This window comes from Chiroxiphia lanceolata, chromosome 7 (genome assembly GCF_009829145.1).
Source record: "Chiroxiphia lanceolata isolate bChiLan1 chromosome 7, bChiLan1.pri, whole genome shotgun sequence".
In the NCBI taxonomy this organism is placed as follows: domain Eukaryota; kingdom Metazoa; phylum Chordata; class Aves; order Passeriformes; family Pipridae; genus Chiroxiphia; species Chiroxiphia lanceolata.
Genome location: NC_045643.1, coordinates 3,861,316 through 4,005,494, shown reverse-complemented (window position 1 = coordinate 4,005,494; position 144,179 = coordinate 3,861,316). Strand labels below are relative to the sequence as shown.

The 144,179-nt window shown below is 39.1% G+C and overlaps 1 protein-coding gene across 1 annotated transcript; it reads left to right on the top strand.

The window, feature by feature from the left end:
* The first annotated feature begins 32,420 nt into the window (after nucleotides 1–32,420).
* COL5A2 (collagen type V alpha 2 chain) lies at nucleotides 32,421–134,992 on the top strand. The gene is made up of 54 exons (XM_032692783.1): nucleotides 32,421–33,007; nucleotides 82,887–83,111; nucleotides 84,579–84,592; nucleotides 86,281–86,313; nucleotides 86,934–86,966; nucleotides 87,626–87,679; nucleotides 91,159–91,269; nucleotides 92,995–93,072; nucleotides 95,045–95,089; nucleotides 95,550–95,603; nucleotides 96,157–96,210; nucleotides 98,240–98,293; nucleotides 99,075–99,128; nucleotides 99,867–99,920; nucleotides 101,121–101,165; nucleotides 102,368–102,421; nucleotides 103,282–103,326; nucleotides 106,221–106,274; nucleotides 108,030–108,128; nucleotides 108,607–108,651; nucleotides 108,758–108,856; nucleotides 109,277–109,330; nucleotides 110,339–110,446; nucleotides 110,911–110,964; nucleotides 111,710–111,808; nucleotides 112,503–112,556; nucleotides 113,074–113,172; nucleotides 113,271–113,324; nucleotides 113,423–113,476; nucleotides 113,966–114,019; nucleotides 114,561–114,614; nucleotides 114,954–114,998; nucleotides 115,428–115,526; nucleotides 116,351–116,458; nucleotides 116,583–116,636; nucleotides 117,352–117,405; nucleotides 117,507–117,560; nucleotides 118,573–118,626; nucleotides 119,439–119,546; nucleotides 119,654–119,707; nucleotides 119,914–119,967; nucleotides 121,021–121,182; nucleotides 121,296–121,403; nucleotides 122,365–122,472; nucleotides 122,618–122,671; nucleotides 122,990–123,097; nucleotides 123,201–123,254; nucleotides 124,538–124,645; nucleotides 125,164–125,217; nucleotides 125,896–126,003; nucleotides 128,838–129,129; nucleotides 130,219–130,406; nucleotides 132,275–132,499; nucleotides 133,384–134,992. The coding sequence occupies exons 1-54, from the start codon at nucleotides 32,905–32,907 to the stop codon at nucleotides 133,528–133,530; spliced, it is 4,491 nt and encodes a 1,496-aa protein (XP_032548674.1). The 5' UTR covers nucleotides 32,421–32,904; the 3' UTR covers nucleotides 133,531–134,992.
* Nucleotides 134,993–144,179: the final 9,187 nt, after the last annotated feature.

Here is a 144,179-nt window from a genome sequence, read left to right as displayed (position 1 = left end):
TGCTTCCTTACCTTGCATTTAAAACTCCTTGGAGATGTCAGTTCCTCCTGTTTAACACAGTGGTTTTACAGCATTGACATGTCCAACAAGGACTTGGTTAGACAGGCTTTTTCTTTGCATGTAATCCTCTGAGGACCTGATAAATATTTGGGGGGTTCATTTTCATTTTTTTTTTTCTACTGGAGTTTTTGAAAACAGGCTCTTGCAGGCCAACTCCTGAACCTTGTGAATCAGGGAGGTGACACACAAGACCCACAGGTAAATTCACTGTGCCCCTGGGGCTGGTAAATCAGTCAGTATTTAGAAAGAACAATAAGGAATCAGGGGTAAAACCTATAAAATCAGTAACTAGCAGCAATTTTTTTGGATGTGCCAGCATTGATCAGTTTTGAAAGGGTGATCTAAACCATCTCTTTGAGCTTCTACAGGCAGGCCTGTATGGTGTTGCTGAACAGCATTTACCCAACATAAGTAGTTTTACAGGTGGAATATTCTGAAGCAGAGTGACATACCTGTTTTTATAGAGTTTTGTAAGTTATAAAGATATAATTGGACATTTTATACAAGCAGTATTTAAGAATGGTAGTGTTTTATTAATTCTGAAAGCAGTAAAGCTTGCACAAACTGTTTGCATTAGCTTTTGATGTCTGTTTTCTTAACATCTTGCATTCTGGCTTCCTGGCTTTGTGACAGAGATGCTCTCTTGAATGATTTAAGAATGGTGGCAACTACACTTGAGCCCAACTGCTTTAACGAGTCCTAGTTTTGGTATATGGCCCTTACAACTTCCACAAAAACCATAATTCAAAATTTGTCAGAATGAGAGAGTCCTGTTTATGACATCACTCATGGTAACGCAGTGCTTACGAGGTCTGCTGCCAGAAAACATGCAGGGTTAGAATTGTATGATTTTTGTTCTGTATTTCTATAAAATAGAGAAGAAAATTCTGTCTTTTATGCTTATAAAGTTTGAATTAATGTTCTTTCTTTCCCTCTCTCACCACTATGGGAATTCTAACTAACAGGCCCTTAAAGCATTGCAGTTGCTGTGGGATTCATGTTTTTCCGTGCTGCACAGATGTGTGGGGTTTTTTCCTTAGCTGTGATTCACATCAGGTAGTTTGGACTCTCTGTTAAGTTATGTAGCAGAAGTAAAAGGGGAAGAGTCTTGTGAAAAGGAAGAAATCTGAGTTTAAGACTTAGTAATAAATGGGTAAGGAGAAGAGCAATTTTGTTAGCTCTGTAAAAGAAAAAAGTTTTTCGCTTAACCTTTCTTTTGTATTTGTTAAGCTATAAGCATCTGCCTTCTCTAACATAATGTTTTACCGTAAAGTCCTATAAAATATGATTTTTGGTTTGGGGAAAATTTTATTCTAAAAAATTATGGATTTTTTTTTTTTTTGGAAATAGCTGACTTATTTCTAAAGTACTTCTGAATTCCACTGGGTTTTATGGTCAGGATTTTCACAGCTGTACAGTGAGGTACCCCCATTCAAATTCAACTGTAGTTAAACAGTGAACTCCTATGCTTTGAAAACTTCCCAGAGTACTTCTGAGTATTGGGAAAAGGCTGCATGGCTTCCCACAAGCTTATGCAATGACTGGAGCATTTGGAATGTGGCTTCATTTGTGGCTTCTAAAAGCATTAGATGTGAAAATAAGTAATAAAAAGTGGTGAAGGATCTAAAACTATTTTGAGAATTACACTGATGAAAAAGTATGAACAAACTTGTAAGGAGAGGTGCAGCCAAAAAAATCTCCGACAACAAAAAAAACTCCTCCAGACCACCTGAAATGCTGCTGTCATATTTCTTGTTTTAATAAAGAAATAAATAAACACATCCCCTAAAAAAGAGCCCCAAGCAGACAAAAGCCAAACCATCAGAACTGAAGTTCTGTAATGTTGCAAAACCATGTTCTGCTTTTTTAATGTGAACATGAAAGCTCACAGTGGCCAAATAATGTGTTCCACAGTTCAATAAACTTATAAGACTGCCTGTCTGAGGTACAATCTCTTCTTTTAGATTAAGTTAACAACTTTAACTGAATTATTACACCTAAATTTACCTCTATATTTACATATTTCATGGTGGCTTGAACCATAAAGAACTTATTTCTCTGAACACCCCTGGAAAGGTGAAATTTAATAGATATTCTAAAATATACTTTCTGGGTGAAAAAGTTTAAGAAACACTCTGTCCCTGTAGGACAAGAAAACTTCACACAGCAAAATTAGAAAGGTGGAGACACAGAGGGGAATGCAGAGGTGAACACTGTGCCAAATCCCAAAGAAGCAGTGCTTTCACCTTCCCCTGGGAACAGGGGTGGAGGACCTGTTGTAGCCTTGTAGTGCTTATTCCCCTTGGAAATTTGCTGATAAATGACTTAAGAGCCAGCAGGAGAAAAAGCTTGAAAAGGCACTCGTGCACTCACTTAGTTCCTGCTTGTCTATTATGTATCAGCATGTGTGACTCAGAGTTAACTGTAAATTAAGTGCTTGAACTGAAATTGAAAACCATATGGGTATTGGTCTCTGTTTTTTTCTGGTGCCTGGTGCTTTGCCCCAGCTCATGTTTACGTATGTACCCTAGAGATGAGGTAAAAGGACACCTTTCCCTCAGCCTAGGGAAAGGCTGCATGGAGCATCACTTTGGTGTGCAAGACAAAGACATGCACTGTGTGTTATGGACTGGAAACTGCATGGAAGGAAATAATATTATAGGTATGGCTCCCCTTCTGCTGGGTCTCAGCAGTGGTTCCAGGTTATTGCCGTGCGTAAGTCACCGGCAGCAGAGGGGAAACTTCAAGGCTTCCATGCAGATCTGGATATTGCTTGTAAAAGCAGTAGGAAACCTCAGCCGCTGTCAGACCAAGTAGAACAGAATGAGGGAACCATAACAAGAACAACAAAAATATTTGCAGTGTCTGCTTGCCTGGTCCTTCCTGCTACTCTTCATTTGTGTTATGAGCACCTGTAGCAAGCCGGTATTTGCTGGCTTTGTTCAGTTTGTGCCCACTGGCTGTGTGGCTCCTCACCATTCTGATTAGCTCACTGAGGAAAAAAATGAAAACCAAAACCCTCCAGAAATTAAGATGTGCAGTTCCCACAGGACAGCAAGAGGGGAAACTCAAAAGCGAGGACCGGAGAGGGCTTTCATTATTCCTGTTCTGACCTCCTTAATGCTGTACCTGGACTTGTATCTGAGTTTTTTGTTCAGCAGTTTGGGCAACGATTGATTTATGGCATGTGCACTTCTTACCTAAAGCTGAAATCATGAATGGGTAGGATAGGATTTGCTTTTGCGATGGCATAAAAATAGCACTGTCTGAAGCAATTTGAAGAGTCCCTGCAACACGAGCAGCCAGACTCTAAAGGCTTTCTGATTTGGGAAGTATTTTTACTCCATGAGGCTTAACCCTTTGGTAACTGTAGATGTGTGGCAGTTGACAAGTTACATACAAGGATATGATCTAGCAGAAGACAAGATAGGTGGGACATCGTGTTAAGAAATTATAAAGTCAGAGATACTGGGTATTCCTAGGATGTGAGGATAAACTATGGATCTAGGTAGCATACTGCAGATTAAATGTCCTAAATGTTTGTGGTTTTTACTAAATATTATAGAAATATATAGCATATTTATATACACGGACAGAATTTGTGTGGTTCATGCTTTAGGTACAGTTTTTGTTAATATGAACTGGATTTGTACTCCAGAAAATATTTGTATTCAGACTGTTAACAAACACTGTTCCAAGAAAACTTTCTTTTACAGAAAGCTTTTATGTAAGTTGAAAATGCCTTGCTGTTTATCATAACTGCGTACACAAAAGTGGCATTACAGGTCAGTTGCTTTGGAAAAAGAGATGTGACCTGGAAAAAATTACCAGTTTGTGAAAATTTCTCTGTTTTGTATATGCAAAATATTTTGCTTTATTTTTCCTTCCTTTCCATTGGGAAAGAAGTGGTAGGTCTCATAGTGAATATAGTTCATCAGCTGAAAGGATTTTACTGAACTTTTAGAGCACAGGAAAGACTGTGCAACAGAAAGGCATTTTTAAAACAGCATTGCAAGCAGTTTGCAGCTCTAGCTGCAAACTTCCATCTGTGCCCAAGGGATGCCACCTGTTGTAACAAAACTTGAAAGGACTAGATGCTTTCTTTAAAGCTTTACTTTCTCGACTGCACTTTTAATACAAGCAAAAGATGTGTCTTGCTTGCAGGTAGCTGATAATATTATTATTCTCAGCTACATGTTGTCTGACTTGCTCCTGAATTGAAGTCTGCTGCAATTTCCCTCATAGCCTTTAAAGAAAAGTGAACTGTTGGTTTACATTGCCTTAAGATGCTATTGTGTGAACTGTGCCAGCTGAAGAGATGATTGGTGAATATTCCAGTTGTCCCAGGTAGCTGAGGCCACTGCCTTGGCAGTTATCCCAGGCCAAGTCATTTGTCCTTGTGGTCAGTGAGCTATGACCTATTTCTCCTTTCAAGTATATTTTGGATTTTAATGTACATCTTTTGCTGTTCCTTTTTCCTTGTCCCTGTATTTGAATCATGAGCTGCAGTGCTATTTTGCTGAGAAAAAGAATTGCTGGCATCTCAATAAATGCAAGGTAGCTGAGGCAGGCAGGAGATGGGGAGCTGCAGGCAGTGCAACTGCTCTGGTCACCGCACAGAGTGAGGATGGCCACAGATAAGTTTATTGCACCTTTGAATAACCTTCCTTGAGGAGAAAGCTTTCTCCACTGAGATGCTGGCTTCCTGTGTGATCAGTTAGATTGTCTTTGGCTGAGAAGCAGAAGGCAGAAAAATACAGCACAGTTTAACAGAGCAAGTCAGAGGGTTCAACAGAGAAAGAGGATTTCAGAATATATGAACAGGAAAACATATATTTCTGGAGGAACCTAACTTACTGCATAACCTCTGCTCAGCGGCTAAAGGAGAAAGCATGTGCTTTCTCCAGGCTAACACCCACTCATGACATGCCTTTTGCTCCAGTCTGAGAAGCTCATGAAATAACCATTTATTCTGTACAAGTTTTCCATGTGAACTGAAAGAATAGCTCGGCTTTATGATTACAGCTATTACTTTCATCCAGCGTCAAAGCTGAGTTCCAAAAAGGTCTGTGTTTAGTCTCCAGTGAAGGAAAAATAAGTTCCCTGCTCCTGCTGCAAACTCTCTCATCTTTTCCAAATAACTTCTGTGTGAAGCAAAAGATGTGTCTGAGCAGTAGAGGTGGCAGCAGCCTATGTTATGCTTTGGCTACGACTGGAATTTGCAGAGAAGTGCTCTCTGCCTGGAAACCAGGCTAATATTCCTTCACTTGAGTAGCATGCCCATGAAAAGATAGGATAGCAGAAGGAATCCATGTCTGCTGTTTGTGCTCCCTGCTTAGGGACATACACGAGCACAACCCTACAGAAGTAAAGCCTAAGTGAACTTCAAAGTGATTTCCTTTCATGAAATGTTTCCTATTGTATGTACCACCTATTCCACTTCTCTACTTATACAGTGGATAATAATTAATCAGAAAATAAATTTTGTCAGTATTGCACCTTCATCTTTTGGTCTTTGTTTATTTTAAATTAGCTTCTAAGTCTGAAGGTAGAAATGAGACTTGTGAAAAGACTTTAAGTTTATTTCAACCTAAAAACTGGAACTGAAACTGCATTTTGTCCTCACAGTTATTAATACTTGTACAGAATCAGTATATAAATCTGTTGTCTTGCAAAGATGGGAGTTTTACATGTGCCTCCTTCAGGAACAAATGGGTCTGCAAAGAACAAAGCAGAGGATCTCAATTTCTGGTTGCTCAGTGCACTTTAATGGCTTTAGCATGTGATGTGCGAGTTCTCCGTCTGTTTTTCGGAGCAGAGGAGTTGGTAACAGCAGTGCCCTGGCCAGACTCCAGCAGGGAACTCCAGAGCTCCATCTGCCAACTCCCTCCCGCGGTCACAGATGGGTAACTCTTGCCTAAATAAAGCATCCACCCCCTGCTGACTCTCACGTGCACGAGTACATGCAGGGTGCACAGCTTAAGTGGCTTCCTGCTTCTGTCTAAGTCATCTCTTTATTGTGACAACACAGCAGCTTCTTGTTGCGTGTTACATTATGAAATGCTGAATTGTTTTCTTTTTTCCTTTATTTTTTTTCCCATCATCTTTGAGCAGATTTTTTTTTTTTTTTAAATAGAATTTGCCAGGGCATTGATTGTATACGTACCTGAGGGATAACATGTTTATATTTTGGCTTTGGAGAAGTTTCTTGCTCTCTGTCAAGTTTGATACTGAGGAGGAAGTTGGTGGAAATTTGTTTTGCAACAATGTCTAGAAGTATCAAGTGCAACGTGAAGTGCTACAATATAGGAGCTGGCAATCTCTGCGAGAGAAAGCAGAGAAGGCTTGGCATCTCTGAACCTGAGGATACTGGAAAAAGGGAAACTTCTGTCCCCATCCAAGAGCAGGATTTAGGTTTTGCAGAAGGCTTTGACTTTTGAAGACATGCTTTAAAGAAGCAGTCTTTGTAACTTCACCTACAGGAAATCTTTATATTGCTTCTCATGCAGAAACCAAGATAAGTGTCTTTAGCAGGAGGTGTCTAAGCATCTTTTCCAGACTCAGATCTTGTCTTTGCTTTGCTTACCCTAAACTGGCTCCTTTGAACAAGAGACAATGAGAAAGAAGCCTCCCAGGAAGGACAATGTGGGGTTTTTTTAGTGCAAAGAGAAAAAGAGCTGTACTTCAACAGAGGCACCTCATTGGCAAGACATTTGCAGATGGTTGTGTGAGGCAATGTTAGTCTGACATGATGAATATCCTGGATTAACGGCTGCATTACCTTTTCACTCTTTGCTGTCTGTAAACTACAGAATTTAAGCCAGTTTGTCCTGGCCATTAGTTGTTATATGTGGTCTATGCAGGCATTTTCTGATCCCAAATAAGTAACAAATATCTTTATTGATGCTGAAAGTATACATACTGTTTGTCTATGTTTCTACTGTAACAAAAATCTAACGATTATGGAACCAGTGCCATGCTACTGCTTCTACAGTCTTTGCTCAGAATTGAATATAAGTGAGGGAAAATAAAGTTCTTATTCTCTAATTTTCATTTTTCCATTTCCCATTTCCCCAAGGTTTCAAGAGAGCAATTTCTCTTTGGACGTTATGTTTGCAAACATGTGCTTCTGATGTAGCTGTATGTTGATAATCAATTTTAAAACAGAATGACAATAAGAAATAGCTGACTGTGATTTAATATTTCCTTGATAATAAAAGGATTATTCAGTATGTATTTTTGTACCCTAGCCCCAGATTTATGTTTGAAATTGTTGCTAGACTCCTGCAGAATGCAAAGTCTTATAAACCCTTGTCATTGTCAGAGAAATGGAGACTGGTTTGAAATCTGGGCATATCAGCATGCCAAGCAGGATTTTCACAGTGATAGGATTCACCCTTGGATTATACTGAGAGTTCTCAGTCGAGAGATGACTGAAAAGCTTAAGCATTCCTTTTTTTTTTTTTTTTTTTTTTTCTCCTACTGGGAAATAAGAAGTTGTTTCAGGCTTATGTCAGAATCCATCTGAGTGGGTTATGGAAGCAGGCAAGTTCCAAAATCACTTCACATTAAAAATCAGGCCAATGATTGTTTGTGTTCCTGCAAGCAAGATTTCTCTGTATCCAAATAGAGCTGAAATTACGTGGCCGCAAGGAAGGATTAGGTACCATCTCATGTGATAAATCTGATTAAATTGAATAACTATTGAAGTTCCTCTGGAATTTGCCACTCCTATATTTGTACACCTTTAGCTACTCCGGAGGAAGGTGAGTGAAAGGAATTTTCCTGGGATTTGTATTTGCAAACTTCTTTCTAAGAACCCAAGGACTCTTCAAGTTATTTGGAAAGTAAGAATGGCAAGTCCATGCCCTATTCTGTGTTTATCATTATTGCTGATAAAAAATAATGTGACATTTCAAAAAGAAAACCTGGAGAACTCAGTTCACATTACTACTGTAGAGGATACATCAGTATTATGATGCAGAAGATTTGGTGAAATACTGGGGCCAATGGTTTCTATTTTGAATGTTCAGCAAAATGAGTGTGAAGAGTACCAGAGATTGAATCTACATTCTGAAACACACATTGTGGTGAAGGGAGGGAAAGAAACATACAAGGGCTGTCATCTAAGCCACATTCACAGGGTAAAAGTATGAAGAAAAAAAAATAATTTTAAACTGTATCAGTTGAATTTTCAGGTTTTGTGAGATTTAGCAGGGCTGTGGATTAGGGTCTGAGCAGAAGATGAATGCAATTAGAACTTAACATGAAAATATGGGGGGACACTACACATGCAACAAATGTCTAGGAGTTGTGTACTGTGGTGTTTTGGCAGATGACGGCATCAATATCTCAGTGGGGTCTTCTCCTTCCCTCGTTTGGGTGATTCCTCATATCCCCAGGACATTTATTTGAACAATTATGCTTGTGGAAATCACTGGGTGAGCAGTTCTGGAAGGGATTAGTAGCACAGTGATGGTCTTTGGTACAAGGTGGAATTTTTGTGGACTGCTAAAGCTGTTTGTAGCTTCAGGCACATTTAAGAGATGAGGAGGCTGTAACTGTTTACTTGTTAGGTACTTCCCTGATACTTCATTTAATATAGATTGTATTTATATATCTGTTCATAATTATGTATGTGCAGAGTGTATATATTCATGCAGAGTGAATGAATTTTTTGTGAATGGAAAATTCTAATTTGGCAGTACATTAGCAAAACTGATTGGGAATTGAAAGGATTCTGTCAGGACAGTAAGGCCTCAGATTTTTTTTGTTTTATTTAATCAGACATAAGACTTGTGAGATATGTCATGTTGATAATGCTAAAAAGTAAAATTTATCTTTTCTGAGAACCAGACTCAATTTGAACAGGTATAGATCAAGCTGTTAATTTGATTACCCTAATTCAGAGAGACAACTTCAAAGCGTGTTTCAGCCTCCAGGGCATCTTTTGATGGATAGTTATGACAGTTTATGTACTAATAACACTTGTTCAGTAGAAAATAATTTTGAAACCATAGATCACCTATGTAGTCATCCAACAACGAGTGAAAGTTAAATTCTAGGACTCAATTACGTTTGAATCAGAAGCCTACTAGTCAAAATATTTGCATTTTCTTTACCAAACCTCTGGATCCCTTGTATCCCCAGAATTGCTTTGTTCAAGTACCTTAATAAACTGACTTGTATTTTAACAAATTGAGGTAAATAACTCAGAAAATCTAAGTAAAGTAATCTTGTGCAGATTATGAGAATCTAAAAGCGAAGTCAGTGTGTACAAGGTGGGTGGCTTTTATGGGGTAGAGAAAATGCATTTAACAGCATATCTTGAAAAATTCCTGTGACCTTAAAAATCCAGTCAGATTGCTGGTGTTACATTGCAATGTAGGTAACTAGGCTGATTTTGACTGCTGCTGTTTATCAGTTGAATTAACACAGACACCATGATAGCATACACGCCTCATGTTTACTGTGGACAAGATTTAATAAAGTTTGCAATTCTTACATACTTCTACTTTTAATGCTAAAATATGTGCATCTTCCCTCTTGACTCGCTACAGTGTGTATTTTTACAGTGAAACTGATGGCTGATGGTGAATCACTCAGGCCAGCAACTACTGGCCTTGTTTGAATGATGTAACTGGTAGTCAGAGGCATGAGAAAGTCAACCATTATCTGAAGCAATGCTAACAGTACAGCATTCTAAACAACAAAAAAAAGATCAAATGTCATAGTAAATAGGTTCCATAGTGAAAAGGATACTATTTTTTTTCAAGTATTGTCTAATTTAATTTAGGTGATGCTAACAACCATTCTGCATTCCTGTAACTATGCTGCAGCTCCTTGCCATGCAGCTGAGCTTCCTAGGTAGATGCCATTACAAACTCAGGACAAGGATTGTCCTGTTGCTCTCACAGTGAACACTGCATGATTTGAGGTTCTGTGGATCACCAGAAAAACCCTCTTTGTAATTCTTTTAATATTGGGAATTCTGAGAAAATTTAATGTTTGTGTGGTTTAGTCTGATTTATAGATTGCTTTGTTGATTAAGCCCTTCCCTGACTTAGGGATGGGTCAAAAAAGAAGGCAGCAGGGAAAGCCTTGGTGGATTCCTAAAGCTGCTCTGCATCCCATCTGGTAATCCCTTGGCATCCTTTCCTGCATTGGCAGCCCATCCTGATCATGGGGCAGAAGGAAAATAGGAGGGTGTGCTCTCCCAGACCCCTAAATCTGTTTTTCTGTGCCACTCTTGATGAATCACTCTTAGCAGAACTGCATCAGAAGAAATCAAGGGGGTCTCTAGATTTAAGGTTCTTGAGTTCTTTGAAAATTATCACAGAATGATGGGTCCTTTGCTGTTTGTAGCAGACAGGGTTGTTCATATGTAAGTTCTTTTATCAGAGGAACTACAGACATGATGTGCCATATTTGCCCTGTGATTTTAATATCATGTGCTATATTACTATGTAATTGACTTCTAAGTTGCAGTTTTAGACATGTTCATTGTGTTAAGTTTAGAGTTCATTTGTGTTAAGTTTTAGCAAGTGCAGTGGTTTTCAGAATACCATTGCTCAAAATTTTTTGGCATATTATTCTCTGTCAAAAGGTAGTGCTTGAAGCAGATGGGTGCAGAATTCAGTGTTTGCTGAATGGACATAAAATGGCAACAGGTCTGTGAGTACTGAAGAGTCACAACTACATTTTTTTTAAAGAATGGAGAGCATTTGCAATGGACCATGTGTAAACATTTTACTGTCAGGGAGGTATTATTAATAAAGGTCTTCTCTTTCCCCCCTATCCCCATATGCTTTTATACTGGGGTTTTTTTTGTGTTTGGGTGGAGTTTGAGTGGCTCTAGTTGTAAATACCTTTTATTTCTGATTGGTGTTTTTGATGGGAGGGACACCTTCCACTAGACCAGGGTGCTCAGAGCTACACCCAACCTGGCCTTGGACACTTCTAGGGATGGGGCAGCCACAGCTTCTCTGGGTAACCTGTGCCAGGGCCTCCCCACCCTCACAGGGAAGAATTTCTTCCTCATATCTAACATAAACCTACTCCCTTTCAGTTTGAATCCACTCCCCCTTCTCCTGTCACTACATGCCCTTTGTTTTTGACTATATTGAGGTGCAAACTAGATTTATAAATCCTAGAAATTCACATTATAAAACAAAAGTAGGTTTCAAAAAGCAGGAATTTGCACTGATTCTTGAAGACATTAAAAGTTAAGACAAAATGAGTGAGCTTTTCTTCACCAGGAAATTTCGAAAAAAGGATATTTTTTAGAAAGTTTGGTGCTACACATATTCAAAATACATTTGTTCTTTCCTCTTCTGTTTCTTCTTAATTTCCTTCACTTGGACATAGTTGTGGAGAAGCATAACCACTATGAAATACCAGACTACTTTGGTAGGAACATAAATGATGACTTTGGGGAATGAAAGTTGCTAATCCATGTAATTGTAAGAACATATGAAACTCAAAATTGGTTCTTTTGTACACTGAAATGAATGTCTAATTGTTCATTTGCACTTGTCTTTGAGCTTAATCTTAAGAACTCAGGGCAATCAGACTTCCCAAGAAACTGTGATACCTCAGAAACAGAGCACTTAAATCTGAGCTGTGAAGTTAATTTTGGCATGCCTTTCTTAAGCAGGGTTGCAGTTGGAAAAAAAATCTGTATGACCCAAATGAACTAGTTTGGTCTATTTTTCGGAAATGTAAACAAAGCGGCATCATTACATGATTTACAGCTATTCAGCAATGTTGGATTGTACACCAGAGGAAGCATCTTGATTGAATGGAAAACTTGGGCTTATAAGGTGACTGTGCTGGTTACCATTCCCAGTTGCTATGTTTTGTTTAAAAAAGGAATATTGAGATGTTGGAGAATTACTGTGAATTTCCAGATGACTTGCCTCAGATTCTGCACTTGGCACAAGGTAATTTCTAGCTGCCTTTTATTTTTTTTTTTATTCTCAGCTTCCAACCCCCCTTTGACATTACTTCAAGACTTGTTAAAATGCAAAATGATTGTTTATTATTAGACTCTGAGTGTATAGTGGAATTTTCAAAATCTCCCTTTTTGAATTTTATTTTGTTAAATGAGTTAAAAGGCAATACTTGTAAAATTATTTGAAATTAAAAAAAGCAAAAAAACAAGTTTCATTCCTTCGTTCATATATTTGCTTTGCTGAACGTGGGACTATGAAAGGAAGGGACTCTAAGAGTATGAGGTCTAACACTTAAATGGGAGTATTGTTTTGCAAATCTGTTTTTACACAGTTCCATTTACAGCATGGATGGTATTTTAAGCTTTCAGGCTTTTAAATTTTCCTTTTTAATTTATTTACCAGTGTCTGAATATCTAATCTTCCTTTTCTTCCTTTTGCAAAGCAGATGTATGGCAGTGGTCACTTGGAAAACATTTTAAGCAGTAGGAGAGAAATGTCATTCAACTGGCGTTAGACTAGTTATTTATACTTAAAACCAGCAAAAACCTCTAAACCCCCATGCCCTTCAAAACAGCCTGTTTCCTGTAGAAGGCTTGATGGTTAAATTCATCATTCTTGTGTTTTCCTTGGATGCTTTTTGCATGTCTTTAAACACAACTAATAGCCTTGGGAAACATCACAAGATGGTTTGCAGGCAACTCTGTGAGTTTTCCATCCTCAGACCCTCCCAGCTCCTTTACAGTGTGTTCCCATTTGTTTAATTGCTCTTTGGGGGCAGTCCCACATACCTGATCCCTTAATTTTAAACCCTTGTAGCTGGATTATAAATGTCTGTTAACAACATTGGTAATGGTTCAGTGCCTTCAATTTGGATGCAATTAAAATACGTTTTATCATACATATTTCCTTATTCTGTCTGTAGGGATCAGGATGGCTTTGAACTATTCTGGCATATAACTACCAGCAATTTATGCTGCTGCTGTTGAGGACTCCGGACTTCTTGCCAGCCTGAGAGTCCTTGGTAGGCCGTCACTGACTGAGTTAACTTCATCAACTACAGAAACATATACAAAGATTTAATTTGTGTCTTTGCTTTTTTTGCAAAATGGGAGTTAAAAAGCCTGGAGGTCTGGTGGTTGTTTTTTTTTTTGGTTGTTTTTTTTTTTTGTTGTTTTGTTTTTTCTTTTAGTTTGTTTGTTTGTTTTTTTGTTGCTGTTGGGTTTTTTTTGTTGTTGTTCTTTTTTTTTTTTTTTTTGGTTGGTTGGTGTTTTTTGTTTGCTGTTTATTGGTTTTGCTTTTGTGTTTTTGTTTGGCTTTCGGTTTTGGTTTTCATTTGGTTTTGGTTTTTTGTTGGTTGTTTGATTTTTTGGTTTTTGTTTAGGATTTTTTTGTTTGGGTTTTTTTAAAGAAAATCTGGAAATTCTTATTTTTACTTTACTTAAGTAGGAGGAATTCAACTTTCTGTCAGAATAGAAATTTACAGCAGTGGAGGATATTTTCTCTTAGATTTATTGTTGCAGCCTGTGCTGGAATGATATGCTCTTTTAAATGAGTTTGTGCCTGAGTTTTAAATGTTTATGAGGGTCAAACAGACGACTCCAAGGTTGAAAGAAGCCTTTAAAGTACAACAGGGTGAGACTGATCAATTCAGGTTGTGGCTTGGAAGCAACTGAATTATGAAGAAGGGTGAAAATTAATTGGAAAACTCTTGTCTGCAGAGTGCTAACATGGAAGGTGTGGCTCAGAAATTTAGAGTTAGAACAAGAAGCCCCCAGTTCATTTTATTTAAGAGAGATATCAGCACTTAATTCTCATTCTTCTTGGGGAATTTTACTCCATGTAAATGATTTTAAAAAATTGCTCGAAAGATCTACTTAATGATTTTTAAAACATACCATCATTTTTTTCTTAATACTGTGCAAACTAAGACATAAAGTTAGTGATTTGCAGAAGTGAAGTGAGCCCACAGGACAACCCACAATAAAATTCTGGTGCTCTGATACTGAATAAAATTCTGGTGTTTTGTTCCTTGCACTGTGATTGGATAGAGATGCTTGTACCATAATTGTACCAATAACTGAACTAACAAAAATTTGGATTTTTACCTTAACTTCTTTAGTTCCCATTTATTACTACATTTAATGACTTGGACCAAGTATACATAGCTAGTTCTTGGTAAAAAGTTGCAGGAACTACAAAAAATGGTTTTCAACATATGAACCCCACTCTTCTTGGTGTCCCAGTGTGACCTGTGAGATACTTGTCTTTAATTAAACTAGTAGGACCATTCCTAGGTCTATGGGAGCAGTCATAAAGTTGGTACCACTGTCCCTCTCCCTGCCTCCCTCAGTTTATTGAAGTAAAATACTGATGCCAGCACTGCTGAAGGCTGAAGAATTTTTAATATACTCACAAGGAGCAAGAAAGATGAGTCAGTGGTGATTCATTTAATTATCTGCTTCTCCTTAGCCATGTGGTGTTTCACATCTCACTAGCTCTATGGTCAAATTTTTGGCAACCCGTCCAGCAGCGAGTGCAATAGGCAGTTTCTTCTTTCCCTGAAGTGCAAATGAAGCTGTGGCCCCAGAGGCTGGCAGCAGGCAGGTTTGCACTGGCCCCAAGCCACATCTTAAATGCCATCGTTTCAGTCCCACCACTGCCTGTCAGCTGCCCCACTGCAGTCAGAGGATCAGCCCCCTGCCTGCCCTGAAGAAATATTGACCATCAGCCTTGTGTTAGATGGCACACAGCTGTCTCATTTTATTGTGTGAGAAGGCATCTCTTCGACAAGCATAGGTGGGAAAAAATTCCACCGTGGGATCAAATTTCTCCGACCCATATAACTCGGAAAAAATTTTCCTTGGAAGCGTAGATTTGTGACATAAGCAGCCAGTGGTGGGTGCAAATCAAATTCACTTGCAGATCAGAACCCTCAGAACTATAGAAAAGCCAAATTACCTTCCAGGTTAAAAATATGGTGGATTGAAGTGAGAACCTGTTTAACAGTTAACAGTAACTGAGTAACAAGAGGATGATTACTGAAAAATATTTGTAAAAATACAAATAATATAAAAGGAAAGTACTATATCTTAAAAGTACTATATATTAAGTACTTTATATATAGTACTATATATTAAAAAGTAGTATATATTAAAAATCCATTACATAACTTGTCAAGAAAGGGAAATTACATCTGTTTTTACAGAATCGTTTCATGTAACAAACACATGGCAGGACACAAAATTCAATGAAATGTCAGTGTAGAAAACAGCACTGCCCAACTGCTGCATTTTGTATTTATGTGGTGGTCAGGCAGATTTCTCTGGCTGTAAATGCCTCTCATATAATTGCCATGCCTCTGTAGGTGCCATTCAGGTGACACATCTAGCAAACACACAAACAGGGAAAGGAGGTGTCCACAGGGAAATCCTACTCTTCCTGATGGAAGAGCAGCCCACATCACACCCTCTCATATCATGGTGGCAGGACTGAGTTTCATCACTGGTTTTAAAGAGCAAGGATATAATTAAATTGCATTTATCTTCCCACGTTAAGATATCATGAGGTAAAACTGATGGCTGCCTGAAAGAGTTTTGTTTACTACCAATTAGACTTGCAATGGCTGAAAAATCATTAAAATAGCAACCAACTGAATTTCGAAAGACTTCCAAAGTAAAGAGACAGCTGCTTCTTTTATGCAGTTCCTCAATCTTTGTGGGTTCCCTGCTCACCAGAGAGCATCCACAGAAGATCAGCAATGCAGGAAACGATGCGTAAATCATTCCTGCAAGGTCGGTAAATTCACTACTGGAGGTTAAAATTTATTTGTGATCAGAGAGAAGCAGTAAAACCTATCAAATCGTGGTTCTAGAATTCAAATAAAAGTTGAAAAAGCAGATAAATGTTCTAACACTATCTATATGTTTCTACTTTGCATTATTAAAGGCTAAGTTAAATTTTAGCTCAATCTTCTGGCTCCAAGTCATCTTCTTCCACCACTAGGTCAAATAAAAGTGAATTGCTTCTACATTATAAAAGTAAATGTAATAGAACCTCTGAACAGTATTGAGGACAGGAGCAGTTTTGCATTAAGGATGGTGTGGGGGATTTTTTTTTTCTTTTTCAAGCCATGTAACCAATAATGCTAGTCACCCCAAAATATTGGGGTTACGCATTAGGAGCTTGTGCATTCAGGAGTGACAGTGTACCTAACGGTCTTGGCACTGATTTTTCCTACTACTGGCCTGCTCTTTTAAGCTTTGACTGGCTGAGTTTTTTTAGTGTAATGGTTTGCCTTCAGTTCTGGACTATCTACTTAATTTATCAGGCAAATCCAGCATTTTAAGTTTTCTGCACAGGCAAAGTGACGAGACTCTCTTATCTGTTGACATTGGCAAGATTCACCCAAGGCATTGCTGGTATTCCATCTGAATTGTTGTGATCTGTCATGACATCCCACAATGTGGGGGATTTCTCACTTGTTTCCATCATACCATATTCAATGTTTTATATGCAGTTGTGAATTGTTGCTGTCTTTTTGTTTGCTAATCAGTTTATTTCAGATTTTTTGACTTTACGTTATGCTAGAAGCTATCTCCACATTGTATCTAAAATAGTTTTAAAAACCTGAGGATTGATATGGACATTGACTCCATCCAAGCCAAACTTTACTGTGGATATTCATATGTGGGTTGTAAATCTGTTTATTTCTTGAAAAACCCTTCATTCCAATGAAAGTTTGGCTACTGAAAAGAAAGCTTCATTTTTACATGTTTTGTGGCTTGGTTTTACTAGAACTAGCTGCGTTTATAATAATAGCTGACTTCATTTGTATGGTAATGGGTTATTTTGTAGGATAATTAAGAACTTAGATACAAAGAGGACACTGAAAGTGAGCTGTCACTGAGCATCAAGTGCAGATTTATGGGTTCAATTAGGCTTCTTGTAATACTGAACCATATTAAAAACACTGAATGAGGATCAAGGGGAGACAGAAACACATCTTTGTGTATCCAAGTTTCTCAACTGCAAAGTAGGTGGCTGACAAGCCCACATGGGTTGATGACAACACACTACCGTTCTCAGGGTTTTTTAGGCAGGGATGGATTCAAGGTCATGAAACTGCTGGGACAAAGCTTTGGTGTGGAAATTGTCCCATAAATGAGTAAAGTGACTAGTTCTGGGCCTCACAAATGTAAGGAATTAAGTGTTACTTAGATCAGTACATTAGTTCAGTGGTTTTCTGTACTGATGCAATACTTTCCTTCCAGGAGAGCAGTACTGGGAAAGGGGATGCCAGACAGGCATTTCTGAGTTGTCTCTCTTTTTACCTCCTCCCCCCCTCCCTTCCCTTTTAGAAACAGCCCCCCCCACTGCATTTGTAGTGAAGTTTGAACCTTGCACACACTTACTATACTGTCTTTAGTGAAGTGTGGCCCTTTCTCCCCACAGTCTCACTTTTCTCTGGAAATTGTGACCAAAGTAATTTTGGAGAGTTCTCTTTGGAGAAAGAAAATTCAGTAGGGAAGGAAGGAGAAGAGGAGGAAGAGGAAAGAGCAGATTAAACCAACGCAGTGTAGAAACAAAAAGCCTATAGATCAGAATCCTGCTTAGCAGGCTAAATGTTTGTGTGCTTTTTGTGTGTATATGCTGTAAAATTAGGTGAAACCATTGGCATAACAAAGGCATTGCTGCTGATTTGAGTTTTGGTCAGGATTTTTCCTCTTCAGTATCTTCCTTTCTTGTCCAAACCAAGGTGAGATTTCTAATAAGCTGTTTTGTATTTTAGTGTGTGGGTATGTCACAAACTGCTACATGAATACTAGTTCACTGCATGGGGTTGAGGCTTTTAGGAAGGATAGAAAAATCAAGGGAAAAAGTTTTGGGCTTGGAAAGCTGGGGTTTTTAGTATGCATCACCTGGGGGAAAAAAGCAAAATTTCGTGCCCATTTTCTAGGCTGTTCTACTGATTTGTGTATATGTGCTGGGAGAACCTGACAGACTTTTACCCCAGACCCAAGGCACAGGTACCAAAGCATGAAAATTAAGGAAAAAATACCTTTGCATGGAAAAAATAACATTGTACGGTGTTATAAAGCAGGATACAGAATGGGCCCAAGTATGCAAATAGCTTCAAAGCTAATTCTGAGTAGGTAAAAATGTATCATGTACCACAGTATTATTTTTCCCATCCAAACCTGCACAGCACTCCTGAACGTGGTGGGAAATAGGACCTCTTTTAAAATATTTATTTAAAGGAGTCTGACACCAGGAGTGTCCACATAAATTGTGTTTTCTTTCAACTTCAACAGTTGTACAAAACCTTGTACTTAAGCAACACTGTCTTTATGCCAAGTTGCTTTGCTTGACTGCTTGGAATACCCATGGGAACCTCTCAGTTCAGCAAAGCCAGTGTGTCATAGTCTTTGGAGTAATGTGATGCATCTCAGAGTGACATGTTCATCTGGATGCAGTTGACCAATTTTTAAGTGAGATTACTTTTTAAACTAAACTAAACTCTTCACTGGATGTTAATAAAAAGAAATTGCAAAATGGAAAGCAGGTAGTGTTATTCTGTCTGTCCTGTTTGCTTTTCCTCTGATTTTCACTCTCTTTCTCACTTTTTCTTTTCATGTAACATACGTCTACTAGGTTAAATAAAAATAAGTATTCCTTTTCTGGGCAAGATCACGTGTTACATTTGAGAAATATATTGGACATCCTTTCACAAGGCTTGTGTCATTACTTCTACCGATTACAAAAGGTACCATTATTTCCTCAGACCTTTCTTGGAGTCAGGAATACCTAGCCAATGAGTCAGAACCTCTTCACATTTCGCCTTTTAATAATTTTCCAGTTGCAATGGTTGTCTGTGTTGTTTTTTCTAAACCCTGTAAATGTAAAAACCCCATTCTAATTAAGTGAAAACAGACTAAAATGTGACTCATCCTACTCGTCAGGGATTGGTTTGCAGATGTAATTTCTCCTTCTATAGCCAAAACCTGGGAATAGTTATAACCAGTCTGACATGATATTATGTTTCTGGTGAACTAAATTAAATCTCAATCCTTTTAAAAAAAGTTTCAGTTGGAATTACTTTCTTTCAGTCCTCCTACTATTAAGTAAAATTGAGCACTCCTCAAATCAGTCCTGCACTCCTGCATGTCTTATTAGAACATAAACATCCAGCAGGGAATTTTTGGAATAAAATAGCAGCTTTTATGCTCCAGCAACAGGGATTCCTGGTAGATGACTGTGCAGCTGTAGTAACCAGACTGTTCAGGGGAAAGTGAGGTATTGCTTAGCATAATGCTGAATTTCCAATCTCCCTCTGTATTTTCTAGGGAACTCTGTTAAGAGACCAAAAAAAAGTATTTTTAACATTGCATTGCTTAAGAAGTACACAGAAAGTTAATTTTGGTAAGTTATAAATTCTTGGGTTCCTAAACACCTTAGTTCACAATCTCTTTGCTTGCTTTATTATTTTACTAGCCTGGCTGGGAAAACAGACTTTTAAGTTCTTATGGGAAAAGGGGAGGAGGAGGAGAAGGAGGGAGGAGCAGATAGACTAACATCTGAGAGAGAATTACAAAGCTGGGAAATAAAAATAGCTTTTAGGACAGCACTGTGAAGTGAGTCATGCACTGGATTAGGGACTAGGATGAAGCATGACTGTGTAAAGGCGGCAGCAGGCTGTGAGGGATGGCCTGAAGGGGAAAGGAAGGGAGAGTGCTTGGCCCTCTGATGAAAAGGGAAAACTTCAGGTATGACTGTTGCTTGAAGAAGATGGGCTGTTAAAGTGGGATGATTCATTTCATGTTTCTCGCCTCTCCTAACCTGGCCAGAATTGTCTTTCTTGGAACCTGCAGACCTTTGAATGTCCTAAACCAGCATGAAGCCTGCACAGGAGATCTGTGCTTGGATCAGGAAGCTTTGGCTCTGTGCTGGCCCAGGTACACACATCTCCATTCTTTCTTTTCCTTAGCTGTGTTCCTACATGCCTCCAAGGTGGAATCTAACTCGTGTTCACTTATACATGCCTTATTCTCAGATCCAGTCCCCTCCTTAGACAGGACATTAACCTGTGTCCTGCTATTTCCCTCTTCCTTTGCCATGCATCTCTATCTACCAGAGAGTACAAGTTGAAGTCCTCTGTACAGCATTAGTTGTAGAAATAACACAGTTTAGTAAATTGTTGGATGACAAAGTCCTGACGTGCCTTAGGCACAAATTTTCTTTCAGAGATGGAGGAAATAGGTTAATCTGTAAAATTCCGAGACCAACCGACATAACCTGCAGTAGGACTAAGTAAGGATGGATCATGAATGTTTGCTAAGGAAGTAAAGATGATTAAACTTTTAGTTTAGGGAGGAATACTGTAGACAAGCCAAGCTATAGGATTAAAGCCTTCCAGTAGCCCCCTTGTAAACATGAATGAGCAACAGACAGAAGTCCTTTTGGTATCTCCTTCTTATTAACAGTGGAGAATGACTTCCATGAAGGCTGGTAAGCATCAGACACTTAAGTTTCAGGATCACTTAAAGCAGTTGTTTCTGCAGTTTTCTTGAGTCATCTCTCACCATCATTAGCAAAGTAGAGTTTGTCTTTGGCTTTGCTGACATTCACTGACCTCTGCGTTCAGAAAGGGTACTTGGTGCTGTCTTGATTTTGACTGTGGAAATGTGGCACTAAACAAAGCTTGAAAATATACAATTGCAAACGGTCTCCAGATGGATTGAGGGATTTACTGAAACACCCGCTGTTGTAGAAACGAACAGTCCTTTGGGTAAAACACGATACCTGGAGTTTTAAAAACATTACAATAAGCACTGAAAGAGTATGCTGTTGAAAATGATCCAGCTTCATGAAAAGGAAGGAATCATTCCATGATTATTTAGCTATTCTTTTCTTTCCTATATAACTTTGGGTAGTGTCTTTTTTTTTTGGAGTTTAGATACTTTAGATATTGCAAAAAGTGCATGATTTGGCTGTGTTTACACAGACTCGTTCTCTGCCAAAGAAAATACTTGTCCGTGTGCCACCCTAACTAAGTACTTCCTCTAGTCTGTGTGTGTGTTAAGTTCAGCTTGGCCTTCTGGTGTAGCCTATATATAACATAGTGGACTTTTAAAATTCTTTGTTACAGGTTTAGCAGCAAACATTCAAACAGCCACTGCAAGACTGTTGTAACAACAGTGTAAGTGGTCTCATATCCCCAGTCCGGGGTTATGGAGAATGCAAAAGGCTCTTTCTGCCTTGTTTCTTGTCCACAGAATCTGCATTTTGTTATTTTGCTGCTGACACACAGATTGTTTGCCTTTGCCAGGGTGGAAGTCCTGTTCCAGGACATGCTTTAGCAGGTCATTGGGCTGAGTTACTTCTAGGGCTGATATTGGAGCTGCAGCCCAATAAGCCCTCGGTGATCGGTAGGTCCCTCATTCCCTCATTGGAAATGGCTTTATTCTGCAGCTTCAGTGAGACTGAGTGACTTTTCAGAGGCCTAAAAGTTCTCTTACAAGCATATAGATCGTATTCTTAAATGTCTGTGGCACTGAGGAGAGGTTAGGAGTAACTTTTCACCTCTCCTCTCCTTCTCTCTATTCTCTATATATGGGAGTACTCTTATAAGATTATTCAGAAAAGCCAGTTACAAGCCTGAATTTAAGATTTCAAAAAAGCTAAAAAGAAGGAAAAAAAGAAGGTACGTTAAGTAAACTAAACAAGTCCTGGAGAATGTCCAAGCCCTAAGAATATTTGACTAAATGCTGGTGACTTTTTAAGAGTTTGCCACATCCTTGAGTTAACATCTACATAGAGCCCTCTGACTTCAGTGGGGCTTGTGACAGTTTTGACAACTATTCCCTAGGGAGTGTTACAAGATAAGGCAGGGATCAATGTCAAGTTCCTGACAGGACTTTACCTCTGACATGAGTGTTTGCTTTCTTTACAGAGGGACATTGTCACAGGATTCTTGAATGCAAATAAATGAGGTCAAGTATTTATATTGAAAGTTTTTCTGTATTCTCAGTAGAGTAGAGCTAGGATTTCATGGCAGTCTCTTATTCTTAGGTGTAATTCTAAAATTAGTCACAAGAAGCAGTCAAAAAAAAATCTGGAAAATTCTTCCACCTTCATTAAAGTTGTACAGGAATTGACAGATTTTCTATTGCAAATTTTATAAGTAATTGTAAAAAATATTACATGAAATAATAATAGTAGATATTTAAAGTTTGTATTCCAGTTGCAAAAGATAAGTTTTTATTAACACTAAACAAAAGGTAAGTTTTTATTAACACTAAGTTTTTATTAACACTGTTTCATCCTGCTTGAAAATATCTTTTATGTAATTTAAACTTTGGTCTTCATAGAACAATTGTTGGAATGTGGAATGTTAGAAGTATAAGGATGAAATTGAACCAGCATTTTCATTTATGTTTCCTACCCAGCATATGAGATGTTTAAACCTAAGAATAAAAATAGCTGATTACAATCAAAAATTTTGTTCTTGGTATCCTAAAATCTGTGGACCATCAAGTACTTTTTGTATACAAAAAAGAGCTTTTTTATACATGGCTAAGTTTATGTGGGCTTGGCTCTTTGTAGCCATGTTTAGACTTGATTTGCCTGCTGAGGTAATGCAGGTGTAATTAGTGTACTTGAATATAAATCCTTTATACAAACTCTTGCTTCCTAACAAGAACTCTAAATCTTTCCCAGAGAGTAAACAGTTGTTAACTGAGGGGAAAAAGAGAAGTCCAGTCACCCACTGTGGCTGTCACTACCTATGTTTTAAACCAACCCATTACTGGGTCAAGGGTTATAAGGGGAGGTTGTGTTCGTGTCCTGCAGTGCCACCAAGTTTAAGTATTTCAGCCACTGTCCAAAATGACATGGTAGGAGATATAAGGAGACTGTTTTAAGCTACCATGAGAATCTTAGGTATGGGGTTCTCCGAGAAACAAGTTATGCTACTGAAGCAATGAACAACTATCTTCAAGCATTAATAATTATTTTATAAAACATCTGAGGCTCATCTAAGCTAAGCTAGATCATCTAAGCTATCACTCAAAGGGTAAGAGACTGGTTTCCTGAACTACATCATGAAAGCAATCATTTGAGGCAAAATGAAGCATGACAGTGAGTGTGGCGGGTAGGTATCCTCCTGAACAATCTGTTTCAGCCCATTAGTCAGATGAAAATCCACTTGCTGATGGGCCATAGCTTTGGAAGTAAGCCTACATCCTAAAGAGTTCTGAAAAAAAATATTTATAGGACTTTTTAAAAGCTAAATCAGTTAATATATTTTTTTCACAGCAAAAATTAAACCTAAACTTGAGGGATTGTTTCTGGGTAAACTATGTTTTCAATTAGCACTTGGTCTTTAAAGGCAGCACAGAATGTGCTCCACACATGCATTCATAGAATCTTAGTGCAATAAAGCTCGTAAAAGCCATAAAACATTGGAAAGAAGACAGCAGGGAAAGGCAAAGGAAATGGAAAAGCAAAGCAGGCAGAATCAACCTGGTTTGCATTCTGTATTTGGACCTGGCATAACTAACCAGGCAACTGTATTGACACTTATTTTATGTTGTCCTGGGCTTTTAGTTCTAGTAGTGACACCAACATCCCCAATGAGGGATATATACATATTTTATATATATTATAACTGTTAGAGAATATTTTTCTTATATTAGCTTTGTGCAAATGTGATGCATAAATTCAAGCCTTATATCCTTGACTTACACAAATGCTGATTCTTTTCTTGCTTCTTTTTCTCTATTATTTCCTTCTGCTGTTGTTGTCCTTCCCTTTTCTTTTATTAATCATCCATAATTTTGTCAGTGTTGACACAGCTTTTTCCTTTCTGCTTTAAACAAAGAAAAATGGAATGTCCATGTCAACACGGAAAATACTAAAAATATGAGAAGTTTTTCATTTTTCATGATTTTTTAAAAAATGTTTTTAAGTTGGGTTTTAATAATTCCCTGGTTTTTCACTTATAAGATTTTATCGTTTGATAGAGGTGGATCCTATTTTCCAGAAGAAGATTCACTTTAAAGAGAGAATATAGTCAGTACATAAATCCCATTTTCCTGTTAGGAGAAAAACAGTGCTGGAAACAATCTAAAAGGATCATCCAGAGTATTGCAATGCATTATGGAAGGATAAACTCTATCCATATTTTTCCTGGCAGGTGTTTATCTAACTTTTTCTCATAGACCTCTCAAGTGTAACCTGCCCATCACCTGGAGGTGTTTAAGGTGAAACTGGATGTGGCATCAGTGCCATGGTCTGGGAACCATGGCGGGGTTGGATCAAGGGTTGGGCTTGATGATCTCAGAGGTCTTTTCCAACCCTGCTGATTCTATGATTCTATGATTCCATGTTGGGATTGCTATTGCTGCTGGCACCAGCACCTGACAGAAGGACGTTGTGCTCAATGCTCCGGGCAGGGATGTTTGTTTATGTAGTAACAAACAATGTGATGAAAAGACAGTTAGACAGGGGTGGAAGTAACCATCCCAAGAGAACATATTAATTCAGCAACTGAATATTGCTGCTATCTTCAGCAGGGCTATTCTTTCCCCACAGTGTCTACTGCTTTGATTTGGTGTCAAGTATAGCAGCCCGAAAATTATTAAATCCATTTCTTCTTAATAATTAGATAAATTAAATAATTTATTTTAAAAAGATTACCTTAGAAAAAACTGAACAATTCCAGTAAGTTCCTTCTGTCAACGGAGCTGAGGCCTTTCCCAATTTTAAGGGGTAAAGAAGTAGAATCAAAGGTACTTCAACTATCCAGGACAAAACCAGTGTGATTAAATATGGGGGTTTTCTGGCAAACTTAAGTTTAATGTATGGTATTATATCGAACATTCACTAAACATCTGCTAAGGTTTTTCTTACATGAGAAACAGTATCCTGTGTAAATGGATCCCTTCAGTCCTACTTTATAGTCTGTGTTAAGTCACAGGCACTTTGTTTCACATGGATGTAGCAATAAATACGGTTTTGTGTAAGGGGAAAAAATATATTCTTTAGTTTAGAGGTCCTTTGCCTCAGTGTTTCCCTCCTGAGAGGGGAAAGTCTCCTTGGACTCATCTCCACTTTTGGCTTGCACAGGGCCTCATCTGCTGGAGATACTACCTTCTGCAGACCACCCAGGGTGGTTCATGGCAGCCAGCAGGCTCAGGCCCAGAGCACTGCTGACAAAGTCTCATTTTACTCCAACAGACAAATTCCAATCCACTTGGTTACCTCGGGGTTTATCTTATATGGCAATATAGATAGTTTATAGAGCTTGATCAGTAACTAGCTATCCTTGCAGCATTATGTATATACTTTCCTCTAAGTTTAATTTTAATGTACATTTACTGTGAGTAGCCTGTTCATTCTGAAGTCCCTCCTGGAGCTGCTTTCGCCATTCTACGGCCAAATCTGCAGGCAAACTCTGTTAATTGGCGTGTAGTGTGTACAGGATTTCTCAATGTTTTTATTTTCCTAGGAAATCAGATGTAACTTGGGAGCAACGTGGTGTGTAAGGCTGCATTCTGAACTTCTTACTCTTGTTATGGTTGGTAAGAATTTTGCTACGGACTTAAGTGCTTTATTCCCCAGGCCTGTCTCAAGGCAACGACTCTTTCAGCTTTGGATATTCCACAGAATTAACTCTAAGGCTGAAGATCCCTGCTTTAAAAATGAAAGTGCAATGATAGGAAAAGCAATTAGCTAGGGTTTCTGCCACACTTCGGTCAAATGTTATGCAGTTTGATTTGTAGCTGATGGGGTGTAAGTCCATGAGACCAAACATGGAAACCACGTGCTCTTTTCTTACCCAAACTGACAAAATTACACATCAGCAGAGCTGAACACAGGCCCAGGCAGCACATTGTGACAGCGTGGCTACTCTGCTTCTGGTAGTTGAGGACACAGACTCTTAGGTCCTTAGCTTGAAAATAAACACTAGTGACTATAGGGTTCCTTCTGTGTGGGGCTTTTGATGAGAGTGTGGGCAGTAAGGGTTTAATTACCTCCACATCATCACCCTAATTTTTTCAGTGGGGTTGTAATTGCTCCTTACATTTTGTGAGAATCGATTCCGTAATATTTCTGAATGTTCCAAACCCGCAGTAATTACCTCTGTTTAAATAAACAGCAACCGATAAAACATTTCAACAACCATGGAAAAACCAATAAATAAGATTTTAATCATATCCTTAGTTAACACAACTTAAACTCTAAATGACAGACAGTACTTTGTTTCTTAAAAACGTGACATGCTATACTAGGACATTATGACAAGTTATAAAAGGGCTCATTTTGTGCTTGGGCCTGCACTGAGTATATTAAAGCACAGTTCAGTGATCTGGAATCGGTGACAATAAGATGAAATAGTTCTACATATTCTTAGACACAGATTTTTAAATGAAGGAATGACAATGAAATGAGTATAATGTTCTTTTAAAACCGTGGATAGGGTTTTATTGTGTTGAGTAAGTAACCCTGAGCCTCAACACAGCTTATAATAAGCCTATTCCTAAAAGACAAGAAGATTCAAAATGAACTTTCAGCCAAATCCCCTGTTTATAGTTCCATTGATTTCCCTGGGTCAGGAAAATTGGGATATGAATGTGCTTGTTGGATAGGACTTTAACTCTACTTTCGCATGGACTTTCAGTCAATGAAAAGGTGCAAAGTAAACTAAACTATCTTAGGGTCCTAAGGTAAATTAATTAAATATTAGGGGAGAAAAAAAAAGTGTAGGTCTATCATCAGTTGGGGCCTATTTGAATTACAGATCAGCATTTGCCCTTGCCATCTAAGTGGGTAGCTTGCTGTGAATCTTTTATGTTTTCACTTAATCAGTTTAAGTTCTTAGGCAGACAAAAAACAGACTGACAACGAATTTGCAATAAACAGTGAAATAATGATGCTGTTTTTCCTGTTCTAGGTAAAGAATAAGTATAATTTACAGAGGACTTCATGCAAGACTTTCCCTAATTATTTCCCTAATTAATTCCTTGATTTTTTTTTTCTTAGACTAATGCTGAGTTCAATTTAATTGAGGCATTCTGAAGGAAAGGCTACCAGTGCCAATAACCTCACTGAGCTTATTGGGTTTGGAATTGCTCACAGAAAAAGCACATTTTCGGTGACTTACATAATCCATGACTCCACTCTAGCATTTTAAAAGCAAAGTATCATCCTACTTCCCCAAATCAAAATGAACTGAAACAGCATTACAAAGTTTGAATGCAACCAAAAAAATATATTTCCTCTATAAGGACTTAAATTCAAAGCCTTCCTATCCAAAACCTGATGGCAAAAATCTCCTGCAAATGGGCAACATGTCACTGATATAGCATTGTTTAAATCTCTAGCTGTCACTAGTTTGTTTTTTTTTGCGAATTTCTCTGCAGGAAAATTAGGATTTTGAAGTTGTGCAGTTTGTAATCTAGTCCATTTAAAAAGCTGATTAAAAAGTAATACAATATTTTACTGGTTTTATTCTTGCCCTTTTCTGTAGTTTCCTATTATGTTTTCTTATTTTAAATAATGGAATTTTCTGTCCTTTTACTATGTGAAAAATCTGTATAAAACAAGAAAACCAACTCCTTATACACTAAGGGTTTTAAAAGTGCAAAGTGAACACACTTCAAAGGAAAAGAAATATTTTCCTCTCAGTTGTATTCATTTTAATGGTTAGTTCAAATGAAGAAGAGTAAGCTTTTTATGTGGACTATATTTTTGGGCTTTAAATATGTGGTATGTCAATTTGCTGCCTGTTTTTATTTTTTTTTTTTTTTAAGCTAAGTGGGTGATCGAAGAGCTTATACAGGGTGGAAATTTCAAGCAGCACTTACCATGGATTTAACTGCCGACATAAAACTTGATAGCACCTCTCACACTGGCTTAAGCTCACTTTGGTACAACTGTGTTGCTTTTGAAAATCTTGCTTGTTTTTTGAAAAGGCACCTTTTGAATTTAATGAGAACTTATTTCCAGTTTCCATGAATCCACTGATTTCATGTTGCTCTAGAAGACTGGTCCAGGATCTGATTTATAACAGATAGTTTGCTCAATTTTATGAAGGCATTTTTTTGTCAGTTTGGTACAAGTTAGTTTGAAACAGGAGCACTGCCACACTGTATGTAACAGTATGAAAAGTCCTTGAACTCTGTTGGAAAGACTCTCATGGATATTGGATTTTAATTGCTCATATGTATGCGTGCTCTGAAGCATCCGAAGCTGCTAATTATTCAGGTTTTTCTGGCCTGACTTGGAGATTTTGAAAGGTTTAAGTGTGTGAATTCTATTTTAATATATTTCTGAGTCCTCATAATTGCCTAGTAGTATTCCCTAGCTTCATGTATCACTCACAGTGCTCTATGATTTTTGAATAATTTTGAATTTCACGTGTGGTTTTTAGGTCAGATAACACACAGTTCCAACTTATTGGCTAAAAATAAGAATGGATGTCAATAGACTGGATTATATGGAGTCTTTAGTTCATTTTTTTTTTCAGAGTACTGTATCTTGATATTTTTAAGAGTGTCCTGGCTTTGGGGTCAGCTGTGATTTCATGAAGACTTTTTAGAGCAGATCCTAAAGGAGCACACACTGCTTTTGTGTGGAGATTTTGCTACTGCTTTGTTATTTCTCTTCATTTTTTACAGAGATTCTTCAAACTTAAATGTTGCTCCAATGTGAAGCATTATATATATAGTATCTTACCAGCACCTAAAGGGGGCCTGTGAGAAAGATGGGGATGGGCATTTGAGAAGGGCCTGCTGTGATTGGACAAGAAGTAATGGCTTTAAACCAAAAGAATGTAGATTCAGACTGGATATAAGGATGAATTTTGTGATGAGAGTGGTGAAACACTGGAAAAGGGGTTCCAGAGAGGTGGTGGATGCCCCATCCCTGGAAACATTTAAGGTCAGGTGGGACAGGGCTCTGCGCAACATGATCTAATAGAAGATTTTCCTGCTCAGGGAAGAGAGGTTGGACTAGGTGACCTATAAAGGTCCCTTCCAAACCAAACTATTCTGTGATCCAAATAGAAAGTGATTTTTTAAATCACATACTATCACTTTTTCATCTCCCATGAGCCAGTAATCAGCCACTAACTGGTATCCATCCTGAATTCAAAGTGTGTCCTGCTGGTGGAAAGAGCCTTGGTTTGTGTCCTGCATTTCCACATTTATTGCTCTACTGAGATGGACTAGACAAAGAGGATTCGGTCTTACCACTCCTGCAGTGGCTCTGTCTACTAAATTTGGGGTTGTCACATTCTTTAAGCTTGGTGTATAACAATGAGTAGATTGAAGGTGGATTGGAATAGAACCTGCTCCAGGAGTCAGGGCCCAGGATTCTCCCCCCCTCCGGGAATTTTCATCTTGTGGAAGTTTTCATTGACATAGAATTAAAACGAGCTCCAGAAAGGCTTTATTACTGAATCCAGGACCTTGGACTAGTTTGTGAAATACCACATTCCTCTGTTCTTACAGAGCCTTAAAGTCTATGGAAAAAGTGAAAAACCATTGGAGAGAAGTTGCTGCATAAGTAAAAGTATTATTCTATGCCATGCTGGCTTCTGCCCTGTTGAGAGGAGGAGGGGGAAAGTGACACTGAGCATACTTGGAATTATTTATCTGCCCACTCTTAATTGCTTGGTCTGACTCTTTTTACAGTGGTGATAACTGAAGAATTTCTCTCACTCATATCCAGTGGGATACTATCAAATAGCTCAGGCCTAGAAGTGAATTTGTTTAAATGAAAAATGATAGACTCAGTGACTCCTTATGATGCTTGTAATAAAACTGAAAACCTCTTTAAATGCAGATCCATGGTAAAAGGAAGTATTTATAAGGAGGCATAAGGGGATGGATTCAATTTGCATCCTTTTCTATTCCATTGTTCATCTGTTTTATTCATGTGACATAATTTGTTGGTGAGACCGAAGCAGTAATAGATTTGAAGGCCAGCTTTTAGACATTGCTGAAGGAATCTCTATAAAGGAGTGAAATGGCAGAAGGTATCTTTGAAAAATCTAAGTCCTCAAAAAAAAATTCTATTGAAAATGGTCAAAGGGGTCCTTCTGTTTTTTTTCTTAATGTGCTGTATGGGGAAAATTACGTCATTGTTATTCTATCCTGTTCTTGTTCTGGGGTTTGTATCAGAGTGCTCATTCTTGCTATGAATACTCTAAGAATTTACCAACCTATTGCAGACTTAAGATTTGGGGAAATAAGCATGAGCACTTGTTATCCCATTTTGAGGACAAAGTGACTGTAAAGGTGAGTTTTACAAGTTTGTGGCCATTTCTCTGGTTCTGGGGTAGAATCTGAGTTCATAGAATCGTACGGTTGTTAAGGCTGGAAAAGACCTTTAAGACCTGAGTCCAACGATCAGCCCTACGCCACAACTGTGTTCACCGCGGTCCTTGCTGTAAAAAATTGTTTCCTAATATCTAATCTAAACTTTCACTGCACAACTTGGGGCCATTTCCTCTTGTCCTGCCACTTGTTACCTGAGAGAAGGTATTTTGTGGTCTCGTTGTAGCTTTCCCCAGCTGCTTTAAGGACTTTCAGCTGTGGGTTCTCTGAGCAATTCACAATTTTGTTATAAGAAAATTCACATAAATTGTCTCTAGTTAGTAGCATATAGTTCAGAAACACCTACCTGTCTGTCGTAATGGTTTTTCATCAACAAGCACAGGAGACATTTCAAAACAGTGTTCATATTCTCAGTCTTTCTCCTCTTAAATTATTACTATTTGTGTACTAAGTGCTGTAAGTGACGGGTTACCTCCAACTGGGTGAAACCTTGATTAGTGTGGTTTTTAAAATCTGTTATTTTCCTTCTCTAATATATATATATATAGTAATTTTGCATTGTGTGATTTCATGGGATGATTTAGCCATGTTTGCTGCCCTGTCATAGCTCATGTGTGCACAGAACAGAGCAAACAGCAAAGGTAACATCTGGCTCTAAATTAGATATATTATCTAGAGCACCTGTTGTTTCTAGCAAGCATCACATAACATCAGCTTTTCAAGGGAGATTTCCTGGGGTTCTGCTAAAGTATGCCACTGAAATCATATGATTTTTGGGACTAGCAAACCTGTGCAAGTCCTCATGAACCTGTCAAAACAAAATTTCACCTGTGACAGGGCAGGTGTTATAACAAATAAAAGATAACAAGTGTTATATTTTGTTTTTCCAGCTCTGAGTTTCTCAACTGACACTTACCAATGACTGTTATTGCTTTTCAAAATAAAAATTGCAGTGGCTTGCACAGCTTCAATATTTTCTGTGTTTTTTTTCCATAGTTATCACTCTTGAGCAACAGGGACTGTGAGATACTCCACTCCTGCAGTAACACCCTGTATGGGCTTAAGATTGTTGTATCAAGACTGCTTGGTGCGAGAGAATACAGAATTTTGACTTTGTTCTCTTTCAGCATATTTTTTTGCTAATACCTGGTTTTACTACTAGAGGAGGTTTGATGTAACATTGCGGTGCTGTACCATTTTTTGGTTACCTTTCTTCTTCTGGTCGTGTTGCTCCTTTGAAGAGACAGAAGAAAATTTCGCAGGGCTTAGGATTCTGCATCACTGAGAAGTGCTAAATCATGCTGTGACAGAGTGGTTCCGTTTTGCATGAATCCAGGTGAAGTGTTTACTTAAAACAGGATTGTTCTCAAGCTGAAATGGCTGAACACAGAAAACCTTCCAGCTGATGAATCTGCACTTCCCTGCAGCAGGTATAGGTGACCCCACTCTTACCAAATGAGGGGATTAGTGACTGAGCTTCCTTTCAGCAGATCATAAACACTATGGGAAGAAAAAAAATTAGCATCCTACTCCCAGCTGTGATGATCCACAAAAGAGATTGGCTTAGTACTCCCGATAGAATGCTTATTAAGGCACATTTTAAAGGGCTAAATACTAGGCTGGGGTTTAGGTAGGTTTCCAATCATCAGGGAACAGTGGCAGAGAATCTTGGAGAAAAGCAGATAATAGGATAGTTTGGATGGTCATTCTGGTGTTAGAAGTGTAGAGTATCTTTGAGAGATTTGCAATAGTCTTCCTGGCTGGTAGGACAGTAAATGTAGAGCATGCTAAGCATTTGAGGGAAGATTATTCAGCAAAAGAATTCATTTGAGAAAGATCATTTCCCTTTGGGGGAAAGGCAGTTACTTACAAACTCCTGAAACAAGCTGCCTCAGTAGCTCTGTGGTCCCTCTCAAGGGACTGGGGTCACTTTTGATAACACAGCTACAGCAAGGCAGGGGAGCAGTTATCAGGGGAGAGGAGGAAATCCTCCTCTGGTGAGCTGGCAGGGATCAAGTTCCTAATAAGGGAATCGTCTCCAAATGGGGCTCTACCCTCTATTCCCAGGAAGCGTGGGCTGGGTGTGTTAAAAGAAGAGCTTTCTCTTCCTGACAGCGTCTTATGGAACTGTGCTCCCTTAATAACTGGTCCTGACACAGCACATGCACTGCACAGCAGCGGGAAAATATCCTACAAGTGTACTCGTAAAGAGAAAAGTTCAAGGAAGAGTGAAGCCAGCCCTGATTCGGTTATTTACCATCAATCAGACTGTTGCTTGGCAGGGAGTGGATGATTAGGAGCCCGAACGAGCTGAAAAGGGGCAGGAAGAGAAGTGGAGGCAGCATTCTTCCTATTTAAAGCTGCATCCCCTGAAAGGAGTGTTTGCAGACTGCGCTGGAGCTGGTGCTGAAGAAAGGGCTTGCAGACTTTGTCCTGGAATTGATGCGGAAAGGCAGAAAGACTGCCCAGCTGGCTTCATGGTGCTAAAATAACCTTACGACTCCGCACTTTTTTGCTGCCCAGGGAGGATATATGTCTAATATCTAGGCATGATGGCAATCTGGGTACAAACGAGAACTTTTTTCATCCTTGCTGCTTTATTAGGCCGATTTGTAACCACAAAAGCACAAGAAGAGGACGAGTATGACGGCGGTGAGTTTATCTCCCTCCCTCTAAGAAAGTTATCATAAATCCCCCCTCTTTGCATGCAGTGTGCTCGTTGTGTGATTTGGCTAGTAAGCGGAATTGAAAACCTCCGGAGCGCAAGAGGAACAAGACTTTTACATACTGAGAAGGAGGCAGAGCTTTGGGCTTCTCACCAGAAGACCGAGGGAGGCTTTTAAAGCCGGGTTTTGCGGCGCTCGCTGCGGGCGCAGAGCGGGAGGGGCGATCAAAGGCCGTGCTGCCGTGGGGCTGAGCCCCCGCATCCTGGCGGGGCTGCGGCCGCTGGGAAGTTCCCAACAAAAAGAAGGGCTTGGGACGGGGCTGGAGAGCAGCTGGGCAAGCGAGCCGGGAGAGTAAACACTCGCAGGGCGGAGTCTTTTGCGCTGAACTACATCTGCTTTCTCACATTCTTTGTTTTAGAGGAACGCAGAAACGTGGATTCCCCTTTCTTCTCGCACACGCTCCCTTCGCCCCCTCCGGCCCCACGTTTTCTTTCCCTCCTCCTTTCTTTCCTTCTCCGACTCGTTTCCCCCGGATTGTCGCTGGAAGGGCTGTCCGATCCCCCCGGGATGGCACAGCCTCCCCTCCGCCCGGGGCTCGCGTCGCGGTCTGTGCCGAGCTCTGCGGGGGCAGCGGGGCTGGCAAGGGGCGAACCTGACCCGTGCAACCCGAACTGTCTCAGGCTGCTTTATATCCGTCTTTATTTAATGTCATTTCAATGCCTGCGAGAGAGAGACTGATGGTCAGAAGGACGCGCAGTGACTGTCCTCTTTCATCGCTCGGGATGGATGTCGTCCTGTGTGTTGATTTCCTGAAATGTGAGCAGACTGGCTTTGGGACAGTCTGGAGCTATTGTATGAACGTACTTCCGAGGCTTCTCGTGTAACAGTCCTCTTTTCAAAATTATGCCCAACAAAGGGACTTTGTAGGGCATTCGAACGCACTGTGGGATGTACCCGACAATACAGCTTGCAGTTACTGTATCGTGTATTTTCAAGAGTAATTTTTCTTGTAACTGAGCTTGTCTGGTAATGCGCTGGATTGCATAAGCGAGGAGGAGTCAAAGCCTGATGAATAAACTAGTGCAATAATTTCGAAACTTTCGTTCTACAAAGCAAAATGAGCTTGTCCTGCCCATGCACAGCTGCATGAGAAGTCCCATAGAGGGGGTACTTTGTATAAACTTGCCATAAAGGGAGGCATACATTATGCGTTTTTCAGTTATGTGTCATACCAAAGAAAACACTTATGAAAATATTGACTCCCCTTTTGGTATCTATTTAGTAAAAATGATAGCTTTTCTGCCAGTTTTAAAAAAAAAGGCAAAATTTATGTGAGCGTTGCGTGGGCTTATTACATGTCATTTACTTCTTTGTTGCTATTATGGAAATTATGGGATGAGCCAATAATGTAGGAAAACCTTTTGGGATGTACTTCCCATACGCTGAAGGCTGAGGAAATGGAGAGGTGTGTGGTAAAGTCAAAGAACAAAATATGTTGTAATGAATTAGTGACATCTGTTTTCACTTACTTCACTTATTCATCTTCCTGTTTGAGAATGTAATAGCTTTTGTCTACCATACATCTGAGGAAACACCTTCTCTAATATTCATTATATTAAAAGAAAACAAACCCAAAGCTATTTGAGTGTGATGTGAGGGATAGTGCAATGAAGGTAGAAGTGGGGCACATCCTACACATTGGTCTGGTTTAATTGCATAAGCAAGGGATTTCAGCTTTTATTTAGTTTCTGATTGAAGCCTACAAATGCTGCAAAGTGGGCAGGTTTTTACCCTTAATTTGTCTTTGGCTTAGTGCTTGTGCAGAGATCTAACATCAGTCAACATTGTATTGGACTGCGGGTGATTTTGTCCATACAGTTGATTCATTTCTCCCCATTCATCTAGTCAAATGTGTGACTTGAATACAGGTAAAACAGGAAAACAAATACTAGAGGTGCCTGGGGAAGCAAGAAAGGCACTTCAGGAAACTTAGATCAGAAAAAAAAATCAGACTTTCAGAAAATACGTAAACCATGTTTTACCAATCATTTTTCATGAGAGTCCTAGAAAAAATGAGAAGGATTAAATGCTGACTGCCAACCTCAGCCATGGTGGAAGAAAGAAATAGCCTTTGTGGAAGTATGTTACAGAATTTATCATGATGTGGGGGGAGTGATATGGACAGATGAGTTGAATATAATAAAACAGGTAAAGTGGTCTAAAAAATTAATGAAATAACTGTAGTACTTCAAACCAAGCATACTGCTTAACAATATTTTTTTTTTGGCACTTACAATTGTTATGCTTTTAAGTAATACTAGTTTTAATATTAATTTATTTTCTCTTGGAACCATTGCGGATATCTGTTTTGCTCAAGAACTCTTGGCTGGCAGTGCTACATGATGCATGCACTTAAGAAAAACAGGCACTTTCAAGCCTAGTATAGCAAAATTGGACATTTTGAGACTGACTGTTTAAATGTGCCTATTTAAAAGTTATTTATAAATAAGGTCAGCACCGTGAAATCCCAGAAGGACTGAAAGATCCTGGTTTTAAATTCTGTCTAGAGACCTAGTTTAGTTCAGAAATGGAGTAGGGTCAAAAATTGCCCAGGAGATGGCTGAAAATTATGCGTCATTTAAGCACTGAATACTTGGAAGCCCTGAATCTTGGGTGTTGGGTTTTCCACACACTGTCCAATCCTTTCTTTTTCCTTAGGGCTCAGGATAGAGAAAACTACTAGCAGAAGCAATGTATGCTTCTAGGATCCTTTCCCAACCACTTGGGAACGTAAATGTGATGGCTATTTTTCAAAAGAGTTTTTTAAAAAAATTATAAACACACCTTTGGTGGAAAATCGGTAAACTTGAATCAGATCCAAAATTGTGGAAATCACCTTGTTCAAGAAGCATTGTCTGCAAATTCCACATGAGCATGGGCAGTGATGGTTTATTGCCTCCATCTCCCATTCTTCTTACTGCAATCCTGTACTTGCTCTTAGGTTCTCATCAGTTTCTGCAACAAAACCTTGTCTGAATTTTGTGGTGAATTATCTTTCCCTTTCCCCCTCTTGTGGTGTCAACCGTACTTCAGCTGAGATCAGTGCGAGCCCTGGTATTGATTTAAAATTGTCTAATTTGCCTTGTTTGACAGCATGAACAAACAAAAACAAAGAATGGCCGCTGTTTCGTTTGAATTAATGATCCTCATTGCTGCCTTTGAATTCTCAAGGTCTTTCATTTTGTCTGGAAACCATGCAAAGGAGAGAGGAGAATGGACTGGCTTTAATGGAGACAGAAACAGCTCAGCTGGTTTAATGGGGGCTATTAAATGTGTCCATTATCCCCTCTTGACATTGGAGACATTATCTTCACGGAGAAAAGATGTTACTACATTGCACAGTTTCCATAGTGGGGCAAGTATTCGGAATACTATGACAGGTGAAAGTCCTCTGTAGCTATGAGAAAGTAAGAGAATGACTGAGCATTCATGCCAGATGCTGCTTTAGGTTTTTATGGATCTTTCATCTTTGTGAAGAGTCCTCACAGCTCCTAAGGAGAATGGTATGTATGAAAGGTATTCTGTATGAATGGTATCCTATCATTCTGTATGAATGGGGAAAAAACCCCCTGTTTTGCCACTTCTCATAGTCTTAGCGAGGCTCTGATGATACTTAGAATTACGGAATAGTTTAGATCCTGCTCTTGTCTGTGAACTCGCTGCAATCCCCTTGTCCAGATCGTTGATAAAGATGTTAAACAGGACTGGGCCCAACACTGAGCCTTTGGGAACACTGCTAGTGACCGTCTGCCAACTAGATGTAACCCCTTTCCCTACCACTTTCTGGCCTGGCCATCCAGAGGGTTTTTTACCCAGTGGGCAGTGCACCCATCCGAGCCACGAGCAGCCAGTTTCTCCAGGAGGATGCTGTGGGGAACAGCATCCAAGGATTTACTAAGTTCCAGGCAGACAACATCCCCAGCCTTTCCCTCATTCACTAAGTGGGTCATCTTGTCATAAAAGGAGATCATATTGGTCAAGCACGACCTGCTTTTCATAAACCCATGCTGGCTGGGCCTGATCCCCTGGTTCTTCCGTACTTGATTCTTTTTTTTTCTCCCCCCACATTTCCAGATCCCCAGATCACTTTCTTATATCTGTATTCTGCTTTCTTGGTGAGAAAGGGTGCATGTGTGTGTGCATGCATGTAGGTATCTGTGTTTCAGGGCCTAATCACAGCAAATAACTCAAACCCAGAAATTATTACAGCTCTAAACAAGCAGAAAATGGGAATTCAATATCTATTAAAAAAAAGTCCTAGTCCTTTGGGGACTAACTCTTTGACTTTTGAATATTTGGCTTTCCTGACTGTAAAAGTGTGGGAAGGAGACTCTACACAAAAATTTCCACAAGAAGAGTTCTCAGGAGGATTCTTTCTGCTCAGACTGAGCAAGCCTTTCATCAAAACTCTAGAATACATAAAATTGAGGGTCATGTTAAGCTATCCACATTAACTTGCAGTTTTTTTGGAAAATACTTTTTGACTGAAGAATAATTACATGCTGTGTTTGTCAGTGCAGGCATTTTTTTCCTATAATGTTTACAAATATAGATTGTTGCCCTAGAAACCAAATGGTCATTTCATGCTCTTATTCACATTTTGACCCGCTCAGTCTTCATTTCTTGGTGAAGTCCTTCCATCCTCCCAATTTGTTTCAATATGATAATGTTCCATCAGCTTGATTTGTTCATGTAAAACATGTAGGATGGGTTTAAAAATAGTTCAACATAAGTTAGTTAAAAATAAGTATTTTTTAACTTGCTAACTCTTTCGAAGTTTTCAGAAAAAAATAAATGTCCACCAATCTCCTTGACTGATTATAAATGTACCTAGGAAACCCTGCTTAGGAACAACTCCTGGTATTGAAGTTGTATTTACTGTATGGGAAAAGTAAACTGTGATTTTTCTGTGGTTGGAATTAGAACTAATGAACTTGCCATATAAACTGGTTTTTGGTGTTCTGTGAGAAAAGAAGTACAGGGATTTTTGTGGTATGAGCAGGAAAGCAGAAACTCTGAAGGTAGATCGTCATGCAATACTATGAACCTTTAAAAAAATGAGCAGATGTTCATGGCCTGTGTACAACTATTTTTCCATATACAGGGAAAGGCAACAAACTCTGTGCCAAAAAATAACAAAGTAATAATAAAAAATAGCCGAAATTCCAACTGGAGGCATGTGATCTATCCTTATATGTATACTGATTGTTTCTCTAATGTTTGTCATTGTGACCCTGCACATTTTTGTGTGTAAAGTCCTGATGATACAACTTTCTCAAAAATTCTTCTTAGAAAGAATAAATCAAAGTGCTAATCCACTGGATTCTCAGTTGGGTCAAGGAAGAGAGACGGGGTTTGCACTTCGACTTATTTTACACACAACCCCCCCTATTCTTAATCTAATGCCCAGGGCAAAACCAAGTATCCCCTAGTGTAAAATGAATAAATTAATCAGATTAACTTGGAATTTCAGTATTTTACAAAGGCTTCTTGCAGTTTGAACTTTCAGAGCATGAGGAAGGATTGTTGCACTGCCTGAAATCTCAAGCAGCAACAGACCCACCTTGTTCAACCATCCTTTGAATGCCCTGGTGAGACTGTCACATGCAGAGGGTCAGATATAATTTGAACTGGAATGTCCCACGCATTAATTCCAAGCTTAATGAGGAAAATGTGTTTCTTCAAATAGTATAAAATAAGAAACCAGGCACTTTCAAGCTGGAGAAAAATGGCTTATAAGTCAAGTAACATTTTGAGGAATAGAGGTACCCCAGAGGATGGCATTGTGTACTGTTTATATCTTTTATGTAGTCAGTGTCAAATAATGTGTGTACAAAAAATACCTTTTCTCTACATTTTTTTTGGTGATTCTACACTTTTCCTAACTTAAATTCAGAGAAATTTGAAATGTTAACGCTGTTGCTGAACTACCAGGAGGGATAAAGCAGTAATACTGTCTATAGAAAGCGACACAATTTTTTTCAGAAAATTCTTACTTTATAATTTGCTTTATAATTATGAAAACAGTAACAGGCAGGAAGCTTTGGATGCTGATAAGCCCTCCACGCTGTGGTAATTAAAATATCCAAACCGTTGCTTACAATTATCTCTTCTTGGTAAGCAACATACATTTTTCATAGCCTGCTGTGCTGTCTTTTATTCTTGCAGTGAGAAACAATTCCATTATTCCACTATCCCACCCGCATTTGCTGAGGAAAGGTCATGTGTTATATAAGCAGGGAGACTAAGAAGGATTGTCAGAGGGCCAGTGGCGGGATGCTCTCTGTGCAGGGAACTTCTATTCATGCAGACCCTTGGGATCCTGTTTGCATTAGCTACTGAAGATAGGTCTTGTCTTTGGAGAACTGTTCCAAGGTTGTTCCTTGGCCATGCTGCTGCCAGCTGAAACTTGACTGGGGAATTTGCGTTTTTCTGCAGCTTTGTGTGAGTGGTATGGCTGGGAGGACAATATGATGAAGTTGTTTCTATACTGAAAAACTTCCATGGTGTTTTGTGTCTTTACTAGTTTTCATTTATAACCTTTGGTCTATGTAGTGGTGGCATGGGAGGTCTGAAGAATTAATTTGAATCTTCGTGCCCCTGTTCTTTGGATAATGTGGCTGAATAGAAGTACAAACAGCGACTCTGATACTGCTGGCAGGAATTCAGAATTTTGGACATGAACTCGTTTAGAATAAGAACACAAGAATAAACCGTCTCCCTGAGGCCTGCTCCCTGCTGTGCGATAGATGTCTGGCAGAGAAGGTCCATACAATATCTTCTCCAAACAATCTTTGGTCATTAAATGCTTGCCAACATCTTCAGCAAGCTGAAATGAAGGATTACAGGCATAATGACAGTGTAGAGCAGGAAGAGATTAAGGGAGATAAAAGGAATCATCAGAGAATCACAGAATTATTTAGGTTATTTAGGAAGTGACATTAAAGATCATCTTGTTCCAACCTCCCTGCCATAGGCAGGGACACCTTCCACTAGACTGGGTTGCTCAGACCCCTGTCCAACCTGGCCTTGGACACTTCCAGAGATGGGTCATGCACAAAATCTCTGGGATTTTGTGCCAGTTGCCTCTCCTCCTCACAGGAGAGAATTTCTACCATATAACTAAACCTGTTCCTTGTTCGAGAACTGTCCCCAGCCAGCTGTATTACTACAGGTAACCTAAGAAGTTACGCTGGGCACCCTGTTAAAAGCAGTTCTCTCTCTTCTAGGAAACCATAGACAACCTTGATTGGTATTAAATCACTTTTTAGCCTGAAGTCTCATACCTTCTGACAGGTTAAATATCCCAGTAGGTCAAGAAAAAGTATATAAGGAAAAAAATCAAAGCAGAAGCAGTGAACACAAGCTGGCCTTCCTTGATTGCCTGTTTTACGCTCAGTTTTCCCCAAATATTTTCTTTATTGGGTTCTATAAAATCTTTTGATCTAGTAAAAATGTGATGTATTGCAATAGTAATTGCTATCCTATGATAATTATTTATGTCTTATTTTCTGTCTACCATAAAGTGTTTGGGTTTTTTTCCCCACAACTTCAGTGCCTCAGGTTTTCCAAATACTGGTCCTCACATGTTTAGTGGTTGGATAACAGCATCCTATGGCACATTGTTGAGATAAATAATTGAAATAAGAAGAACTTCTGTTAGGCCAGGATATAGCATTAGGTTTATGAGGTGCCAGGATTATCTAGCCATCTTCAAGCCATCCATGCTATTCAGAAAAATCCAGTTGCCCTGAATTATGAGCATCCAGTTAGACTTGAATTATGGACTATAATTATAGGTGACAAGTAATATAATCAATAAACATGTATTATTTTTATTATTTGTGATCAAGTATGGTCTATTTTTGGGCTTCTCACATCAGTGATGAGCCTCTTAGAAGAAAAGAAACCATTGGGTATCTTGGGTCATCTCACTCCTCCAAGGCTCCTGGAGGTTTCCTGCAATTCCTCTGAATAATCCTCAGTGTGTCCAAAGCTCAGAGAATAGAAGACAAAGGGAAGCAATAGTCAGGAACTTCCAGAGATGTGTCAGGTGCATGGTGGGGCTCATAACTCTTGAGGAGTCCTTGGGTCCATGTAACAGAGGAGTTATTACCCTGTGGTGACTTTGGGCTGTGGAAAAGGAGTGGAAATAGTCTGCATCTTCCACTCCTTCAGAGGCATAGACAAAAAGTAGTATCCTACCTTTTCTCTGTATTAATTTTCCACCAAAGGAGTGAACTGAATCTTGAATTGTCTGAGGAGTGAGGTGGAATGCAGGTGACAATAACTTCTGAAGGCACGGTTAAGACTCATGGTCTATGCATTAGAATCATAGCACAAAAGACTCCAGTTTGTTGGGCCTTTTTTTTGTTTGTGTTTTTGTTTGTTTTGTTTTGGCTTTTTTTGGTGTGGTGTTTTTTTTTTTTTTAATCTTAGAAAAAAAAAACCACTTCAAATTTCATGCACTAGAAAAAGAACTCTAAATGTAGATATCTGTTATTTGGAACTCTCTCATATCTGAAGTGTTTGTGTCTGTAGAGCTATCAGTAAATTTTTAAAAGAAAATCATGTATGTTATTGCGTGTTAAATTTTAAAGTAGGGTAATATAGAGTGTTTTATTTTATATATATATATGTATATATTATCTTACCTATAAAATGCACTACATATATGTAAGTGTGATGCCTTCCCAGTGTATGGGAACTACATTGCAAAGCAAATGCATCTCAGTGGTGAAAGTAATGGAGGATGATTTCCAGATGTTTAAGTGCTTGCTTTGGCAAGAGTCAGAAAGTCCTGGAACATGCATTGGTGGCAACAAAAGGAAGGGAAGAACCTGATGTAAGAGGCACTGAGCCTGGTGAAAAGTGAAGCAGAACATGGAAAATGGAGCCATGTGGGGAAGGAAGAGCCAAAATGACACTATGGCTGCTATGACAACACCGAATCCTGGAATTAACCCAATGACTGGCGTTGTGCTGGAAGCCTACTTCAAAAATTGGGGCTGATGTCAGACAAATTGCCCTTTACTCGCTTTTTATTTTGTTTTTTTTCTTTCCTCTGGAGGATATGTTTGCTGTAACGATTGAAAATTTTATCTAGACCTGGATGCTGAGCTTGAGTAACTTGGGCATACTTTGATTTTACGTTATTACTGTGAAGTGGAGGGCCTTCCTATGAATTTGTGTGGTGCTGAGCACAAAGCACCCTTGACCTCAAACGAAGCCTTAGGGCACTGCTGTAATACACATACTGAGTCATTGTGCTAATAATACATTTCTGCAATTGCGTGGATTTTCATGTGGAAGGGCTGACTGGTTTCAGAAGTGCAATCTGGCTCCTCAGCAAAGAAATCTCTGGTAGTGAATCACCTGTAAGGTTTCAGTAGGCACCTCTCTGTGGGGCTGGCTGTCTTTGTAGTGTACACATCAAAACTCTGAAGCTTTACCACATTACAGCAAACTGCTCACTATTCTTGTGCATTTTTTTTTTTAAACTTGTTATAATTTTTTTCTTTTGGTTTTTTGGTATGATGGGGAGAGAAAAGCTAAATCTTGATTTCTTCAGGCTGTGCATGTCTACCCTTATGACGAGTGCCAGGGCCAATCAATGTGTGTGGCACTGCTCTAATTTCTATTAGTGAGATCATTTTGATGGTTTTAAAATTGAGGGTATGGAGTACTTAGTTCTTGAGGCTGGCTTTTTTTTTTTTATTTTTCTTTTTCCAGCTGTTCTCTGTTTCTTTGAGCCTTTCCTGGTTTCCTAGGAAACTGCTGCAGTAAGGAATTTGTCTATTTTACAGGCACAGTGCAAGATAGGCAGTTTATTTTGTTTATGTTTGGATGTAATGAATACAGAGAGTAAATATTTAGTTATGTAAATCTCCCATTCAGGAGAGTACCTAACTTGAGGCACGTGAATGGTCTTATTTCTTGTAATGAGGTGACTAGTCTGTTTGCCCCTTAGTGAATGAGAACTGTAATTATTTCAGTTTTTTGTTTAAAAGAGGGCAACAAACTTCAGGATTTATTTGCCTGAAGTAAGATTTAATTAGGAGAAATGATGCAGCAGTAAGTTATTTGTAATAAGAGTAGTTATCTTAAAAATCTTATAACATTTATACTGACATTTTTGCACAAATTCATGGGATTTTGACTGAAGGTTTCTTCCCGTCATGAGTAAACATTAGCACACAAACAAAGCCCAGTTTCTGGTTTCATGGGAAATCAGGGGAATCTCAGTGGCTTTAGTTTGAGTTTGCTTTGTGCTCAAATCTGACACAAAAAAGGTCCTTATATCATCTCTGTACATAAGAACATGGAAGTTAAGGCTTTTGGGATTCTAAAGATGATCCCTGTGCTTAATATGGTAGGTGAACTCCTGGTAAATTTTCCATGAAGCTACAAAATATTCAGTAGAGGCTTAAGTTTGAGGCAGAATTAAGCAAGCCTAATCTAGATAGTGGCATTTGGGGTGTGTAACGTCCTGATCTGTAGCTCTGCCTGGAAGAATGCTTTGGGACCCCTTGGCTGGAGTGATGGTACCAGGAGGGAATGTGACTCTGCCTGGAAAGGAGGTGCTCCTGTGGTCCTGTTTTCTAACAGGATTCAGCTGTGGCTTAGTCTAAGTCCTATAAATGTCAGTGAGTGTTAACTCAGTGCCGTGAGAAGAAACATTCTGATATAACAGTTCCCTGCCTTTCTCTTACTGGGGCTGGAGTCACAACTGAGCAATTCCTGACACGCACACAATTTCAAAATGCCATGGAAGACAGTGAGCTCCTGCTGCTGCTCTCCATGTCTGCATCCAGTGTCCCTGCTTTCAAAGCCCAAGTTACATCACTGGTACCACCTGCCAAGCAGAGTTCTCTTGAGAAAAGGAGTAACGCATTTTACTTGTGCTGGTTTTTTGGTTTTTTTTTTAAGTCTACTTATCCCATCGGTTGAGTGTTTAAACATCTGAATGGGTCTGTAAATGTAGCTAAAATACAGCACTGTTTTTGAGATAAAGCTGGTCTGTGGGCTGAAGGATGCACTGAAGTGGAAACATGAGCTGTTGGATAGTATTATTACCCAGACTTAGTAGACACCCATACTCTAATTAGCTGGGACAGCTCCTGGAAGTCTGTAGCTTCATCAAATAATTACCAAAGGGCTTTGCTCTTGGAGGCAGCTGGGAGACCCTGGGCAGCAGTTCCTGTAATGAATTGCAGTGGAGGTATAGGATGTCCTGAGGCCGTGCTTAAAGACTGTTCTCCAGTTTGTCTTTCTGTTTACACCTTCACACAAGAAAAAAGGTGTGGTTTTAATGGATCCCTGTTATCTCCCAGTATAATCATATGAAACTGAATCTGGTTAGGATTAGTGGAGTGGTTCATCTTCTGACTTTCAGTTGTTTACTTTGAAAGCATAGATTTGGAGCTGTCTTAGCAAAAGGATACACTTCTACTAAAATTAGTTTCCATTACGTCAGAACTATCACCTTATACTTTTGGTCACCAAAAAAACCCAAAGCAACCCCAAACCAGAGAAATCAGAATTATTCTTTTACCCCAAAGTGGATTTTATTTCTTTATAAGATGGCTAAATAACTCTTCATCTTATTCTTGTGTGCGTGTGCACGTACTCTTTTCTTTTTTTTCTTAAATCTCCTCCTTTTTGGAGGCTGAAAGACTGAAATTCCTCCTTGAAGTTTGTGAGACTTAGGGAATTCTAAGTCATTTGTTTATATGATGGAATGCAGTTCACAACGAAATGTAAATACCAGCACTTTGATCCTCCTGCTTTTGCTTTTGTAATGACATAAAACTGTTTATTAAAATGGCAGAGCAAGCTTCAGGACATTTTGTCAGTCAGGCAAGACAAATAGCTAATTATTATGAGCCCTTTTGATATCTAACAAACTGTGAAGTTTGAGGCTAGGTTTTGCTTAGGCCTGGTTCTTTCAGTACTAGTCTCAGTAGGTAGAAGGCAAGGCTTTTTTCCAGGGGTGGAGTGGTGTAGGTTTTCTTAGATTTTAGAGAGAGTTGGGCATTGTTTTTTCTCTTTTTCTTCCCCCTGGAATAATTTAGCATAAGGAAGATGAGGATTCGACAAATGATTTCAGAGCTAGTGCAGAGGAAGCTTCTCTTATCTCTTTGTGTGTCCTGTTAAAGCAGTGCTCCTGGGACTGCTAGCCTTGCTCTGAGAAGACAACAACAGAAATGGTGTCAGACAACTGTGATTAAGGCAAGTTTAATAAAAGAAATTATGTATGCTTCTGGCTGACATTAGTCTCTGTCCCGCTGAAAAACTTAGCTAATACCTTCAGTTTGATTAGAAATAGAATGACAATGTTTCAGGAATACAGATATGAAAAAGAAGAAACATCTGCTGTGTAATTTGTAGGTTATTACAGATGCTATGCAATTTTAGCAATTATATTGCAGTACAATATCTTCAGGCATCTAAAATGTTTCTTGCAAGTCTTAATGAACTAAACACAGCCCTTGTTCCTGAGGGTGATGCAGGTATGTGCCATACTTCACGTGTTGCTCTGCTGTGTGTTTTTGTAGCCCAGTAGCAGATTTGAGGCTGGGAGAAATTGCAGATCTATCTACTATCCCTAATGATAGATGTACTACTAAAGAACACAAAGTGTTTCCTCAAAATGCCTTTTTTCTCCCCATGTTCTAGCTTATGCTACTTTTCTTGCTGTGGGTTTGTTTTTGATTTTCCTTTTCTTTCTTTGAGTTCCCATCCTGTGGGAAACATGTAGGAACCTGCAACCAGATAGCTCCGGGTTTAGAAATGAAATTCTCTTCACACAAAGTGCCTGAAGGGCAATGTTTTCCTTTCAGTCCAAATAAATGCATAATGAGTTTTCCAGCACCTGTGTTACATACACTCACTGCTTTATGGTGAGCAGTCTGACATGCTTGCAGAAATTCACGTTTTCATAGCCTGTGGAATTTCTGTTATGTCATATATGATTAAAGCTTATGGTGTGTGTTGCACCAGTGCTTTAGACGGTGCTTATTCAGAGAAACTTTCTGCAGGAAGAACTAGGACCAGTATGTACCCTAATTGTGGTGTTTGATCTGGGCATGAATATTCCCTATCTAATAAAAAGGAAAAATTTCCTGATTCCTTGAACAGGCTGGTATATATGTTACTCTGGCTGCATAAGAATATTAAGAAGAACAGAACAGAGAATCGAAAAACCTTAAATATATTACAAGTATTTTTAGTCCAAAATGACTTTGCATTTTTGATTAAGGAGTATTCTCTCTGAGTCATCCAATATTTGAGTTATTGGTTTTTATAGCATATGAATAGTTCAGGAATTACCTGAAATTAATCATCTGTCATGTAGGAAAGTTTCTTACTCAGTTTAAAGTGCTACCTATGTTAATAACAAATTAATATTAAAGAAGATGGTACTAGGACATCAGATGCTTGAGGCCTGATTCAAAGGGAGTAAGTTTGTAAAGCTAGTTTTGGAGCCTACGTGAAGCACAGCCTAGCTCCTGTGCAATGCACCTCTGAGGCAGTAGTATAGGCCATTCTGGGCTCTTCAGCTTGATGCTAAACTGCCAAGGAAGAAATAAGGTTTTTGTTCTTCAAGCACACTGGCCTCTTTAATAACATTTTAATATTCCTATATAAGCTGGACTTTAAAACGGGTTTCATTTTTGGGTTATTTTGGAAGTATATTGCTCCATCATAGCAAAATGGCACCCCCCTTCCAAACCAGCCCACAGGCTAATGAGTTATGCCTGAAATTTTTCATGCCTGAAGGACGTTGCACTGCTCATAGGCAGGGGAATGGAAGCACAGAGTGAGGAGACATCTGTTTCCATCTGCCTGCTGATTCTGAGTATTCCTTTTGGATACTGATAGGGAACACTCAGTAAGGAATGTTCTCCCTACAGATTTATTCATGCAGTGACCTCTTGCTGGATCGGGGTGTTTCACAGTGAGCTCTAGGCACCTGTGTTACATCAGGAATGTTTAATTGCATAGCTCAGTTGCAGGACGATGTCTTGCAAAAGGCTGTTACACATTTTTGTATGCTCTCCTGTTTGAAAGAAAATGCTTCTGTTGCCAGAGGGATGATTAACATGGACACTCTCCTGTACTTTCATTGTTTTCCACCAGATGTGCATCTGGGATTGAAATTATTGCCCTTGAGGTACTCTGAGGAGTAATTTTGTTCTGAATCAAGCAGTCACGGGCTTTGTACCTTACCAGTTGGCTCTTCTGCCTCTCTGCCTGTATCACTGGGCTACTCAGAGCATATTCTTTTCACAGAGAGCTCGCCTGTTTTTCATGTTGACCTCAAATTGTGCGTAATTACGTAAATCTGGCCAGACGTAATAATGAGGTGTGCATAGAAAATGTACCTCATGGATGGATTTGTAGAGCTCACAGTGCAGTTGAAATGACATAGCTAGTTATGGGAAATGTATGGTTGGTTGTGCTCCATGTTGTGCTTTCCCTCAGTTCTGTGCCATGAGAGAAACACATTTCCTGTATCAGCACTGCTGTGAGGTTCATTATTTCCATGTTTTGGCTAGAAAAGGTATTATTGAACAGTAGGAATGGCTTTCTGTCTCTCTTTAATACCTTTACAATAATGTTTACTTTCCAATTTTAGAAATTTTAGCACAAAATGTATTTCTTCTATTTTTAGTTCAGTCAATCAAAAAATTCATTTGTGAGCATCCCCCGCCTGCTCCAGACAGGACCGTGACCCTGCAACTCAGAGCTCAGTTAAGAGCAAGGAATTAGGAGACTTTGGAAGGTACAGTTTCTCTGCAAAACCTGAGTAGGACGATGGAGGGAACTTCACTCTGACAATGTGACATTTACTTAGGGCAGTGGAGCAGAATTTGGAATTGCATTTGGCTGTATTGCCCTGCTGCCAAGCTGTCCCCTTCTTAGGGTGAGAAACATATTTTGGGCAGGGAAATCACTTTTATTTGGCTAAGAAATGGAATTTCTTCATTTCATGTGCCAATTTTTCTTGCTCTGAGCAAGATGAACAGCGACCATTGTGTTCCTACTCCTTCCTCACACCCCGCCCGACCTCAGCTTTGTCTCTGGTGGTCTCCTTCCAGCACTGGTTCAAAGTGGGCATTCCCAAATTCTTAATTTCTCCTTCACTCCAAATTTGTTTTTATTGTAGGTAAATTGCTTTGAGGGTAAAAATGAAGAGCCGGTTTGCTTAATATATATCGATTCCCACTTATGAAACAATTAGAAAACCAATGACTGATTGATAGTCCTAACTGTGATTCTGAGTTGATTTCTAGGTTGGAAAAGCTAAACAAACATGTCCATTTTTATTGTTTTCCTTGGTAGGTCAGCAGGAGAGTAAGAAAAGTGATTAATTGAAATTTTATTCTCACAACTAAGCTGATTGTGAAGTGGAAATTTCATTCTGGTATGTTTGGCACCGAACTACCAACCTTAGATATTTTACATGTAGTGGAAATACTTTTCTAGAAGTAGGCATTGAAATAGCTTGTGGAAGAGCCACCTGTGCAGATTTGTGTATAACTGAGATGATAAACACTTTCTTTGAATGTAATATTAGCAGGTTTATTGCACAAGGAAAATTTTGGCTGAGAAAATGGGGACCGAAACTTTTTTTTTTTTTTAAATACAGCTCTCAGGAGCCTCACGTATTTTGTTTTTTCCTCTGGTCTGCAGTATGTAAATTCAGAGCTTGGGAATGAATGGTCTTAGGAAAATTGCTTGGAAATTTCACCCTTTCACCTGCAGAGGTTGTGCCTGGCTTTGGTGCTGAGAGCCGGGAGCAGACACTGATCCAAGGGTGGCATCCAGACTGCCATCTTTGTGATTTCTGACATCGACACAGAACCAGTGAAATAAAGTCAAGCCACCATTTATTTACTTCAGCCTTCATGAAAAAGGCCTGTCCCAGGCTCTAGGCAACCTGCCATCCATTATCCACACAATTCATAACAATAAAAGTGAAAAAGCAGTAAACCATACCCACGTCTGCCAACTGCCTTGACTTAGGGGAAATGAAATCATTCAGCCTCTTGTGTTCCCTTGGGCCCTGCAACTCAGCCCCTATCAAACATTTGTTCCAGAGACAAGCTATGTCTCTGTTGGAGTTAAAAATGTACGTTAATATGTTCCAACAGATCATGAAATTTCCTAGCTTAGAAATCTGGCTGTGCCAAGCTCCTCTTCTATAGACTGTAATTTCCTTTCTGAAGAGAGAAGAAGCATCTGGACCTACTCAGTCCCCAGTGCAGAGCTCGTCCACGTCAGCAAACTGAAGCTCCAGTGTGACTGCCCAGGGTCAACTGTGGACTGCCTGGAATCTCCTTATTAAACAAGCCCGAAGTTTTGGATATGGACCAACCCCCCAGAACTGAACATGCTGGGACATTTGAAAAGTCCTGTTTCTATACCAGAAGTTGGTTACAAAAGGTCATCGATGTGTGCTCTGTGTCTCAGACTTCAAGCGCAAAACCTTATCCCAGCATAGCAAGGATTAAAAACCCAATTAGTGGAGGGGTCCGCTTTCATTCATCTCTCCAGTAGACAAGGGGATAGACTGTGCCTAACTTTTGTGATCCGAATCAAACTGGCAGTTTAAAATTATCTTGGTTTCTTTAGAAAAGTTTGTTTAAAACTTACATTCTCAGCCACTGTCGCTTGGTAGAAATTTTCCAATAATTAAACTTCTGTCAAAGGCCATACCAGAATTGTGGTAATGTAAAGTAATAATGTATTTGGCATGAATGATAGATTATTAATTTTGAGGAGAGCATGGTGTGATATCTAATTTCAGTCCTGATTGTGTCTCCATGGTTCTTTCTAGATGACTATTCTTTTGACTTTGCCGAGAGAAAATACAATAACATTGTTCTTGGCACCAAATTAACCCAAGAATTGTTGGCTACTGACATTCTAGGGTAGATGGAGATATACAAATGGGATCCTCAGTACACATTAGTCAGGGAGATTGGAACAAGCTGCTTCCACTGGAGAATTGTCTCCTGGCCTTATTGCCTCACAAAACCCCAACCCCAAACCCCAGACTAAAAACCCAACACCAATCTGCATTTTCTGATTGTCAAGGTGCTGTGTTGGAAGCCAAGTCCCACCCAGCACATTTCTGAAAGTCTTAGTTGAGCAGTACGGGAACTGGTCACATCTGCAGTGGATTCTCTGGGGTTAGTTTTCAACACCAAATAATTTTGCAGTATATTTTTCCTTAGATTGCAATTTCATACTCGGGTAAGTAATGCATGAAAAAAATGTACTGTCAAGTCAGATCATTTGGCTTACTGTCCTGACATTTCTGTTTGGAAGAGGAAGATCTTGGAACAGATCTTCATCTGGTGTAAATTACAGTGCTACCATTACTTCAGTGGAATAACTTACTCAAGCCAAAGGTCTGCAGAGACCAGGTGTGCAACAGGCTCGAGATTTTTCCCCCATTGTCTGTAAAATTATAATGTATTAATGGCTGGAGGGCTCCTAGTATGGTGGGTGATCTGCTCGTTATGGTGTGTATGCCTAATGCTCATCATAGTTAGGATCCATGCCATGAAAATATTATCCTCGTTAATGTTTACCTTGCATGTAAAGTACATCCAAGAATTTGGAAATATTCCCTCCAGGCTGTAATCTGGGGATAGGAGGAAATCTCATAACACGCACACTTTTAAACTGGAAAAACAACAAATAAATTTAACAAGTTGTTGTTTTCTACTTTTTGGGTCCTCATCCAATACACCCCTGAAAAGCCTGAATTAAGGCTTGGATTGGGGCCTCATTCAGTTGTTGGGATGTTTTTACTGAGTCTCACAGTTCTTTTTCCTAATTGGAAACCACAAAAGAGACCTTTTCTTCCCTCCTGGGTGAGAAGCTGGGCTCAGTTTTGGCCTCGTATTGAGTGGTCAGTTGATGCTGTTTCAGATATTATTTAATGTTATGCATGAAAATAAGTGAATTTAGAGCCCTATGAAGTTTGCATCAGAGATAAAGACTACGGGTGATGAAACAGGCAAGTGTCAGGGTATTAATTCCCATTCTGTAGTAGGTAAGTTAGTATTTTCACTGACACTACTGTAAACTTTTTGAGAGAGGACCAGTTTTTTTGTGCCGATCCCTCAGGAATTGAGTAAGTCCTCTCTAGGATTCCAGGTGTTGCCATAAAATAGATTCTGTGAAAAAAGTAGTAAAAAAACTACTAATAATACTACCTGAAAGTAACCATAGGAGACTTGCTTGTCTCTTCCTGATAGAAATGTTTTATAATTTAAATAAAATATTGGGATGTCATAAAGCTTAGGATCCAGTAACATGAATAAAATCAGGCAAATTTTGTCCATGGATAACCGTGTCGTTCTTTCCCATATGTTATATCAGACAGAAAAGCAACTGATAAGATTAACATCCAGATAAGTGGACTGTATTTATATGAAATTCTTGAGATCATGTAATCTCCTGGAAGTATAGAAATTCCCTGATTGCAATGTGGCACTTCTTATTAGACTGGGGCAAACTCTGAAGCATGTATAAATGAACCTGTGTATGCATGCATACATGGGACAACAGTAAAAAATGTTTATTATGTTGATGAATGAATTTTTGAGGGTATCATTTAAAAGAAAAACAAGACATTGTGAATGTTGGCATAGTGAGATATTACTTCTTTTCTTTCCCAACTTTTATGGGAACATTTAGGAATAATTTACACTTTAAAAATTCTTTCTCTTCTAGTTGAATTGTATTTCCAAAGAAGAGGCAGAAAATTGTATGAAATGAATTTCAGTTGTTTTGAAAAATTAAGTTTTTATTACAACAAACTTTATTTACTGGATAAAAATGTACTCAGAAGTCAAGCTTTCTATCATTGGAAAATTCCTTAACGGATATGCATGTCTGAGTATTCCTCAAATCAGTGAGAGAAACAACATCCATCCCTTCCACAGCATCTTTAACTGCTGTTCCCCAAGGCCTGTGGGACCGTTTTGCACACTAGAGCACTACCATGGATGTTTCCAGTGTTGCTGACTTGACTCAAAATTTATGTAGATGAGAAAAAATGGACACGGGGCCAAAAAATGCACAAGCCATGAAACTGGAGTGGGGAAAGAGTAAAGTCCCATGTTGGGAGGAGACATTTGTTGTTTCACTGGTTCCTTGCTTTGCAGCATCACATGCCAGCACTGAGTTGTGATGGAGGACTGGGAGGAAAAAAAAGGGGAAAAAGGAAGTATACTTTTAGTGCCTTGCACTAAATCAGCACACATTTCAATTAAAGCGTAGGAGTTTTCTCTTTTTTTAAGATCTTCAATTTCTGTGCTATTTAGTGTCCTCTAGAATTGGCTCAAAGCTAAGTAATGTGGTTGAATGTAAGTTATTGTTTAATATTATGCATTGGTAAATAACGCACCTTGTGTTCCAGAACAAAAATAATCAAGGAAATGTACATAAATAAAGTGAATTAATGGCATGGCCTACTTTTGCAGTTAATGGATTATCATAATGAGATGAGATACTTTTTTTTTTTCTCCCTAAGTAATTATTTTCCCTTTTTTTAAAGCCCCAGTTGATAAGAATAGTTTGGGAAAATGGAAATACTAAGTATGACACTGACATCGGATTTCTAAAATTCCGTTCTGACAAGTGTTTTTTTAGTTGCATCAAATCCTGACAGAAGTGCAGTCAAAATATTTTGTAGCCACTATGGAAAGGCAGGAAACACTGTTAACCTTTGTGGGCTGTGGTGGTTATTTTTATGGCTGTGGGTTAAAACACTCTCATATAGTTGGTATGAGAAGACACCTATTTGATAATACTTAATAACTTGGCACCACATCATTTTCCATAGTTGCCTTTCCATGTGTCAACACTGCTGCTGTTTCTTTTCCAGTGATCCAGGTGTCACACTCTGAGCTCCCTGAGGGGATGGAACCCCTGTACTGTGTCAATAACTACTTCTCCTGTGGGTGTATAGTGGCAGGTCCTATTTAAAAAAAAAAAATTCACTTTCCATATATTTATAAATTAGTTAAAATGTTTAATTTCTATGCTTATTTATTTTTGTAGCTAATTAGGGCATTCTTTGACTGCAGTGCTATAAATGTGAGAACTTAGAGTTCTATATCTGGATGCAAGTCATGTAGCTCTTCATTTGAAAGCATTTCTAAATTTAGGCGTGTTTGTCACTGTGGTCCAAGGAAAAAGATTACAGGTTGTGTATTTCTGGAGAGTCAAGAAAAAGCCTAATTAAAACTGCACCACAAAAAAGTTGTGCTTTCCCACTGTAAGGGATCTACTTTGGTCATGATTAAGGCAGTGTAACTGTGTTTGTAGCTTTTGATCCTCTTTTCACGTGACAAAGGTTTCATCTGGGGAAATCACATTTCTCTTGAAATTGCAGGGGGGATTAATGATAACAAAAGTTTATAGAGTAGAACTTACTTACTTACTTTGTAGTGTTTGAGAGTAAAATCTGTTCAAAAAGTGCACGTAGCAAGTTTAAACGCCCCCTGTGGAGTATGTGTGTGTAAGAATGAAAGCTTCCAACTAGAGTAAAACTAAGCACCTTTGAGTCAGCAAGAAGTCAGTGTTTCAACTGAAACAATCACACCAAAGGATGAAAAGTCCTTGCAAAAGAACTCCTTTGAGGAAAGGACAAGGTATCAAAAACATGGGGACTGGACATTTTCAGTTGGGCTTGGTAATGGCTCATGAGAAGAAATCAGACTGAAGGAGTGCATTTGCTTGGCTGTAGTCCTCTGTCAGTCTCAAGCTTTAGTTTGTTGAGAGTGACAAAATATGACATTCAGTGTATTACAGAGACTCTTGGCTGTGAAGAGCAGGGATTGGCCACTTTCTAGTAAAACTGAAAAAAATCATCCCAGATACTTGAGGCATGTCTCAGAAAAGAACAGAGATTTTTATTAATTGCAGCCCCCTTGCTTTGTGTTCTGCATCTTTAATGGAATAGAGAGGACTTTTCTAAGGCATAGAAGGGTGGGCTCTATTCTGCTTGCTGTTCCTATGGACTCACTTCAAAATCAGATGAAAGAAAGCCAAGCCCCCTCAGATATTTTTAAGACGTGGCCAGAGAGGCAGATAAAATACAGCATCACTCTTGGAAAATTCTGAGAACAAATTTGTTTTCAAGGAACAGAACTGCATGACTTCTCACAATGTATAATGAGGTTATGGTGAAATAATTACAGAATCACAGAAGATCTTGTGTTAGAAGGGACCTGTAAGTATTGTTGAGTCCAACTCCCATTTTAACACGCTTACACCAAAATCAGTGTTGTTATCAAGAAGTAAGTAAACTAAACAAAGCAATAGATTTCAGTTTGATGCTGAAACTGCTTTCCAATTTTATAAAATCTATTAATTTACAAAAATTAGGTGTTAAATAGAATCTGGTTAAAAAAAAATGTTGAATATGTCTTTCCAACTTAGTGCAGACTAAGGTCAAATTTCTGCAAAGTGACCTCTAGTTGGCCTGCTAAAAAAGAAAAGAGGAAGGAATGCATTTGATGAGTAGCTGTCCTCACAGTATCTCGGGGTGAATAGGCCTACTATTTTGGAGAGGTAAAGATTTCAGTGTTCTAAATTGAGAGACAAGTAGGCCTGAATTTGAAAGAAGCAATTTATTTGCCCTTTTTACTTCAGGTCGAGTGGTGGTTGTACATCATTTCATTAGGAAACAACAATAAAAGAAATCTTTCCAGATGAACAAACCCAAACAAGGGACAACTTTCAAATATTCCACATTCCTCAGCTGTAATATAGGAACAAAGTAATATTATATAACCTATGGGGCTTTTTTTGAAACTTCAAAGTACTTAATATCCTTTGATGGAATTAGTTATGTTAAAAAATATTTTATGTAAATTAAAGATCTTAAAATATTGCTATTTCATGGTACAATGGAAAAAGATCTCCTGAAATTATGCATTCAAGAAATAATTTTCTTGAATATTAATCATAACAAAAATGAAGCATTTTCAAATTATATTTATACATTTGAAATACTTTAGAATATGTACATAATATATGTACAGTACAGAATTTATGTAATGCACAGGTAAGCATACTGATCTCCTTAGGAGGAGAGCATACAGGAAACTTGGCAAAGTCTGTCTTCTCTGATTTCATTCAATGAACAGAAAAAGAAATCAATAGGAAAAATAAATTTTGAAATAGGTGTCTTAGAATTATTAACATTAATAATTTTTAGGCAGGGTATGTGCAAATCGTGTCCCTGATTCCATTATGTGTGGTGCTACATTAGCTGTGTTAAGCAATTCAAAATTAGTCAGCAAATTCTTCCATTTCTCCTGAAGGCACTACATATCAGCAAAATATTTCCACTTTCATTAAAATTTGAACCAGCAAATGGTTCATGTTAATTATGCAAGCTGAATACCTGGTAAAAGATTTTCATGTTGGTAACACAAGAAAAAACAAATTATGGTTCAAGGCTCTAAATAATTTTGCAACTAGAAGATTACCCGATAATTGTATTTGAATTCAAACATCAGGTTTTTGCAAAGCCAGACATGTGCGAGCTGAAACTGGAGCTGAGACAAACCAAAACACAGGTTATTCTACACATATTAAAAACCTCCCAGCCCCGTGTGTAGGTTATTCAAAAGTAGCATGAAGCTGGCAAACCAGTGCCAACTACAATCCTGAATATAACGGCATGACCAAACCTGCCAGTGAAGCCATGTGACAGCCTGCTGGATGCAAACAGGCCTTTGGACTCCTTAGAAAAATAATTTTCCGTAAGTCAAGGCAGACCTCTAAGTATTGGGTAAGAGTAGCAGACATTCGCTCATGCCTGACTGCCTGACCCTCAGTGGACAGCCACTGAAGGAGGTCAAGGATGCGTCAGGAGCAGCAAGTAAGGGAGTCCAGAGCAAGAAGGCAGAGCAGGAGCAGGAATGAATCATAGAATCATACAATCAGACGGGTTGGAAAGGACCTCTGAGATCATCAAGTCCAACCCTTGATCCACTACCACCACAGTTGCTAGACCATGGCACTAAGTGCCACGTCCAGCCTTATCTTAAAAACCTCCAGGGATGGAGAATCCACCACTTCCCTAGGGAACCATGAAGGCTCAGGAATTCAGAGTTCAGAGTTCAGCTGTATGAAGATGTACATCAAGTACCAAGTAAAACCAACAGCCTTCCCTTACTTAAATAGCATAAATAAATATCTGATATGTCAGGATTTCAGATGAGGAAGATTGGCTGTGAGTAGTGCAGACCTGCCAGAACCTGACAGTAAAGCTGCGTCCTGCAGCAGGCCAGGACTCATCATTAAGCATTTTCTGTTCTCATGACCTGGAAAGGATTTTACAGCAAAATACCTGAGCTCCCTTTTATTTGTAATTGAGTTGTTTTCTACAAGGTGGGAAGGTAAATTAAGTTCAAATTGCTTGATAATGCAAAAAAGCACTGTCCCCTTCTACATTCTTGGATCGATGCATCTGATGAATGCTTGGCACTCTGATGTTGAGTAAATGTGAATTTATTAGCCATACATTGCTTTTACGTTGTTCTGTGTGACTAAACAGATGTTTTGTGGGAGGAGGATGTAGCAGCAAAGATAGGATTTGGAAAATGTTTAGATGCTTCTGATACATGTAATGCTGATGTAAGGCTTTCCTTGAGCTTGTGCAATTAATTAAAGCTTGGTTACTAATAAAGCATTTTGGAATGGAATACTAGAAGTAAACAAAAAGAAGGAACAATCTGATGCTGATAATAGTAGATGAGATTCATATGAAACTAAGGTACAGTTGATGCTGTGTTGTTAATTAAGATCTTATTTAATTATATGAAAAGTTAGTATTACAAGTCTGAAACAAGACTGAACAGTACATTTGTTACCAGAGATGACTTCTATTAAGCTCATATTTTACATGTAGAAGACTGTAACCTTTCAGAAACAATAGATTAGATGCAGCCAAAATGTGGGAGGATGTTTTCTGTTTGTGTGCAGGGGAGATGAATAGACAAGCTTACAGACATATGTGTGTAGTTACTGCATTGCAGTTACTGCTCCCTCCTCTGTGTTAAACCTGTGTTTGAGGGTACACTGAGACCCTCCCTCAGCTCTGTGGCTGATACATGTTTGGTCCTGTTTGAAAGACTGAGTCTGCCTGCCCAAATGAGAAGTGTGTGTGGCTTTACAGAGGAAAAATACACAAATCCATCTGAAAAACTGTTTTGCAAGGCCTTGTCTACAACATGTAGACAAGTTATTATCTGTGATTTTCGAGTATATGGAAATGGCATAGTACTCAAAATCAAGTTACAGGTTGTGTTTGAAGTAGAAAGCTATAATAGCTTGTGATGCCTCCACTTGCTTTTTATTGGTTTCGTTTTAAAAATTTAGAGGGATGCGTAAGATTTCCTTGGTGCTCTCTATGGAAGGCTGGGCCAGCTGTCATTCCTGTAGAGATTGTGAAACCCTGGCACTGGAATAGAATCCTCATGTACTCACTAGACTCACAAATGAAGTGGCATTGCAGCAATTTCATCACACCTTTGAGTTCCACCACAGTGGAACTCAGTGGGAGTTTGCTGGAGTCTTGATGATCGGATATTTCCTCCCGTGCAAGCTCTGGAGGGGCCTTGGAGCTCCTGGGACAGGGTATCCAGCCACAGCCGTTTTTCGGACGTAAGGCTCGTCCTCTGTGTGACTCAGACCTTGCTGGGAGGGGTGACCCAGCCACCACAGCCTTTAGAGCTGTAGGACTTCAAAATGAAGCAAACCAGATTCAATGTAGGTAGAGTAAAAGAGCTTCTCATGCAGTGAAGCCTCATATGAAGGTAAGGAGGAGGAACTTAGAGTTCTAAAACTTCTATCCCAGCTTTGTTCTCCTGCACCTCACGGCTTCCACTGTGGTGGCAACAGAGCAGGTCAGTGATTTTGGTCTTCTTTGGGGCCCTTTTGTGTGTGCAGTCAGGTCACTGCAGTGCTATGTGCCCGAGTTCTGGGCACTGGGTGTCTTTTACCAGGGTAATAAGTTATGGGATAGATTGGTGACAGTTTGCCTCATGTATTTTTTTTCCTTGCACAAAACATGTCAGTGGGTTGGGCTGCAATGGTGGGAACAAAACAAAGGTCTCTTTTTTTAGAAGGTCAAGACAATAAACCAAGGAAGAGTCTTCCTAGGAAATACAGAGTTAAGGGCACAGCAGAACTTTTCTATAATTTGTCCTGAAATTTCTAAAATTCAGATGATCATCTTCTGGACTTCAGTATTGAGTGGAACTTCATTAGTAAAATAGTAAAAAGCAAATGTATGCTTCTCTATGAACAATTCCTCTCTTACTTTTCCTTAATTTATGGATTTTTACGTTGATATTCTCTGATTCAGTCTTTAGCATAAAATGAAGTACTACAACAGAAAAGTCATTAATAAGCACATGTATAATGGTAGTGAGGCTATTTTTGTAAATGTCTTCTGTCTGTATAGCTTCAGCTGCTTAAAATTGCAGTGCTTTAATGGCTAGCAGGTGTATTGATAATTAAATAATTAAGCATCAGTTAAGTAATAAACATCAAAGGTGCTTTTGGATTATTATCAGCCGCCAAAATGAGAGTTCGTGCTTTTTAAATGAATCTGTGAACTGTTTCAACAATATGAGATGGAATACATTTGAAAACTGATTTTGTGCTAAAACTCAAAAAGACAGCTTTGTCCTCAATGCCAAGAAGATGTGTTTTCACCACTAGATAATTAACATCATCTACTCATGACAATGTGGAAAACCAGCCTGGATTTTACTGTAAAGTAACTGTGTGAGATACAGTTACTACAGTGATAGTTGACCTTGTCTCCATTGGGATTTTACAGGGCATTCTCTAATGCTAGCTTTCCAACTGTGGGAAAAAAAGCCCAACAAAACAAAAACAAAACAGCTATTCTGCTTTCAATCAAAGAACCCAAATTTATATTTATAAAGTTTTTTATTTTTTTTATTTTTATTTTTGTATTAAGAGTTATTTTAGTCTATATTTATTCTTTTCCAACCAACTACATTTATATCAGGTAAGAAACATGAATAGGGCAGGACTAGTTTGAAACCTGGTAGCCTAGACAGAGAGGTGCCATAGCCTAGAACAGACTTTTACACTACTTTGAGTAAGTCAGGGTAATAACATGAAATAGAGAGAAAGAAAATGCACAAGCAGTGATTTGTTGAGTGTAAATGGGAAGGAAAATAAACTCTGGCCAAGGGCTGAAAACGAATCTCATCAAATTTTTCACCAACCTGGGCCTTCAGACTGATTTCTATTCCACATTTTCTGGATTTAATCTGCCTTGGGATTTGGGAGATATTTTTAAAGAAATAGTTTTCTGAACTCTGGAAGACTGAAGCTATTTCCATACAAAATAGCCTTCCTGGCTATGTCTCATAGCCATAGTTCCCATACGTATTAAAATACTGCAAAATGTGCTTTTGTTCTTTTGTACTATGGTGGGATGTAATCGATTATAGAGACATGCAAAATGTAGAGTTTGTTTTTGCTATTCTTTTCCATGCTTGGATTAGTAATTATCACTGTCAGGAATTTTCCCTTTTCAGTCTCTCATATTTGTCTGGTTCTCTGGGTACAAAACATATGGGAACTGCAGGGGAGGGCAAGGGGGCAGTGACTGCAGGAGGAAACTCGGAGAGGTTTGCTAGGAGCAACTGATCCCTGGGATAATGGCTTTTCAGCATTTTTTTTAATATGTGGGCCCTGAAGAATGTTGGGAGTGCAGTGTACTGTAGAGCATTATAAATCTGCTAACAACAGATTGGCTTTTCCTCTGGTGTTCTTTAAACCGAAGGGCTGAGGTGCATGTCCTAACTGCATCTCAGTTCTGTGCTGGAGCAAAAGGCAAATTTCCACAACCCTGGCTTACCTGTTTCCTTTTATGCCCTGGTTTTTTTTTTTTCAGGAAGAACTGTCAGGGGATGACTTCGAAGTGGGCTCTGATGCCATCTGGTCAGGGTCCAGGTTTGGAATATCAGGACACCCGGTGCAGTCAGTGCACACGGTTGCACTTGCATTTTATGTACTTCATACATGTCTGTAGGTATCTTAGTGGGACCTTTTTTTTTTTGACCCAGAGACCATAGGTTCAAAACCACTTCAAGGAATGCTGTTTTGAGAGAATTGCCAGCAGCTCTGCCAAATAAACTGGGACAGAACCTATAACCTATTGATCATTAAAAGAGATCAATATGCAGTAAAAGGCAAATATTGGAGGAGACTGGTTGAAATTATACCGAACAATTAAAATTTAAGTTTGGGCAGGGTACTTAGTCTTCTATGAAATACACTTTTTTTTCTAATACTTCTTGCATCCCCAGCAGCTGTTCTTTGCTGAGCCCTTGCGTAGGTGCCTGGTTGCTGCAGGTGGCTCAAGGGAACACCAGACATTGGGTGTTAGAGCCTCGTACCTCTTGCCTCATTGAGAAAGCAGAATCAAATATTTGCCTGTGTTTCCAGTGTCTGGATGGATGCTCACCTCCTGCCATGAAGGTAATGGTTCAAAGTATATCTGGTTCTTAACAAGCTGAAGCTCCTGGCTGAGGAAATTGATACTGAGGAGCAGTAGAAATGGAGACTTTTGTAAGGTAATATTTACCATCACTACTCATGTAGAGATACTCTGTGATTACTGTGTGTCAACACTGTTACCATGAGCAGCTGTATATTATTTTTGTGCTCTGTATATTAATATTGGACACATGAAATCCATTTGTAAATATACTTAAGGAGCTATTTAAATAATTTGGGTTTAAATATCTTCTTACTGATTTAAATGTAATTTATTGTATATATTTAATATGCTCTGAGTTCGATAAGCAAACACATTTATTTGCTTACAGCTTGCAGAGCTGTATGGATAGTTTCCTGTATTCAGGTTTGGTAGAAACATTTATAATGGCTGTAAAAGTTGCAATGGAAAAGCGACTGGAAAGAGATTGGCATGCTTAAATTAAGAAACGTGTTTGAATTTGAGTATTGCTAGAAATTGGTGGCCGTGATAGCAACAGCATCCAAACACAGGGGAAAAAAAATCTTTTCCAAGTATCCCCCCAAATTGCTTTTATTATCTTTCTTGTAGGAAAGATGACTGTCTTTACTTTCTCTTTGCATTGCTATACTTTGATAAATAAAAAATAGATAGGACAAAACAATGATTAACAATAATGTAATATATTCCTAATACAAATATTTTGATGCCTACTCTCATATAAGTTTGAATTTTTTAAAAATATAACCCTACCTTCTTAAATTGGTCCTGGACTGCTCTTTTGTTGCAATGTCCATTTTTTTAGCTGGTCAGAGCATATGCTAGATGTCTGTTAAATACAGTATATTGAACTTGGTACTTTTCCAGACTGGACTATTTGAAAGGCAGAAAGAAATTCTATGCATATAAATCCATCAAAAATTCAGGATGAATGAAATCCCAGAGTGATCATGTCTGCTTTCCATTTATTGTATACATTGTCCAGCACAGAGCAGGATATTATAAAATAATGTACTACTACTAATAATGCAAAAGTCATGGAGTAAAATTTTGTGGGGGATTTTAACTAAGGGAAAGAAAAAGGGAATTTAGGGTTTCAGACTGTGGCTCACATTCTTGAAGTCACAAACTTCTGAACATGCAAAGAAACTGAACCCTCACCTGAGGACAGTTGGAACAGCAGTGGTGGTAAGGTGCTACTCGAAGTAAATTCCTAGAAGAGATTCTGCAGCTTTTTATGCCCTGCCCATATATCTTTTGGTAAACAGTTAAATAATCCACTGTGCTAGCAATATAGATTTGTCAGTGTTTGTCTTGCCAACAGAAGTTTTTATTTTGAGTTATTAAAAAATTCTGGTTTAGGCTCAGATCCATATTTTCAGAATTTCTCTGTAAATGGCAGCTGATACTTGGTTTAGTTTAAAATAGGGAGAGAAGAAGAAATCTCATGCTGTTTGCTATTAAAGATAGTTGTCTAAAGTACTAAAATGACTTTTAAAATGCAGTTGAGAGGAAACTTCCTGACAGATAAAATAGATCTTGAGCAATGTGCTTGTTAAGTGTAAGGGTGTGTCTGATTCAGCTGCTTCAGGTTTCCAAACCATTCAGCAACGGAAAGGAGGGCTCCAGGGTCATGTCTCCAGTTCCCTGAGGCAGGATGGGCACCATCCCCTGGGGGCTGACTGGAGTCCTAGGGACAGAAATGACAGAATCACAGGCTGGCTGTGATTAGCAGATAGTGCCAGAAGATAAGTAAATAGCAGTAGGACGTATTTCTACTCACCCTATGAGAGAGAGAGCACTTAAAAGGCAGAGCTGTTAGCAAATTCTAAATGGAAGAGTCTGGAAGACACATTTTTGCAGCATTGTTTTGATTTTCGTTACACATCATAGAGCTTTGAAGTTGTTCTGGCAAGTGATCTGGTTTGTTGCTGGATGTCTCAGCATGTATTCATTAGGCTTACAACACACATGAAGATTGCAAATAAATGGAATCAGCCATTTGAAAATACACTATGTACTGTAGGCAGAGGAAATCTGAGGAATGCGTGTGAATTTTAACTACTCACCACCTGTTTTCAGCACAAAAAAGCTGATGGATGCCGCCTTCTTTTTGACCCTAAGTTATGGATAACTTCTGAGGAAGGATTCCTTTAGCATAAAAGTTGCTTATGTCTTGGTGTAAGTGCTTTTCAGAGTGATATTTCAAGCTCCTTCATGCAAAAAGGAGTAGTTTCCTGTAGTAAACTTCCTAAATTTTGCTCTAAATATTTTAGCAATGGTGGGAGAGTTTTACTAGATGTACTTATTACACTTGGTGATGAGGTAACTGGAGTAATCTAAACTTACAGACACAGCAAGGAAAATGGACTAAAAATGGTATTAATAGTTCAGTTTCTTATCCATCATCTGCTGCAATATGCCACTACAAGGAATTATCTTTTTTAAAAAGAGAAAATCCAAGACTGAGCATCAGTAGTGGTCTGCAGAGGGGTACTTCAGTGCACGTTGATGTGAACAGCTGGTGCAGAAGCAGAAGATAATTGTGTGCTGGAATTTAAGGTTGCAAAACTTAGATCAATGGGGGGTTTCGGTAGAAAGCTTTGATATTTCTCATGCCAGAATTCTTCCTCTGGGTGTTTTGAAGCGTTCACCACTAGGAGCTGCAGCGTGAGTGGGTGGATCTGGCAGGAAACTACCACTTACAGCAGAGAAAAACGATCTCCTGTGACATAAAAATAGATATAAAGTATGGCACAGAAGCTCTTTTGTCTCTTGAGTTTAGCAAGCTTTCTATGGGGGCGGAAATTCATGTGAAAGTGCTTATTGGAGGTATTGATCAGAGGTTTACCAGTCATCCACCAGAGGAGAATGGAATGATGGCTATACAGTGGCTTTTGGACTAGCTGGGATTTGAGAGCCAAAAAAATACATCTGCAATAATTGAATAGAAGTTTAAAGTTGTAGATTGAGCCGATCTTACCTTAAGCAAACACAATTATGATATTTTAAACAAAACCTAGTTACTTTTCATAAATACTTCATTAGAAGATTCAGTTTCAGGTTTAAAGCTTTTAGAACAAATCTTCACAAATCATGAAAGAATCATTGAAGAATAATTAAGGCACAGTTTAGGCTTTGGTTTGGAAATGGACTTTTCTTTTGCAGCAGAGGCAACAGTAGAGCAATTTCAGAAGACAGGATGTGGTTTTGCTTGGTACTGGAAAATAGTAGTTACCTGTCTCTCATTCTTGTCGAGTTTCCTTTGGACTGCTATGTGAGATCTGATGTTCCCAGTGGGTCTTAGTGTCTGCAGGACAATGTTTCTGTTTCTGGGTTTTAGGAAAATAAATACCAGTGTTTCAGTTTTATTAACTCATGCTTTTGGGGTGGAGGCATCCTGCAAAGCACACGATGATGGTCTAATAAATGAAACTTTTCTTGAAATTAGCAAATAAAGAATCTTTATTCTTTACATAAGTTGAATATAAAGAATCTTTTAGAGACCATAAGCATCTGTAGTAGGAAAAAACCCATAATCAATCTAATTTATTATCCTTAAAGACTAGTTACTTTATAAAGCTTAGTGACTCTTCAAACTGCTCTGTTGGTGGGGGCATGCAGGCAGTTCCCAGTGACCACTGGCTTGCTGCAGTGCAGGGCTCAGCGTCCTGCTGGCTCTGAGCTGTTCTGTCCTTGTCCTAGGATCCTTGTTGTAGGATCTGCACCTGAGTTGTCCCAGGCTCAAGACCTCACCCTATGAGCACAGTGCAGGTGTGTTTGAAGGTGCTGATGAAGGAAGTGCATCTGCCTGGGCTGGCAGAATCTCTTCCTGTAGTCCTTAAAACACCCTCCTGCTGCTTTCTAATTGACTCATCAGGAGATGAGAATTTATTGCTTAGGGCTGCTTTGCTAGGCACTGTGAATGAGGCTCAGGTTGGGTATCCTGTGGTGTCCTGTGTGCTAACACATTCACAGAAATCACAAGTTCTGAAAACGTGCTCTTTCCAACATCCTGTGACATCCCCAAACCTTACCTTGATTTCAAATCTTGGGGTATGTATTCTCATAGTTTCACTTCCCTCTCTTATTATCTGAGGTGGAATCTTTATCACTGAGTTAAAATAGTTTCCCCTTTGTGGAGACTTGAAAGTTCCCACCTGTTGAAAGGAGAATTATAGTGCAAATGTGTTAAGGCTGAATCTCATGCTATTGGAATAACTGCTTAATATCAAAGGCTGTGTTATATATATATATATATATAGAGAGAGAGAGAGAGTTTGGGAGAGAGAGAGTTCGGGATGAAACTGGGATTTCAGAAGGCAAACATGGAATAAACCTTGCTCAGTTCTATAGCTGGTAATAAATATATAGGGCATACACAGTGAATACAAAAAACTGGCAGTCCTTGTGAATTTACACCTTTTAAACCTAAGTGGTCAGTCAGTCCTGAACAGGGAGTTTCACCACTGTGAAGAAGGCAGTATGATGTTGACCTGTAAGCCATGGATTTCATCCCAGAACTTTTCTCAGGCGTTTAAAGAATAATTCTTCCAAAGTATTTGAGTGAACTGCTTATTCCATAGCATCAATACAGGTCCCTATAAAATTACATGGTTTGGAATAAAAATAAATAAATCATGTTGTCCAAATGTAAATACGGATATATATAAAATAATAATTTCTGTAGCACTTTGTTAAGTTTGTGAAAAATTATTCACTGGATTCTTGTGCTTGGAGGTCAAAGGGACTGTAAGACCATCTATTCTCTGGCCCTTTTATATCACACTTCATTTGCTCTCACCACTTTACCCTTGAGCCCAATATTCTGTGTTTTTATTGATTACATCACTACTTAAAAACATAATGTGCCTCATTATCCCATTTTTTTCAGAATTGTTAAGGTACATTTTAGAGTTTTTTTTGATGGTTTCTCACCTATCTAATTGGAAAGTGTGGTCTCTCAGGCAGAGGTGAGGTTCCTGTGGGCATTTGGCTCTCATATGTGCCTCTTGGCAATGTCAGTGGGGTCTGGTATGCCTGGTGAGGTCTATTTGCTTGTTGGAGATCTTGAGACCTCAGCAATTGCTTTAGTATTTACAGAGATGCGTATTGAAAGGTATCATCTGTTATCCACTGTTTCATCCCTAACATGACGTAATCTTTATTATTCTCTTGTGCCTCAGTGAGAGCATTAAAGCTGAGCAGTGATTTCTGTTACCTAGAGTTTGAAAATTGTTACATTATATCAATATTCACATCTGATAAAAATCTTATCCTAGTATATATATATTTTTTTTTTTTAAGACTGACTATAATGTTGTTATTCCATAATATTGGCCAGGGGTCTGGTGCTGACCCCATTACAACTTAGGAGGTTGCAATGCCTCTTATAGTGAGATTTAGTGGATGTGCTTCACTGATATTTACCTGGGTCTGGGAAACAGGCTCAGCTCTAGTTCCTTTGCCTATGCAGGAGTCCTGAAACTGCTGCTAAACCAAGTGCAATGAAGCACAAATCTCATCTAAATTACAATATGGGTAATAAGCAAACAAAGAAATTATAGAGAATCAAAATTATTTTTCAGAGAAGTAATAAGTTCAGAATTCAGTCAATAAACTGAGTTTTAATTGCATATTTAATATTGTTTCTTTTAAAAGGAGCAGTGCATGGCCTATTAACATAATAATAAAAGATTGGGTTAAGAGCATTAGGTGAAATATTGTTTGAATCGGGTCTTGTAATGTAATTACAAAATCCTCTATCGTCGTTATGGAGAACATGGTGTCTACAGATATACCCATAATGTACAGAGCTGACAAACACCAAACCAAAGGTTTTAATCCATTTGGAAATTTCTGCAGTGGAATCAATAAATGCCAGTGTCTGAGAATGATTTTTATGGTGTAGTAATTTCAGTTTGATCATTTACAACCATCTGCATGAAGTGATATCTTGTTTTGTATTTAGATATTGTGTATTTTCTGTTGATCAAATAGCAGCTGATGAGTATAGGTATTTCTGGTGTTTTATTCAAAATTGAAGAATATTAAGATTTTTATCTAGTTTCAATGGCCAGATACCCAGCAGATACACAAGATCAATTTTTAGAATTGACTTTATTTATTATTACTCCTTTATTAATGCTATAACTGTATTTCACTCAGCAGTCACCTTTCTGACTTGTTGGAGAGATTCTATAAAGTACAACAAGCAATCTCTGAGCTATGTGCTTTGTAAGTTCCTATATTTGATTTATAGGCTATATTGAGTGTAAACTACACTGCTCTGCTTAATATCAAGGGTATAAGAGGCCCTGAAACAACAAGGCTGTTTATATTCTTCCCAGTGTTGATATCCAAGGAATGCCTCAAAGTGAGGTTTGCTTCTGAACACAATATATTTATAACTTTCTGTTTGCCAAAATGGTGCAGCCAAGGACAAAGAACTTGAAACTACATAACTTATATTGTTCTTCTAATACCCTGAAAGGATATTTTGCATTCCAGAACCTCGTTGACGCTGGTCTGTTAAGTCACTGTCATCAAAAATATGACAGGATAATTAAAAAAAAAAAAGGAGGTATACTTTGTAGTGCCTAAGGAACAGTCTATGTTTTGGCATAATATAGTTTTAGCACTAAGTCAGATTTAGTCCTGATGTTGAATAAAGGCACATTTTCACCTCATAGGTTTGTTCCTGGCAGGAAAAAAAGTAGAAAACCTGTAAATTATGCTCTATAATGATTTTAAATTACTGGATTTCTAAATTGATGACTATTGTATTACAATTAAATCATAGTGATCTCTATGTAATATAACAGTTTATCAGCTGTGCATAGTGGGGTGCACCTCATCTTGGAAGCAAACTTCTCCCTGTTTGTCCTACAGTATATCGGCAGGGAGGATTCTCCCTGCTCCCCAAAGTAAACACAAATTTATATAATTTTCCTGTGTTTGTATTTGTTGGCACAGGATTGCACAGGAGGCTACACCCCTGTTGAAATGACACAGACCTCAATGTTTAATTAATTGTTCATTCGCTTAAAATTCTCTCAGAAAAAAACCCAAAACAACTGTCTTGGAGTTTCTAAAAATTGTCTCTTGGGGGGACTTCTCTATTAAAACCCCAACATGTTATGTGATTTACACAATAAATAATTTAATATTTTTTTATATACTGCAAAAGGCTGTTACCTCGCTTTGGGTGGGTGCAACCTTTGCAGGTTCTCATGGTTTATACGTGAGAGTAACTGCAATAGCTCGTGGCAACTGTTGCAAATTTATTCTGTCATGTTGACAGTGTTTAATTTATTATTAATTTTTAGTGCTTTCTGCAACCATAAGAAAACCCAAACAGCCCACCAACCACAAATAAACCTTGTCAAAAAGTCCTCTGTCAAGCAGTGAGTGAATTCCTTGTCAGGAAAGAATTTGTGATCCAGATATTGGAGGAAATTCTAATACTTCAAAGTTTCTAGCAGAAGAACAGAGAGCTAGGCAATGTGAAGTGAATTGTAAGCGTACAGAGGGAAGCCTGATCCAAATTTAATGAGGCTAAAAAATGTTTTTGGGATTGTTAAATTAAAGTGCTCTAAACTGTAACACAAAATTCTGGATTGGATCCAGAATTGAGTATTAAGAAAAGCAGTGTTATATTTACTTTTTATATAGGTCTTAAAAATCATCCATTTTCAATAGATAGAATTAGTGAAAATGCATGAAATTATTCCAGATAATCATCAGTTCTAGTTCAAAGCAGTTAAATGTTTTTGGAAAGGACAAAGCTGAATTAATGTTTTCCAAAACATATCTGAATGTAATTTGCTAACTTGGGGCTTGCTTCAGCCGTAATGAAATCTGTGTTGGCTTATCTATCAGATGAGATTTTTATTTTATTTAGGACCTAACCTTTCCATCTCTCACAAATAGCTGTCTTCTCTGTGTTATTTTCGGTTTCTAACAGGTCTTATCCTTGGTTTACAACTCCTAGTAAAATATACATTATATCTGCACATGTGCTCAGAGATGGGGCAGTGTTTGACCCTATGTGACAGTACAGGACAGAGCTGACGTGTCACAGCTCTGTGTTGGTGAAGTCACTGCAGGTTACTCCTGAAATTGTGTCTTTCTAGTTGAGGTAGAAATGTTGCCTGCCAGCTAGAAACTGCTGGAAACAGGGAGGCCTTTTAGGGAAATGTTGACAGAACTTTATCTATAGCATAGCCGTGTAAACCATCTGTTTCCAATAAGGTGGTTTTTATCTTTTCTTGTCAAACTTATCACCATGAAAATATTTTACTCTCTTCTTCAATATACAGGAGTGCAGTTACAGATATGATAAGAATGAGCTCTATGAAGGATGGCTTTCCCTTTTGATACTATGCAGGTTAAGATATCAATTTATGCATGTTTATTTCACTGCCAGAGGCAAAAAGTTATATTCCCTTTATGTTCTCCCAGCTCTTCAGTTTTTGTAGTTCTTCAGGGAAACAACACAGAGGACCACACTTAGACACGTACCTCATTCTGCAGCTTTTAAAATTGCTACATATCCACTTGTTTAAAAAATGGTGCAGCAGGTGACAGTGCCGAAGGGCTGTTATAAACTACAGGAAGATCTGTCAGCAATAATGCTGATCCATTAACTTCAGTGCCACAGTACCTGCTCACACAAATTGAGGGTAAGGTTCTCTTCACTAAGTCTGTGAAAATTTGGTTTTCTCTTTTGTTCATTTAGTGCTGTTCTGTCTGTTGTCTTTATCATGTGTAAGAGTAAGATTCAACAGGTGTATGTTAGGAGACTACAGGCCTTGAAGGATTTTGATTTAAACTTTGAAGAAGTCCCTGGTGAATAAAAGCAGAGAAGAATTTAGCCATATGATGCTGCCAACTTGGTGCTGAAGGCCTGCTGAAGGTATTCAAGAAGTCTTGTGGGTGGCCTACGAGTATAAAATAAATCTGTTTTATTACATGCATCTAGTTTATGTTGCAACATTACTGAAAGCTTGAACCCTCACATGAATTTTTGAAGAGAGCCAGGCAGCAAAGCACTCTCCTGAGGAGATGTGTGGGTTGTGCTTTGGAGCTCCACTGTTGGACATTCCTCCCTCAGAGCACTCTGTCTGTTTTATGCACTGGTGTGCATCTTTAACAGCTGAAATAGTCACTTCTTATGTCCTACAGAGCATTTTATTTGATTATAACAACCCTTTAATGAATTTGATTCTGAGTATGATCCTGCTAACCCGGTAGGATTAGTGATATTTTAAAAATAATATAATGATGAAATATTTAGCCTTATTTGCACAAAGGATTGTTGGGGGTAGCTGCATGAGGCTATGTTAGCACAGGTCGCTGGTGAAGCAGGAGTTAGAGAGCAAGGGCACTGGCAATATTGCATTTCTTCACTAGTGTGAGTAAATTTAGCAACAGGACATTGCATTCTGGAAATTGTCACAGACTTCTAGTGTACTCTGTGGACAGATGCCAGCTATTTCTAATTATCTGGGAATTGTCCTAGAACAGTGATAGATGCCTACGTGAAAAACAGGTGCTGATCAAGGGATTGAAAGTCAAAATCTTAAGCAGGTGTAAACTGGAGAAAATTCAGTTTACTGATGGTTAGTGGCTTCTCAGAGCTGTGACTCTTTCAATCAGCTGTGACCACCACACCACATTTCCAGCCTTTTTCTTTAAGTGTAAGAAATATGAGTATCTTTGGTGGTGCTTGTGGTGATTGCAATGCTCTGAGGTAGCTACAATATTAGAGTTGGTTTAGAAGCTGTGTTACATCTGAAGTATAACATCCCTAATAGATTAAATGAATTTCAGCAGGCGGATAGAACAAAACATGCTAATTTGCACACAGATGTTCCAGTCTTGCTTTACTCAGAAATGTGAGTAGTGACCCAGGCAATAAAGCCACCTCTTAAAGTCTTGAACATAAATATCCTATAGGCTTTGAAGAACCAGGATAATGATCTCGCTTCTGTCCTTTGATCATAACAAGCATCGGACTTTACTGTTGTTACTGAGAGGGTGTTCCAACATATTCAATACTTTGCTGAACTGGATTCCTATTTCTAAACTGATGATAAAAGAATGGCAAATGCTTGTCTGTTTGAGGTAGTGTGAATTACTTCTTGCTATGGAGTTACCGATGCTTTTAAAATTTTATCAAGCAGTTCTTGAATGGGAAACTGTACTGTTAAGGTATCTTCTTGATGTGACTCTCAGAGGTGGAAGGTGGTGAAGTAAAGGAAAGATATGCTTTTTCCTTAGGGAAAGGGTTTCAGAGGAAGAATTTGGGGTTTGGAGGAAGATAAAGTGGAAGGGTTTTTTGGTTCAGAAAATGAAATTACATAGGAACCTAAAAATATAGGAAATGAAAGTGCTTTTTGAGGAAAGTTAAGACCTTGAAAGACCCAGATGAGCTTGTGATAAACTGGAGTTTATCTGAACCAAGCAAAGCATCATTTGAGCTTCTCCAGGGAGTGATTTGGAAAATATTGAAGAGATGTGGTGAATGGACTTGTATCGTGTTTTTATCCAAACTGCTTCTTCAGTTATAGAATGTTTTTTCAGTGCAAAATCTCAATAATTCCATGTTCAAGTAGAGCCCACCCTAAAGTGAACCTTTATGTCTTTTATGAAAAGTCCTAAATTGTGATGTTCAAATAAGTAATTGTGCTGTTATTACTTGTTGCTTGTTTTGTAGTCTTAAATACTGTGTGAAAAATGTAATTTGGGATACATTTCCGGTACCACAAATAATCACTGCATTAGAGACAGAAAACCTATACTGAAAGGTATTTATAAGGAATTGGTGTGTTGCATCATGAAATTTCAGTGCATCTAAATGTAACACAATAATGCTTTGCATGGGATTAAAGCCCACTGACATTACTAGGTGCCTTTTGATGCCGGGGGCTCCATCACCAAAGGCTTATTATTTAAAAGCAATGAAGGCTTCAGTGAAAAAACAAAGTCCTTTGTTTTTCAGCTGGGTGTGTGCTACTATCATATAATTTTGTAGATAGGTGAAATAAGACACATACTTTCACTGTTAAACTGAGTCCAAGGTGATGTGCAGGATTCCTGGCTTCCAGCTGGTGATTTCCACTTCAAAGGTTTGGTCACATTAGAGCCTAGTTTTGTGTCAGGGTTCCCTGTGTTGTTTGTACAGATTTCTGAGTGCAAGTGAAGGACCAAGTACTGATACCAACAATGGGGTACAGTCACACTAGAGTGCCCACATACTCTGAATTGTTCCCTAAAAGTGATCTCAAGTCTAACATCTAATCCCTTAAGCATAGGTGCTTCTTTCAATCGCACAGAGATTTTCATTCTTTTATAGAAATGCTGCTTATTTTCTTTTTTTTTGGATTCTATGCATTTACATGCACCTGGTTGCAGCTCCTAGCTCTGCTTTGAGAGTTAACTGGTGCAACAAGTTGTCTGTATTTGTAGTGCTTTGCTTTGGAAGAAAATGTTCTTGTAACTTGGATGCTGCCTCCCTGGGATTTTAAGGGCTCATCTCAAAGAAACAATAGTAAGATAAAATTAAAAAGATCTGAAAAATGATGAAGTAGTTTTGAAAGGAGGAACTGAGGGAAATACAAAGTAGATTAAGTTCAAAGCAAACAGTAGTTGGAGGTGATGACGGCTGGTTTGTTTTAAACTAGCAGCCCTACTTGAATTTTAATGTATTCCAAACCTTTCTAGTATGGACTATTTGCCTGACAAAAGTTCATAATGCTTCCTCCCTGAAGTATGGAAAGATATACAATGAATAAGAGCAAGAGAGCCTGCAGGAAAGCCTTTCATTTCCTCTGTTCCAGAAACCATAATCCTGCAGGACAGCAAAGTAATGGCTGGTATGTGTCTTTTTAAAGGACATTTATCAATGTTATGCATCTAAATGACAGGGTGGATAGGATTCACTCTTTGCTGACCTTTTCTTTTTTGTTCTTTTTAACATTTGGTGGGGATTTTTTATGCTCATTTTTTGTATGTATGGACCAAGAATTGGGACAATACCAAAGTATAATACAGTAACAGAGAGAGTCTCCAGATGGGCAAAGATAACTCTAGTTACTCTTTCACACTGAATTTTTCTTAAAAAGTTAATGTAGCCCTTTCCCACTGTTACATAAAGACAAAATAAGAAACTGGGGTTTTTTTAAACTTCCTTCTTAAATTTAATGAAGTTATGCAGCATTCTGAAAATGGAGAAAAGACATTCTTCACCTGACCTAAATCTTCTCTTCCTCTAGTAGGATTTAAAGTATGTTGGTCTGCAAATACAAGTCTTCTTGAAGACATCCTGGAAGTTGCAGTTTGCAACCACCAACCTGTGCTAGAGAGAAAGTTGCTTATAAATAGCTGGCTTTTCCCAAACCAGCCTTGATGAGTTGGGGCAACCTAAAAAAAGGTCTCATGACTCAGAAATGATGAAAAAGATGGAATTCGGTCAGGTCAATGAAAACGTTTTTCCTCAGCTTGACTTGGATGTTTATTACAAGACTTTTATTGGTGTGAAGTTCTCTTTAGAAAATCCCAGTGGGGTTTTTTTTGACTGAAATAGGTAATTTCAAACATCCTGAGAATGAAAGAAAAGGTTTTCAATTATGCATCTAGTAAAACTACCTTCCTCGGTATTTCAATAATGTTATGTTCTGCAACACAAATACCCCACATTGTAGAAAAATTCCTGGCCAGTGCTAATTGTATTGCTTTTATATTTAGTTTCAAAGATTTTTTCATCCCAAACCTTTATTAAAATGAACTCAACCCTACTCTCTTGTTACTTACTGACATTGTTACTGAAAGAAAGAAACTGCTTGTTCCTCCTATATCTGTAAGTAATAAATAATTTTAACTCTCTCTTGGGCATGACACACATCTAAATCACTGTCTCTTCCTCGTGTATGTATGTCTGATTGACTTCAGACTGTGCTTAAAAACTAGACTGCTCCTTTATACCCCTCCTCCCTGATGCTGTGCAGAAAGCAGCCAGGATGTCCTGAGGGCTGCCAAAGCCTGTTCCATGTCGTCTTGAAACCAGAAGTTGCTGACTGAGCTGTCTGAACTGTGGTAAAGGTAATGGTGGCAGAAAAGAAACAGAGGCTTTGTTCCTGACATTTTTGCAGACTTTTTTTCTTACCATTCTCCCTTTTTAATTTCTCAGAGGCCCGGAATTTCAGTAAATGAATAGCTTTGCTGTACAAACAGCATATTATGAGTATAGTTTTCTAGCAATACCTTCCTGCTCCACCCAAGCACTGGGTAGTTTTCACTTCTGTTTGAAAGGCTGAGCCTGTTGGAATGCAAGGATTTTTAATTATGGAATTGAATTTTCTTGCTAATTACAAATCTTTATTTTTAGCTGAAATGGAGGGTGATATTAGCCAGCAAGGATACATTTAGGGGATTACATGAGCCCACTTTGTAAACCACAATGCAGGAAAGCTTTGTGGAAAAAGCAGTGTGTAATGGTAGGTTTCTACTGAACTTTGATGTGTATAGCTTCAAAGAATGAGGATGCTTGGGCAGCAGTGTGTTTCTCTTAGAAGTAACAAGAAAAGATATTCATACACATTTTGTCTGACTTCAAAAGAGCTAAATCCTACAAAACAAGGAAGGCAAAGCTGTTATTTTGCAGTGCATCGTTATTTTACCAGTAAGACTCCTGGCTGTTATAGCATGTGTGAAACTGGAATAGTGAAACTTGTAAGATTTTGAATAGATGGGTGCAGAGAAGAGCAGACTGCAGTTAGGGGCTCTTTATTCAATAAATTTGCCCTTTGCCATTGAATTGGTTAAATCTGATTGCCTTCTACAATGAGATGATTAGCTTGGGACACAAGTGAAGACAATGGATGCTGTTTAACTTTGGTTAAGTAACATTTTTGATGCCATCTCCCATAGCATCCATAGGCAAATTGGGGAAGTATTCAGTCCTACATTCAGGATAGGACTGAATGAGTGGATAACAAGGGGAATGAAAAGCTGGTGGGACTACTGAGTTCCAAGAGTAACAGCTGGCAGTTCAGAGTCCAGCTGGTGGCTGGATCATGGTGACATTCCTCAAGGATCAGTGCTGGGAACATCAATAAATGCTTATTTTAGAACCTGGCTGACACAGTAAAACCTTACCCTGCATGGCTTGTTCCTTGGACAATGGTTTCTGGTTGACTGGACAGCCCAGATGGTTTCTTGGGAATCACTGATGGATTTACCACGGGAATCCAAAGGGACTGTGAGTGGAAACTTTGTCTTGATGATCCTGACACAGGAAGCAGCTGAGAGAATTTTCTTCACAGCCAAAATGCTTTACTTTTTCCTAATGCACAGCAGTCCAAGATTGGATTTTGGAAAGACCAAAATCAAACATCCATGGATTCTGGAACAGTAAGCCAAGATAGACTGTAGAAGAATATTAAATTTTCATTGTAATCTTACTGGTTTAGACTTAAGTTTAAATCCGTTAGGAGCAGTTCCCTATGTCCTGATCAGATTGGCTTTAATGTGCAGTAGCAGCAGGTTGGGCAGAATTCCCACTGTTGGGGTTTGTTTGCTTCCAAAATGAAACCTCTTACATTTTAGGAAATGTGCTAGTTGCAGGTTTAGTTCTGTTTTAATTTTAAAGATAATGCCTGTATTGCTGAACTTGTGAGTGTTCAGCAGTGCTGAGCCCACCCCTACCTCCACTGATTGAAATGCTCCTGATATATGTTCTCTTTGTAAGCTCCCTGCCATAAGAATCTGATGTTTCTGTGGGACCAGCCTGCCTTCGTGCAAATGAAGTGATTCCACTTAAAAATGTCATCCTGGAGTCAAGAATGTGCTCCGATATTTTGCTTAGAAAAACAAATGATCTCTGTTGCCTCAAGCCTCTTTTGAAATAACAGAAGATAATAATTGGCCATGATAAGCACTTTATTTAGGCTTTTTCTGCACTGAGTCAGGAAGAAAGTTATGGTACAGGTAGCAATAGCTGAACTGACCTCACCCTGACTACCTTGTATGACAAAGTCCAAGCAGGGCACTTGTGGCCATGTGGGCTCCAACAGGGACCAGGCACCCTGTTACTGGCTTCAGCTTTTGGCTGATTTGCTCCAACTGCTGAAATCTGCAATTGTGTTTTCTCAGGCATGCCCTGAATGCCTCCCCGTTGCAGTCTCTGTGCAGCCTTAGACATTTGGAAGTAATTTTATTTCCCACTGTACGCTTGAGGCTTGATTGCTGTCATCTGAGAGTATTTGAGCAACCACTGCTGGCAGATCAGGCTCTTCAAACTCCCTCCTTCACCCTATTCTCCTGCAGGCACCAAGCGATGTGTCCAGCCATTCACTTGGGTTCTACTTGAAAAAAAAGAGAAAAAGAAAGTAAACATGTTTACATCCAACCTCCTTCATGGGATAACTCCAGTGAATTGGTTTAACTAAATGCTTTTGAAATAGGCAGATCTCAGACTGTGGAATAACCAACAGGAAAGGACCACTCCAATCAATCTTTGAGCAAAGCGTTGCTGCTGCACAATTCCCTGCCCTGCCTGGGATGTTTACAAGGGTTGAGACTCGTTCAGCAGCTCAGGAACAGTGAGATTAAGATGCAGATACACACCAGATGCTCTTAGGGAATTGAACAGTATAATAAACATTGGTTAGTGCTGTGGGACCAGCAAGAGAAATCCTTTTTACTGGAAGGGATCCCACTATATTCTGCCTTCGGATACAGCATGTGTTGGATCTTGTAATAAAAACATTCTTCTTGATTGTTCTGTGTTGGAAATGAAATTTATCCATAAAAAGGCAAGGAAAACTTCTATTCTTACTGATGGAGACATAAATCTGTGAACTTGAGAGCTGGGGAAATAGGGACCACCCCCAAACCAAATGTAAGGTAGCATTGATTCCATTCAGTTAAGGGAACAGTGGAGAAGCAGTTGCATACTTCAGATATTAATTTAAAATAATTTTGGAGGGGTTTTAACTGCATCCTAAGCATAGCTTTTTCTTATTCAGTTTTCCCCATTCAGCAAAATTTGAAATTACAATGCTGAGTGGAGAACACATTTATATATTTTGGCACAATTTTCTGGAATCAAAAAACCGCAGTTGCCAGGTCACACTCAGAGAGCCCTTTACCCGAGAAACTACCTCTTCTCCTGAGTCAGGGTGTATTGTTCAGCTGTTGCTTTTTGCCTGTGGACTGGTGTTTAGAGCTCGGAGGTTGGGTTTTCTTGGTCAATGAATCTCAGGAGGTGAACTCCCTTCCCTCAGTGCCAGCCAGAAGCCACCGTCCAGGTGCAAAGTGTGTCTTTAGTAAGGCTTTTATGAACTGCCACAGCAATTTCAGCAATTAATTAAGTCTCTGCTTGGGAGCTGACTTGCACCTTGATACTTAGCAGCTTTTATTCATAAAGTTATTCGTGGGGTCTGCAGGAAAACCAGTTGAGTCTGTAATTTTCCAGTCCTAAAATACATGTTTTAAAACTATCTGCATCACTTGAAATAACACTCTGGGACTTTTCTACTTCTGAAACAAGGCACAAAGAATTGCAGCTCCTTGTCTAGAGAGCTGACCTCCTCAATCACATTAATACTTATTTGGAATTAAGAGCATGCAATATCTTTTAATCTGTGGAATGTTTTTAAAAAAATCAACTTTCTCAACTTTGCAAATTGCCCTCTAGGTTTGTTTCTTTTTTTAAGCAGGAACTCTGCAGGATGGATTAAAACCCCCTACCTCTTTTCCTGAGGAAAAGTTCTGATGAAACCTGTTTTCCTACAGCTTTGTAGTCTAAACTGTGTGCTTGTGCGCATTCCCAAAGGGATTTGTTATTATCCAGTTGTTTTACAAGGGAGCATTGGTAGGGCACTAACTTGGATCTCTCTTCCTAGCTTTCTGAGTGCATAAAATTGGCAAAACTGTGCATCAGTTTGGTCTTTTATTAGTCAGGAATTCCAGGTTCATCCTCATGTATATAGCTGCAAAGTATTTATGTGAACTCTGTGTGTTAATAACTATAAACAAGAATTGTTTCTGTGTAACAAATGCAAAATATATTTTGTATTTGTCAACACTCCTGAAAACTATCTGATTTTCAAAGTAATTGGTGTTTACATTATAATTTGCAAGGTACAATAATTAGGATAATACTTTATTTAGTACGACTCCAAAAAAAGTTACCAAAAGATAAACAAAACAGGCAGTCTGATTCTTATTGGAGTAAATGAGAGGCTTTTTCCATTGATTTGAAGGGAATTGGATCAAACCCTACATTTGTTGTGGCAGGCTGACAGTCAAACATTATTAACACCAAGCTTCTCTTGTCCCTGCCTTGGCAGTCTGTACACATGCACAACAGCACATCTGCAGAATGGTTGTTAGCACTTATCATCTTTCACTTTTATTTACTTCTGCACCTCTGCTTTGTGAGTCAGCAGGCTTAAATTTTGAAATTCATTTCTTGAAACTCTGCTTTTCATATTCTAGGTTTTTTGAGCTTAAAACCTGCTATATCTGTGTAATCTTATATTTCCCTATTCTTTTGGCAAGGTAGCGTGAGGATGACAAAGGGAGGATGAGGATGAGCCCTATTTCATTAAAAAAACCCCATACCTCGTCTGTTCCAGTCTTTTTATGTTAAGCAATGCCAGACCATTGGGGTTTGGTTACAAGATGCATCATGAAGTTACTCTCGGCAGAAGAAAGCCTAACACTGGCAGACTGTGCTTTCAGTACCAGTCCTCGTCTTTTCTGCCTGTGTTAGGCTGTGTTCTCTCCTGCTGTAGGTCTGTCAGCCTTTAGGCTTCTTTAATTAGCACATTGGTAGGACTAATAAAAGTGTGACGAAATGGAGCTGCTTTGATGTCAAGCCCTTTTCTTTCCTTTACCATTTCATCTATGAACCAAGGTTGCTCCTGTAGAAAACCTTTATATCTACATATTTTCTTCCACCATATACCTGCCATCACCTCAGCTGAGGTAGTGGTGCTTGACTGCTCCTGCTTTTTATGGTGCCATTTTCCTTCTTTCTTTTTGTTCTACCTGGTTCCATGCAAGGCCTTATTTTCCTTTTTCATGCACAAGATGCAAACCAGAAGTCAGTGAAAGAAATATGGACACAGTAATGTGGAATAAGTGACTTTAAACAACAAACGAAGCAGCGGTAAATTTCCAGGTTTTGCTTTCAAAACAATGCATAGCTGGTGATTAAAAATTGAAATGGCTTCATGTGCTGTCTTTTAAAACACTTGTCCTGTTGTTGGCTTGTTGAGGAGTGGAATTAACCTTGAGAGAGATTTACTTGAAATGAAGACAGGCTCAGCACAAACTGCCCGAAGCAGGGTGTGCCTTACGCACCTTGTATGTGCACAAACTTCTTTGACACTTGCTTGTGATGACTGATGGATGTTGACAGCCATCTAGTGGTTGGGATCCCGTATCATGTCCCCTACCCTTCTTATCCCCCCAGTAATTAGTACATTTTCAGTGTTGACACCAAACTGAGCCTGGGTATGTCAGCGCCTGATATGATTTTTACTTCCAAGCTGTTGATATGTAGTCTCTGAGTCTGATGATCTAGTACATTAGCTATAACTGACTATTTGACTTGTGAGAAATTAGTTTCTTTGAAGTAAAACTGTTACACCGACATGACAATTTATAGCAGAAAAAACCGGCATTGTGCTTACAGTGCATTTCATTGAAATTCTCTTTCTGAAGGTTGGTTGTGCAAGCTCATGGATGAATGAGTCCTTAAATATATCATTGGGTATTTCTCCTACCTTGCCTTTCATATTTGCAGACTGCTTTGGAACTCAGTTTCTCCAGCTTCAATGGATTGGCAACCCTGTAAGTTCTTTAGTCAGGCCAATACTAATTAGAATTGTACTTTTTTTCTGTAAGAAAGGAATTGGTTAATGGGCTAGCAGATTCTTTTGCCGCATTAAGAATTTCCAAAACTGCTTCTCAAGCCGTTCAACACATTGTTTTACAACTGCAGGGCTAAAAAGAATGTGTGATATATAAAGAGGTTGTAAGTTGGTCTCTGTAATTAAAACAAACTTGCAAATTTCCAAGCCAGAGAGGAAATGGTAGAACTAGTTCCTTCGCTGTCTTTGCCAATTTGGGTGTAGCTGGATAACATGTCTGCAGCTCAGGCCTGAGAGCAAAACATCAAAATGTGCTTTTAAAATGAGTTGGCTTTGAAATAGCTGCTCTTGTCAGGTTACTGCCTCAGTGTGATGCAGTCACGGCAGAAAAGAAAACTAGAAACACCAAAGGTAATCATAGAATATGTTGAGTTGGAAGGGACTCAGGATCACTGAGTCCAACTCCTAAAACTGGATAATTAAAAGATGTAAAATCTTTGTAAAGATGTAAAAATATGAACATTGAAAGATGTAAAACTGCATTTTCTGGCAGTGAAATGAGGTATGGGTTTTTGGTGTGGTTTCTTTTTTTTGTTGTTGGATTTGTTTGTTTGGTTTAGTTTTGGTTTGTTGTGGGTTTTTTTTGGTTGTGTTTTTTTTTTTTTGGTGGTGGTGTTTTTTTCATCGGCATATCTGCAATCTGATAGGGAAACAGACTTCTTAGTATGCTTCCAGAAGCTGGTATGTGCTTTTTTCCCCTGCCTTTGTCTGCCTCCTTCCCAGCTGTTGAGCGGGACTCAGGCAGAAACCAGTCCCCATCTGGCTCAGCTCTGATTTGCCAAAGCGGTTGCTGTGTGTGGTTCATTTGAAGTTATGACAGAACACTGACTTTGGGCTCAATAACTTAGAAATTTCATTTATGCAAGCTGCTGCTCTTTTGAGCAGCACAATGAGGTCTGAGGGTGATGTGTTAGTTAAAGGAGACACAGACCATATGTCAGACATCTGGGGGGAAAGGCTGAGTGTGTCAGACAACGTGTGATGTCATGCTCACAGGGGAGAAGGGAGGAGAGTGGTTTCCAAAATGTGATCTACTGTTTGGAAAACGATTCTCACAGTGTCATAAATGGACTGTGCAGCAGTCTTGATTGATGTCTTTACTTCACACTGAAAACATTTCCTCCTGAGCTTCTGCAAGCACCTCTTCTAGTCTTCCTGTCAGTTGGTGTGATAAAGTGACCGAAGAGGAGTCAATCTCAAGTTGCCATTTGAGTTTCTGTAAGAGGGCTGCAGAAGTTAGTGATGGCAGGCAACAGTTAATGACACATCTGTTCCAATTCTTCTTGACTTTGATGGAGTAACTGGACTTGAGTTGAGGCACAAAACCAAAATTCCAAATCTGTTCATATTTATTACTTTGTAATTTTCTGTTTGCATCTGGTTTAAATTAGGGCAGAAATGTATATAACAGTGAAACTTTCATTGTGCTTAGAACTGTGAATTTTTACACTAGTAACAGATTTTCTTAAGAAAACAATGATTGTGATCTCTGACTAGGGGGATGTGCTCTCTCTATATAATTGACCCTATTCCCAGTCTTATATCAATTAGAAATTAGGCCTGATGGGGAATTTTCAGTAATGCATTTAACTGGATTGTCCAGTTTCAAAGACACTTTTGATAGGAAGCTTTCTGTGATCAGATGGAGCTCTCACCCAGGTAGGATTAATCTTCTCTGCAGCATCTCAGGGTTCAGGAGAATAATTTTGGACTGTGAGTGACAGCTTTGCTGTGTGTGACTCAGAGAACGTCTTCCCTGGGATTCTTGGTCTTCAAGTTGTTACACATTGTCTAGGGGCAGCCTGAGGACAGTTCATTGGTTTTGTGGGTGCTTGTGTTCCTTTAGAGGATGAAACATTCATTGGGACAAAATGAAAAAATCTCTTTTTGCTGCTAGGGTTTTCTGTAAAACACCAGACACAAAAGGAAAACTTAGAACTTGATTTTTGAATTCTTTCTCAGACACATTATAATTTTAGGAGAAGATATTGAGATATACTCACCTCATGATTAAAAAAAAAATCCATGATATTTGGAGCGTTTGCCTACAGAGTAGGAAGAAAACAAAGGCATAGACTTAAGTACTGATAGAACAGTTCCCAAACAGGTGGTTAAGTCCCCTTAGATGCTGCCACCAGTCAAATGGGGAAATTTTTGGAATTTCTAGGTTGCAAAATGAACCCACAGAAGTTGTTTCACCTGGGTGACAGTAGACTTTGTAGAGGGGAGAGAAAAAACTATATTGAGTGGAATTCTAATTGATAAGTAAATTTAATTCTAAATTGGAATTCAAGGAAACGAAAGAAGTTAGTATTAAGACAAGAAAGAAAGTAAACCTTCTGTAATGGAACAGAGTAGATTAAAAATGATGTATGCAACTTCAATAAAATAGAATGAGCTCCACAGAAATGTGTGAATACGTACTTAGATGAGACATATGCACATAGTCTGTCCATGCTGATCTTACATAAATAGTGACATAGGATAGTCTTTCACATATAGATAAAATATTTAAGAGGCATTTTGCATGTAGTTAATATATGTCCACAGAAATATTTTTTGTGTGCTGGGGTGATCATGTAGGTCCAGAGCAGCTGGATTATAAATGCTGAGCAAAACAAGTAATGTGGGGAGCCTCTTGTCACTCAGCTGGAGACAACCCAATAGGTATCTTTGCAGTGGGTGCTGCTGGGCCAGTGGACTGTGGCTGAAAGTCCTGTTTGGAAGATTTGATTCTCCATTCCCCAATAATTAAACCTGGCCTAATAAATGAGGTTTTTCTGTTTCAACCACTGCCACATCTGTTCAGCACTGTCCCAGGCCTGGCTGTGTAGGTCACCTGCAGCTGGGAGCAGGCAGCATGTGCCATTTCATGCAGAAGTCTCACAGGTCCTTTCCCCTGGTCAGATGTCTCCAACACCCTGTGCACAGCTCTGACACAGAGCAGGGAATTGGCAGGAGTTCCTTGGGACAGAGTTAGTACCCCACGGAGCAGAATGACATCCAGAGACTCATGAGGCAAAGTTCATTTAGTACTGTGGGTGGACTGTGCTCTCCCTGGTGACTCTATTTTACTTCTTTCTGACCAAGAAATAAGGTGGTAAAATGAGAAAGGCTCATGACTGATATTTAAAAGTCCTTAGTATCAACTTCAGCTATGCTGGTGGTCTGATTTCTCTGTGTATGTGATGCTGCTTCTCATCTCCAGGTGTGTCCTTTCCTTGTCCAGTCCTACTCCTTCGATTTCATGCTTGGAAAATGTGTCATGTGTTCTCTCTCCCCTGCCCCAGGAGAAGACGTTGATGAAATAGCCTGCACTCAGAATGGACAGATGTACCTTAACAGGGATATCTGGAAGCCCTCCCCGTGCCAAATTTGTGTCTGTGACAACGGAGCAATTCTTTGCGATGAAATCCAGTGTCAGGATCTGCTGGAGTGTGAGAACCCGCAGGTGCCCCCGGGAGAGTGCTGTCCTGTGTGTCCCCACACTGCACGTGACTTTGACCCCACCATTGGTGAGACTGCTTTCTAGTTTGCTTTTTTGAAAGGGTAGAAAACCCAAAGAACTAGGGAACCTCATTATATTGAAGTTTCTAATAGTATTTCCGTGGTGAAAGTTTAAATCTGACAATAGTGGATACTTGATAGTTATCTTCCATCTTGGGTTGCACCAGAGCTGGTTCTGGAAACAGTTTTCTTTAGAATATGAATCTGAAATAAGCCCAAATGGTTTCACAGCTAAAAAGTTGATCTGAATTCCATCTTGATGTTTCAAGGAGGTTGAATTCTGGCTTCTTTTTGTGGTTCATCTGAAACTCAAAGATAAATATATTGACATAAATAAACATATTACCATAAATATATATCATATACATAACTATATATATTAAGTGTATTCTTTAATAAAATTCAGGGGGCCTCTAATAGATGAACAAATGTACATAGTGTAAAGTGTTTCTCCAAAGTGAAAACATGGATCCTATTGTGATATAAAAATAATACGAGTGTGAAGTATTATTGACCCCCTGTTTGCATCCTGCCTGTTATATACCTTAAAGATTATGTCCTTTCCCATCCATTTCTTCTTCCTGGAGAGACTTGAATAAAGCAACCTCCCCTCAATTTTCCTAAAAGAAAATTTCTTACCTTGCAATGAATGCCATATAATACAGTGTATTGAATTCTTAGAAATACATTCTATGTATAATAATTAATTTCTTCAGGAGCTACAATTGCTGTTGATTAGCTTAATATAGAACAAAGTAGTGATAGATCAAAGTAGGGACTTACGTAATTGAGAAATGGAGCAAGATGTGGTGAGCATTACTAAATGGACTGTGCATCCTGTTGTGTTTTGGGAGGCATCAGGCCAACACCAACAGAGTACACCCAGTAAATATAAAAGCAATGTGGATACATTCCCAAATTCCTTACTGTTATTCGAAGTATTGATAAAATATTCCTCTGAAGGATTTTTGTGGTCATGGGTGTGGCTATATGGCTCTGAATGCAGGCACATGATACTGCAGGTGCTTTTTGAAAAAGAAAAGGTCAAAAATCCCTCTGTTAGCTCTGCTTTTTGAAAAATACCATGTAATTTGTTGTGGATCCATCACCATTGCTTGTACTGGAGTCAGTAATAAAGCTTCCTTTGACTTCACTGTCAATCATTAGGCAACATCTGACAATTCCCCACAAGATAAACTGGTTTCCCAATATGATTTTTGTTATTCTGTGCAATGAGGTAAAAATGCTGAGAATCAGGGGCCATCATTGCAAACTGTTCTGATTCCTCACACCTGAACAAGGGAGTATGTGTGTCCCTGGGAACTTCCCCAGCTCCCTGTAGGCAATACACCATCCTCTGTGCACTCCAGGATCAGGGATGGCTCTGGCTGCAACACTGCTCCGCTCTTATTGTGTTCTGTCTCTCAGAGTAGAAGCATTAATTTCCTCTTTTCTTCTTTTCTCCTTTTTCATAGGTAGAGGAAGAAAGGTAAGATTTCCTTTCCTTTCTTTTTTTCTAACATATTACAACTGTTGAAAGACTCTCTTGCATCTCTCTACAACTACCTGAAAGGAGGTTGTAGCCAGGTGGGGGTTGGTCTCTTTTCCCAGGCAACTATCAGCAAGACAAGAGGGCATGGTCTCAAGTTGTGCCAGGGGAGGTTTAGGTTAGATATTAGAAAGAATTTCTTTACAGATAAGGTGGTCAGACATTGGAATGGGCTGCCCAGGGAAGTGGTGAATTCTCCGTCCCCGGAGATTTTTAAAAAGAGACTGGATATAGCCTCAATGCCATGGTCTGGTAACCACAGCGGTAGTGGATCAAGGGTTGGACTTGATGATCTCTGAGATCCCTTCCAACTCAGCTGATTCTATGATCTCCTTGGAGCACACCACGAAAGATACATATAGAAGCTCTGCTTGAAACACTTAATTCTTTCTCTTGGCCTTCCTCAGTGGCTAGGGAGATTGCAGTCCACGTGGAAAAAATGTTGCGATGCAGGCAAAAACTCTGATCTTAATATAGAGAATCCCCTGGCTGAAAATCCCTGCTGTCTACATCAAAGGAATTCCAGTTTGAGTGGTTTGGTGCTTTCACTTCCAGCCGTGCCACAGACTGAGGGAAGGGACCACTTGAGGGAAGGGACCACGAGGTCATTGGATGCTGAACTATCAAAGCCTGCAGCTGGTTTTTGTGCCAAGGCTGAGCTGCCCAATGGGCAGTGGGACAGTGTGTTCCTGCCCAGAGCCATGGTTCTGTGGCAGCATCTCTCATCACGTGCAATTAAACAAAGAGAAGATCTGTTCTTACGAAAGAAATTAAAATGTATTCTGATAAATGAGCTTCTAAGATAGTAAACGACTACAACAAATAATTGAAATAATTTCTGGGTGATCAAGTATCTACACTCACTAAAACTGAGTGCTTTCTATGTAGAGGTAGTTTATAAATGGATTTATTTATTTAAAATAATTTATACATTTAAAATAAATTTAAATCTATTTATAAGTAGACTGTAACCACCTTACTGTTGCTTGATAAACAAGGCAGGAAATTTTTTGTCTTTGGAAAGTTCTCTTTTTTTCCTTAAAAACCGACTACCACCAATAGGTCTAAAGCCAGCAATTTGATGTAACATGCAATCATTGTCAACACACTTAGCTCAAAGAAAAGTCAATTGGCAAATGCAGTTGTCCTTCACTCTGAAGCTGTGCAATATCATTCTGTCCCTGGGCTGCAGATGGATTTTTGTGTCCATAGATTTCATGTTACAAATTTCAATTTAATATCTTGAAGAAATGGAACTTGAATGTTGCTGTGGGCTTTGCACTGTGTATGAATCAAATCATCCAACAACAGAACTCCTGCATATTTTCTAGCGCTTTGTAGCACTTCTAGCACAAAAGTTTCACGATGTTTTTTTAGTTTGATTATTCTGTCAGATAGTATGTTATGGAGCTAGAGAAAGTTTTAATTTATACCCTTCATTTAATCAGTGTCTATAGTCATTAAAATAATATGGATTATTTGTCACAGGTACTTTAGTCTAGTTATACCCTTAGAGAAACTTTAGTTTTTGTCACAGTCACAGGGATGGCATTGATAAACTAACGTGGTGTTAATTGTACTTGCACTTCTGTTCTACCATCTGATGTTTGTGCATCTTTTTCCTACAGGGACAAAAAGGAGAACCTGGAATAGTGCCACCTGTAAGTCTATATTTTTTTCTCCATTTATCAGCACACCCTGGAAGTGTACATTTGAGTGCTTTAAAGCAGAATTGCAGTAATGAAATAAATACAACAAGAATGCACATCCTAGGAATGAAAGGAATGGAATTAAGTACACTGTGTCACACATGCAACATTAGAAATTCCTGTCAATTGCATTTTGGGAAAAGTTCTTACTGAGTCAAAGCTGGCATAATCTTTATTTTTATAGTTAGATTTTTGTGGAGGTACAACGGTAAGTTAGTATTTAGAAAGCGGTGAAATAAAATGTCACTGTTTATCTCTTTCTAGTGTGAAGTCAAACAGATTAAAAAAATCGATAAGTTGAGCCTAAATAATTTTAATTCACTTATTTTTCTGTTTACAATAACAGTAATACTTCCAAGATTTTGTTCACATTGCTTTTAAAAAGACTGAACTGAAATTGATAACCAGTGGAATATTTTCATTTTTCTTTTTTTCCATCCCCCTAAAAAGCATGATACTTTAATTTCCTCTCTTGTTATTTGCTTTTCAGTAACTCATTTTCTGTAGGGTAGTCGTGACAAACACAGCCATTGCATTAGTGTGATAACTTTAGTTTCTATTGCCTGCTTTAGGTTTCAGGAATACGAGGCCGCCCAGGACCAGCCGTGAGTACTTTTCCATCCTCTGTTTCTCTGATGGTGGCATTTGCCACTTCCTGACATTTCTGTTTTGTACTGGGGGGGTGATGTGAAGGAGGACTCTTCCATGCCTCTAGTGGGTATTGGCCATCAGGTTTGAGGGAGTGAGATTATGGGATGGTTGTCACAGTTGTGGGTCGGCCCATCCCAAGCGAATGGATGAGTGCTTGTAGGACATGCAGGTCTGAGGACTTTTGTGCCGGGTGGATGCTGGAAAAAGCTTCTCCAGCAGGGATCTAGCAGGAGTAGAGGAAAATACAGAATTCTCTCCAGCTATGGCTAAGCAGGGAACACTACTGGACTAGCAGGAAGGGTGTCTCAAAGCTGTGCAGCTCCACATGGAGAGCCTCCAGCATTCAGAAAACCTTTGCTGAATTAACCTGGGGAGCACAAGAGAGATGAAATTATTCTGTGTGTCTCTACATCATGGTTCTACTCCCTTCAGGCAATGTACAATTGAGAAGAAATATTGAACACCTGGTGATTAGAGTTGTTTTCTTTATGATGATGTGGAAAAAACCCCCTCCCAAATTATTTTCAAATAAGCATGGCATTTCATATTTTCAGAGCATTATTAATCACTAGCTAGTTTAAAAGGTGCTTAATATTTCTGATCTTTCTTTTAGGGACCTCCAGGCTCACAAGGTCCACGAGGAGAACGAGGACCAAAGGGAAGACCTGTAAGTTATTAAATACCTCAGAAATAAAGTACTTGAACTAACCTCAAAAGATTAGATGTCTTTAAACTATCTCTGTGTCTTCTAGAGCTACAAAAACTGTCCTCCTATTTTCCAGGAATCAGGTGACAATCAGTAAAATGTTTCTATTTCACCATTCCTTGGTTAGATTGAAACGTGAATGCTTTGAGAGAATTGACAGAGGTTTAGCGGTATTTCCACTAAAAGCCGTGTGTTCTCAACAAACATTCCCAGACAAAACTGGAACATCACGTTCCTCTGTTTCTGAACTTGTTGACTATTTGCTGGTGACTCCCATGCAGCAGAAGCAGCGTGAGTTGTGTGGCCCAGAGCATTTGAGAAAAGACAAAGCTCAGGAAGTTAGCAGGAGTTAATATGTGACTACAGTTGTTGGTATGCTGGTGAATAATGTAATCAGGATTGCTCAGTGGAAATGAAGACTTCACAAGGGAATTTCAGTGTCTGCATGTGGAGAACCACAGAAAGGCCAAAGAGGAGTGCTGAAAATACCCAAGATGACATGTTCCTTTTGAAAAAGCTAGGTCAAAGAGCAGAAACTGCTAAAAGCAGATTTTAGTGTTGTATCATTGTAATTCCAATGTGGATATTTTCCTATCCCTCAGGAGAGAGCAAGCCAATACTGAGGTTGGGCATAGGCCTAAAACAGACGCCTGAGCTGTTCTTCCAGTGTGTGCCTGTTGTCTGTAGATGGAAATGACATTTCTAAAGCAGTGGGGTGAGTGTGTAGCCTCTTTGAGACGACTGTCAAGCCACTGCTGCTCTTTAGATCACAATAAGACACTTGTCTGAAGAATGAGTGTCAGGATGCTTAAAAGAAATCTGGGAGTAATTGTGAAATCTTGTGTGCAGAGCAACCTGGGCTTTGTTTTCTGAATCAGGCTGTCTGAAGTGCTTTCCTAATGTGCAGTACTGTTACTGAGATGCTAAATAATTTCTGATTCCCTGCCAAGCATCCCTCTCATACAGTGGTGGCTACAAGCACCTAAAATACCAAAAGGTTGTAAACGCTTTTGGGTTCCTCTGACACAGGTTATTATTCTGCTTTCAAGGAATATCAAGGGGTTGAGAAGCAGCCAGCTCCTTTGAAAATGTTACATCAAAGTTTCCAGAGAGTTGTGTGTATGTCAGGTCTGAGACCAAAGAGCGCTGCTGTTAGATACAGTGACTGATAGTGAAGAGGGTTTTATTTTTACTTGTGGAAAAGAAATGTTAGCTCACACCTGCAGTTTGTATTATGAAAACCCCTCATGGAGCAGGTAACCCTGTACAGTACAGACTGCCTTTATAAAGTCAGTTTGGGTAAATGCATTGCTGACTGGGGATGTTACAAAAGCACTACACGTTTTCAAGCTCTTTGTTTCTGTCTTCAGGTTATTATTGATTATTATTGTTTGGTTTTTTTTTGTTCTTTAAATGGGCTCCTGCTGACTAGTGAGTAGAAGAAACTCACCCTTGCTGTGGATCTCTGTCTTTTACAAAAGCAGGACCCTTGAATGTAAAATGAATACAGGAGTATGAGCATATTTTTTACATTAAATGCTTTGCTAGTGTAACAATGAGAGCCATTTAGGGACTAGCACATCTAGTTTTAGGTATTTACAAATGATCTTTTGAAGACAGGAAATAAACTTGGGCATCCTCAGAACCATTCGTATGTTTTGCTTTCCATATGGATCTACACTCCATTGTAATTGCAGTAGCAGTTTAAATAGACAGAAGTCTGAGAGTGTTCTACTGAGAGACGCATTTTTTCCTTTTATTCTATTACAAGCAGTCCCATTAATAGTTTCCTGACCATCAGCAGCAGTGGGTCAGAATGAGGAAATTGTGTGTTTAAATGGTGCCACCTCGTGGCACTTGTGATAATGTTTTTCCCTTTTTTTTTTCCTCTCAAACCTCACTGACCTTGAGCTGGTGAAAGAAAATGAAAGAGCTTTTTTATGTACCTATAAATAGATGCATAACATAAAATAAATAAAATTACAATCAAGATTTTATTAAAAACCCACTTACATTGTTTATATACCACTAGTTAGTTGCCACCTACGAATACAAACATATTTCTCTTAGAGCAGATTGATTTTTGGTGAATAAAAAGTAAGTTCTTTTTAGAAAAGTTATTAAAAAAAGCAACATTTTCTTGATTAGATTTTGTTAAAGTGTCTTGTTTGGATATAGCAAATCAGTAATCATACAGAAAGTTGCTAAATTCTTTATAGGCAACTGTTTGTTGCTTTTTTTTCTGTAAAGCTTAACTTTGTTTTCTTTTTATTTTGAGAATAAATGAAATAAGGTAACTAATTCTTTTCCTCCTTTGAACAGTAAGCACTTTTAGGTTTGGCAGTGTGTACTTGTGTTTAAAACAGAGATATTAAATAATAAAATTTTCCACTAGAACCTTCTGCTTCCATCCATCATGTACAAATCTTCTCATTTGTTTTGGAATTCCACCTATTCACAGCTCATTCTGCAAACCATGCTAGTAGAAACCATACCAGTTCAGACATAAATTCCGCTGAAATGTGTTGCAGACATAGTCCTCATCTCACGGAAATATAAGCAGTCTGTCTGATTATTAGTTGTGTCTCTAAAGATGACTCACTGAACCAGGCTTCTGAAGTTTTATGTTTAAGGATCTTTAAAATAGAAGAGCTCATTATATAGTATGAAACTTTTCCCTGCCATAGTCAAGCATTTTGTTCTAATGAAAGAATCAGTAGCGACAAGCACTTTAACATCTTTATTTATGGTTCAAATATATCTTTATTGCCTCTGTTACCATTGATTTTGTTCCACTAATGCTTTATTAGCTGCTTCTGTATTTAATTTTAGTTCTTACATGAATTAAGAAAAATGCAGTTTAGGAATCAAGAGTGGGTGATCAAAATGAGAACCACAGGATGGGCTCCTAGCCTATTCTGCAAATACCAGCTAAAGATAACTGTGACACCAGATAACTTACTCTGTATTTCTGGCATTGTAACTGTGTTGAGAATTCACCAATGGTATGATCTGTCTAAACCATTCATGATGTCAGTAGACTGTAAAAATCCAGCATTACACTGAAGCCTCCTAATCATGTGTGTATGGATGTGCTCTGAGCCGAGCTGTATGTATTTTAGAAGTAAATTCACTTTATTCCCTATTGTGTGCAAAGCCATATAGTTTTTCAGGGATATTATGCTCCAGTATGGATTGATAGGAAGTCTGAGTTTCCAAGAGAGCCTGTGGCAGAAATTACTGCAATTTACTTATATTTTGGATTCATAATTAATTTTAGCCAATGCTTCTGATCTGAAGGCAGGAACAGGTTCTGAGGGATGTTGTTTGTTTGAAGATCTTTAGAAGCCCAGGTTTGTCACAAAGAGGCAGTTGTTTGCCAGTTGCTATGATTTCAATGAACACCTTTGCACACTTGGCATTTCTGATTTTCTTTCTAGGGTCCTCGTGGTCCTCAAGGGATTGATGGTGAACCTGGTATCCCTGGCCAGCCTGGTGACCCTGGTCCTCCGGGGCATCCTACTCACCCAGGACCGGATGGAATAAGCAGGGTAAGTTTTACACTTGCTTTAGGAGAAAGTGAGTGTTGGATCATATCCACATGATACAATTAGTGACTTCCTTTTGATTCAGTCAACGTGGAATGTTGTGCCTACAGTTCCCATCTTCCAGTCATGAGAGACAACAGCAAAAAGTTCTGCCAAAAGTTCTGCTAAGAACTGGGGCAAGTTGAATGTGAGAAACCTTGGAAAGGACACACCTTTCAAAGTGGGTTTTGGGATCTAGAAAAGCCAAACTGCCCAAATCTAAGACTATCACTAAGGTTCTGTTACTTCCAGCTGATTTAAAGACAAGAGATCTGAGAAATATTGCAGGAAAACTAGTGCAACAAATTAGTAATATAGAAAAGAGAAAAGTAAGATGAATTATAAATAATAAAATAACTAGTGAGGGAAATGAAAATGTAATTGTTTATGCTTCTTGCTGGAAGTATTGAGACCAACACTGAGAAGATTTATATAAGAATTTTGTTTGTAAAAAGCAATGCTAACCAGCCATAGACATTGACAAAGTGTTCTGCAAGACTTATTTTTTCTCCCTCCTCCTATTGAACACTAATTATGACTGATAATTAAATAGATATTTGAAATTCTCAAGTATATTCAGTTACATATTTATTGCTCTTTAGAAGATACCTGTTTTGATTTCTCACTCCGATGGTCCAGCAATGTTACTGAAAAAAAATAGAGTTATGTTGACAAAAATCTGAAATATTCATGTTAGGCCAATGGCTTGTAACTTTGGGCAGCTTTTCATGACTTTAACCACATTTCCAAACAGTCTTGAATCCAGGAGATTTAGCCCAAGTAAATATCTTCAGCAGACAGGAATCTCTTAGAATCACAGAAGCAGCATAATGGGTGTTAGGCTGTTGCCCTAGAGAAAACATGGAAGAATAGGTGTGACCAGAGATCTAATACATTTTTTGTTTGTATTCCTGTTTCTGAAGTTAAGACAATCTCCAGCCTTGTGGAAAATATGTTTGGAGACCAATCTGATGAGGAACAAATAGTAAATCTTAGAAAACTTGAATCTGCATTTGAGCTTGTTCCTTGTTCTCAGCCACTGTAAGCTCTGGCCTGCCATGAGTGAGGATCTGGCTCTAAGCGAAGCAAAACAGAACTTGATTTCAACTATGTGCTTGCACAAGAAGGAGGGCACTGCAGGATCTCCCTGCTCGAACTCATTGGTCTCTGTGAAGGGGCAGGAACAGCAATGGCTTTCAGCTTTGCTGGATGAGGGCAGCATGCTTAAAAAATCTGATTTGCAATCATAAAATCAGGCACATTTCCTTTTACCTTAAGATATTTCTGAACTTTGGAGCACAGTAAGTGAAAACAAAAGGAAGGTTTAGAAGACATGAAGGAATAAGGCAGCTGAAGTTAAGGTGTGGTTTAGATTTGCAGGTCACTAAAAAAGTTACTTAATTTCATGGGAGGCTTTTCCCTTTTTAGGTAACTCTCTCATTTATTTAAGGTTAAAGTGGAAAGAGAGTCAGAATAGTAAGCAGACAATATGATTTATTCACCTGGTCTTCGAAACTTTAAACACCTCAAATTTACAGGAGAGACAAATTCTTTTTTAATGATTAAACTAAGAATTTATTTGCTAGCACTACAAAGCCAAGGTAAAAAATGGAAATGTGCTTAGATGGATTTTTGCCTTTTGAACCATGACGATGATTACAGCTAAAATCACCCATCTTATTTTTTCAGCCATTTGCAGCTCAGATGGCAGGACTAGATGAGAAATCTGGGCTTGGCAGCCAGATGGGACTGATGCCTGGCGCAGTGGTAAGACCAGATTAGCCCTGTATGGTAGGACAGGGTGGAAGTGGGGTGCACATGCAAAAACTCAGAGGGGTTCCTATGCCTCTAGAACTTGGATATACAGTATATTCTAGTGCTGTGTTGCTCAGTACCCAGAAAAAAAAACAAGTGAAAAAACATTCTTCTAGACTTTTTTTCCCCCCACCTCTAGCCACCTGCTGTTTTCATTCACTCCTTCTGAAATGTAGCAGCTACTAACAGTAAGGTACAGGAGAAAAAAACAGCTCCTGAGTTTGTGTTTCTTACATCTTGAGCCATGCAGATTAACTGAAAATTGTCAGGTGTAACACAAAGCAGAATAAACAAATATGTGACTTTGAAGACTTCTTTTCATGTTGTGACAACAAATAAGTTATTTTTGGTAGTAACTGAAAAAAAAAATCCAAACCCAGCTCTTAACTGAAATCTATGCTTTATTATTTCAAGACAGAAATAACCTCTGTTTCTCCATGGATCCAGTTTTATCAATGGCATCCCTCACTTTTCAGATATGTCTTTTACTTTTTCTGCACTGGGGTAACACTAAACGTTTTTGCCATCAGTGAAAGCTGTTTCACCACCCTAAGCTTTCTCTGCTAGAACCCCTGGGGTTGTTTTTGAATATTATCTCTCTTCATGTTTGATGTCCTGAAAATACTGTTACCCTCTTTGCTAAAATCTTAACATTTATTCTTAAGGGAACCATCCTTTAGTGATTGTGCTGTCCATTAGTTTGCTTACCTGAATCTTATCCATCCAAGTCCCCACTAGTAACCTTCAAAATTAGTTTCAATACCATATGAAAGGTTCTAAAGATAATCTGATGTTTTGCCTTAGGATTAACTTTTCTTTTCTGTGAATGTCTCTCTCCAGTGAACTTGCTTTGTGCACATACAATGATTTGTTCCACAAGTCTGTCCTACGTTGTTGCCCTTCATTGTTTTGCTTAATCCTTTTACTCAGTTTGTCTCAAGGTATTGCATCTCTTGTACTGTCTCTTCTTTTGTCACTCTCAAACATTAATAATTTTGATATTAATACATGTATGTCTCTATAAGGCCTTACACAAAGTCCAATAAAGTAATTTGGCACTCGCTGTCTTTGGATTGATTCATCTGTTATGTGACATTCTTTTTTCCTTTCCTTGTAAACTAACTGACAGCTGAAACATTGTTCTGTTTCTAATGTTGATTAGATTTTTAAAATAGCCTATTACAAACTCTTTGACATTTGCTTTGTAAAAATTGATAAAATTAATGAATGTTAAAAGACATAAATCTTCAGCCTCTGTCAAAATGCAGATTGTTGTCTCTTATAGATGTTTTTGTGTTCCTGGAAACAAGAGAATTATTTTCAAACAAGATAATGTTTATTTCATGTTACAAGTTACAATTAAGCATGAGATTTTTCTAACAATCCCATAAAACCTTCTAAGGGAAAATCTGAACTTTCTGTAACAAACCACAGCCATTTGGAAGCTGTTTTGGTGCTTTGTATGATACATTTAAACACCTCCTTCCATTGCTGCTTCTCAGCTCATGGCTGAGAACAACAGGATTAATTTAGTTTTGTCATTGATTCCATTATGAGATTCATCTGAGTAATGAGATTCCCTTCAAGGGAAGACTATTCTTATTTTGTTACTATTTTTTTTTTTTCAGTGGAGACAACACAGTTGTTCTGGCTGATTCCAGAGAAACTGTGAGGTTTCAGAAAGCAATCAAGCCCATATTTTCAGCTGTTAATGAAATGATGCTCCTCTGACTTTTCGAGTTTGAAGATTTCATTCTATGTGTATTTGATAACTGGAGTTTTCTGAGTAAAAGCCTTCCCAAGGGTTTGACCACAGAAATGCCATCTTGGAGGTCACTATGAGGCCTTTTTTGCTGTCTTTGCTGGGTGAATGTTGCTTGGGAAAGGATGTTTTCCAGTGTGTAACAAGTTATGTGTTCGACAGGGTCCAGTGGGTCCGAGGGGTCCTCAGGGTCTCCAAGGAAAACAAGTAAGTGCTTCACCTCAGGGGATTTGGGATAATTGGTTAGAGATGAAGGAAAAGCTCATAGTAATGGGTGTGTGTTCATCTCTGGGGCGATGCCCATCTTCAGTGACACGTGGCTGAATACATCATCTAGAAGTGAATTTAAATGAGCTGCTGTCAAGAGCTCTGCTCCTGTACTCTGTACACAGGAATTAGCTTAAAAAGAATGGTTTATTAGACCTTTAACAAGGTTTTAACCCAGCATGTATTTTTTAATGAGGGAACAGTGATGAAAATGGTGACTGTTCTGTACAGCTTCAGTGTTTTTAGTATCCAACTTTCACTCATATTGAAATGTGAACCGGTTCTGAATTAGAATCCAGTCTGTCCCACGGGCTGTGATTTTCCTGGTCATGAATTTTAATTGATATCCTTATAATTCCTTTTGGACTTTGTAACTGTATTAATCTTTGGTTAATTTTAGGGTGGTGCTGGCCCCACAGGCCCACCTGGTGAACCTGGGGATCCAGGACCTATGGTAAGACTGATAAATGCAAACATTTCTGCAAGAAAATTGCCAATATGTTATTTATTTCTGTTTCAGAACAGAATTTTTCTTATGTTGTTTCAGCTATTAAGTAACTTTAGTGGAATTGTATTGTTCAAAGCAAGGACCAACGATATTATAAATGACCATTCTTACTTTTCCAGCAGAGACCTGAGGATGGTTAAGCACTGGTAAAACCATACCTGGTGGTGTAACTTACACAAAGGGTGATGAGAATGTTTATTTTTTGAGGGAACAAAATGATTCAAAAAGGCAAGAGCCAGAGATTTCCAGCAACAGCAACTCTGATTTTTAAAGTATTTTTTTTTCTCTTAAAGAGTCTATCCTATATTTTCATATAATATAATACAGGTTTTTTAGGGCAGGACGGTTAGAAAGAGCACCACAAAATTAAGCAAATGTGCTTAGGCATAAAATTTGTCCTTTGTCCATATGTTTTCATAAAAGCAGACTTTGAAATGAAGCAAATAGGTATTTTAGTGATGGCTAAATTGACTTCTCAAGAAATATATTTATGTCTCAGGGACCAGTAGGTTCTCGAGGACCAGAGGGACCTCCAGGCAAACCTGGTGAAGATGTAAGTTTTTTGCTCTTTGTATCTTTTTAATTTTTAATAAAACAAACATTGGCATCTGTGAGACAGTGACTAACTAGCAGATGTGTCTGTTGTAACTGCTGTTATCTGTTTGCTTTTCTTTGTAATCAGACTCCTCATTAAGTGCAGTGTCACAACTGGGAATTTTGGCCATGGTACCTAAGGCCTAAGCACCAGCTCTTTGTTATTTCTTGCCTCAATCAGTTCTTGACTGTGATGTCTTTCCTGAAATCAAATGTGATAATATATCACAAGGGAGCAATTCTCTTCTCTTTTGGGATCACATGATGAGTTAGAAGAACTGTGATGGTAGCACGCACGTGTGTCTGGACAATGAGATTTTAGTGTTTAATTTCTTAAAACTTTTGATAGTTTGTTATATTCGTAACAGATTTTATTACTCTTGTCCATGTATGTAAAACGGGTGGTTTATACATGTTACATAAACGTATATGTACTGCACAACAGCAGCCTAAGAGCTTGCCAGTAGGTGTGTATTATTTGTTTGCAAAGCACAGTAAATCTGTCTGAACTGTAACTTATAGCTTGGAAATTTGTTAAAAATTGCAGATGCTAGATATTTTAGTATAAAAATTACCATAGCTTGTGTACCAGCTACCTTCCCATTTAACTGTATTTAACTTCCCATTTAACCCCAGAAAGGGGAGGGTAACCCAGGTTCTTATTAATAAATCCCTTGGGGTAGATTAGAGCAAAATGACATTGAATAATTGGTGTTTGAAAACTTATATATGTAGGATTTATTTTAGAACAATTTTGTTTCAAAGGTAAACAGGTATGTTGCCATTTTGGGTGTTATCATCTATATCTCTCATCTACAGCAATATGGCATAAAGAGAACCTTTAGGGGAAATGCATAAAGGAGAGAAAGGAAAGACAGTATAAGGGCAAGGGAGAGTAAGGGAAAGAAAAGCTGAGAGTGGAAAGATGTATATAGTCACTGCCCACGGGGTCCAGAGATGACATTTGGTAGTTGCAGTCGGTGAGTTGAAGTGGTGGCCTTGATCCGTTGGGGATAGGGGAGAGAAGCCCACAAACTCAAAGAAGTTGTGAGTTATTATATCCATGGATGCTGTACCAGGCCATGCCTTGAGCCTCCAAGGTCTCCTGAGCCTGCGAAGAGTTCCTATGAGGGACACGGGGAAAGGGTTTTTCCTGCCTTTCAGGATTGACAGGGGGTTTTGATGGGCCAACAGCCGCCAGCCACTTCCCAGCCTACAAAAGTCCCCTGGTGATCCTAGAATGCTTAAATCATTAACTGTTTCAGTCTCTGACACTGTACAAGGAGTTTACAGTTAACTCTCAGCGTGGGGAAACTGAATCTTGACGCTGCTCTAGGACCTTCCTCCATTTCCAGAGTACGTCTGGGCATCTTTAATTGCATTTGTGAGGCACTTCGCCTTCTCTCTGTCCAGAAAATATTTTTCTGAAGCCTTTCATATTCCTGCAGGCTGGTGTCCTGGATGTTTGAACTGATTGATGCATATAAAGGAATGATTGGTTGTGACTGGAGGACTTTGAATAATCTTCAAAATGTGCTTGCTTGGTTCTGCCATATTTTCTTTCCCATTGCAGTACACAGAAAATAGTCACCATCCTAGAATGGAATTATACACATTTTAAAATATTTGAGTAGAAGGAAAGTAACAAGCTGCAATGCAGATAGTTTTAGATTGCTGTTCCAGTGGGAAAATAAAGCAATGTGGTGCTGGGTGAAGATTGCCTCATTAGTTCCCAGGAAAATTATGTGGCAGCGCCATCTTGTGATGCTGGGATGCATTGTGGGATGCTCAGTCTTCAGTTCCCCCAATTCTTGGTTAAAAACCTTTCTTAAGTTGTGTCTAATACACAACTTCTGGACATGTGTGTGGTTGATTTTAAAAGAAGATGATTGAATATCTTCATTTATTTGAACGGAAGAATGTTAAGAGAAGTTAATTTTCCCATTTTTTCCTAATATAATGTGTTGTTTCTTTTTTTTTTCCCTTAGGGTGAACCTGGTAGACCAGGACAAGCCGGTGAGCCTGGATTTCCAGGATCTCCAGTAAGAGCATGATTATTTACACTTTAGAAAAAACAATCGTATTTAGAAAAATAATCATGTGTCGTCATATGATATTGATCACTTATCACATCATACTGATGATTCATCAGTGCAAAGCTCTGCCACTCATACTTGTGTTAGCTCACTCTTAGGCTCCAGTCAGTGTTTGCTGAACTGTTGTTATCTGAGAGTATGAAGGTGTTCATGTAATTTCTGTTATAAACTCCTGTGACCAACATTCTAACACAAGCACCTAACTCCCCTCCAGGAGTCTTCCCTGAGAAACTGGGGAGAAAACTAAGTCCAAGATAACTTCAGTTTAATTGCTAAATGTGTCTTAGTAATGGTTGTTTATCATGTCGAACTTTTCCAAAAGAACATATGCAGTGTGCAGCTCTGAGTTTATATTTATTTTAAATAGCTCTGAGTTTTGATCTCTGCTTAATTAATGTTTCTCCATATTAAGACTCAACAGTTCATTTGCCACTCATTTTATTTCATTACTTCCGTTGAAATTTGAGGCTTGATCATACCCTGATGTAAATGATAAATCTTTTAATATTAGTAAAAACGTGCATAATGGTGTGACAGTCCAACTTCAAGGCTGTGTCATGTGTGACCTGCTCAAATTCCCTGCCTCACTATGCTATGTCACCAAGGTGAAGGGTTGTTAGCAGTATTCATATTACCTGCACCCTCATTCCTGTTAGCACCATTATTGGTGGGCTCATATGCAGAAATCAGGATTTTATTTGTTTGTTTGTTTGTTTTTCCTACTTAGGGGCCTCGAGGCTTTCCTGGTGCTCCTGGTCTTCCAGGTCTCAAGGGTCACCGGGTAAGAGACAGGTTTTCCTACTGTTTATAGATGATATTTCCAGGCAGTTTTACTATAAAGATACTAAAGATTATTTTTTTTTTTGTATTTATGTGAAATTTGACTACACTGCAGGCGAGCCAGCTGTAGCAGAATTACTGACATTTGAGAAGAAGAGGGTCTTGCAGAAAACCAACGCTATTTCCCTTTAAACTGACCTCTGTGTTACATTCTCTAGTGCTTTCTTCACTCTATTTTCAAATGTTCTGGGAATCTGGAAGGAGCTTGCATGAGCCCTGCCAAGCTTCAGGAGGTGCAAACCTGACAGTTCTCTCTCTTTGTTGGCAAGTCTTGCGTTAGGGTGGGGAACTTGAGAGGTGGATATGTTTGCAATATGGAGTGACTACAAATTACCAGGTTTTCTGGCCAGGATTTTACTTTGGGGAGGAATAAGTAGGTTTCCTGTGGCTCAGAGCCTCCTCCTTGTTGTTTTAGGATTTTTTTAATAAAACCGTTCTTGTTTTAAAAAGGAAACCAAATCCAAGGAAACGTACCCTATACAACTAGTTTCCATTTAGGAAATGTTTAAAAACTTTATTCCGTCTGGTTTTTTTCTTCCTTATTTTTTCCTTTCTTACTCTTACCACCTCAGATCCATTCTCAACACTTTAGTATCGAGTTACTTTAACAATAACAGTAGGAATGCTCTCTGTATGTACATATATGAATGCAATTTCTCCATATTTTTATAATTTACAGGGATTGAAAGGACTTGACGGTCCAAAAGGTGAAATTGGAGCAGCTGGAGCAAAGGTATTTTCGTGGCCCAAAAAACTAAATGGTTAAGCATGTTTTATATGAACATGAAAGAGGGTAGATATTCTGAACACAGCTTTGTGCACGCTCCTGTCAGTGCTATTCATGCAGAGTGGAGTTGTCCATATTTACTGTGTGTTTGATACATATAAACTGCTATACAATGACATGTCTGGGCTTTATGCTGAGAGTCCCAGTTTCAACTGGGGCTCAGTTTTAGGCCTGTAAGGTGTCACTGAGTGAATTGACCGTGGTCCATCTGTGACACGTATCTGTGACACTGAACACAACAGTCTCTTAATGAGGAGCCCATGCATATCTTGCAACTTTCCAGTTGGGCAGTTCATGTTTCTTGTTGGTTTTGTGACCAAGTTGAGAGGGAAAACACAGTTTTCTAACACTTTTTTAATACAATAAAATAGAGCAATGCAATAATAAAAACCTGACTCTTCTCTTTTGAATTACTGTACTACAGACTGACTTAAATGAAACAGGCACTGGAGTGGAGAGAGAGGATATATTTCATCCAACTGAGTATTTTTCACCTAACAAGTTTATTCTATTACAATTTTTGACCCCCACTGGCACTGCAGCACCCTTACAACTTCAGCTTAAAGCAGTGGTAACACAGGATAGCCACCTGGAGTCAGTCCTTTCAAGATAGGTTAAAAGTTGTATTAAAAGAACATAGAACACTTTTTTCAAGCTTTTCCACATTCATTAGTGCTGATGCTGAAACATTTTTTGGCCTGGCATAGGTGATAATTGAATGTGGGACAGAACTATTCCTTTAGAATAAAAACATAGTAAATGAAGTGAACCTTCCAAAATCTGAATTTAAATGTGTAATTAGTAGTTAAGGAGAGTTTGTGTAAGAAAAAATTTCTTTCCTGACATTGCCCACGACTTTCGGTGGAGGCAGCAATAGCAGAAGACTTGGTAGGAGCAGGCAGGTGGTGTGGGCAGGTAGCTGGAACACATAGGAGTTAAATCTGCTTCATTATTTCACTGAGAACATGTAAAGATGGCACTTCCCATCAGCGTGGGAAACAATGCTCTTGTCCTGTGTGATGTACATAGGTGACCGTGCAAACTTGCCTCTGAGCTCCAACAGAAGCACACAGGACAGGGATGAGATGCAACTCCACTTTGCTTTCACCCATTTCTCTAATTGCGTAATTTCATTTCCATTTCTAGGGAGAGTCTGGACCAACTGGTGCCATGGGAGCAACGGGTCCTCTGGTGAGTGTCATGTGCACTGGGTATTGCAGAAGTGATTGTAAATACTGTTGCCAGTAGGAATTTCTAGGTTTTGATATCTGTATTTGAGGTCATGGGGCTGAACTTTCTCTTAATTAAGGCTTCATTTTCTATTACACTCACAGTAAGTTTGGTCCACTGTAAGCTGTTATTCTTCTCTGTTCAAAGATGTAGGGTGATAATGATAAATCAGAAGGCTCAGCAGAAACATGAATGTAGGTGTGGTGGTTGTTTGCCTACTCATGTAAGTGTAGGGTGACTAGTTTTTTTATTTTTATATATTGATGTTTCATATGGAGTGATTTCAATATGAGAAAAACTGTGTTAGGTTGCTCTGAGGTAGAAGTGGAGTAATTTAGTCAGAAATGAACTACCTAAGAAAACCATGGACAGAGGATTTTGGATATTACAGTAAGGATAAGCATACAAGGCATGAAAGTGAAATGGAGAAACTTTTTCTCAGAGTAGTTTTCATTCAGATGCGGTTTTAGAAAACTGAATAGGTGTGAGATGCCAAAGATTGACTCTCAGCAGTTCTTCTGGAAGTACAGCACCTTTCTGATACTAGATAATGTCATCTCTCTGGGAGCACTGTGTTGTATCATGTAGGATGCAATATCCCTGAAGTGGGATCCAATTTGTGAATGAGAAGTAGTGAAAGAAATTGCTTTATTGTCATTGGTGAGTATATACAGAATTTATTCAAATGTGTTTAGAACTGGAAATACTGTCAGAACAGAAGAATAAAAATTACTGTTTATTAAATTTCCACTGGTCAAGTCTGTGAGACTGTAAGGACTAATGTGAGATCCTACTTCTTTCCTACTATAGCACAAGACAAGCTATACCTGCAGGGATAAAAAAAACAATAACTTGATTCTTTAACTGTTGTTTCCATCATCCATCCTTATCACTCTTGTAGTCTCAGTGAAACTAATCATGTTCATGTTAAAAGTAAATAAAGAAGATTGAGCAGAAAACCACTGGAGAGTGATGCAGTGCAAAGGAAAAGTCAAGTATGTTTAGAAAAATCCCCAAAAAACAAAGGAAAAAAAATCCAAAAGAGGTGGTGGCAAGTGTTCTCTCCATTATGGGGGGGAAACTCAAGTGAACTGTGCTCTGCCCTTCTTATTATTCTGCCATGGTGGCCTCCTAAATAATGCACTTCTTGTTCTCTCTTCAAGGGACCTAGAGGAATGCCAGGGGAAAGAGGTCGAATTGGACCACAGGGTGCTCCTGTAAGTAGGATCTTCCTTCTCCATCCTAGTAATTCTTCCCTTGTTTTATTTAAATCCCTGACCCTGAAAGTGTTTATTCATGTGACTTGTCAGTCACTTGTATGGTGAGCTCTTCTGTAGCCTAAGAGTGTTAGGGCTGAGTGGGTTTGTGGGGTGAGACCTTTACCATAAATTTTAAAAGTTAGAAACAGTTTTTAAAAGGAGAACGGTAGCTGTATGGTAACTTCTCATACCAGAGCTGCCCATGAGGCCAAGTACCTTCACAACACTTTTTTCTGTGATACAGAAAAAATTTTGTTTCTGTGGAATTTCTCATGAGAGGCTATTTTCACCAAAAATTACAGAACTGTAAATAATATGTATTGATTTTTGTCTGCATAAAAGTTTAAAACAAAAGTTTAGATGCAGTCTTTCAATTAAGATTTCAAATTTAGATGAAGTCATACAATTTAATTCCAGATAATAAAGCTGTCTTCTTAAAAAATATTTTGATTTTCACCTAAAAGGATTAGCCTTGACATGAGATCATACTTGAGTAGAAGTTTCATCTTGTTGCTTTTACATCCAATGTCAAGTATTTTTTTCTGGCATTTCTCCCTATGACTTTTATATGCTCCATGTATGTTATATGCCCCATACAATGACACTCTCAAAATATTGTCCTTTCTGAAAACAGAGAAATTCATTAATTAGAAGGGGAACGTAATTTCTTCCAGAGGTTTTTGACAGTGTTTGGAGGAATGTGCAATCCAGCACTTCTTTTATCAATTTACTATGTGTGGCTTTTATCACAAATGCCAATAATAATAATTTTTTAAAAAGTAGAGTTCTCATAAATATTCTCTCTTTTATATAACTAGGGTGGGCGTGGCCAGCATGGTATGCCTGGGAAGCCAGGGCCAATGGTAAGTTTTTTTTCTCAATCACCTGTTTCTTCTCTCTATTTCCACTTGCCTTTTGACACTACAAAATAAAAAACCATGTTGGCAGTTGCTGGTATCAGTAAAGTGCACCTGGAATTAATTACTTGTGAGTGATTCCTAATTCTACTTATTTTTGTTTTGGTGCTGTCTTCTGAGAAATTATACTCCGTCGTTTACTTCCTCTAAAGGCTTTTATTTGCAGAGGAGTAGACTATAACATCCTCTGGGAAAGGTGATGCTTTGCTGCTCTTATGGAGTCCATACCATCGGGAGGAAACTGTCTTAAACATCTGCACTGTAATGTAAATCAGTTTATAATTGCGTATTATCTTCCTTCAAGTACAAAGTTGTCAAACGAGAGCGCAGCCATTCTCAGCAAGGAGAAATGCCACTCACTGAAGCAGAACTTGCTCCCTGCAGTTGATCTCTTACCAAAGCTGTGTCATCATCATGGCTAGGCTTCGTGAACGAAGATTTAGGAAGGCACTATCCACGTTTGTTACAGGCACGCTGGTGACTTATGAGGCCAATACGAGATAGACATATCCGATTGCAAAAGGCACAGCAGAAAGACTCCTTAGGTGGTGTATTCAGCAGGATACGATGCTGTGTAAGAGCCTTTTAATTAGGGGCAGTCACTTATGGAACTGAAGAACCAGAAGCCTCAATGTCTGCCAAAATGAGCAAGCCTGGTTTGCGTGGCTGTTGAAGTCCTCACGTGACGGCAGCAGGTCTGCAGATGATGTGGCTGTTTGAACTACGAAGTCATTGTATCAAAGGTTGCTGGTTTCAATCCTACAATCCGGTCTCACAATGCATTTGGAAAATGCATATGAGAAAAATTCACATAAATCAGTGATTATTCACACACTTATTATTAATTTTCTGTTGCTTTTGCACAGGAGAGCTTGTGATGATCTTGTACTGCTTGTGCAAGGCCAGCTTCCACTTAAAAAATACTGTATACCTTTATGTTTACTTTTTTTTTGGATGCGGTTGACAGTTTCTGCCTGTTGATGGAGTCAGCCTGAACCTTTAGCTCTTTGTGATGTTTTGCAAACAAAACAACAAACCAAACACAATGTCTAACAACCAGACACCCCAAAATCATTGCATCAAAAAAAACCCCCAAACCCCTAAAATGCACCTGATCACAGTAAAAATTTCATTCTTTATTTGCTAATGATTAAAACCTGAGAAAAATTCAGTTACCTATGTCATTGGAATGAACAGACTATTTTATTAAAAGCTTTATTAAGAAATAATTAGCTTTAATAGAAGCTCAAAAAATGAGCGTAAGTTCCTAAAAGCTGCAAAACTCAGTTATTTAGTTTATCACAAAAGATGTTAAAGTTGTTAGAAGAAACTTTCAAACAATGAAAAGATTTTTGCAGTATCTAAAACAAATGATAAAGTTTAAAAAAGCTGGGTCCCAAGCTAGGGAACTTTACATGAAGCTTGAAATTTTTCTTTGGCATAAAATATGAGCTCAGCTTCACTGGATGTGATAACTGGTTGGCTAATATTTTTGGAAAATCCCATGAAGTGTCACAAGGGAGATACTGGTCCTTGATGCATGTGTTTCTCATTGGAGGAAGTGTTAATGAAATGTGTTGTTATTTGGGTCAGTGCAGTGATACACTGTAATTCTGGAATTCTTCCTGCAACAGGAGAGAGATTTGGTAGATATTTATTTGTGATCCAATAAACTGGGACATAGGTTTACAAAAATCTACTTAGTGAGTTGTTATATCAGTTCTGTAGAAATCCAGTGCAAGGTCACAGCAGAAATGCTTGTAATAATGCTAAGTGGGACAGACTGTTCTGATTAAGTTTGTCATGAGAGCTTTATTACATAGAATATTTTTCACAGTATGAATCATATTTTACAAAAAGGCAGAAAGTCAGAAAAAGATAGAGGAATCATGTGGGAAGAGTGTTGTAGTGAGTGTGCCGCCACTCTGAGACTTTATAGTACAGTAGAAAGTTCATCTGTTGAAAGTCCTGTTCAGCACAGGAGGCATTATGGAACCATATGGAACCAATCCACAAATGTAAGGCCCTTAATTGGCAGTCTTCCTGTACAGCAGAACGAGGTTTGCATCATACCATGCAGGTATTTTCAAGTGTATACTTGAAGTTTGTTTTCTAGTGAGTTTAGACAGTCTGCCATGTAATGCCTGCCCAAACTTCATGTCCTCACAGTCACAGGAGGTGTGACTCTGTTACTCTGCAGTGCAACAAACCAAGAATTTGCCTCTATAGCCAGAAATAGTGTAGCAACATCAGTACTGTGGCTGGAGCTGTCAGACCTTCTGAGAGCATTGACTATCTCAAGATATTCTGTTATTTGGGGAGAGCTATACTGGTTTGGGGAGCTGAAGGTGTATCTCTGCAAACACTTGTGCTTCATGGTGTGGCAGAACTCAGCCTTTTCTCTACTTCCTTTTCCAGAAACACCTGCCTATCTTTGAACAAAGATTCAAACAGTAAATTGTCTCTGCTCTACATCTTTGTCTCTCTTGAGAATTTAGTAAAAAAATCTGTGTTTTACAGCTTGCAAATGAACTTGTCCGTGAATCTGGAAATCTTAATTCCCATAAATTGCTAACTGTGTGTGTTGCAATTTGGGCATTAATAGCTGAATCAAGAACTTTTCTTTGCTGAAGTCAGTAAATATATTATTAAAATACTGCACCACAGTTCCATAAAATGCGTGTGTATCACTTAAAAAAAGATATTTATAGTTATTTTTATAAAAGTTTTATGACTAAAACCCACGTGTAATCCTAGAACCATATTTACCCAGTGATTTAGGAACTAATCTGTGGGATATAAACTGCCAAATTACAGCTTTGTGTGTCTGTCTTTTATAGGGCCCACTTGGCATAACTGGTTCTCCAGGTTTTCCCGGTATTCCTGGTCTGAAGGTAAAAAAATAAATTGAAAGTATCTTTTTAAAATGTCTAATAACACATAATTAAAACTGTATACTAGACTGCAGAGAGTTCAGATTGACATGTGTACAAGTCCCCAGGAGTCACTGTGAAACCAGTGTTAGTCAAGACCTTCAGAGAGAAGATGAAAACCCAAAGCCAAATGAAGCAATTGCAATTCACCACCCTTGGGATACTTTGCTTTCACTTTTGCTTGTGTTAAGGGGTGATTATAAGATCAATGTCATGCTGTTCCTCAGGAATCTTGTCCCGTTCATTCAAAGCATAACAAGATGTGTTACAAGTGAGGTTGCGAGGGCTGGTCTCAGTCAGTATGGAAGCAGTACCTTCTAGTGCGGAAACCTCTGGTTTTGGCCAAGAACACTTTTTGAGATGACCTCAAATGCCTGAACCCCAAGAGAGATGTGCTGCAGTTCATCACAATAGAGCAAATTATGTTTGCTGCCTTTCGTGGCTCAGTGTGATTGGGCAGAAATGGAAAACTTGCACTGGCTGCAGCACTGCCTTTGTGGCACTTCCCTCGCTTGCTTTTCAAGAAAGTGCTCAATTTTTTTTTCTTAGCATTGAGACAATGTCTTCAAAGAGAGAAAAGACAACTCATACGGCTTCCTTATACTTCTTATACTCGCCCTCCACCCAGTTGCTCCTTTTTTTTTGCTTTATGCTCCTAAAACATGATAGGAAAATGTTATACAAGAAGAAACTCTCAGTTAGATAGCCAAGATCAGCAGATGTTTTGTGTTGTTTTGAAGCTGGCAGCGCTCATGAAACTGTGTTTTGGAAACAAATCTTGAGAAGAGTGTTAACATAGTTGTAGAGTCAAAGAACAGCAGATTGGAAGGGGAGCTCAAGGATCATCTGGTCCAAGCTTGCTTTGCAAAAGCACAGTCTAGACAAAAGATGGGTGTACGGTTAAATGATAGACCTTTTAGTGCATGTCATAAATGGTTTTGATATGGTAAGCACTATCTTACACAAGTAAATGTTTGGAGAAGCTGTCACATGATGAATCGATTACAGCTTTTGAAAAGGAGAAGCTTGGCTTCAAGTTTGATCATCAGATGATGTCAAATTGGAGTAGCTGCTTTGAACTCCTAAAAGCTAAGCAGAATATACAATGAAGAGGTGGACTTTAGTTCTGAAGATGTGATATTAACAGCCATCAGTTCCAAAAAGTTAATTTCCTATATAAAGATAAAATTCAAAGAAGATGCTAGGAAGAATTTTTTTTTTTTTTTTTTTGAGCATCCAGTCTAATCTTACAGGGATTTTATACTTAACATAGTACTGAAACAGTGAGTTCATCTACACTGTGCAAAAAAAAATCACCCAACCAACCCCAGATGTGTTATTATGTCTAAATCTTAAGCCTTGCTGCTAATGAAGGCAAAAAAAAAAAGCCCTTATAAAATTACAGACACATACTGGGATTTTAGAGAGACATGTCTGTCCCGTGATCTGATTTGGGCTCCTGGATAGTGGTACTTGCATATAGAAAGCTTCCTTGTCTTGTAAACATTGAGGAAAAAAATCCTGTTTATGCTTTTAAAGTTTACATTCACATAGAAGTAATAGAAGCAAAATTAGGTAAGCAAAATTTAGGGGTAATAAACTAATTCAAAACATGAATTATTTTTCTGTTATAAACTCAGTATGCCTCATTAATTACTTTACAGTGCTGCTTTTTAGGGCAAAATAATGTTGTTATTTTGTCGTGTGCAATCTTAGGGTGAAGCAGGTCCAACAGGTCCTCGTGGTCCAGAAGGTCCTCAAGGACAAAGAGGCGAAACAGGTCCACAGGGCCCAGCTGGATCACAAGGTCTTCCTGTAAGTACATTAAATTGAGTTCCTCAGTGCTCAGCTTGTGCATGTTATCTGTTTATAGGGGTTTTTAGTACCCCACTTGAGCACCGCCGAGTTTTGCCTAAATTACTTTCTTTTTTTTTTTTTTTTACCAGGGGAATAAAAGGTCTCATTCATTTGTTTTGTGCTTACTTTACTGATAATAACTTTTTATTATTTAATTACAACAAGAAGGAAAACTGAAAGTTATGCAGCTTGATTCAGTATCAGTCCTAGAAGTACTTTAAACTTAAATTTAAACATAAGACCTTCAACATTAAAAATCACATTTACTTGCATACTTTATTACCCATTTTAGCGTAAGTAGATCATATGTTGCTGTATTTATTCAATAGTCTTTCTTGTCTGGTCTTCTAAAGTGGATAAAATAACTACCTTCTGCATTTGCTATTGATGCCCTCCTCATTAAAATGATTCTTAATGATTGGTACATTATCTTTAGGGTACTGAAGGCACAGATGGCTCCCCAGGTGCGAAGGGCCCTACTGTAAGTAATCATGTTTCCTGCTGAAGAAATTGTGTAAGTTAATTTATTTTATTTCCTTATTTTTATTATGTTTCCTTACAGTGCTTGCTGTTGTTTCTGTTTGCAGGGATCTCCAGGCACTGGAGGACCCCCTGGTTTATCAGGCCCACCCGGTTCCCCAGGACCACAGGGCAGCACTGGCCCCCCTGGTATCCGAGGCCAGCCGGTAAGGATGGCCTTTTCTCCATGGGAATCCCAATGTCTGACACGTGTGTCACTCTGGGAAACTAAAACCAGGGATCAGCAGGGCTTCCTTTAAATAAATTAATAATGAGTGTGCTGAGACTCGGATTTTGTGGATCTTCTGTGTGTCCAAAATACTGTTGTTGCCTTCTTAAGAGTCTGAGAAAGAAGTGTGTCTATATAAACCCAGACAAAGAGATTTATTTACTTTTTGTCTTTATAACGTCATAATAAACAAGCATGGTAAGGGGAAAGACAAATCATTATAAGCATCCTATTATATTGCCTACAACTAGTAACTAAGCTAGGAAAGGTTCTTCTGTTTCACAGTAAAATACAAACTGATCAGGTGATTTATGCAGACTTTAAACCTTATCAGTGCTACTCATGTGTTTGTTTTCAGGGAGACCCCGGTGTCCCGGGTTTCAAGGGAGAGGCAGGACCCAAAGGTGAACCTGTAAGTCTCCATGTGCTTCGTAAGATGAAAAGGAATCACAAAGGCTTGTATGAATGTTTCAAGTAGATCCTTAAATTTTTAAAGACATTTCTAAATGCTCATAATCATGAGAGTAACCATTGTGGAAGACAAAGCACAGTGACCCTTGGGGTAGAGTGTGCTAACAATGAATGGTGAAGTGGGTTCTTGGATGTTATAAATCACCCACCCAACATAGGCCTGACCAGGACTCAGGGACAGAAAAACCACTTAGTGCAACTATTGAGGTTTCTGTAGCACGCAGAATGAGAGCCTGGTAGTTTCTCCATCTCATATGAAATGGATCCTATGATTCTGGACATTTAAGAACTCACAGGTCTGTGTGCTAATCATAATAAAGTCCATTTTATTTTGAACTTACATTTAATACTTATGAAGATTTGCATATATTAGATATAGTTTATTTAGACACAAAATAATATAAATAGTTACATGTTCACAGTATGAATAGCTGTTTAGCCCACAGTTAATATTTGTGAAAAGTTACTTGAAAACATGGCTAATTCCATGCTGCAAGCATGTGACTTTTGGGACAAAACTGACTCTACAGAGTTTAAGTTGATTTGACTTGTCAAACAATCTTCAGTTTTCCTTTCTCACTAGTTAAATGATCATGTAATAACTGACAAAAATGCACAGGTGAAGTAATGGTTTCCTTATCACTGTCTTCTCTACTAGACTCTCACTGAGTTTTGAATTCTTTGCAGCTTTTCCAAATACAAATTATCATGGGTGACTGTAAGAAGCACTGTGTAGCCCAACTGCAATTTATTAGCTTATAAACATTGTGAAAGAGAAAAGCAGATGCTGAAAAGCTCCATTTTTTAACTGAATCAAAACCTAACTCTTTTTTTTCTCCTTTATTTGGAAAAATGTTTATGGTGTTTAGAAGACAGTCTGTTTCAATATGCTTGAGAAGTGGTAAGCTTAACAATGATTTTTTAAAAAAAAACATTTTACTTTCACTAGGGCCCACAAGGTCCCCAAGGTCCCATTGGCCCCATTGGTGAAGAAGGGAAAAGAGGTCCTCGAGGAGATCCAGGGTCAGTAGGTCCACCAGGCCCTGTTGGAGAAAGGGTAAGCAATCCAAAGGAATAATGGCTTGAGAGATGCACTGCTAAGCTGAAAAACCTCTTCACCTAACTATGGATGTTCTTACAGCTTTGTTGTGGGTATAGTCAAACTTTATTTTCCTAACAGAAGTTAATACCGTGCATTATTTTCTTTTTACACTGGATATTTTCATGTGGAGATTCACTGCATGGGGTGGTATGGTAGGGAAAATGATAGAGATAGGACAAGCTAATCTGCAGACCTTTTGCTTAACCCTGTGTAAGTGGTCATCTTGCTTCCAGGGAGCTGTTCAGTATGCATGAATGAGACATTGATATTTTTACCACTCCAAGTGGTAAAAAAACCCCAAGAATAAGTACCAAAGTTAGAAAATTGTAAGGAACCCCCAAACCATAAATCTGGTCCTTTATTTGCAATAACTTACGTAGAAGTTAAGATAATCACCTCATATCTATTGCTTTTCCTAGGGTGCTCCTGGTAACCGTGGTTTTCCAGGTTCTGATGGCTTGCCTGGACCAAAGGTAAATGAAATTAAAGTGTCCATCTTTTATTGGGTCATTTTTTAAATTTTCATACATGCAGATACATAAAAAGAAACTCTTCCATTAAAAATGTCTGCTTCTGGGCAAATAGGCTGATCCTCAACATCACTGGAAAAACAATCAAAAAGACCTCAGAAATGCCAAAAGGGGTCTGAGTGTTTTGAGAATAAAATTGTTTGGGAAAAGTCACTTTCAGTTCCTTGTGATGTTCAGCTTTGCTTGCTTGTCCCTGACTTAAGGCTCCCTCGTACTGAAGTGTGCATAGATAAGAGACTTTGACCTGTTCTACTACTATATTTCTTAATGTATTACTACATAATAGGAAGTAGCTATTTGAAAAATTGCCTTTTCTTTGTGGATGGTGTAATTTTCCTCACACAGATGGGCTTATCTGTCTTTGGTTTTCCTAACCACTCTAACACTTCTAGGGAAGGGATTCATGTGGGTATTTGTCTGGTGCTTCCGTAAATTCCCAATTTCTTGGTAAAAATAAAGGAATTCTAAAGTTCTTATATAAATTTGCTTCAAGGGTGAGAGACAACTTTTAAGTAAAAAATTGGGAAAAAAGTAGTAATAATAATAATAATAATAATAATAATGGTCTTGATAATTGGGAACTCTGTTTGCAAAAATAGGTCCTTCATGGAAGACACTGTTTTTACTTAACCTTCTCTTACTGTTGCTGCTCAGGCTGTTAACAAGTAGCCCATTGGTATCTTTCTAGGGTGCCCAAGGAGAGCGTGGTCCAGCAGGATCTTCTGGTCCTAAAGGAGGTCAGGGAGATCCTGGACGTCCTGGTGAACCAGGCCTTCCTGGTGCAAGGGTGAGGGACTAACAGCAGCATGCTATAAACCATGGCACTCTGCATTTTCTAAAGGCAATAATGAATGTTATGGAATTAAGAAGCTCTCATACAAGGGCAGACTCATTTCTGTGAGGCTAAAGGCCAAAATACCTGTCTTTTTTCCCTGTTGATTTTGGGAAGCACAGCTTTTGTCTTTGAGAAAGGGGAAATAGCCCTGATTGAGAACAGCTAAACAGAAGGAAGTGTGCCTGTAAAGCACATAATTGCCACAGAGAACATGAATTGAAGGCTAACCTTCATTAAATTGGTGGTTGATAACTTACACAGTTGGGTGATGCATGTCATCTAGGGATTTGTTTACGGGAAAATTATATGAGAACAATTTGGAATACCAGAAAACGACATAAAGGGATAAAAAAAAGAGATAAAAGATAAGATGTGATATAGATCGCTGAGTTATGTTGGCAGAAATAAAAATGAGCCTGTGAGAAGCTCAAGAGGTGTAACAGCAAGAAAAGGGGGAATAGGAAAAGGGAAGAGAAGAGACAGCGAGGGATGAAGCTGTAAAGTGAAGATAAGGATGGAAGACCTTTAACACAGGGAATTTTGTACTATGATATTAACTGTGCATGTCTTTTGGATTTATTTACATTTATTTAATGTTCTGGAGTTATATGCCTAACCCTAACACCAATAGTATTCCCGATTTTAGGGTTTGACAGGAAATCCAGGTGTTCAAGGCCCTGAAGGAAAACTTGGCCCCTTGGTAAGTGTTACAGAAATTAGTTCTTTTAGTTAATGCTACAGTAATTCAGAGGTCCCACGTCATTGAATTTACTTCTATTAACATGAGTTTTCTTGATTTCTTAAGGTTCATCTTCTCTTTTAATTGTTTGCTTTAGATTCCTGACTTCAAAATTAGTTTTGTCTGTATAGCAGTGTCTGTTGTTCAGCAGCTGCTGCAACATTTTTAAGCCATTTATTGCTAAAATACTTTTCTAGCTGTCTCTTTAGGGACACAATAAAGTATTTGGTACATAATGACTCATTTATAATAATTGCATAGTATTTGGTTAAATCCAGCACTATGGCTAAAGCTATGTCTGCTCTAAAGACATTTTAGCTGATAAGTGGAGCACCAAAGCAGGTTAGCATGATTTTCTTTCCATATGCAAACATTTTCTGAGGTTAATAAATACCTATGAATAAGTATATTTATAATTTATTTGTAAATATATTTTATTTATTTATAACTTAATGTGGAAAATTCTTTATCTCTTCAGGGTGCTCCTGGAGAAGACGGACGTCCGGGTCCAGCAGGTTCAATAGGAATCAGAGGTCAGCCAGGCAGCATGGGCCTTCCTGGGCCAAAGGGTGGTAGTGTGAGTATGGCAAGATCTGTTCAGCTTGAAACATCTGCATATATTTTAATGGATGAAAAAAGTGTCTAAAATTAGTCATTTTTATTCCTGCAATTTAGGGTGATCCTGGCAAACCCGGAGAAGCAGGCAATGCAGGTGTCCCAGGACAGAGAGTGAGTATGGTTGTTATTTACAATGATTACAGAAAAGGATGCTTTTCTGTTATATAAATTCATTATACAAGATTTCTTCCTATGTCATTTTAATTTAGGGAGCCCCTGGTAAAGATGGTGAAGTTGGCCCTTCTGGTCCTGTTGGCCCTCCAGTAAGTCAGCTTTTACCACTCTGTCTGCCCGTCACTCCATCCATTCTTCACCCTTTTGGCTTCTGTTTTTTTCTATCTTCATGCCAGTTGTTGATTACAGATAAAAAAATCCCAAGAACATTTAAAGAACAAATTGTCCTAGAAAAATGGGAAGCTTCGTATTAAATATGTGTGTATATATATATGTGTGTGTATATATATGAGTAGTCTAATTCCTTTTACTAACCATTACAACTAATAGTGCATGGAGCAAAATTTTCATAGTTCATTTTTCTAGCTTCCTTAGTTTTAACAGAACTGAGTTCTTTTCTGTGACCACAGAACTTTTGAGGGGGGAAGGACCTTAAGAAGAAATAATATCTCTTAGATGGGGCATATCCTGGCCTGGGATAAGTAAAAGTGTTGAAAACACACATATTCAGAGAGAAGAAAAATTGTGGATCCTGCCTATATTCCTCTACTGTTTACTTATTACTTTCTTTTGTGTAGGGCCTGGCAGGAGAGAGAGGAGAGCAAGGCCCTCCAGGTCCTACAGGATTTCAGGTATGTGCATTCATTTTTACTTTTATTTGTATTTTGTTAAGAAAAAAAATAAACAGCCATGTCTTTATCGACTTAAATTGAAGAAATTCAATCAAGTGATATATGACAAGACACAACTTCAGAACTAAGGCAACGATGTTCAGAATAATTAGTGATATTCACTCAACTGAACTGGCAAAGGCTTAAATGCCAGCTCTGTATCCCTTGAGAAAACTGCTGCTGTTATTCAGCTTTTATTTGGAGATTTTCCAAAGATGTTCCAAATGCAGAGCAAAGTGATTGTTTTGATAATGAAGTATTAATTAAGTCAATCTTTGTTTATAGAGACCTTTATTTTTAGGGCTGACAAGCAAATGTCCTGCAAATGTTTTAGAGAAGGGCTGTCATCTCATTTAGGGGAGGGAGAATGCTTTGGTGCAATATCCATAAAACTGTTTCCCTTGGGGGTCTCTTGTACTGAGTGTGCTAGTACATTCATAGTCTTGGTGTCTTACATAAATTTCTATCACGTTTGTGAGCATTTTATTTACTTTTTTCACAGGGCTTACCTGGGCCACCAGGTCCTCCAGGTGAGGGAGGAAAACCAGGTGATCAGGTAATTTATGTGTAACATATAATTAAAAAGAATTCACTTCATAAAGTAATTTTACATTTTCTTCTCTTTGGAATGTAACTTCCACCTCTCTATTTCAAAATATATACTGATGTAGTTTGCAAGCTGTCCAAGAACTGCTTTTGGATAAAATAATTGCTAGAATCTGACCATATTCTTGGACTGAGTTGGACTATCACCTCTTGTCATTGATAGATAATATTTAGAACTAGCCATCTACATTCACAGGACTTTGGAAATGAAAATGTTTACCTCTGATTTCCATAACTGTAAGGTTATGAATAGTGATTTCTTTCTAATAGTGAGTTCTGTTCCGCTTAGGGTGTGCCTGGAGATCCTGGAGCTGTTGGTCCATTGGGCCCGAGAGTAAGTGTTTTCTTTCAGAGTTTAAATATTCATAATAGTTCTCTGAGGTTGCAAGTTGATATATAATATGGACTTTAACAGCTAAAGTGACTATTTGACTTTTTTCCCCCACCAACAAAATGGTTGTAAATGTGGATATTTTTTAAGATACTTTCTGTAAAACCTACCCTCTTTAATGATTTTGTAGCTCCTGAAGTGGTGTCGAGTACCAGCTGCTAAATGATTTGATTTACAGCTGTGAAATGACAGTTTTTAGTTTGCTGGCAAACATGCTATTTCCCCCACCTTTAACGATAAGCATTTTATTTGATCAGTTCTCCTAGAATTTGTTCACGGGCTCTGCAGTTCTGCACTTATGATGCATTTAGCATTCTGTCTACCAAGACTGTACCCTCACTTCTAAATAAGTAATAATTTTCTATTTTGTAGGGAGAACGTGGCAATCCAGGGGAAAGGGGAGAACCAGGGGCATCAGGACTCCAGGGTGAGAAGGGCATGGCTGGAGGTCATGGTCCTGATGGTCCAAAGGTAAACAGAATGGAGATTTGCATTGCTGGAGTGATGCAATATATAATTCTGCTCATTTGCATGAACATAAATTATAAATATGAAAGGTCTCTTCTTTGTATAAGGGTTTCAGGAGGACAGAGAAGTTATTCCACTTATAATAACTTTCAACATACTTAAGTGCTGAGAGATAGCATTTTGTATTAATTTATATAGGTCTGAAGTTTAAAATGGTTTTTGTGTTTCTCAGCAGAATGGGACAAAGCCATTTCTGAACTACAGACAACCTTCTAGCAATGTTTTAAGAGCCATGTCAGCTGGTGCAAAGACACTTGGCGAGGCCGAGCATTTTAAAAACAATGCTGAAAGCTTCGTGCCTGCCTTTCATCTGCCATCGATGTGATTAGGCCTAGGAAGGTCAACTCAATTAGGGAGTGCCTCTGGTAATGTGGGACATGTGATAGGCATGAACTGTGAGAAACAAAGGAAAAACAAAGCATCTTTGCCCCTGGCAACTTCTACCTGTACCTACTTTCTGTACTAAATATATGTGGCATCAAGGTCAAGGCAGAAGCATGCTCAAGTTTCTTTTTTTTGCCAGTTTTCATCCCCAACATGCACTGAATAAACACTTTGGAAGGACTGTGGTGTTACAACTGAACTTCCTGAGTAACACAACGGGGAAAGAAAAGTATTTGGATGTGAACAAAGTCCAAATTTCAGATGAAATTATAACTTAAAATTGTACCCCAGAGACTTAGGAGCAGGCACAGTATGTTCTGCAGCCAAGATACAAAGATACTTCTTAGTTGAATAGACAACAACTTGTTTTTTTTGTGCTTCAGGGGAGCCCAGGCCCTAGTGGGACACCTGGTGATCCGGGCCCACCAGGTCTTCAGGGCATGCCTGGAGAAAGAGGGATTGCTGGAACGCCCGGCCCCAAGGGTGATAGAGTAAGTCTCTTTGTTTCTGTTCTCCTGAGTAGAATTACCTATCTCTTGACACTGCAATTATTCCAGGGTATGGACTATTCAGCACTCAGTGTCACAACTGAGCCTTTTTGGGTGTTTTCCGTAGGGTGGTGTAGGCGAGAAAGGTGCTGAAGGTACAGCTGGCAATGACGGGGCAAGAGTAAGTAAATCTGACACTCTTCTCAGACCCTACTCTTCACACCCTGGGTTGTTTACTGTGCTGGGGGGTCTCCAGCTTGTGGAGTTAAACACTAAGCTTAGCAATATCATTAATTGTAGTCATTGTCATTACCCCAACCTCCGAGATGGTTTTGGGACATCTGTGTTCCAAGATCCTGTTTTGTGTCATCAATAATGAAAGTTAGGATGTCAATGTAAAGGATTCTCAGTTGGTCTGAGATTAGGCTAAGCTGACTACAGTAAGAAATATGAAAAAAAAGAACAGGCAGAGATCAATAGGGGAAAAACAGGCCTTCCAGTCTGACTCCTGGACTAAGGCAAATGCTTCCCTGTTGTCTGGATTGAGTTGCCCACAGTCAGTCCTAAGTTTCACATGTGAAAATTCCTGTAAATGTACTAAGCCCCACACAGGCAGTAAGTCACAGGCCTTATTCATAAACACTGCACAAAGGAGAAGATGAAGTTAGATGAGAAGAAAGAGAGAAAGAAGGAATACAGGTCTTTTACGAGGAGTTTGGTCATTGGGAGAAACACAAGTCAATTTTAGACAAAGGAGTTAAAACAAGTTTTCAGAGATAAAGAAGAATTCAAATGAATGAAAAAGCATATGGGAATAGTAACATCTGAGAAGTTTTAAAGTAACTGTTTCGGAGCATCCTTTCTCTAATTTTCTTTCATCTTAATTTGTTCAAAAGGGTCTCCCTGGTCCAATAGGCCCAATGGGTCCAGCAGGTCCCACTGGTGAAAAGGTAAACAGATTTTTATTCCATTCTCTACTGAATTTATTAGCACGTTTGCTACTCAACAAATAAGTTACTTGGGAAATAATAACCTTTAACTTTATTTAAAGGGTGAACCAGGTCCTCGAGGTCTAGTTGGTCCTCCTGGCTCTCGTGGAAACCCTGTGAGTAAACATGTTTTGGTTTTGCCTGGCATAAGTTAATATCCAACATTGATCCAAACTCCAGGCCTTTTTCTCATTTGCTGATATGTTTTCCTCTTTTTCTTTCCCTGTAGCCAGATTTGTAGTTCTGACTTGCAACTGTGTACTTGCAAAACTATTACTAGATTTTGATCCTCTGTCCTATACTTGTTTGAGGGAAAACTTTACAGAGTTAAACTCACATCACTCCTGAAAGTATGCCACTACTTTTAGTTGTTTAAGTGTTTTTAAAAGCATGCCCATACCAGATACCACTGTACATATACAAATATTTAGATGGACAAAGTACAGAGGTAATTCTTAGTTCATCTAGTTATGTAACTCTTGTCATCTTCCATCTATTACTGATTTTGAGTATTTTAAGGGTTGACTTCAATCAAGGAATTAGAGGCTCAGCCTTTCTAGATCCTTCATACTGCTTGAAATTGATTGTGTCCCTGTCATAAATCAGAACAGTCTTATTTCCAGGATAAATTGGAACAGCTTCCAGCCCTCTAGGGAGTGCTGCAGTTGGCAGCCTTCAGCTCCTTCTTTTCCAAACAAATGTGGGGAAAGCTCAGCTGAAGCAGCTCACAGCCTATTCTGACCGTGTAGAGGTCTTTGAACTACTGGTTTTTTTCCCCAGTGTGGTTGGAGCGGCAGGTTGCATGTTTGGCTAATCATGCTGTCTCTGGAAGGAGTGGGTTGGGAGCAGAATTTCTTCTACTTCTGTTTTAGTGCTTGTTCATTTCTTCCATTTTTAAATTCTGAAAGCTGCACATAGTCTTGACCACATGGTGGATTTTAACATCATAGTTAACATCCTTTGTTTTATGATTGAAAGATCATTTGATTCTGATTAATAGAGCAAAAGTATAATCACACTTACAACAATAAATAGTTAACATCTTTTCTTATATCTTTAACTGTAAATTATACTGTATATAGAAAAGATAGTTGTTAAATACAATTATTCTAATTTTTTTTTCACCAGGGTTCCCGAGGAGAAAATGGCCCAACTGGTGCTGTTGGTTTTGCTGGCCCTCCGGTATGTGTTTTGGAACACTAATGAGTTTCCTTTGCTCATGCTTTGACACAGCTCATTTCCTGCATTATGAATAATATTGCAGTGCTCTGGAACGTGAGACACATTTTTGCTGCAAAAAGGGTTGTTCTTTTTCCCATCAGCATATCGTGTGAAGAAAAGGGCCAGTAAATGCTGTAGACAGTTGAAAAGTGGTTTTCTTTATAAGGTTATGTAATTGCTCACCAGATCTCGTATTTTCATTAATATGTAATGTTGCTCTTTTGAGATTAAAATGAGGCAAGTTGAAAAGTGTCATCGACTGAAGGTAACAAAGATTTGCACCATGAGTAGTGGAGGCTGGAATGAGTTGATGGACCAGATGGAAGGGAATACTCTAAACTTTCCCACAACTTAAGTATTGTGTTTCAGACCTTTCACAAAGAGTCAGGCACCTGCTTCCCTTGGTGGGAAAAGAAAAAGCCTAGAAAAGACAATTTTGTTTAGTCCTTTTTGATTTTAAGTATGTAGTAGTTGCTGAGGAAAATAGAAAATCTAAAGAAAAGGGAAATGTGAGCTGGAGAAGAAAAATATTTAAAATGGAAATATTGACTTGACAGAATGTTCAGAAAGTCTCATGTACGATCTTCTAAAGACTGTGCTAAACTGTTACAGCTCCCTTGATCTGAACTGTTAAGCAAATGCAGTGTTTTCTGGGTCAATTTGTTCCCTTGGTACTTTTTGCTTATAGAAATTCCCTACAAAATAACTTTGTTAGGCTGGACAGATTTGGTATTATCTAACCTGATTTCTCTTCTAAATACTATTTCTTATAGGGCCCTGATGGTCAGCCAGGTGTAAAAGGTGAACCTGGAGAACCTGGACAGAAAGGAGATGCTGGATCTCCAGGACCCCAGGGTCTTGCTGGGTCTCATGGTCCACCAGTAAGTGTGAATAACATCATCACAGAACCAGTGGCATAGGCTGATCTTGCTTGTTTAAAAAGTTCTGGGTGTTCACTTTCATACCTCTCTTTCTCCTCTCCTCTTAGGGTCCTCCAGGTGTTCCTGGTCTGAAAGGTGGTAGAGGAACTCAGGGTCCCCCTGTAAGTAGATTTTATTTGTTGTGATCTGACTGTAGATAACCTAATACTGAAATTTTATGTAATGTGTGTATTATTCCTCGTGTCAGCTTGTTTTTTCACAGCCTGCAAATATAACATTTGTTCGCTAATTCAGCTGAGAACATTTGAGGTACCTAATGCTGTATTTCTTTTGATAAATGTGGCATTAAAATGTTTTTTTTTATTAGGGTGCTACTGGATTCCCAGGATCTGCTGGAAGAGTTGGGCCTCCAGGACCTACTGTAAGTCAGTTGTTTTATTCCTAATAGGTGTGTTGTATAAACTAGTTGTTAAGAACCTGAAGACTAAATAAAGCAGGAAAGATGAAGCAGTGTTTATGGCCTGACACTACAGAAACAACAGCTAGTCAACACTAACTTCTGTGGCTGCATGTTTACATCATTAAGTAAAACTCATTAGTCTTTGTCTTGATCCAGTGCCAGTGTGTCCGATGTGTGCAAGGCTTTCCATTGTGTTAAGTAGACTTTGAGCTGATGACTTAATTGCTTACAGGAACAAAAAACCAACCTATATCTACCTCTGCTTTTTACTTTCTTGTCCCTTCAGTGGTGACTGAAGTTAGGGTAAAGGAGGAGACCTCTGCCGAGCTATCTCATTGGTGGAGTTACTCATAAGATCCATCAAAATAAATTCAAAACAAAACCACGATCACAACATTTTCAAAAACGCAGTTAAAACAAGAAGTTAGCTGTGGATCAATAAGTTGAGGATTCAACTCCACGGAGACCTGTGTCATGCTTCATATGCCTTTTCATGTTTTAATGAGAAAAATAACTTGCAGCCATTGTAAGTTTCTCAAAAGACGAAGTTTGTGGAAAACTTAGTATACCCGTGAAGTTTTTAAAAAATATTTAAGGAATGAACAAAGATCTGTTATAACAATTTGTACTATGTGAATGAAAAAATTGGATATGGACTTAAGCTTGATGATGGTGGAAATAATAGGTTAGAGTGAATTTTCTGGCAATGGTTGTACACCTGAGGGGAAAAGAAAAGAAAAAAGAGAAAAACAACAAAAAAAGATGTCTTTTAAAGGAGGGAGTTTGGAATTGAAAATTGGGGAGGTACAGGTGGAACCTGAATGTAGTTTGATGTTTATTTCATCTCATCTATCTGATCATAAAAGAGATGATGAGAATGAGCTTTTAGATCATTCAGATTTTCAGCCTTTCTCAGACTATGTGTATTTATAGCTAATTAAAACACGGTCCTTAGAATTTTATTGTCCTGATCAGAAAAGGATCCAATGTAACGAGGTGTATTAATCTCCTTAGGGAGCCCCAGGGCCTGCTGGGCCTATTGGTGAGCCGGGAAAAGAAGGTCCCCCAGGTCTTCGCGGTGATCCCGGTTCTCACGGCCGCGTGGGAGATCGAGGACCCACTGGGCCTCCTGGTGGTCCTGGAGACAAGGGTGACCCAGGGGATGATGGGCAGCCGGTACGTTCTCTGGGTGTCACTAATTCTCCCTGGGCCAGCTCTGGGCTTGGTCTCATTGTTATTTATTACTGCTGACATGACAGTGATGTGTTTTTCTCCTTTCTGGATTTCAGGGCCCCGACGGCCCCCCTGGTCCAGCAGGAACCACTGGTCAAAGAGGAATCGTTGGCATGCCAGGACAACGAGGGGAAAGAGGCATGCCAGGGCTGCCAGGTCCTGCAGTAAGTAATGACCAAGGCAGTATGTCACCAGCCTGGGTATTCTCTTTGTGGGATTCTGAGTGTAGTGCCCCACAGCACAAGGAGAAAGCTGGAAAACTCCAACTGCAGGAGCAAATATAGAGAGAATAGAAAATAAATGAATCTTATGCAAATGCATGAGGTGCAAGGTTTGTTTCTGCCATAATGGAAGGTCTGAACCTGAATTAAGAATAAGGGGGTAACAGCATTAAGATTTCTGGCTAAAATGTTCCTATTTGACTTAAAACTAGAGCGTTGAAAAAAAACCCCCAAACTCTTCATTTAGATGCCCAAAGGTTACTTGAATGTGAGCGGATACTCTGTAATCACTATTTCATAAATAGTGAACTACAGTCTTTAAAATTGCCATTTGTGCTCTCTGCTAAATGTAGGATTTATAGATATTTATTGGAAAGCCAAATTATCCAGGAATTTGAGTAATTAAATAGACTGTTAGTTAAAGGGTTGATATGGAAGATCTGCCATTACCACTGGATCCATAAAGTAAATGTATAGCCAAAGTTGGCCAGAACTTATTCCAGGAAAAAACCCCTCCAAAAGTTACTCATATCAAACTTCATTATGTTTTTCTGGAGTCTAAAAGACCTTACCTGTTACAGCTAATGACATTGGATGTATTGATTTATCAAGGGAGTATGTGCTTAAGAGAGTTGCTACTAGATAAACTAACTTCAAGAGTAGCTCCTAGTCAGTAAAAGCCTATTCAAAAGTAACCAGCACAATTAAACTTCTCAAAAATACACAGTATACTAAATATATATTAAAATCTGTAAGAACATTTTCTAGAATTATCAGTTTTTTGAATTTATAAATGCAGATGGGACTTCAGTCTGGATTAATGAGTAGTTTTGCAGGAAGCAGTTTTTTTGTGCCTTCTTTGTTTTGTGATTAAAATTTTGATGTTTCTCATCTTTTTTTTTAGGGTACACCAGGAAAACAAGGTCCCACCGGGCCACCTGGTGATAAAGGTCCCCCAGGGCCTATTGGCCAGTCAGGCGCCACTGGACCTGTAGGTGAAGCTGGTCCAGAAGTAAGTATTAGAGCCTTGTAGTGTGCAAAAAAAGACTAGAGGTTATTCTCTTCGAACTAGAAAGTTGTTATCCACCTCTAACTTCTTTTAGAAATGCAAGGTCACAGAGTTAATTGATAGCTCTATTTTTATTCCATAACTCCAGGGACCTGCTGGTAATGACGGTACTCCTGGACGAGATGGAGCTGTTGGAGAACGTGTAAGAATATATTGTTTTCTGAAGTAACTTCTGGAAATCCCTGTTTTATTGCTGACTTGATGTAGATTTTTTCTTCATTCAGTTAACCTGGACGGAGAACTTGTTCTGAAAGTGTATCACAGCTTTGAGTAAGCAGTACCTCTCAAAGCTGAGGATACCTGGCTAAGAGGCTAAGAATACCTGCCTCCATGAGCCCAGACTTGAGTTCTTGCAGCAGGAATATCTCTGTAGGTTGCAATAGCTCAAAAATAGGTTAGCAGTGCTACTGGTCTAGACCAGTCCTCTTTAGATAAATAATGTTGCAATTCTGTTTTGCAGGGTGACCGTGGTGAACCTGGCCCTGCAGGCTTACCAGGTTCTCCAGGGGGTCCAGGAACTCCAGGCCCTGTTGGTCCTCCAGGAGATGCAGGTCAAAGAGGTGAAACTGTGAGTGAGGCTTTTTTTAAAGACACTTTGTTTGTTTATCAAAAGACCATTGTGTATGTTTTTGTGTACTGCTTCACATCCCTTCTGTGTGTCATCTCTGTAGGGTTCTCGAGGTCCGATGGGTCCCCCGGGTCGTGCGGGAAAGAGAGGTTTGCCTGTAAGTTGTCCATGGGCACTGTGGTTTTGCCTGAGATACCTTTTACTGGAAAGTGTATGAGAAACCCAGCCCAGATCAGAATGTTAAACAGGGCTTCATTTTGCAATGTTCTGACTGCAAGTGGGTGCAGGTAGTCTTCTGAGCAGCAAAGCTGGACAAATCTGTTTAGATACTCCAGTTATTTCCACATGGAAATAACAAAGGCTTTGGAAGTCTCTTTATTTGGACTATGTTGCTGTCTGGATAATGGTAGTACCTGAGTTAACAAATGGCTAAAATCTGTGTTTAAATAAGGGGTAAAGGGACAAATGCTGAACACAACGGCACATTTTTAGGTAAAAATGGCAGAAATACAACAAAATCACCTGTTCCCATTAAACTGCCTTAATTCAACTCACGATTTTCTAAATTCAGTCCAAATGGAAAGCTAACAAAAGTCATCTTTTTTTTATGTTACATAACTCTTTTACAATCCAAGCTTGGAACAGAAAATTAATTGCAAACTTGGGAAATTCAAAACAATGTTGTCCTGTCCCTAAGCAGATGTCATTTACGAGACAGGAAAAGTTTATTGAGTAGTTAGTGATAATGATGCCATTGATAAAATATTTGGAATCTGGCATTGAGAAATTTAGCATTTAATTTGAGCTGAGAAATATAGAATTGAAAGCAGAAGCCATATTTTCCACTGATTCTTGAGTTAGTGTGAGCAGTTTGAAACTGTCAAAATTAACAAAAATGAAATTGTGACAGTAATAGAAGCAAGTTATTTTTACTGGAGAGCCTGGACATTGTTGTCTGTAGTTAAGGAATGTAACTTCAGTTGTACTGTAATCACAGTGAACTTGAAAGAAGCTGTGAGAAGTAAAAATGCATCATGGATGATTTCATAGTGAAAATATGTCTTATCATTATGAGTCTGTGAAAGAACCATAATATTTCAATCTCATCAACAAAAATCATTTGCCATATCCAGAGAAATTTTCTAAATCATAAAAAAATTGGTTGGTTTTTTTGAGTTTCTCGTGTTTTTTTTTTTCCTGTATTCTGTAGCTAAGTAGGTTAAATTTACTACAATGATATTTAAGCATAAATTTTCTGTATTTATTTTTACTTATTCTTTGGTAAAACATGAAGGTTTTTGGAGCTGACCCACAATCACCTTCTTTTTGGCTTTAGAAGGGAAGAGGTCTGAGTACAGTGTCTAAAAGCAAATGATGGGTGTTTGAGGTTGGGGTTTTTTTCCAGTTCTGAATTTTACAATTCATCACTGATATTTACAGGGTCCCCAAGGACCTCGTGGTGACAAAGGTGACCATGGAGATCGAGGTGATAGGGGCCAGAAAGGACACAGGGGTTTCACTGGGCTTCAAGGTCTTCCTGGTCCTCCTGTAAGTTTTTCTATTTTTGCTATAATTTTATTTTCTTGGTATTAAATAATGTATCAGGAACATATTCATGCAATTTAAAAAAGAAAACAAAGCCAATTACTTACTTTTTTCCTCCCAAGGTGTTTATGGGTGGCCTGGTTGTCTATACTTGCTAATATTTTTAGTGCAGCTTTACGATACCATTGCATGATGAGGTAAAACTGTGTGTTGCAAGATAAAAAACCCCAACAACCAAATCATATTTTCACTTCACATTAACTCTGTCAGTTACTCTCTTGTAAGCCACTCTGATTCTAAATGCCATGAAACCAAGGCTTTTCTGCAGAAACAACTTAATATATTGCCAAGCATCAGTAAACTCTATCAATTTACTAAGGTACTAAGGAAAAGGTACTACCCATTGTTCATGTGTATTTTAATCCTATTCATCCCAAATCTTGTATATCACACATTAGTCTTTTAAAACTGAAGGAATATGCTTCAAATATCACTATGATATGATAATTTCTTCTGTTTAGGGTCCTATTGGTGAACAAGGCAGCCCTGGCATTCCAGGTCCCTTTGGTCCTCGGGTGAGTATGATGTGTAAGGTTTTTCGTGTTTGATTATTTCTTTTTCCATGATCAGACTTCTATTTCTGCTTCACTTTTATTTCAATGGATTTTATTGACTTTGGTGTCATGTAGTGGTTACCCTAATATCTTTTGCTGAGACATCACCTTGTTTAATACAGTAAAGCTTTGACATAAGTGTAGTTTATAGCTAGATAAAAAGATCAGGATCACAACAGACCCTTTTTGCAGATGCTTTTGCTGCAGCTGATGCAAAGCCAAATAAGTAGCAGCTCTGCTGATTGCTACTCTGCCTTTCATACCCCCATATGTGTCATTCACCCAAAAGTAAAGGAGAAAGATGACTCTCTTGGATGTTCCCAAGGGACAGTATATCTCTGAGCCTGTATATGTTTTGGCATTCAGCAGCTATTCCAGACTGCATAGCACCTGGAATTGATCCCACTTGAATGGTTAAAGAAAAAATATACAGCTGAACCAAGTTATATTGTCTGAGGTGATTCACATTGAAACTGCCTTCTTACTTTTACAGAAGAAAACCAGTGATTTTTAAAATTGTGGTATTAGACACAAATAATTGGATTGCTTTCTGACAAGGTACTGTTTATAAAGGGCTATTTTGTTCAACTTTGTTATTGAATGCTAAAATATGTTTCTGCTTTCTCCTGTATTTTCTAGGGTCCTCCAGGTCCAGTTGGTCCTTCTGGCAAAGATGGAAATCCTGGTCCTCTTGGGCCAATTGGGCCTCCTGGTGTCAGAGGGACTGTGGGAGAAGCTGGACCTGAGGTAAGTTGGTGGGAACATGGAGAGAAAAGGTTACTTTCGAATAATGAGCTTTGTTCAACAGCCCATCACATCACTTTCTCAAACATCCACGAGCTCGAGGCAAATAATAAATGTGCTAGTTTCTCTAACAAACAGCCAGGGTTACTGTGTATTGGAAGGGCTCATTTCTTACTCATTTTCATCTTCTGCACTTGTGATCATCCCAGTCTCATGCACCTGTGCTCCCCTTAGACCAGCCTGGGGCTAGTTCTGTAGTTAGGTCATTGGATCCTGCTGGATCTGTAGTTTAACATGGCCATTTGGCCAGCTGGGTCCTTAAACCTCAGGCCTAAGCATAGGCCAGCTGGTGTCTGGAATCAGCAGCAGTTCAAAGCTGGCAGTGCCACAAGGGTGGCACTGAGTTAGCACAGCCATCACCACACTCCGTTGTGCCTTCAGTCCAAATAAACAGCCCCAACTCTAACACTAAGCCCAGCTGACCTTCAGCCTGGTCTGAGGTCTATTAGCTGATTTACAACTAATGAAAACTAGTTTGACCATTTTGGAAGAAGTCTTAAACCTTTGCTAAACACCCCAGGCGTATTCCACATTTACCGATTTGCAGTACTCTTTCACAGAATGGTAGTTAGGCTATTCCAAGGAAGACAAGTTAGAAAACGAGAGGAATTTGAGAAACGAGTGATCTAGATGATCATGTGAAGAATTAAAAAATGGGTGTTATTTATTTTCGGGAAGAAGTGGAAGAGATGGAACAAAATAATGAGCAAGACAAAGAAGGCAGTTTCTGCTGTCTTTCTGCCTGGTAAAACATGTTGTTTCCCATGTTTATGATGTTTATCATTCCATTCATTATTCACCCTATTTCATTTGAATTTCTGCCAATTATTTGTATTTCTACTTCTGTCAAGACACCAAGACCTGAATGAAGAGTCTATGGCAGAGCATGAGAATATAATATATCTCCAGGTGCTTCACCTGTGTAAAGAGACAGTACAAGAAATATCACATACCAGTACTTTTAGTTTTGCTTTTCCCAGTGGATTTCACACAACTGTGTATTGGAACCAAAAAGCAAGAAATAAAAGTTAAGAATTCCTTTGCCAGACACAGTGTGTGTTAGTTTGGGTGTGTGCTCTGTAAGTAAGCATTTGGAGTGCTAGTTGTGAATTCTGAAGTAATCACTCTCAAAGGAAATGTCAGTTCTGATCCACTATCTGATGCACCAGAGCACCAAACTTCAAATGTAGGTATGTTACAGACTTTATGCTGCCAAAGAAGAGCTTGTGTGTGGAGATATGCTTATTATTAGACACATTCTGTGTCAAGACTCAGTTACCTCCCCACGTGTCACAATCCAAGTTGACAGAAGGACCTCACAACCTTTAATTTGGAAAAACTTAGTCAGGAAAACACCTGCTCTTCCAAGGAAGGATGATGCAGGTTCTGTCTCACAGAAACCCTGGGTTCTCTGGCCAGAAAGCTCAGCACTGGGCTGCATATGTGTAAAGATGTTTGCAGTGTCAAATTTTACTAATTGAAAATGTGCCTGAGGCATCTCAGGGGAAGTAGGAATTTTAGACTGCTCTAAAAATCACTTACAGCTGTTGGGAATTCAAGAAATAAAGTTATTAGGCAGAGATTTGAACAAGAAGGGACAGATGGCTTAAAAAAAAAGGAGTGAGGGGGCCATTCCTTGGTGACTTTTTCCAGCTGTTGAGTCTAAAATCAGGAGTAAGAAAAAGTGGAGCAAGGCACTAAGACAATCAGAGAGGATGTGAAGCAGAGAGAATGCCTCATATGTGGTTCTAATCTCTTACCTCTGTTCCTGAAAAAGGTGAATTGTTTATATCTGAATTGTTCCCTGTGCGTGAGGGTGACTGGCCCTGAAGTTCTGGGGTTTTTTTAGTGGCTGACTTTGCTGCTGTTATGACCTGGTTATTAAAACTACTAGAAATGCCTCTACCCCAATTCAGTCACAAACGAGACCAGATGCCAAAGTCAATAGTATGAGGTTTATTTAATGGTAAATGTGAGACAGAGAGAGAGAAAGAAACAGGAAGGGGGGGGGGGGAGAAGAAAAAAAGAGAGTGACAGAGAGAGATTAAAACAGAAGTAGTATCTCCACTCCATGTAACCTGTTGGCGTCCCGTCGGTCCAGTTCTTCTGGTCTTCTTGGTGGTGAGGGTTTCCCACAAAACATAGAGTCCAGTGGATAAATATACATCCAGGATATGCCTGGCACGTCCCCTGTGGGTGGGGGGGAAGCTTTGCAATCTCTTGTGACAGGCTCTGGATTTGTTACCTCGCACAGATCACGTGCAGTCCTCTGGTGGTGGAAGGCCTCAGGAATGAGTTGGGGGGGCTCTTTGGGGGTCCTTGATGGTTTATGACCCCTGCTCAGCTGCCTCTCATGTGAATGTCCTGCGCGCATGTGGCCTTCCAAGAGCAGGGGGCGGGGGGGGATGGGGTGTGGGTGTTTATTCCTTCAGTTTAGTGTGGAGAGACACACCCAAAACACTTCTCCACCACCACCCCCTGAGCCCAGGGCTGCTTCTTAACACAGATACTTTGTCTTTCCCTGAGCCTTGTTTACTTCTCCTCAGACTTCAGATGATTAGACAACAGTCTTATCTCAAGTCCCCCTACACGGTCCAAGTTCCAGTCAGGTTTCAGTGGTGGCAGAGAGGCAGTTCCTTCCTTGTAGTTTGACAAAAAGTCTTTCTGTGGTTTTGACAATGTTTAAGACATTACCAATATTTCAATCCATCACAGCTGCCATTTTGCATAGTCTTTACTCTACTGTGCCTCTATTACCTTTTTGTTTTGAACCTTAGGGTCCACCAGGTGAACCTGGTCCACCTGGCCCTCCAGGACCACCAGGTCACCTCACTGCTGCCATTGGTGACATTATGGGACACTACGATGACGCGATGGCAGATCCTCTACCAGAGTTTACCGAGGATGAAGCAGCCCCAGATGACCATAACAAAACAGACCCAGGAGTCCACGCCACACTGAAGTCACTGAGCAGCCAGATTGAGACCATGCGCAGCCCGGATGGCTCAAAGAAACACCCGGCACGGACTTGTGATGACCTGAAGCTGTGCCACCCCTCCAAGAGGAGTGGTGAGTATAAACACACCATCTTGCGTGGTCTATATGATGTTGTCTTGCTTCCAGTATACACTTGGGCACTGGAAAAAACATGTTTAATACAGATTTTGATGGCCTAAGTTGACATTCACAATAGGAGCTTGAAAATATCTCTCAAAAAATTATTTCCTCTTACCAGTGAAGTATATGTTCTGATGTACCCCATATTTAGTTGTTCAGTATTTAGTCAGATGTATTTTAAAATAAGTGCAGTAGCACTCATATGATGACAGAGATAAGTTGGGATGCCAATTGGGAATAATTGCTTAGTTGCTATTAGCTCAAAGTGCTACCTGTGGGCTGGAAGTTGCTATTAGCTTAGTTGCTATTAGCTCAATAGCTTATAGCTATTAATAGCTTAGTTGCTATAATGGTATAATAGTAACTGATGGCTAATAACTAGTAGCTAATAACTAGTAGCTAATAACTACTAACTAATAGCTCTTAGTATAATAGTAACTAATAGCTTAGTTGCTATTAGCTCAAAGTGCTACCTGTGCCTGTAAGTGCATTCCATCCAGAATTCTCTGCTGTTATTTCATATTGGCACTTCATAGGTGGTAAAGCACTAACATGCTGTTTAGGGCTTTCCCTAATTTACATGGATTATCGGTGGATAAATCAGAACAGACTGGAAGGTAGAGATAATTTGTGGTAGGCCTTGCCATCTTTTGCCCTGTTTCCTGAAGCTTTGCTTCCAACATCAATATTTAGGAGGGGCTGACATCAGTTTCTCATATGTGGAGAAAAATGTCTTCTGGCCACTGAGTGTTCTTTATATACTTGGAGCGTTCAGAAGCTTTGCAATGAATTTAAAAAACCTTAACCATAGACAGCTTTCAAGTGTGAATTCTCCAGTTTTAAATGTTAGAAATACTGATCAACTTGTATCTTGGAGCAACATTATAGTGTGTATCTGAAGCACACATCAAAACACAGTTTGGATTGATTAATGAAACATATGCCTCTTTTGCGCTGTTGCAACATACTTTTGCTTATGTCTTCCCAGTTATTTCAAGAATCCTTATAATATAATAGAGGCACATTTTATGTTCTTTGTAGGTGAATATTGGATTGATCCTAACCAAGGATGTGTTGAAGATGCCATAAAAGTGTACTGCAACATGGACACTGGAGAGACCTGTATTTCAGCAAACCCATCTACTGTGCCCCGCAAAATGTGGTGGGCCAGCAGGTCATCTGACTTAAAGCCTGTTTGGTATGGCCTTGATATGAACAGGGGATCACAGGTAAATAAGTATAGTTAATATTAAGAGTTGGCTTCTGTGAAACTTATTGTCTTCTGGTTTAGAACTTCATCTGCCACTCTGAGTGGATTCTGTTGCAGTGAGAACATTATAAGTATTGATTGACTGACTTATATTCAACTGGTTGTTATTACCATACAGTAAAGACAGGAAACAGCTGGGAACAGCAATTGCAAGTGCATCTGAGGCAGGATTGCCTGTAAGTGGACCACTGCTGTAATAGATTTATTTCTCTTGATCCCAAAGCCATCAGCTTCTCTAGCAACCTATTTTACTAAATCACTATCTTGTCCTTAAAAAGAAGTGTACTTTTACCCTAATATGTGATCCAGATCTCTACTGTTTTGAGTTCTGCTCTTCCTTTCAGAAAACTCTTTACTGCTAAAAATAACAAAACTTACTTTACAGATTTGTTTTTAAAGAAAGTATGATTGTTATATGTGCCAGGTTGATCCATGCTGAATGCATCAATCTGTAGGCAAAAAAACTCCACTCACCTTTCTGTTGGGTTTTTCCCTCTGTGGTAACTTGGAAATTAGGCTTAATGATCCTGACAAATAACAGAAGTTTATCCTATGCAAAGGATATAATTAATTAACCAGCTTTTGCCATTTTTTCCCTACTTTATCAAAAACACAGAGAATGTCTTCAACTGTAATTTCATAGGGAGTTTTTATCTTTAAGCATTTGGTGTGTAAAAGAAAAATGCTGCTATCGACTGGATTACTGAAAACAGTTCAGAATTCCAACAGTTAAGAAAGATATGATATTGAGAACAGATGTGATATTGATTGCTTTTTTGAGATGCTTTCACTTATTATCAAATTCAGGAGATCTTGCCATGACCCAAGATATCACAGTTGATGTTTAACTGCCTACAGAGCTACACAGAAGGGTTTTGTAGGTCAGATGCTCTTTGGTGGAATAAATGATCTTGAGGAATACTTGCTATAAAAAAAAATTCATTTTTTTGATGTACTGTCAGGTTTGATAACAAATAATATAAGCTGAGTAAAAGTTGTATGCACTCCTTATGGATTCTAAAAAATAAATGTGTCCAAGATTGCTCAATAGAGATACCATATTTTATAGATTATGACAGTGTCAATCAGCAAGAGTTTCTCTTTTCTTCTCTGGTTTCACTGAAATGTATAAACTTTTAGTCACTCTTGACTGGTTTTTTATATGTTGCAGTGATTCATAACACATGAATAAAATGAAACGTGCACAGATAGGGAAAAAAATCTCAAGAATTTTAGCATTTTTGTTATTGATAGAAAAATTGCTTGTTTTTGTAGAAACAGTGGCACTTCGTAAAACATTTGTCAGACTTCTCTGAAGATTGATTAGTTGATAAAACCATATGCAAATGTATGGTTATCTTTATGTAGTCAAACTCGGGCTGTTTGTGATGCTTCTAAATGCAAAACAAGTTGCTAAAGTTGCAGTGTAACAGGTACTCTGTAAAAGGGTTTTCTGAGCTTGACATTTCTTATATGCTTCAAGGCTACTTTAATGCAATGTTTTATAGGGAAGAACCCCTTTCAGAAACAAGGCAGAATTCATTCCAAAACTTGGCATTTCTGTGGAGGCCCAACTGCCTTTGGGTTATTCAATTGCTGAGCTTTACAGTCAAAATTCTTCAAAATTATCCATGTAACAGAATGCCTGCATTTCTTTGTCCTCACCTGGTAGCAAATTACAAAAGAAATCATTCTTAGATTTTATGTAATAGGGCTTCTGCTAGTTATGTCTGAAAAGGGGTATGATAATGACAGATTTTAGAAAATTCATGAGCTCTTTATGAATTTTAATGTAATGTAAGTCGACCTATTTCTTCATCTTCACAGTTTGTGTATGGGGATACAGCTGTCACTCAGATGACATTCCTGCGCCTCCTGTCAAAGGAAGCTTCCCAGAATATCACCTACCTTTGTAAAAACAGCGTAGGGTACATGGATGACCAGACGAAAAACCTGAAAAGAGCTGTGATTCTGAAAGGGGCCAATGACCTGGAGATCAAAGCAGAGGGAAACAGCCGATTCAGATATACTGTTCTGCATGACAGCTGCTCTGTAAGTTTGAGGGATTTGCCATTTGCTGTGGAGAAACAGGACTTTTGTGCCTTTTCAGTTCTTTCTTGAATTAGAAAAAAATCTATAGAAGGAAGTAGTTAAAATGCTGCCGAATTGTGTCACAAATTGCAGAAGTAACTGATCAAATAGTCATTTTATTACAATTCTAGCTTTATGTAGTAGAAGTCTGCATTTATTTAGAGAATATTTACAAATTACTACTTCTTAATGAGTGTACTGAAATACGTAATCCTGCCATTTTGCATTTCCCAGTATTTGTTTACCTCTGTGCGGAATCACACAGAGTGGTGAGATAACCACAAATATTTTGTCTGCTGGATGGGTATGATTATTGTAACAGGGCAGTGGAGGGACCTCCAATGAGTTGGAATACTCATTGGACTACACAGTACTCATTCAGTACTCCAATGAGTTGAAAAGGAAATGTTCCCCCCCCCAAAATTCTTAGTGAGAATAGAAACCAGCAACAGTAGTAGATTTTTTCATGTTCAGTAGCAGCCTCAGCCAAGTACAAGACACTGGCAAATATTTCTGAATTTAGTTTTGCACCTGAAATTAATTAAGAGCTCTCTGTCTTTTGAAGTAGTGATGTGTGCAGGTGCATATTAACACACAGAGGAGACTTACACAGCATAAAGAAAAACCAGTGCTGTTGTCTCAGCCTGACAGGTCTGTTCATTACTGTAACAGCAAGAGACCAAGATCTCTACCTTTCAAAATAACCAAGGTGCGGTACAGGTGGTGTTGCTCAGCAAACTTACATTGAGATCCTTCTGAGCAATCAGACAACTGACTCACCACTGGAATTTGGGCTGGTTTTGACATGGCCTAACGCCTAATTTTTTTCCCTTTTTTCCTTCTAGAAACGTAATGGGAACGTGGGCAAGACTGTTTTTGAGTACAGGACGCAGAACGTGGCGCGCTTACCTGTCATAGATATTGCACCAGTGGACATTGGAGGCACCGACCAGGAATTTGGAGTTGAAGTTGGGCCAGTTTGCTTCGTGTAAGAGGAAGGGGGGAAATTACCACACTACCCAAGCAACAGCAGCAACTAAACACGTGGACTTAGACTGATTGAAGTTAATCCTGAGACTCTTGAAGTAATGGCTGATGTTGGATCAGCATTGTATATACAGCTCTTTCGAAATGCCCGGCCTCCTTTTGAATATTTATTTTACTTGCAAACGTTCTAAGTGATTAGAACCAACTTTTTAGTACAACAGTACAGTTTTAAGAGGATCAATGACCACCTTTTAAAAGTAATATGAATCCTTATGAATCTTTTTCCTTGGTTTCGTTTCAAATAATTTTGAAATTTACAGGTACTCAAAATAGTTAGTTTTAATGTGGGACTATGTAAAGCTCTAAGGATTATTTCTTTTGCTTTGATATGTACTGAATAACAGAAAAGTAGAGCACTTCTGTGAACCCTTGGCTGTATTTCAGTCATACCTACTCCCTCTATCCCAGTTTGTCTTCCTGTGGTTGCTGGTACAACAGACATTCACAGAAATCTGTGTCTTTTGTAGAAGAAAACCTTCAGGCAAGATCATCTTAGTTTGGTATTGTTTTTCCTGCACTTTCTTATGTAAATCTGCTCAGAAGAGAGATCCACAGCCATGATTAATTTATGAAGTAAAAACACTACTGGGGTAAATGTGAGTTTTCAGTAGGGGTGTCCCACATATTAAATTTTAAGGCCAGACTTCACTTCTCACAATGTATCGGTATAATTCCATTAAATAATCCTTAATCTTAAAAATACATCTTAAACCAAAAACTTGTTGATTTTCCGGTACTTGCCCATCTAAGAAGCCATTACATATCAAATTATAGAGATGTCTTATATATGGTGCCAGTTTCTGTACATTGCAAACCATTCACATGTATACCAGACCAATTGCTAATAAAGGAAGTTTAGAAATTCGTTGGTTTTAGCTGACATCCAGACATGCATCACCAGTAATTTGACTTTCTGGCCTTGAGTTGTCAAGCCAGGACAGTTCCATCATTTCTTAGCATGAGCTACCTCATCTCTGGAAGCTGGGATGCAATTAATATTCCTGTTTATATTTTAGATGTTAAAAGGTGCTATGCTTCTGTTGTTATTTCAAGAAAGGAGACAGGCAGGGCAAAAAAAAAAAAAAAGAAAAAACCCAACAAAAAAGTGATGGTGCTAAGTGACTATAGAAGGCTGATGAAATAAAGATGCTTACTGTCAATGTCATTTTCAGAGCTTAGCTGTTAAGCTTATGGTGTTTGAGAGAACAATGTTACAGTGCATTTATTTGTTGGTCATTCAGTATATAGAATGTTTTGTACCTCTGTCATGCTTTATTTTGTAAAGTATGTGGGTACAAACTTACTTAGGTTTTTTTGTTTCTTTATTGCATCTGTGCTCTCCACTTTTTTTTTTTGTTTGTTCTTTTTAAAAAAATAAACAGCTGGGGCTATCCCTAAAGAAAGTCATGCACACAGCTTTATTCATGTATCTTTGCAAAGCATTTAATTAAATACGTGCTTCTCACTATGTAAGTGGTTTCCTTTCTCCAGTGTGTCCCATATCAGTTAATTTCCAGGAAATTAAAAATAGAAGTATTTAATCTTTGTTTGGTTGCTCTCTGCATATCTCATTTGCATCGCATTCTCCTGAAATATTTCAAACCCAGGAATATAGGGATGTTTTGAATCATGTCTTCTGTGCCACTTTTTGCAGATAGGTGCCAGTTTGTACAAAGTCATCACAGCAAACCTATTGAAACTGCCTAATTAGGATTGTTTGAGACTCCAGAGAAAGAGTTTTTGTTCAAGATGGAATGAAATGTAATCTGGCCAATTCCCAATGTCCGTGTAAGTTATCACTTATAGAGAACAGTTTCTGGACAAGCTATAACATTGCATTTGTGGCAAAGCAGGCAAGAATTTACCTTCCTTTCCCACTTCTGAAAGGGCAGGAGCTTGGCAGTTTTCCGGGTTGTCCATGTGCATGTCCTACAGGAGAGATACAGAGGCTGGGAAGAGGGAAGCTGACAGGTTCACGCTGATGTTACCTGTTGGCTTTTATTACCCAGGCAGGAACTCTACCATTTCTTCTTTACTAGCATGAAATGATTTCTGTGAGAATGTGACTCAGGAGCTAACTTGAGAAGTTTTAGATGATGTTAATTCCATGGAATAATCTGAGGTGTAATGGCTTGATCCAGTGTGTTCAAGCACAGGTAGATATCCAGTTGCTGTGATCCATACTTCTACAGCACATTTATCCAGATACTCAAAATAAATAATATTTGGAGTATAGATTCATGTTAGAAAATTATTTTTAATCTCTAATTTTCATGAACAGAGTATTATAATCCATGATTAATACAAATGTTTTGTGAGGTTGTTGAAGAAGAAGAGTATTTTGTTATGGAAGATACTTTTTGTTTTCAAGTTTTTGCATCTCTAACTGCATATGAAGTGTGCAGTGTTTCCTCAGCCAGCTGCCTTGAGCACTGAAAAAGATCTTTAACTAGAGAGCTAATTAAGATAATATTCTGTAAAAACTATGGCTGGAGAATCACTAAAGCAAGGCCTCTTGTGAAGTGTGAGCTCTCAGGTAGTTAACTTTTCTTTGTAACGCAAGTGGTTGGACATGCTTTTTCTCTTCTCTTGATTATGTTTATAGGATACATGAATACTGCATCTCTTTCCCTGTTTATGTGTTCCTCAAAGTATTGTAGAACAATTTTAAGCAGGCAAAAAAAAAAGGGAGGGGGGGTAGGGAGGGGATTTTTTGTCTAGGCAATGTGGCACAGTCTTACATCAATACAGCTTTAATTCTGTGAACCTAGAATGAAGGAGCTGATAATGCTACTTCATAAATTTCAAATAAGGTCAATGTCAGCTATAACATTAGTGAAGTTCTGTCTTGGTCACAAACAGCCTCAAAAATGGTAAAAAAGGCACTTTAGAGTGATTATAGCAATATAATACCAAAGACTGCATTTAAATTAAATTTAAGTTACAAGAGTTGGTTGTTGCTTCTGTTTTCCATAACTAACCTGTCCTCAGTGAGAAACACCCGGGGACTGCCAGCAGTTGACATCTTCTCTTGGTTCCTCAAAACCAGTAATGCAATATTGGTGTGACAACTATTCATTGAAATCTTATCCAGCAACCAAAATTCCCAAACTCCTTCCTTGCCTGCCTGTTCCCTTCCTTCAGGAAATGAAGGCTACACTGAAGATTTAATACTCACTAGGCAGTTAGTTTTGCTGAGAGAGGATTCCAGAAAGGGAGTAAAACAACTGCAAAAGGAAAAGCAAAACTAGATGGAAGTGTAGAAATGTGAATGAAGCAAAAATATTCCCTGGAAGTATGCAAATAGTGTTACACAAAACAGGAGAAAACTTGATTAGCTTGACTGTTGATATATCTACTGTGCTATCAGCATTACATGTTTTATCCGTTGCTGGGAGAAAGTCTGGAAAACATTAAGATACCAGGCCACACTCTAATTTGAGCAGGATACTAAAGAGTCAATTTTTTACTCGTTCCCCACTCTAATTTTGTGTACATTTTTATTTTCTTCCTAGTAGGGTAAGAACCCATCTTTCTGTAATTTTTTTTTAATAATGCTATAAACTGTTATGATCTGTTGTGTTCTCAATATCAGAGAATGGTGTGCTGTCAAATGTTTCTATTGCAAAATTAGTTCCTTGATTTATGTATTACTGTCCCTCTTCCAGTAAAGGCTGTAGCTCAGTGTTTGTAAAGAAAAACAAACAAACAAACAACCAAAAACCAAATCAAGCAAGTTCACATTTGACAAAACATCACAGAACTGCTTTTTGGCCTTAGTCAACTGAGTGAAAAAGTCTGATACAACTGACTGTAACAAAAGAACATTATTACAATTCTAGAAACTTTAGTGAAATATTTTTGCATGTTTAGCAGGGTACAATCTTCCCTGCCACAAAGAAATACTACCATGACAGAAGATTGTGACAACTGTAGGAGCCATCTTTGTGATTCAGGAGTCTTTGCCCTCTAAAGAACAAGCTGTGTGCTTCCACACAAAAATCAGAGCAAGTCCAAAGCGTTTCCTGCTGCCACATTGGTGTGGTTTAACCCAGCAAGCAGCTAAACAGCACTAAACTGCTTGTCCACTCCTCCCCCCAGTGTGGGAAGGAAGAGAGCTGGAAGGGAAAAATGTATAATTCATGTGTTGACAGAAAAGAAAGGAAAAATAATAAAAGAATTCAAATGTACAAAATAATGATGTACAATGCAGCTGCTCACCACCCAGTGACCTATACACAGCCAATTCCTGAGCAGTGGTTCCTGGCCAGCTTTCACTGCAGCTTTATATGTTGAGGATGACACCATATGGTTTGGAATGTCCCTTGGATCCATTGACATCAGTTGTCCTGGCTGTGTCACCTCCCAGCTCCTTGTGCACCCCCAGCCTCCTTGCTGGCAGGGCAGCATGAGAAGCTGGAAAGGCCTTGACTTAATGTAAGCACTGCTCAGCAACAGCATCAGTCTGTTATCAGCAGTATTTTCATCCCAAATGCAAATCCAAAACACAGCACTGTACCAGCTACTAGGAAGAAAATTAACTCTGTCCCAGCTGACACATCAAATCTGTGATTTCCTGCTGGGAATTTTATTCTCTGCTTTGTAGATGCTCCCAGAGTGAGAGGAGGAGGTAGCAGGTTTTTTCAGGTACCTTGGAGCTGTTATAACAAATATAGCGAAGCTGAAATGTGAGCTATGATGGGAACATTCACAAAAATCCCACTTAAACTGCAACATCTCCAGTGCCTCCAAAAGTGATCTTTAGTGACTACCTTCTTCAGGGGGCACAGATTCAGCAACAAAACTTGTGACCTTTAATACAAAGTGACCTTTAATACAAATATGGCTAAGGGTATACTGAAAGAAGAGAAAGGTAGGATAAGCTTAATTTTGCCAAGTACAACCTCAGGAAGCAGAATTGGCTGCTGTGATGGGAAAGCAGCAGTGTGGGTTACAGTCAGTGCTTTCACAAGACACTCTAGGCCAAACCCTGGAGTCTATTTTTGCAGGATGAAAAGCAGGTGGGAAGACAAGAACACTGGGATTTTATTCTGGAGGTCTTCATTCATCCTGGAACAGCAATTCCTCAGTGTAGTGTGAGCTACTTCTCACCTCCTCCCAGTAAACAGGTAGGTAGAAACACAGAAAACATCTCTTCATCTCCCAAATCCTAAAACCTCCTGCAAAATATCTTTCTCTTCTGGAACTTTACGTCTAAATTTATATAGATTTTCTTTAAGAGCATAGCAAAATGTAATCAAGGACATCTGGTTACAAGCACATGTTGAATTAAAATGCTAGATCATGGTAAAAAATTCATACATTACTGTAGCTCAGGATTTTTGTGACATTATGTCTCATTACTCACATTTCCCTAAAGAGGCACTTAGTTTAAAAATTGAAGTCTGCCACATCCAATTTCTTTTCTGGTGTAAAGAAATGGATAAGATTTTTTCATTGAACCCTCAGGGTTTCAGTCTTGGTTGAAATGGATGTGTTATCAGTAATAAGAAATATATTCCAATTAAATGACTGTAATAATGTGGTCTTATTGTCATAAATGATGAGTCGTCCAAAATAACACCTTTTCCAGCCTATATAAATAACATGTACCTGACAAGGAACACTAGACATTAGATTTTCCTAGCAAAGCTCTCAGGACAGCCTTAGCATTGCAAAGCATGGGTTGGAAAGAAATTTCTCCTTTATGAATATTGTGTGGACAACTTCTTTCCTTGTTTCTTTGTGCCTCTCATTCAACTTCAAGCCTCTCTTTCAACTACGTAGACAACAATATTTTTTTCTTTTCTCCAAGATAGTTTTAAATTTATATGACAAAGGCATATGCACCTGAATATGTGCCTAAAATCCACTTCTCTTAGACCTGGAAAAAGGGTGTTAGTGTTTTCATCCAGAGCATTTCTGGATGCTTGAAATGTAAGGAAGGCAAAGAGGGAATTGATTTAAATCCTCTGTCAAGAGCCTTTTTTCAAACCACAGCTTTGGATATATGCACCTTAGTTTTAGACTAACTGCAAAGAAGAGTTTACATTTTTATATTTTTCTACCTCTATTAAGGCAAGTAAAGAGTCTAAAAACAGGTTAAGAGTAGAAAAAAAAATTATTTTTTTTTTTACTACTGTAGGATGCGGGCCCTAGGTTTTTTTTCTCCCCTGTAGCTGACTGAGATTTGTTGGGGACGAAAACCACCAACTACGAGAGGAATGGGAACGGTTCCAGGCGTGGAGGAGAGTCTATGAATCTTAAAAGACTGTTTACCCCCGGATGGACACTTTAGCCTGAAAAGGCTACTCAGGAATGGACATTTGCAGCCCTCAGAGGCTGCCATTGGACTGGACTGTTTCCCCTGTTATCCCTGGTTGTTTGCAGTTTCCCCCAGTTCGCTGTTATGGAGTTATCTATATGTCTGTACCCCCAGTTGTTGTTTAAAAATCAAATCCTCCATGTTGTCTCCTTCCTCCCCTCACTGTTTTCCCGCCTAAAGTTGTTTACTCCCCTGCTTTCCCGCTCCTCTGCCTGTGATTGGTTGCTGGTTGCCGCAGTGCAGAGGTAGCTTTCATTGGTCCTTTCCCCCAGATACCCATAGTCTCCACCCTACCTCATTATACCCTCCAATCTCAGTTAGTCCCTACCTGTCAATCCTTCTCTCCTCCCCTCGCCTGAGTCCAACCCCCAAGTTACCCTATATAAGTCCGAGCTTTCCCTCAATAAATGGGCATTGCTTCCCCGACCTCGACTGTGTCCTAGCCTTATTTGCAGTGCCCTTTCCTTTTCCCAACCCACGAGCTGTGGCAAGTGGCGCCCAACGTGGGGCACTGTCGAGGTCTCTTATATTAAGAGAACTCCTGTGCCTGCACTTGGGCTCGGCGACATCTTCAGGAGAGAAGATCGCACCGCCAGCTCTCCCCTGTGAAGCGGACGGCTGAGGACCCTGCGGAGTCCGACGAGCCGCGCACCAACGGAAGGTGAGCCACGGGGGACATCCTAACTCCTCACCCACCACCCACCCCTGTAACAAAGAACTGAAGGGAGGAATTAACACCTGAGAGTGCTGAGAGACCGATTAACAGCATGGGACTCACACTCTCCACCTCCCAGAAGTTCGTTTATAGGCGCCTGAAAGATTTCATCATCGAGCACGGTCACCCTCTAGATAAGAAGTCAGCAAAAGCCCTCGCCAAATGGCTGGATAGCCACCACCATCATGTTAACGATGACACCACCTTTGATGAGTGGCAGAATATAGGCTTCCAGCTGTGGCGAGAGGGCGAAAGAGGTGACCGGCTCGCAAAAAAGGCGCAGATAGCCTGGAGGCTTGTTCTGATGGTGCTACAGCACCAAATGATGAACAAGAAGAGCGGCAGTAACATCCAAGAGGCCGACTCCTCCAAGACCACACCGAAAAGCCATGAAAACACGGACAGAGACACTGTTTATACAGACACGGACACTCACTACACCGATCAGGACACTAAAGAACCCGGGAAGAAGGGAGGGAGAAGGAAGAGACATCAACGCACACAAAATGGCGGGCAGGAGTCAGATGAAGAACATCAAAATGGCGGGAGGGCGCGAAGAAGGGGATCGCGGCGATGCAACAGCGACGAGGAGGCGGGGCCCCTGGTAGCGCGGGAAAGTTCTAAGCGCGAGAAGCGGAGGCGGGACTCTAGAGTAACACCCACCGCTCCGCCTCCGCCCCCATACACCCGCGCGCGGAGCCCCTCCCCAGACCGATCCTCTTCCGCGTCCGCTTCCGCCACCTCCGACTCCTCCCCCGAGCCGTCTCCCTCCCGGAAGCCACGGGGTTCAGTGGGCGGGGCCAGGGCGAAGGCCACACCCAACTTCCATCAAGATGGCTGCGCCCATAAGGCCCAAGCCACCGAGGCCTACCCCGCCTGTCACCATCCGCACTCTGACTGTCACTGGGCACCATGCCTCCCGGAGGAGCAATCCACCGCTCCGGACATTTGGAAAACCTTCCGGGAGGATGCGGCGAGTGCCCAGGACATTGAATTTCTAAAGGCCTTCCCGGTCTACTATGAGGAGGGGAAACCCCCTGAATGGCGCCCCATCTCATATCCGATGTTAAAGGACATAAAGAAAGCCATTGTCGAGTATGGGTTGGGTGCCCCATTCACCATCGGACTTATGGAATCGTTCTTTCTTGCGTACACCTTAATACCTTTTGACATACGGGCGATCATGGGGGGCCTGCTGACCACCGTGCAGGCCTCCGTGTTCGAGGCGGAGTGGAGGAAAAGAATTATAGGTTTCGTGAACGACAAGATGGACAGGAGAGGTCTTCCCCCCAGGCAGGCAGTAGACATGCTTTATGGGGAAGGAGGATACACGCGAAGAGGGGATCAAATAAAATTAGACCCTAAATTGTTAGAGATCAGCAAAGAATTGGCATTGGAAGCCCTGAAGAAGGTGGCCGACGCATATGTGCCGACCCCCTCCTTCACAATGATTAACCAGGGCATAAAAGAACCTTTTACTGAATTTATAACCAGGCTTAAAGAGGCTATTGCCAGGCAAGTCCCACAAAAAGAGTGCCAAGAAATTCTCTTTAGTAAATTAGTGATCGAAAAGGCCAACGAGGACTGCCAAAGAGCTCTAAAAATGCTCAAAAATCCCACTCTTCTAGAAATGATAGAGGCGTGTAAAAACATTGGCTCCCAATCCCATAAGGCACGCCTACTGGCTGCCGCCTTTACAGGGCCAAATCACTGCTTTGAGTGTGGGGAGAAGGGGCATTTTAAAAAGCATTGCCCTCGCCTGTCTGCATCCACACCAAATCTACCCAAAACAGTGTGCAAAAGGTGTGGAAAGGGGCGGCACTGGACAGCCAGCTGCCGTTCCCTTACAGACATTAACGGCGAACCTCTCCCTCCTCCTCGTTCGCGAAACCTAAAGCGACGGGTCACCTTTTCCTCCCTCCCGGACATTAGGCATTTTGACACGGAACAGTCGGGAAACGAGGAGCAGAGCGCCCGGGGGAGCGCGATGACACAAGTGACCCCCCAACTGCGCTCTGCTCTGCGCACGGCTTCCCAGCCGGACCTCCGACAATAAGATCAGTTCCGGGTCAAAATGCCTTGTTTCAGTGGACAATTCTACATACTAGCGGTTCCACTGTACAATTAACCTGTTCCGAACACCTGTTGAAAGTTGAACCATCCGCCCATGTAGACCCTGATCTGACCTATTTAATTGTCACACATCTCTCGGCAATGGATAAAGGGATCAGCATAGTGCCTACCCTCCTGTCCGGACTGAATGATAATAACATCGCAATTAACCTGACTGTCCATCTTCCTCCCATCCAGCTGGAGGCGCGCTCCCCAGTGGCCAAGATGGTCGCCACCGAAGATCTGCTGTGTGTCCGATCACCGGACGAGGAGCAGAGGGAAGAAGACCAGAAGGAGGTTCTCTGGACCACTACGGTCCAATCCTCTCGCCCTCTGCTCACATGTCTAATTTATTACCCACAGCCAAGACAACCACAGCAGATCAAGGTGAAGGGCCTCTTGGACACGGGAGCGGACGTTACCATCCTCGCTTCCAGCGATTGGCCGCACGAGTGGCCTACCCAGGCGGCGTTCGTGCGGGTCAGTGGAGTGGGAGGAAGCCAGCAGCCGGTCAGGAGCAGGGAGGCACTTACCATCTACGGGCCAGAAGGTAGGCCAGCTTCTCTCCAGCCGTACATTTTAAACATTCCAATTACACTATGGGGACGGGACGTCATGGAACAGTGGGAGCTCACCTTAAGCTCCCCATTCCATGATCAAAATTTTTAGGTGGGGTCACTGAAGTGTTGCAGCTCCCCAGACTGAGCTGGAAAACTGAAACTCCAGTCTGGGTTGATCAGTGGCCCCTACCTACCAAAAAGCTGCAAATTCTAAATGACTTAGTGAATCAAGAATTGGCCAAAGGACACCTGGAGTCTTCCACCAGTCCCTGGAACACTCCAGTGTTTGTCATTCAAAAATCCTCAGGTTCCTGGAGATTTCTCCAGGACCTGCGCAAAGTTAATGAAGTCCTTGAACCAATGGGAGCCCTCCAGCAGGGAATGCCATCACCATCCATGCTCCCTGCTGAATGGCCCCTAGTGGTAATTGATATAAAGGACTGTTTCTTCCACATATTCTTAGATCCGGCTGATTCGGTAAAATTCGCTTTTTCAGTCCCAGCCATCAATGCTTGCGAACCCCACCGCAGGTATCAGTGGCGAGTGCTTCCTCAGGGGATGAAAAATTCCCCAACACTCTGCCAAATGTTTGTGGCAGAAGTGTTGAGGCCAATTCGGCAGAAATTTCCACAGTCAATCATCTTCCATTATATGGATGATGTATTGATCTGTGCGAGGACTCAATTGGCAGTTGATAAGACCCTAAATTCTACAATCCTGGCACTAAAAGACAAAGGATTGGAAATATCCCCTGGAAAGGTCCAGAAGGAAGCACCCTGGAGGTATCTCGGACTCAAAATTACAGAAAAGACAATCAAACCACAATCAATTGAAATTGACAGCAGAGTCCGAACTTTAAATGACCTCCAAAAGCTGCTAGGA

Coding starts and splice junctions, on each gene's coding strand:
- COL5A2 (XM_032692783.1), top strand. CDS start 32,905: ATGATGGCAATCTGGGTACAAACGAGAACTTTTTTCATCCTTGCTGCT. Junction 86,967..87,625: donor GAGGCCGCCCAGGACCAGCC/GTGAGTACTTTT, acceptor TCTTTCTTTTAG/GGACCTCCAGGCTCACAAGG. Junction 109,331..110,338: donor CAGGACCCAAAGGTGAACCT/GTAAGTCTCCAT, acceptor TACTTTCACTAG/GGCCCACAAGGTCCCCAAGG.